At 39.7% G+C, this 121,896-nt stretch overlaps 1 protein-coding gene and 1 pseudogene across 1 annotated transcript; one reads left to right on the top strand and one right to left on the bottom strand.

Annotated features, from left to right (window-relative positions):
• Positions 1-716: 716 nt before the first annotated feature.
• NOCT (nocturnin) lies at positions 717-31,361 on the bottom strand. The gene is made up of 3 exons (XM_063108633.1): positions 30,975-31,361; positions 6,624-6,893; positions 717-5,380 (listed from the first exon to the last, which is right to left on the bottom strand). Exons 1-3 carry the CDS (start codon positions 31,162-31,164, stop codon positions 4,545-4,547), a joined length of 1,296 nt encoding a protein of 431 aa, XP_062964703.1. The 5' UTR covers positions 31,165-31,361; the 3' UTR covers positions 717-4,544.
• A 351-nt stretch (positions 31,362-31,712) lies between these two features.
• On the top strand, positions 31,713-74,501 carry LOC134386252 (large ribosomal subunit protein uL23-like; annotated as a pseudogene).
• Positions 74,502-121,896: the final 47,395 nt, after the last annotated feature.

Raw genomic sequence — 121,896 nt, 5'->3', positions numbered from 1 at the left:
CTAGAAAGTTCACACCAGTTTTCTTGAGAGCTTCATAAAACATATGGAAGCAGTTCCAAAAAGTATCAAATATTTCTGAGTAGTGGCAGCAGTAACTCAAATAGTTTTAAAGTTCACGTTAGAGTTTTAAGAAATCTTTAAGAAACCTTAGAGATTATTCCCTTTATTACAAGTGAAGAATCTGAAGTTCAGGAAAACTTTTGACTCATGAGTCGGTTCAGCTAGTCAGGCAGACCTAATCACAGAACTTCTCCTCTGGCTCCCAGTTTGGTTTTTAGCTTCAACTCCTCCCACTCCCTCCCATCCAAAAAAAAAGAGGGATAAGGAAGGAAACAAGGTTAGTTTCTGAATAAAACTATTCTATCATGTAGTGATCCTTACTTTCTTAAAAACTAAAATTTAAAGTGTTTGAGAATTTTTCTGGGTGTTCTCTTTAGGTTTAACAATCTATGGGTACCAGAATCAAATGTCAGACATAATCCCTATGTGCAATCTTCCATCATTTTTCTTGATTAGGGTCTTTCAATAGTATACATACAGGACTGTGAATATTTTTCACATTCTTTATGTGCAAGTTGTTTAGATGTTGAAGCCTGAATCTGTTTAACGTGGCAAGATAATTTAATCAATACTCCACTTTATTAGTAAAAGAATTTCAGATAGTTTACATATTGTAAGAATACTCATAAATGAAAGTCAACAAAAATAGAGGCAAAAGAAAATTAGGCAAAGAAAAAAGGGTGGCAAAAGAAATATGCAGAATACGTGCTGTAAAATGTTACACAATAATTAAAATTCAGCTATAAACTTTGGTTTTGAACGTCTCGGCAGCCAAAGCAAAAAAGATAAATCAATCGAGATTCATATAGTCCAAGTTACCGGATGATTAGAAGCAGCAAAGCTTTTCCTAGCATTCTGTCGAGGAATGGCTTTGTCCACATGTTTAATCTTATATGAATGTTTTCTCGGAAGAGAGTTTTCCAAAGAAATCTGGAGAACAAGGGCCTGGAGTTGTGGGTATTCTGTTTTTTGTCCTTCAAAGGCAGATATTTCTTCTTTACAGATCGAAGTAGGATTGACAACTTCCTATGAAATTAAAGAAACTAGCCTCATTAACCCACAACCTTATGTCTGCCTAGAGGAGGAACAAGTCGGGGAAAAAGCAGCCAACCAATTTCTTGCCATTCTATCAGCCCCTCACCTATTTTGGTCTTCAATTTCTGTTAACACTATTGGTTCTGCCCTTTCAAATTGAAGGGTTATTCTCTAACAATTAGGAGTGGGTTATGACATGAAGTACAGGGCCCTTTCCTTCTTGTTCTGAACCTTAAGCATTATTATTCAGTGACCTACATAAATATTTTATATTACAATTTACAATATTATTTTACAGACATCTCACAAATCTATGAGGTCGAGAGGGCAGGTGTGATGATGATCTGTGGTTGAGAAAACTGAGACACTAGAGATGGAGTGACTTGTTCAGGGTCACACTGGTTACAGCTAAATCTTTTTTTTTTTCCCACTTAGAGCCTGTGCCCTGCAACATGTTGCCTTTTTTCCCCACTTTCCTTATTTTATAAACTCAAGCCCAGGCCTTTGCCATTTTTCATTTAATAAATCTGCTGTTATCTATCCACTCTAGATAAAAAGCCTGCCTGTGCCGTATTTTTGTGCATGTCATTAAAAAAATAGTTCAGCAGAGCTCTTATGCAAGGACGTTCATTTTTTGGATGACTTTCCTTTTCTAAAATTGAAATCAATTGTGATTACGAGCATGTTTTCATTTCATCTCTTTTTAGAAAATCTTGGAACTTTCCTCAAGTCTCAGGTGCTTTACCTAGTTATACGCAACATTTCCTTACAAATCTTGGATGTTTTTAAAAATGGTTTGAATACAGAATATTTGCATCAATTTCTTCCTTTAGTTTTAAAACTGGTAGAGTGATCTTATTGTTTCCTTTACAAAAAGCTACCATCAAAGTATGCAAACGGTATCATATATTCTACTTTTTGCAAAACTTGACTTCATCCTCGAAACTGAAATCCACTATATCTTGCTTCTATTTTGTATGTGTACTACAAAAGTATTTAACTTATGTGTTTAACAATTTTTCATTAAAAACATCTCTTGCTCTCCCACAATATCACTTTTCTACCCATATATACTCACTCAAGGCCAAGGGAACATTGTGGTGGGGAAGAAGCAAGTACTTTGGAGTCAAGACAGACCTGGATTTGTGTCCTGGCTCAGCTACTATTGTCACTTTACTTAAATTTTGACCTTTGGAGCCACTGTCTATAAAGAGTAGTTTTAAGATCATACGTAAGGCTCTCAGAGCCAAAGTTAAGGAACTCAAATGTTAATTTCTTCCTACGTATATACCATAATGCTTTATTTAAATAAATGAGGCAGTCATTACTACCACCATGTAGAATGGAATTTAAGGAAATGTGGCATGAAGGATGCAAAAGTCCATGCTGCTCTCACTCATTCTTCTAATCTGCACAATTTACTCTTATTTTAATGTCAGACAAAATATTATATAGGATATAAAAGGAAAAGCAGACCAAAAGGTACACAGGGATGGAATAAAAGAAATCTATGCATGGTATCTATATTTAGTTCTGTAGAACAGATTTGTTATTTACCATTTTACCTTCAGGTTACTCTCATAGTCCATAAGGCAAAGCTGTCTACAAAGAAAGACTTAAGATAAAGTTAAAATGCAAAATGCATCCCTACAAGATTTACATAACTACTAAAAAATTCCTATATAGAATGCTCACATAATTACACTTTAAATGAAGACAAATGCAAAAGCATCAAACAAAAACATCATTGAAATAAGTGTTCAGTCTCCTGCCATACATAACTAACTCCAAAGGATAACTCATATGGAGAGTTTCACTGTGGATTTGCCCCCATCTCCTTAATTTGTAGTCACATCTCATAATTTCTCTTCAGGTTGGTGTACTTTGGGGTAGGCAAACAAGTATTCTCATCAGTGTGTTTCTCAACAATGTAAGATTACCATTGGTCATGCTAAGATTTGAACCAATATAATTGGTACAAATATTCTTCCTGCTTGCCATTCCTTCTAGGTAGCCCCAAGATTTTGTATATACAGTGTTACTGGAAACAAATCATTTGTTTCCAAAGTGATACCATCGCAGAATATTTGGGTGGCCTACTTTGGGAAATTCCACCCTTGGAGCCGAGATACCACATAAGCATAGCATAGATGCTTTTAGCATGCAACTGCAGATCTGCTTTTGTCCATTTTAAAAATTTTTGTGTAAATGGATAGTGTGGGTCACCACATAACAGTATGAAAAAATCAAATCTACTCCCAGATTCTTTTTGGACTAAAATGACAAGGTAATAAAAGCACTAGCTTTAAAACACCATTTATTAATCTTAAGTTTTTACAACTCATGGATTAAAATATTTATCAATTTATTATCAATAGGTTATTTTGTTTGGAAGAGGCTTCACCTGTTATCTTTACCACTTTTATTTCTGATGGAAAGTTCTAGGTTACCTAACTTTTTACATTGTTCTTTCTAGATGTATGAACCACAGTCATCTCTGGCTGTCATAGGAAATTTCAGTGACAGCCGTTAATAGGCTTTCTAGAAAGTTTCACATCTCTGAAAACAAAGTCCAACTGATTTTCTTAGTCACTGCCACAAAACAACTCCTAAATAACTTATTGTGAAAAGCACATTCCAATACAAATAATGATATTGAGTGACCTCAAATGTCTACCAACGTTATTCCAATGGAAAAGTATAAATGCATAATAGTGATTAAATAATGAAAACTAATTGATTAAATAATTGGAATCTCTTCAAGATACACACTAATGGGGAACATGGAGGCACAGCAAGGATTATTTAAGAAGAATGTATCAAGGAGACCTGATACTTAAATAACAAAACCCCCTGCAGGCTAAACAGTTCTTTTGTGCACATTTTGTTTAGACCCCAAGTGAAAACATTTTAAAGCTTTAAGAAAATTACTATAAAATACTTTTTCTATAACTTGAGTTTTGCATGGTTCTAAAATGCTCATAATACTGTAATTCATTTACTTAATTTTACATGAAGATATAAAAATAAATATTGCCATGCATATCTTATTGACATTTAAAAAACTCACCAATAAATAACATGAAATGCTATCTAGAGAAATTGCTCCTACATACTTATTGTTAATTATGGAGGACTCAACTAAGTCTGAGTTTTTATAGCATCCTCAAACTGAAAAAGATTCAAAACAAGCCTAATTTAATGCCCTTAAATGATCAAAAGGTAATGCTACTGGAAAGGAAACAATACAAGCCAAAACTGGAGTGCAAACACCTTTGCTATAGGTTTTAATTGAAAAGGTTTGAGATTCTTTCCTAAGGGCATGTTGCAAACATGGAAAGTGAAGTGACAGAAATGGAATCCTTTCTCAGGCAATTTCTTATTCTGTATTTGTTTCCTGAAACATCCCTGGTTAAGACTATTGTGATTAAAAAGACCCAGACAAGTGTTTATAAAAGTTCATCAGGTTCCTCATTGAAGCTGAAGTCACACACTAGAGACAGGTGGTCTGAAGGATAATTGAAGGATGGTAGCCGGTTGGGTCCAATCTGTTCTTCGGTGAGCAAATCAAGGGCTGACCTTACACTCAGGGCATGTTTAGAATACCAGATATAATCCAGGGTGTGCCGGCACTCCCCTGAGGTCCGGATCTTCCAGGTAGTATATGGAGGTTCTGACTGCCCATCAGCACTCAGCAGCTTGTAGGCACTGTTCAGGTTGAGACTGGAAGAAGCAAAATGTTTGTAGACCTCTTCTGTTGGCTCTGCATTGAAGTCCCCACAAACAATAAGGGGAATCTTGGCTCCTTGGGTGATGTTCTGCAGGTTCTGGAGAAGGTCACAGCCTTGAGCTGATCGAAACCGCTCCCAGCCAGTGCGTGCTTTTAAGTGGGTGACAGCAATGCAGAACTGTCGGCCTGACTCCTTGCACTCTAGGGTCTGTGCAATGGCCACCTGATTGGTTTTTAATGTCATAGCTGTCAGCCTAATATTGGCACTGTTGACTAGCTTGAATCGGGTTTGAAGAAAAAATAAGGCACAGCCATCTGGTCCATTATTGTGTTCTACATCTAGACAAGGTGACCAGGGCTTGGGGAAAAATGTGCCTTGATAGCCCAGTCTACTGAGGAGTGGTTGGAAGGTGTCAAAATAGTGGTCCACCTCTTGGAGGCACAATATATCAGGCTGGTAGGCTAAGATTTCTTCTAGGATGAGACATTTCCTTTCTTCCCACTTGAGTGCTTCAATGGGGCATTGTACAAAGTTGTCTTTGCCTTCTCCAAGAGCTGAAAAGAAAAAGGCAGCCAGTTGTCAGCTACTACCGAACAATGACTTCAAAGTACCCAAGAGTCTCCTTAGGTTTGGCACTACTCAGAATGCTTCTCCTGCTTCAGATTCTTTGGGTCGTTCTTTGCTATCTATACTACATTAACCCACCCAAACTAAATAATCTCTTACCATGTGGATGAAGCAGGCAATTGATTTTCTTTTGTAGTGAAACTATTTCATGTAACTACAGTCCAGGATATGAGATCTTTAGATTTAGCCTTAATTACGGAAACTGATCTGTACAGTCCTAGGGATCTAAACTGTGTTAGAAAAAAATTAAAAAATAAACTGTGTTAAATGAAATGAACATATTTAACTCTATATACAAAGTTTTAACACTGATTATAATAAAGCCATGTGAATTGATATAAATAGATACTACTCAGAATGATTGGGACCTATTTTAAATGGGCAGCTTTTCTCACTTACGGACAAGCTTCCAGAAAAATAAAAGAATCAGAGATTGATAAGTCAGGGAGTAGGACCTTCTTTTCCAGCATGCATGCATAAATAAACAAACAAATAAATAAGCCCTTGTTTCTTTTTCTTAAAATTTCAACTGCTACATAAAAGGCAATGCTACAGAAAGTATATTGGTGCATCTGTTTAATTTAGCAGACCCAGGAAAGGAGTCCTTTCTACCATAACAAAGTAATATCTTAATGAACAGAGAAATGAAGCAACATCTTTTTGGTCCCAAGTTATATAGATGAGTATGGCTGAGAATTTGGCACAAGAATACCTAGACACCACTACACCCACATAGTTGCCATTCCCTGCAGTTCTATATATTACCCATTCAGTTTCTCCCCTGCAAATCTTAGTAGTGGACTGAAGGCTGGAGGCAACAGAAAGTCTGAGGCTGTTCCGTTGAATTGCCTAATAAAAGACAGGGTCCTTTAAGTTTGGATCTGCTGGGAAGCAGACTTTCATTGTTCTCAGATAGCCCACAAACATGGAAGGTCAAGAATAATTCTTGAGTTGCTGGCTTTATTAGTGAAAACCAGATGACTTCCTTTCCTAGCCTCCCCTTCCGGGAGCTCCTCATGCTGCCGTAGTTGCCCCATTCTATACTTCCTCCATCTGCCCACGCCTCTTCCCTCCAGATAAGACATCAAGACATCAGTGCATTGGACATGTGCAGAAGCAGAAAAGAAGTCACAGCAAACAACCACTCACACATAAAAGCATCAGGTATACCTTGGGCGAGGATGTTCCACTGCATGACCCTAATAGGTGGGTGGCTACTGAGGCAATCTGTCCTCAGGTCCACAAAATCCCTCTGGAACCGGGGAGGTCGAGTATGCAGAACAGCCCTGCATTCCTCAAGAAGCTCTTTAGGATCAATGGGCTCCAGATGTTCTGGGTCAGGTGACACCAAATACTCTGGGTGCTGGGAGGCTGTGCTGCTGTTCAGTGTCTTGGCGAGAGCACTATAGAGTCTGCTCGTACCGTTTCCCATGGAACACACTAAAGGAAAGGAAAGCACAATGACACATTTAGCTCATCTTCCTGACTTTCTCACCCAGCTCAATTGTAAGACAAAGCATTTGCTGCCCATAGAAACCAGGGGTTCAACTTAGGGCAATTTTGCCATATTCATGTATTAAGCCATTTCTACTGAGGTAGATTAAAGGAGTTTCCCGTTTTAGCTTTCTACTAGGACAGGTAATTTAAATACTACAGTTAAAACTAATCTCAGGGGCTGGCCATTTAGTTCAGCTGGTTAGAGCACAGTGTTATGTGTTATAATACTAAGGTCAGGGATCCCTGAACTGGCCACCCGCCTAAACAAACAAAGTCTCTGATTAATGAAGATAACCAATTCTTTTAATGAAGAACTGTCTTGATCTCGATGGCCTTTTCTAGTCAGGACTTGTCTTTATAAACTCAGTCTTACTATGAAAGCATGGTTTAACAAAATCCACATTCTTTTTTCTATACATGTTAATAAGAACTTAAAGACTAGTTTGTAAAGAGTCAAATGTTAGAAAGCCAATGTTAATCCTTGGGAAGCGAGAAGGTTGTAGCAGGTTGCTCCCCTGATTATGTCATCTTATGGATCCCTCTGCTGTGGAAAGTAATGGCTAGATTAAATCTCTTAAGTGTTAAGTGTAAATCAGGGCTTGGAATTTCTGTAGAACTGTGTGAACATGACTGAGCAGTACATTCTAATCTAAATCAATTGCTGGATTTTTAAAAATCCAGAAAAGGGCTGGGGGGTAAACACAGTTGATTTTTGTTCAGCCATAGTTTCCATCCAGGACACCATGTTCTCATGACTTTGCCCACATTTCCTGGGATGCTGAAAAGAATGAGTGAGGAAAGGCACAGGAAGCACTGATTACATTGTCTTCATGAGCATTTTCTATTGCTTTGCTTTTTATCTTAATAGATTATAATTCCTACTGAGCACAATCTTCAACTAATTAGCATGAGAGAAGTTGTACTTGTCAATTTGCTTGAAAGCAGTTGATTGCTCTTTAAGAGGTCAACCATATTTTCTCTTTTACCTGGAGAGATCCAAGATTCTGTGCATGACGAATCTTGGTACCAAGCTGGGTTTGCCTACCATATCCATATTCTTGTCCTCTCTCAAAAGACACAAAGTTTTCTTTATAAAATATAAGCACTTTATAAATATAAATGTAAATATTTTATAAAGTTTTCTTTATAAAATTTGGAAAGCTGATTGACCACATCTCAAAGTAGCTGTCAATCAAATTCACTGTGGCAGGTCACAAAGCAAATTCAAATAGTCATCACCAACTGTCCTTGAACATCAAGGCCAATAAGCATGCAAACATGCTCTCTTTTGCTCCTTTTTCTCTAATCAAAGTAGTTTGTTTCCTCCCAGTAAGAAAACTAGAGACTAAGGCAAAGAAACACACGCTGATTTTCCTAGCGTACATTCAGGTGTACGTGCATCTGCAAGCAAGCATGCTCACCCACAAACACACATGCACAACTGTTTCCAAACTGTTTGATTTCAATATTTTAAATTCATTTTAATTGCTTTACATGCCTTTCTGAGTATATGGGTCTACAGAAAGAAATTTTCTTCTTGGTTGGCAGTACAACTTTGAAAGTCTTTATTTTAAAAACCAGAAGTAAAAGAATAAACAGTTAAACGTCCTGATGGTTTTCAAGTGTGGTCTCCAGATCAGCAGCATCAGCATAAGCCAGGATCGTGATCCCCAAGCTGTGTGCCAAGGTGTCCCACGGCACCACAGCAAATTCCTAGGGGCATCATGGTATATTTTCAACTTGAAATAAACAGTGATATTTGACAACTGTCAGGCTTCAGGCAAACTACTAGCTTGATGTAGAGTTCAGTTTCAACAGGACTGCTCTACATTCCTTTTGATGACATTGTATCTTGTCCAAGCTGAATTTTGGGGTGGTTACTGTGATAAAAAGCAAGTGCTTGGCTGGTCAGTTAGCTCAGTTAGTTACAGCATGGTGCTGAGAACACCAAGATCCAGGGTTCGATCCCTGTACTGGTCAACCGCCAAAAAAAAAAAAAGCAAGCACTATGCAAAGATGATTGTGAAAAAGAGGGTGGTAGTGACTAATAGGAGTCCAATGCTTGAGGAGTTAGTTATGTGAAGTCAGGAAAACCATACTTCCTTCTAAACACTTAAGAAAATCAATTTCACATAAAGAGAATAAGGAACAGAACAATATCATTCAGACAATGAAAGCAAACCAGAAAGACATGCCCAGAAAGCAAATCAAATGGTGGTACCCTATTGCAAAGTGGGCTAAAAATCATTAAGAAAATGATATATTGACATGAAAGAATGCCTAAATCAGAACTAGAAAACTCAGAAATGAGGCACCAAAAAGAATTAGTAATAAAAAAGGACAAAAAGGATTTGCAAGAAAGTGGCAAATATTGAAAATAAGCAAAGAAGATCCAAATATATACATATATATATACTATTTCTTGTAGATAAAAACCAATGCAAGGGAACAAAATAAATACCAAAAACTATAAATCATGAACACCTTTAAAAACAAAACAATACTTGAAAACTAGATATTAAAAAAAACACATTGCATACCTGAGAGTATCAACCCAACACCAAGGGGACTGTAAAGAAAAACTCCCTTGGCAATGTAGGCAAAAACAGCAAGTAACTTATAAGGAAGATAAAACTGGAATATCGTCAGACTTCAACCGCAATGTTTTGCCAGAAGAAAATGAGGTAATGTATTGAAAATATCTAAGGAAAGAAAATGTGAGCCAAGGATTTTACATCCAGGAAAACTGAAATATTGTTTCCATGAGCTCTTTTTGAGCATTCTACTAGAGTAGGGGTTAGCAAACTGCAGTCAGAAGGATTTTTTTACAGTTCTCAAGCTAAGAATGATTTTTACATTTTTAAAGAATAGTTAAACACACACAATATGTGAGTGGGCTATTTTTGGTTCACAAAGCCTAAACAAAATGTGGCATATATACACCATGGAATACCACTCCACCATAAAAAAGAATGAAATTCTCCCACTTGCAACAACATGGATGAGCTTGGAGAAACTTATGTTGAGTGAAATGAGCAAAGCACAGAGGGATAAATACCGCATGTGCTCACTCATATGTGGGAGCTAAGAGAGAAAGAAGGAAGAAAAGAAAGACCACAGTGGTGTGTTGGACTTGCAGAGGGAGAGAGCATACCTAGGGATACAAAGTGGAAGGGGAAAGTAGGATGGGGAGGGAGGCTGGGGATAATTGGGTGGGGGACATGGGGTATAATCACAATTTGTGGTAATGGACATGCTGCCAGTATGGATCTGGCCATCACATCTTAGGCATGAGTGGTGACAATTTGCTTTGTACCCAATGAATATTCATAACCAATAATAATAATAAAAAAATAATAATAAAAACACATTTACTATCCAGCTGTTTTCAGAAAAAAGTTGCCATCCCTGGAACTAGAGAACAAGCTTCAGACCAAAAGGACCAGAGAGACACTGGTATAAGAACTGGTGGTGAGCACTAAACATACAGCTACAAAGAGGGCTGGCCGGTTAGCTCAGTTGGTTAGAGTGTGGTGCTGATAACACCAAGGTCCAGGGTTCGATCCCTGTACCAGGCAGCTGCCAAAACAAACAAAAACATATAGCTACTTAGAAAGTCAAGTTTAAATGATACTGAAAGGGACAGTACAATATGTAATGGCTATACGATCCAACAATGAACATATTAAGAGAGAGTACATCAAAAGTGGGGGAGGGAGGAAGCAGAAAGAAAAAAGCATATTCAATTAAAAAAGTTAAACTTTTCAGTGATCATAATTAATAGTAGTAGTAGTATTAATAATTAATAATAGTAGTATTGCTATTCTGAGACTGTTTTGTTTATGTGAAATGAAGTAAACGGGATATTCTATAATTCTATCATTCCTGCTGTCTTTTTTAGGGTCTAGTTTCGGAAATGCACTTACTTAGTAGGCTATTAGATACAGCATTCAATGAAAACATTCTTCTTAAAGTCAGCTCACTTTGCACCAATAGCAGATTATAAAATCTTATCGTCCAACTTATTTGTGATTTGGCCTTGAAAAAGTTTTGGTCATTTTCAAAAATTAAATCTACTCTCATAAGACAAAGTTTGTGAGATGCAGTGAAAAGATGAAGAACACACTGCAGCATGTGTGCAGCACACTAAAGCCTTGAATGGGATAGGCATCAAAAGTCCAACTCTAGGGGCCGGCCTGTGGCTCACTGGGGAGAGTGCGGTGCTGATAACACCAAGGCCACGGGTTCGGATCCCACATAGGGATGGCCGGTTTGCTCACTGGGTGAGCGTGGTGCTGACAACACCAAGTCAAGGGTTAAGATCCCCTTACCGGTCCATCATTTAAAAAAAAAAAAAAAAAAAAAAATATCCAACTCTAGTCCCAGCTCTATGACCATTTTGCTGTGCCACACTCTATAGACCCACTTACCTATCTTTAAAACGAGGGTGTAAGTGTTCATCATTTCTTCAAGATTAATTGGAAAATGCTTCTAGGTTAGAACAGGTGGAAACTTTTCAAATCTATGTTGTTGTGCTCTTCATATAACATCTCTATTATTTGCATTAGAGACACATCTTTCTCTCTGCTAAGAAAACCTGTATGTTTCATTCAGAATGACTTTTACTCACCTCATTTTTGAGACTCAGAATGGATCATTTCTGTCATGTCTGATTACTCAGGTATGGAATAATGCACTGAAATTTGTCTTTAAAGAAAGTTTTTACTGGCATAGACCTTTTGTACTTGATTCACTCACCCGAGAAAGATGTTAGTAGGCTAAATTTTGAAAAAGAAACGAGAGGGGAATTTTATTTACTATAGTCCTGTCTCTACCCCCTTGAATCTTACAGGAAACCCAAATACAGCCCCCAAGATGGACTGATGCAAAACTGAATGCCAGAATATTTAATAACATGACCTAGGGCAGCCCTTCAATAATAAAGTACCTGGTGCAAAAGCCCTGAAGAAGGAACATGCTTGGCAAGTCTGAACAGTAAAGAGATTAGTGCGGCTTGAACAAAGTGAATAGGAAGAGATGAGGACAGTGAGGTAGGGGGGATGGGGAGCAGGTCGTGTAGGGCCTTGTTGACCATTCTAAAGACTTTGGCCTTTATTTGAGAAGAGAAGAAATTGGAGAATTCCAAGCAGGAGGGAGAACCTGATTTACATTTTTAAAATATCTCACTGGCTAATAATTTAAAAATACACTACTCTCTGGGGAAATAAGGGCAGACATAAGGAAACCCAGAAGAGGGCAATTACAATAATCTAGGCAAAAGACAGTGGTGGCTTGCACTAGGGTGGCAGCAGTGCAAGTGGTTGGATTCTGAATAAATCTAAAGTTGGAGCCAATAAGTTTTGTTTATGACTTGGATGTGTTTTGTGACAGAAAGAGTAGTCCAAAAGGTCTCCAAGGTTTCTGGCTGAGCATCTAGAAGGATAAAGTTGCCTACTACACAGGTTAGGAAGGCTATATGGGGTTTGCCAAAAACAGGAGTTGGCAATAAGATATGCAAACTGGAAGTAAACATTTGGGAGATATTAGTGCATAAATGAAATTAAAATGAGTTTAGAGAGAAAGGAGATCAAAGGATTGAGCTCTGGGACAGATCTGGGAAGATGTGAAAATCTGGAAGGACAGTATAAGATGACATTACCAGAGACATAAGAGAAAAATAGAGTATGGATCTTCCTGGAAACAAGGAAAGGAAGTGTTTCACCCAGGAGGCATTACACCTGGGTCAAATGCTACTGACAGTTCAAGGAAAATGAAGACAGAGAATAGATCTGGATTTAGCGATATGGGAAACTTTGGTGACTTTAACAATAGTGATTTCTGATTTTTGGTGGAGTTGTGGGGAGAAGGGGAAATAAGACAGAGTAGAGAAGTATTTTGAAGAAATTTTGCCCCAAAAGAGAGAAATGGAATAGTGGCAAGATAATTTTTTTTCTTAAAGGTGGAAGCTGTTTTACCATGTTTGTTTGCCAATAGGGGTGATAGAGAAGGAAAGATGGATGGAGCAGGAGACTTCTGACTTCTGGTATGATGGCATGAGAAAACTGACAAATTCTCTCCCCAAAAAGCAAATATAAACTTGCACAAAGCTATCAAAACCAATCATTTCAGTGCTCTGGATATCAGCCAAAGGAATACAACAAAATGAGAAGTTTTTATACATGAAAGCTGTTGAACTTCAGGTAAGAACACTGCTGGTCTGTGACACTCTTGGCCAGGGCTGCTCCCATCTCCCCCACCCCAGCTCTACTGGTGTAGTTCAACAAGGGCAGCAAAACTATGGCACTGTTAAGTTAAAGTCTTCCAGTGAAGAATAGCCCAGGCCCTGATGGCACCACTGCAAATTCTATCAAATACTTAAAGAAGAAATAATACCACCCCTTCACAAACTCTCATTTATTGCTTCTCATATACAGCCACTCTGGAAGACAGTTTGGCCATTTTAAAAAATAAATTAAATGAAGACTTACCATACAACCCAAAACTCACATCCAGACCCTTGGGTCAATTTGGCCCTTCAAAAAATTAACACCAAGGTGTAATCTCCTGTTTGGTCTCAGCTTGGTTGGATAGTCAATGACGGGTAAGATCCCCCATGGTGGGGACAACCTAAGTCAGGCACAACCACACAAGACCAATACAGGTTCTTTCGGCCTCGGCTTGGTTGGATAGTCAATGACGGGTAAGATCCCCTAACGGGCGGGGGGGACAACCTAAGACAGACACAACCACACAAGGCTTCTATTAAATCAAAAAGGGGGAACTACGGGACCGCGCCCTTTTTCTAAGCAAAAACAACAGATGGCCTAAATGGATGAAAGGTGGTGCCCAAGGGAAGTTAAGGGGGAGGGCTAAGCATAGAGAGGCAAAGCACGTGCACATTTGACCTTTTCAAGGATTGGCCTAAGCTTGGAAATCCCTGCCTGCTAAGCATATAAATATGATCTTTTGTGTTACAATAAATGGAACTGCCTGACAGAACCCCCGCTGTATGTGTGTGTGTTTGTTCCTATCTGGGAGAGCAGCAGCGTGCTCACCCATCTCTTGGAATCTCTTTTTGCCCCGCATCCTGCGGGGGAGAAAAGGGCAATCCCTTTGGCCCCAAGCCTCTAGGGAAAGGAAAAACCTGTTGGGGTCCCGTGTGGCCGCCGGAGACGCCCAACAACATCCCCTAGCTGTTTACCTAAATGTACTGAAAACTTACATTCACATAGACATATGTACACCAAATGTTTATAGCAGTTTCATTCATAATTGCAAAAACTGGAAGCAACCAAGATGCCCTGTGATATGTGAATGGTTAAATAACTGTGATGTATCCATAAATGGAACACTATCCAGAGATCAAAATGAGCTGCTGATTCATGCGACATGAATGAATTCTTAAACGCATTTTGTAAGTGAAAGAAGCCAGACCCTAAAAATTATATTTTATGTGATTCTATCCATGACTTCCTGGAAAAGGCAAAACCACAGGGAAGGAAAATAAATTGGTGGGTGCCAGGGGTTGGGGAGGGAGGAGCAGCTAACAACAATGGGGATGCACAGGGGAATTTTTAGGGTGATAGAATATTCTGAACAGTACTAGAGTGGTGGATACACGACCCTATGCATTTGCCAAAATCCACAGAAGTATCCACTGCAAAGAATAAACTTTATTGTATGTAAATTAAAAATATCAGCCAGGATGTTGGAGGATCTCAAGAGGGAACGCAAAGCTTGACAATGGTTCTAACTGTACTATAAACATATGGCTCCTCATTGAAGTGGTTTAGGAAAAAAGGAGCTGTGATGTAAGTACCTTTGGAAAACAGCGTTTTAATGGGTAACTGTGTGGCTAAAGACAAAGGGAGCTGTACGTAGCACTATACTCTGGTTGATAAAGTTGTTTCTCATGGGGGTAGGTATTAAAAATTCTGAAAAAGCTTTGCATATATGCTGGGGTTGAACGAATTAGTAAATGGATGGTGGGAGCCAGATTTTCACTGACAGAGAAGAAGTTACAGATAAAGCGGGGGAGGCTAGAATTAATCATGTGGTACTGAGTTGGAGTCCCAGACAGCAGTATGAATTCATGTTTACCATATTATAGATATAGATGGAAAGATTCAGAAGTAATTAGAGGTGTGTGTGTATGCATGGCTTAGTACACATACATATATTTCCTAGCTCCATTTCCCAAGAGGGCCAAAAAGCAATGGCACCCCAGTAGCAAAAAGCCCATTTAGTACCCAGATACTGGTTTCTAATACCATTCTCAAAAACAAACAAGCAAAAGGAAACGGCTCCTTGGAGAAATGGCTGGGGCAGGGAAAATAATGATGAGCCTGAAACAAAGAACCAACCTGAGAGAGTTCTCAATGACCAAAGCCGAAGCAATTGGAGCAACAAAACAATACAGTATTAGATTATAACCGCCCCCCCTGAAAGAAACAAATAAAAAAAATAGGTTATAATCCAAAGTATAAACTAAATATGTATGAGTCCAGTCTAAGGTTTGATCCCTATACTGCCAAGCCACCAAAAAATAAAACAAAAATAAATACCTATGAGTCCATAATATAGTGAATAAATGATTGAATAAATGGGGGTGGGGGAAGAGACAAACCTTTACAGAAGAATTCCAAATAATTTCTGTAGAAACCGAGTATGAGAGAGAGAGGGGTACAGTGGAGAAACCTGGAAAACATTACTCTGACCAGACGATCAACGTTAATGTCACGTGATTAAGTTATGTTAGCAAATGTGCCCCCTGATAGGATGAGAGTGTCACTTTACCTCTCTTGACTTTCTCCTCAAAACCCATAACCCCAGTCTAACCATGAGAAAAGCATCAGAAACTCCAGTTGAGAGACACTTCCACAAAATACCTGACCAGTATTCCTCAAAACTGTCAACGTCTTGAAGAACAAGGAAAGACTGAGAGATAGTCACAGACCAGAGAAGCCTAAGGACACATGATGTCTAAATGCAATATGGTATCCTGAATTGGATCCTGGAGCAGAAAAAGAACATTAGGGAAAAGCTAATGAAATCTGGATAAAGTCTGTAGTTTAGTAATAGTAATGCTCCTGTGTTGGTTTCTTAGATTTGACAAATGTAGTTTGGCAATGTGAGATGTTAACATTAGGGGAATGGGAGTAAGGGGTATAAGGAACTCGCTGTATCATCTTTACAATTTTTCTGTAAATCTAAAATTATTCCAATATAAAAGTGTTTTTTAGAAAACTGTTTAGACTTAAACGTAAGAAGTTTTTTGTGAACTTGAGCTAGACAAAAAGTTCTTAAAGACATAACCAAAAATATAATCCATAAAAAAACGATAACTTGAGGCTGGCTGGTTAGCTCAATTGGTTACAGCGTGGTGCTGATAACACCAAGGTCTAGGGTTTGATCCCTGTACCAGCCAGCTGCCAAAACAAACAAAACCCCCAAAGCCCTGGATTTCATTAAAATTAAAATATTTTGCTCTTGAAAAGACACCATTAAGAAAGTGAAAAGACAAGCCACTAATTGGGAGAAAATATCTGTAAATTATATCTTATTAAGGACTTTTACCAGAAAATAGAATTTTTAGAAAATGGGCAAAAGATTTAAAAAGACACTGCATCAAAGAAGACACAGAATGGCTAATAAACACATGAAAAGATGTTCAATATCATTAGCCATTAAGGAAGTACAGATTAAAACTATAAGGAGATACTACTACATACCTACTAAAATGGCTATAATCAAAAAGATAGGCCATATCAAGTGTTTGTGAGGATACAGAGTAACTGGAACTCTCATATGCTGTTGGTGGCAATGTAAAATGGTATAGCCATTTTGAAAACAGTTTGGCATTATTTTAAAAGGTTAAACATAAATTTAGCACATGACCCAACAATTTCATTCCTAGGAATCTACTCAAGAGAAATGAAAACATATGTTCACACCAAGACTGGTACACAAATGGTCACCGCAGCATTATTTATAATGGCCAAAAAATGGAAACAATCCAGTGATCATCACTGGTGAATGAATAAATAAAATGCAGTATATCCTTGCAAAAAGCAATAAAAAGAATAGAACTAATGATATGCAATAAACCTCAAAAACATTATACTAAGTGAAAGAAGCCAGAAGACTATGTACTCATATAATATGATTCAATTTATATAAAATGTGTAGAAAGGGCAAATCTGTACAGACAGAAAGCAGATCAGCAGTTGCTTAGGGGTGAGGATGGAAGAGGGGTTAACTGCAAATGGGCTTCAGGGAATTTTGGGGGGAGACTGAAATGTTCTCAAACTGGATTTTAGTGATGGATGCTAAAAATTCACTAAAAGTTGTCAAATAGGTTATTTTATGGACAGTATATCATACTTAATAAAGCTTAAAAAAAGTGGAGTAAAGGGATAACTCCTAAAGTAACATCTTGGAATAGTCACCTGACTTTTCAGAGGCTCATTCCAATTTCAGCAAAAATGTTCTTCCTTCTATCATGCAGAAATAGGACATGAATTCCTATGAATTCTACCTATGATGAAAACAATGTTTCAGAATCAACATCTGAATACCACATCTTAATTATGTTACACCTATGATGAAAACAATGTTTCAGAATCAACATCTGAATACCACATCTTAATTATGTTACGTAGAATACAGACTCTTTCTTATGTTTACAAATTCCTTAAAAGGAGTACGAAAGACTGTTTTAGTCCATTTTGTGTTGCTATAACAGAATTACCTGAGACTGGATAATTGATAAAGAAGAGAGGTTTATTTGGCTTACGATTCTGGGACAGCTGCATCTGGCGTGGGCCTCAGGCTGCTTCTACTCATGGTGGAAAGTGGCAGGGAGCCGGTGGGTACAAGTAGATCACATGGCGAGACAGGAAGCAAGAGCGAGAAGGTGCCAGGGTCTTTTTAAGCAACAAGCTCTCGCGGAACTAATAGAGCGAGAACTCACTCATTAATCCCCCCTCCCCCAGGGAGAGCACTAATCCATTCATGAGGGATCCGCCCCCATGACTCAATCAGTTTCCAACACTGCCACATTGGAGATCAAATTTCCACATGCGTTTTGGAGGGGACAACACATCCAAACTCCATCTAAGACTGACACGTAGGTACGTGGCACTGCTATTACAGAATTTTTTTTTTTTTTTTTTTTCATTTGAAAAGCATACTTGGGCAGTTTTTCCTTCGGACCGAAAATAAATACTTTAGCAGCTTATATACCTTACATTCCTGGAATTATGTAATTCAAAGTCAAAGGTCAAAGTCACAGAGAATTTCTACATTAAGACACACCTAAGTTCCTAGATTTCCTTACCATAAAAGGAAAGCTTCAGTTATTTTTATAAGTTATAAAGCTGGCACTACGAAGAACCAGCTGAGTCAAAAGAGACTTGTAGCTACATGGTATCTATTGATTCATGAATGAGCCAATAGCATCATTGCTTGCAATAAATAAATCTCTAACCACACCTTATCTAGAGCAGCACTCCCCCTGCCCCCGAACTTTAATACAACCTAAATAAAAAAAATACATTCTCTCAAAATACTGTACCTGGAATTACTGTAGACCAATGATTCTCACCCTGAGCTGCAATGTTTAATCTTTGGGAACTTCAAAAATACCCACACCTGTGGCAACCCTAGTGATGCTGATAAAGTATACCAGGAGAGTGGGCTAGCTTTTAGGATTATTCAAAGCTCCCCAAATTATTCTAATTGACAGCCAAGGCTGAGAACCATTAAGATCCTTAATCTGGGAATAAGCAAAGACTTTAAGAAGTAAGCTTGCCCTTTCTCCCACTTTCTTGCTTCCAGAAGATTTCTCAGTGACCAGAGATGATCAATTTTAGACAGCTCAGTTTTTCTACCTGCTGTCTGTCATTAGCTAATCATTTAGTTTATCATCTTTCTGCATTTTTTCATGCTACAAACACCTATTTTATATCTTTATATGTCCTAGGTTATTGAGAGGGTAAAAATAAAGACACTACTCTAAAACATTTTTGTAAAATATAACATTACATCTAAGGAATTTTGTTTGGATTTTGTCTTGAGGGGGTGGCGCTCTATGAGTTCCTGACACCTCGTCTAATTATTCCCCAGAATATGCAGCATTTCTGTCACAATGAACATTTTAAGTTAAAAATGTCATATTTTACACATTGCTATGTGAACAATATATGTAAATAAGTATTTAAATACTATATGTATAACTTACAAGTTATATATTTAAACCCGTAAATATGAAAATTGAAACAGCAAATACACATTCTACATTCACAGTCCAGTACATGTGGCATATATAAATATCTGAAATGAGTTTCATAAAATAATCATCTTTTCTACATAAAATGCACAGATATCTTCTAGTCTATTCCAGCTCGTTTTTACAAAATGCTGGTCTTGACCCAACTAAATTTAGCAACCGACAAACTATGGTTAGTCAGATTTGGTTATCAGCAGACCTTTCACTAAAATGTATGGCATGAACCTGTCACTCTAGATTGGTGGTAATATTAATTAATGTTATTTTTTGATATTGCATAACACTTGGAAAATCTGCATAACTCAGTCAACCAACATTTCCCAAGTGACCAGCACAAAATCATGCACGGGTAAAAGACCCATTCAAAGTACCAGACACATCAACAGATTTTAATGTAATGGCAAATGAAAAGTTCATTGATAAGGTACCAGATTCCACTTGCAACTAACTGGTAACAGAAACTACCACAAAGAATATCCACTATTATCTAAAAAAGCAGTTAAAATGTTCCTTGTTTTTCCAACTATATATCTGTGTAAGACTGGATTTTCTTCATATACTTTAATGAAAACAACATTAACACAACAGACTGAATGCAGAAGCAGAAATGACAATTCAGCTGTCTTCTATTAAGCCACACTTTAAGAGATTTCCAAAAATTTTCATCTTTTGAGTATGGACATCCTGCCCCAGGAAACACAAGGCAATCCCTTGGGAAGAAAACAAAAACTTTATGTTTTAATCTAAAGAAGATAAAATGAAACATTTAATAAAACGATTGAAAGCAGAAATGTATATAATCCATAAAAACACAGAGCGTTTTAACTTGGTGGTGCATATGATCACAAAAGGTGGGAGATCATTGCTCCTGTCTAGAGAGTAAGGCTATCTCCATGATGCTCCAGAGACTAAAACTATCTCCAAATCACGCATCATGACTTTCCCTTACCTGTCCTTATATTTCTAATACCCAACCTAGATTTTCTATACTTCAAAAATATTCTTCTCTTGGGGCCATCCCGTGGCTCACTTGGGAGAGTGTGGTGCTGATAGCACAAAGGCCACGGGTTTGGATCCCTATATAGGGATGGCTGATTAGCTCACTTGGGAGAGCGTGGTGCTGACAACAGCAAGTCAGGGGTTAAGATCCCCTTACAGGTCATCTTTAAAAAAAAGAAAAAAAAAAAATTCTCATAAAGCCATGTTATTGAATCAAATCGGAAGGGATTTAGGGAAGTATTCCAATTCATTTTTCCTGTCTTCAGTTTTTCTCTTCTGTTAGGAGTCCCAAGAACCTATGAGCTTAACTCAGTTAAGGCTGTATTTTCCAAAACTTCCTAGTAACATATAGACATCAGCTCAAAGCAGTTCAAAACCCCAGGCTAGGGAGTTAATAAGTAAAAGTAAAGACTATAAACACTTCACATATTACTTTTGCACTTATAACACAGTGTGCCAAGGCTTAGATCCACCTAGAGATTGCAATGTAGTAAGACTATTTATTTAAATTTGAAAACAAACCAAAAAAAGGCTGAGAGGCAGCTTTCTCTCTTCCACCCTGCTATTGTTTGAATGTGTCCCCCAAAGTTCATGTGTTGGAAACTTGATCCCCAGTGTGGCAGTGTTGGAAGGTGAGGACCAGTGGGAGGTCTTTGGGTATGGGGGCAACTCCCTCATGGGTAGATTAATGCAGATATCATGGGAATGGGTTTGTTATCACGGGATGGATTCCCTGTAAAAGGACAAGTTCAAGTTAGCCAGATGCTGATCCCTCAATCTTGGATTTCCCAGCCTCTAGCACTATAAAAAGTAAATCTCTGTTCTTTATAAATTACCCAGTCCCAGGTATTCTGTTACACCATCACAAAAGGGTCTAAGACACACCTTTAGAATGATGACAATGATAGCTAAGGACTACTGAATGAATATGCATCATTAGTTAATTCTGCTTGCTTTGACTGCATTTTCAGTTCTCATCATCACAATCTTAGGAAACAGCTACTCTTATTATGCCCATTTTACAATGAAGAAATAACTTAGTAACAATTCTCATTGTTTCTTACCTACTTTTAAAAACAGCATTCACTTTTTTCTTTTAAAATATCAAACATTTAAAAAAATTCCTTTCACACATAAATACATACCCATTTCCAAGACTGCAAGCCATTCTACTGAAGTTTTATGCCTTAATAGGGGTTGCTATGCAGAACTTTAAAAAGATCTCCAAATATGCAGAAGAGCTCAATAGTCAAACCTTATTTCCTGAGGCTAGATGGCACATACAATTTATTCCATGTGTTAATTAAGATATTGAAAAGTACCAAATCTTGACAAAACCTTTGCTGTACTTTATTTGGCACTCATACTGGCTTCTAGGTCTAATTTTATGTTTTTGGAGATGAGCATTTTGGATTAGACCCCGTATGTATCTAGCTTTTGCCCAAAATTCATTTTTCCATAGCCACTTCACTAGAAAAAGTATCAGCCATCATTCCCAATGAAATACGCAAGTTACATAATTTACATAGGCAATAGGCACATCAAAATAGCTTCATTTCTTATACCTAGCTATCCATTTAATAACACCACCCTATCCCTTGCCATTCACTAATTCTATAAGCATATTTCCATATAGCTTTAGAACTGGATGCTTTCACTCCTTGTACTATTAATTATTAATACCTTAGTACTATTTTACTTTATACTTTATAGGAGTAACTCTTCTTATCTTTATAATAACAGCCTTTAAAGAATTGCCAGAAAATTCAGATTACTTAGATTTCTGAAACACAGTAGTACTACGTAAACTTCTCCCATTTACTCATCCCTCTACTTTCCTAAAAAAGACAAGCAGAAGTGGGATGTCACTAAGATATCTAAATACATATATACCCTTAATTCTACAAATTACTACACACTTCTAAAGCAATCTAGGCAAATCACAATACAAGTTCCTATGAGGGCTGACCATGACGAACATGATTAGGATTTAATAAAACACCTTCACATCAATAATTAGAATGTTGGGGGACAGCCCCAACAGTTGAGACCCAAACTGACTGGGTCCACCATTCTAAGCAGTCCTAACAGTAATTAAAAATCACAGAAGAGAAGGACTGGCTGGTTAGCACGGTGTTATAACACCAAGGTCTAGGGTTCAGATCTCCTTACTAGCCAGCTGCCAGGAAAAAAAAAAAAAAAAAAAAATCACAGAAGACTTCTCTCCACATAATGGTCCTCCAGTTACCTAGCAATTGCTTGTTCTAGGCTTTGCCCAAACCATTCAGGGCCTGTGAATAATTTCTCTTACAATTAGTTTGAGCTTAGTATCTTGAAATGTTGGCTCTGAATAAACACTGATTAAGAACCAAAGGATAAACAAAAGCCAAGATAATCTTAGGTACACACCTGGGAAGCTGCTGAAGCTGATCAACCTTGGGCCCAAGGAAACCTCAAACAGCAAAGTACACAATACCCAAAAACTGTTAAGTGACAAACTTCACAGGAAGACATCATTGAAACAGCAACCCAATGCTGCCACCTACTGGCCACGTGTTGAACCACCTCAGAAAGTTAGCTCTAATTTAGTAACTAATTTTCATTAAGCTTTTTAGAGTAAGCTCCTGAATAAATGTGACCACTTTCAAGACAAGTAAGTGAAAATTCACACAAGATAACCATGACATAAAACAGCTTGGATGTTGGATATTCAGTATATTTATTTAATACATTCTGAAGTAATCATTATAAAGATTCATAGCCCCCACGCTCAGCTGCATGGATCAAGCCCCAGTGGCTCTCTTTTTCTTACACCTGGCCTGCTTCTCTTACTTAGGTCACCCTTGTGTACGTGAACTACAATCCTGTCTTTTACTCGAGACTCTAAGCCCTACAAGGGCAGAGACTATATCTCCCTTGCTTACCACTTCCCCCAGTGCCCAGGCCCAGTGCTTTAAAAAAGTTAATAAAAGAAAGGATTGTTGATAACACCAAGGGTTTGTATCCCCACACCGTCTAGCTGCCAGGAAAAAAAAAAAAAAAAGAAAAAAAGCAAAGTGGCAAGTGAGAGCAAAGAGCCAAGGAATCCTGTCAAATGCTGGTGGAGGACCGCCTTTCACTGGTACAGTACTTTATGGTACACCAGGCACTTGTACTTGCTGTTACCTTCCAAAGAACCCCCTGGCTATCCTAAAACCATTTCATAGAGGATAGTGAGATTCAGAAGTTTAAATGACTTGTCCTAAGTCACTATCAAAACTAATTCTTATCTTTCTGGAATTTTGTGAGACTGTGGTGTGTACCCATCAGCTAGAAAACCAAAACTCAAACAGGGCAACATGTGCCCTGAAGGTCCACCTGGTAAACAAAGGTGACCACCTTCAAATATTGTGTAGTGTGGACTTGTAGGACATTAATTCCCAGAGTGTAGAGACTGGAGTTTAAGCACCAATTTAGGAAGATATTATTTTCTGGTAAGTGTCAACTATTTTAATCAGTGACCAGTTTCCAAATCTGTTATTGAGTGCCACTGACTGACTGTGACAAGCACGCCTGGAGTACTTAGTGATGGAGAATGCAAGCCTTATGGTTAAAGCCTCAACTCTCTTCAGGAAGTTCAGGCTGCAGTTCAACAGGGCCAAGAGTCTTAAATGTATGTACCCGAGTGAGGCTGCCTGGTTCCAAATCCCAGCTCCACCTTTTACTAACAGGATCCTGGACAACTTATTTACCTCTTCATGCCTCAGTTTCTTCATTTGGGGATAACTGTAACCTATACCTCATTTGGTTACTGTGAGGATTAACTGAGTTAAACTAGCTATACCTAGCACATTCTAAGTGATCAGGTAAATGTTAGCTATTGTTACATTTAGTGAAGTTTTACTTTCTAGGCTTAAAGAGAAGGCTATTAACATTTGAAATAATGTGCCAGACTACTTCCATGTATTTTCATTACTCTTTTTTTTTTTTTTTGTCCTTTTCGTGACCGGCAATCAGCCAGTGAGCGAACCGGCCAGTCCTATACAGGATCCGAACCCGCGGCGGGAGCGTCGCCGCGCTCCCAGCGCCGCACTCTACCAAGTGCGCCACGGGCTCGGCCCTCTTTCCAGTAATCTTGCAAAGCAGGTATTATACTTGCCATTTTACAGACATAGATACTGAGGATAAGAGATTGCAAAATTTTCTCAAGATTACACAACTGGAGAAAGTGACCTGCACCTTGGACTGCTGCTCGTCAGCATCTCCAACAGTACTGCTACGAGTTAGGACAACTGCGATGGAGCCTAGCCAGGGGCACACACGGCAATGTGTTCTTCACGCCAGGAATAAACAGGTCAAGTTCCACCTCTTTCATTTGTCAACGTCACTTCCATCACAGCACACACGCTGGCACAGCACGAAGTGTACAGACCAGTGTCATGACCTGCATGGCATTACCAGAGATATCAAATGAAGATCATGTCTCTCAACCTAATGTGTCTAAATTTACAAGCACCTAGACACAGTGTGACAATACAAATGACCTTGCTTTGCCAGGCAGCAGTCACAGACTAGACAAGAATGTCAAAGTGGTTTCCAGACAAGATTGAGCTGTACCTTCAGTCACGACAGATTTATCTAGAAAATATCTCTGGAAAAGGAAATCCCTCTGTGATAAAAGCTTAGTTTAACACATCATTTGATTGGTGCTCAACTGTTCATTAGCTGGCCCATCATTTCCACAGGCTGGGCTTTTCTAGCATAATGCTCCGAAGTGAAACGTGAAAAAGCAGAAACTAAAAATCTGGTAGTATCCCATCACTAACATTTCTGGGATACGCAAGAAAATGATCGGTTTTTACAGTTATGAATGGAAATATGAAAGCTAAAAAGGAATACTTTGCTGATAGTACCGAGTTCTCTATAGTATATAGGGTTCCACAAACTATAGCCTACAAGCCGAATCTGGCCAGCACTCTGTTTTTGTACTGTCTCTGAGCTAAGAAAGGCTTTTACATATTAAAATAGCTGAAGAAAAAAAAAAATCTTAAGAAGAGTAATAATATTTCATGACATGTGAAAATGATATGAAATTCAAATTTCAGTGTCCATAAATAAAGTGTATGCACTGTATCATCCATAGTTGCTTTCAGAGTACAACACCAGAGTTTTGTAGCTGTGCCAGACATATGGCCCAAAACGCCTAAAATATTTACTAGCTGGCTCTTTACAGAAAAAGTTTGCCAACCCATGCTCAAGGTTATATTAAAATGAAATTGTATAGTCAGTTTGTATATACATCATAAAGCCAATGAAAGATTTTTCAGTCACTTAAAACTGGGGGAAAACAATTTTCATATATAAATTTCCAGAGCCTTGCTTGAATAATTAAGAAATAGGTAGAAAGTTTCTTTTAAAAATCTAAAATAAAATTGTCAGTGCTTTTAATATCTCTATTCCAACTACTCATATTTAAAATAGAAACTGATATGTTCCATCAGTACGTCTAGATCAAGACAGAAGTGGAACATATATTTACTTTTTCTCCTTTCTAAAATCTTTTAGTAATAAAGTGCCCATATTGGAAAACAAGAAAGGATGCCACCAATGAACCAAAAATTTGGGAGAATTCCAGGAAGATAGAAACTGGTTTGAATTAACAGGGAAACCAGAGTGGAGGAAAATGCTGTACAATCCATTAAAAGTAAATATGGTTCTTCTCAAAGGCGCCTCGATAAACTCCAAGCCGAGTCAACAAATAGAAAGGGAAGGAAAGGCTGAAGGGGCAATTGTTAGGTAATCAATTCAAGAATGAAATCTGAAACAGCTGCACTAGTTACACGGCTTACCCTCTCTCACATAAAGGCTGGGAAGTGTGGCTTTTGCCTGCTGGATAGAACCAGAGAATACTCCCAAAGAAAGTGAGTGATATGCCTTTGAAGGGCTCCCAGTGGTAAATGGACCTGAAAGAGAAGCAGCCCAGATCAGGAGCTAATTCTGAATCTCAAAGATATTTCAAAAAAGTGGGGCGAGGGATCCAACAGATTGAAGAATACAGAAGGAAGCCTTCCTTGTTTGGCAAAGGTGGAGGTCTTCAGTCTGCTCCCTTCTCAAGCATTCAACAGGGAAGCCTGGCTGCCCACTCTCCAGATAACCTTCCCTCTTAAAGAGTACACTAACTGCTCTTCTCTTTAGGAGAAGTGCCTGGAGGAGAAACAGGCAGACGTATCTACATATTTATAAAGCTACAGAAGATGTTATAGACACAAAACACAGGCTTCTTTGAAAAAAGGAGCAATTAGAGAAATAGAGAATGTCTAGAAATTTCAAATGAATGCAAAATAGAAATTTTCAGAATATCTCACAAAACAGAGAAGAGATAAAGACATTAAAAAATGAATGAAGAGACATGGAAGACAGATCCATATGGCCATCAATCTATCTAACAGGAGTTTGCAACATGAGAACATGAAGATATAGTGTTCTTGGATTACTGATAAAATAATCCAAGAAACGATATAAAATTATTCTTGTGCTAAAGAATGGTAATGTATTTAGACTGCATAGGCTCAGCAGATGCTGAGACATTTATCCTAATGAAATTTTGAATTCCAAGGATAAGAAAATCAATATTAACAATGATATTTAAAGTTTGGAGACAAAAGATTTTTATTATGGGTATGTGTTGCTTCTGAATTGTTCAAAAATTTAATTAAAAACATCAAGTTGATTATTTCTTAATAAAATTCGAATTTCCAAATGAAATTTTGGAGCCATCTGAAAGAGAAATTCTAGAAATATGCCTCAGCAAATCTATCTGACCTACCAGATTTGCAAGACAAACATTTTCCTTCAGCAGACCTTCAATGATAGTTAACATCCATGAAAGCAAAACAAAAAAAGGAAATAGAAAAGTATTATATCCAAGGTATTATTAGAATCTGCAAAGTAATTTACTTTGGGCCCTGTACTGACAAGGTATTGAGGGTCACAAGCTGCTAGGTTTGATGTCCCCCAAGCCCATCATGTTGGAGCTTAACCCCCAATGTGGTATTTGAAAGGTGGGGCCATTAAGAGCTGACTGGATTGTGAGGACTATGCCCTAATGAGTGGATTAATCCATTCATGTATTAATTGGTTAATGGTTTAATGGGTTATCAGGGAGTAGACTGGGGGCTTTATAAGGAGGGGAAGAATGCATGTGGGAATGTGCTCTTGCTCAGTCATGTGATACCCTATGTTGCCACGGGACTCTATAGAGAGTCCCCACCAAGAAGGTCCTCACTAGTTATGCCCCTTGGACCTTGGGTTTACCAGTCTCTAAAACTATAAGGAATAAAATACATTTTCTTATAAATTACCCAGTTTCAAGTATTCTGTTATAAGCGATAGAAATAAAGGAAATAAATAGAAAACAAAGGAAAGGAAGACAGCAGGGGAGGATATATCAAGACTAAGGGACTTCTCAGACATACTATTGCAACAATTATCACTGTAATCTTAGCTGCAATTTAACTTTTAAGCACTTCTTTTCATGGACTCCTCATACTACTCCAATTCTGAAGATGGAATAAAAGTGGTTTAAATATTTTCTTTTCTGCATACTTCCCCACAATCTAATAGCAATCTCTAACTTTTGGAGGCACAAAAAGTGACACATCAGCAAGAAACTTACAGCAGGTTTCTAAGCATTTAGTTAAAAGGACTCTCCTCACTGGTGTCTACCTGTGTTGTCAGTAAGTGGCTGTCTACCCAGGCTACATGTCAGAATCACCAGATGCTCACTTGCAGATACTAAGATTCAGAAGATCTGAGTGGGGCCTAAGTATTTTTTTGATAGTGTAAAGAGAAAAAAAAATTTTATAGGGACATTAAAATCTGATGGTACTAATTTTCTTCAGCCTTCTTTTCCCTGGGCACTCTTACCCACATCCCTGACATTCTGAATTCATGGTTTCAAGTTTTGCTTTGAGGCCACATATAGCCAAGAGGACAGCTTAGGTTTTCATTTGTGGTCTTATTCCTGTGAGAAGGGTGATTTCCTCCATTCTAAGAATAACAATAAATCCAAAATATCTTTGCTGCTCTCCATGGAAGTCCAGGTGGGTTTACTATGGCACCGAGCACCCATGAACATCATCCATCAAATTTCTAAGTATTTATTGAAGTATGAATATCATCATTTAAGTAGCTATCAAGGTCCTATAAATTCTGATTCATCAGAAGAATGACTCCTAACAGCAAATACAGATGCTGTGAGTCTCCCTTCTGCCTCCTTCTCCTTCCAAGAAACCAGAATATAATTGCCTCACTTCTTTTAGTAAACATCACAGAAACCTCCTTGATTATATTCATCCACATACCCCCCTCAATAAGGTGTACGACTTCATGGATACACTTCCATCACAATGTTAGTCTCAAGTTTGTCCTCACTGAACTTTTATAAATATGCCAATTCCTGTTCTTACTTAAAACCTGCTTTTGGCTGGTCCAAATGCAGTGGAGTTTACAACTAATTGATCACAAGCAGTTGTATAGATTTCTTTATTCCTTCTCCATTCCCACTGCTTCACTTGACTAGCCTAAAACAAACAAACAAACAAAACCCTGCTTTTGTTGGGGTACATGTTCTTTCTCAGGGGTCTCCTGAATTGCCTTAGGCCCCAAGTGCAAAGATCTTAACACTCTTCCAGAATCCTCTCCAGGGTTTCTCAAACTTCCCAGGAATAAGTACCTTTGGAAAGGAGGGAAGAGCTCATAAAATACTGCCCAAACTTTCCAAAAAGAATCACCTGGGGCACTTGTTAAATACAAACTTACTAGACTTCTCTTCAGGTTCAAGTAGACAAGTAAAAGAACCGTATTTTAACAAGCATCCCGGATGATTCTGGAAGTACCTCTTTTCCACTGTTCACCACTCCTCCCTCACCTACCGCCTTCTTCAAGCATTATATGGTCTTCTCTCTACCACCACCCTCCTTTCACCTATTCAAAGTTTTTTTCTGACAAATCCAGCCACACTGATTTCTCTTTCTTCTCAAATTCCCCGGCAATTAGTCATGTGGCACAATGTAATGTTTGGCCTTCTAAGTGTACTGGTGTCCAATAAAGCTTGTGATAAACTGCTATCAATTTATGTTATTTGTGTTTTTCTAGGTAAAGTCTAGTGTTAGACGGTGAGCAAGGTTAAATGATTTGCGAATGTTCATATATTAGTGTGTTGAATGTGATTCTGCAGCCATGGTTATTAATTCAAAAGCCCCCAATAGTTCACTGTATCTAAACTGTTACCACTAAACGCTGCAGGAAAATGATACCTTTGTTCTCCCACAAGGAAAGCAATTTATTCTGCAGAAGCTTGATAATTACAAGCTTTCCCATTTCTCCTCTCTCAGTAGCTGCTTATTCACACAGTTAAGGGACATACTAAATAAAGCCACCTCATCAAATGAGCTGGTATTTGCCTTTAAAATTGTACCAAGAAAAAAGCAACGTGTTCTAGTGGTGGTGAACAGTAATGCAGCCAACTTTTCAGTATCTAAGGGGAAGAATCTGGAGGAAAGCATTTATAAACCCACAGATAACTCCCAACTGCATTTCATGCTGTACAGTAACCGTGGCAACTGCTGCCTCTTTACGGGGGCTGCTATCCTTGCTTGAGAAAAGGAAGCAAAACACTGAGATCATCTCCAAGGCCCCTTTTAAATTCTAACAACCTAGAATTTGATAACTCCAAAGGGACTGCAATCATCTTCCCAGTAACCTCCTTTTGTCAAAGGGCACAAGTTAGATAGGAACTGATTGTCAAGTGGGGGCAAGTGCCGGGACTCACTACTCCCCCTCATGAAAGACTCTGGAAGGATGAAGAGCTTTTGGCTCCTTCAAGGCTTCTCTGACATGTGGGTGCCAGATGTCCAAATTCTGGGTCATATAAGAATAATCTGAAGTTTTATTATTATTGTTACTGTGTTCAGTAATGTGGAATCCGGGGCCACCATTCGCATTTCTGATTTAATAGGCCTACAGTAGGATCCAAGAATCTGCATTGTTAAAAAGCATCTAATGCTGGTTCTACGCTATTTGGGAAACACTGCCCATTTTGCGAAGTGCCTCTTCTCTCACCCTTCCTTATCCATGCCTCATGCCATTCCCCATTTGCTCCTGCTTTTCCAAAACAAAATGCTTGATACTGTGTTCCGATCCTAACCACACTTCAAGGCCCAGCCCAAATGCCAACCAGGTTCAAGAAACCTAAAAGGATCACCAGTGCTGAAAGGCACTTCCAGCTCTGTTGCACCTTGGGCCATCTGCAAATCTTTAAGAGAATAAAAAGTATTTCATTTCATTAAATAACCATTTCTTTGTTTGCACATCTCATCTCTTACTGGGCAATAAACTCCTTAAGGAGAGACTAAAGCTCACATTTTTTTTTTACGTCCTATAATAAAGCACCTACAGTGTGTGAGACATTCTGTAAAGACCTTCGTGAATGAATGAGTGATCAAGCAATGAATGAATGAATGCATGCACATGAAGCTAAAACTGCATGAAACAGGATACTGCCTAGACTTGGTAGTAACTGTCTACAATGGTTAAGGAGCAGAGACAGCTGTTCAGGAAGAGAATCCCCCTTCCAGACCAGACCAGACCCCACAACCCGGCAGCCCCAGGCTTCTCATTCATTCCGTGCGGTCTCTAGGTGGCGGCCGCGCGTTTGCTGCCGCGGCATTCTCCGCCCGGAACCGTCGTGTACTCACCTGTTCTGGAGCACGACCTCGCGGCGCCCGAGACCGCCGAGGCCGCCGTCAGGAGCCGGGAGGACGCTGGCCGGGGGGCAGCCGCGGGCGGGGACCACTGGCGGCGCAGGCCGGGGGCGGGCAGGAGGCGCAGGCCGGGCGCGTCCCTCTGCAGCAGGGCGGAGCAGAGCCGCCGCGGGCTCTGATACATGCCGGGCGCCGCCGTCACAACCGCCGCGGCCTCTTGCGCGCGGGAGGAGCGGAGCCCAGCCGAGTCTGAGGCCGGCGAATCGAGGAGACTGTCGGGGCGGATGCTCCCAGGCACCTTCTCACCCAGCCCAGGCCCTGGGGCGAGTCTGGGCGGCCAAGCCCAAGAGAGAGACCCAGGAGCTCGGCGGCTGCGGCGGCGACGGCACAGTCTGCCGCGGGCTGGCGAGAGCTGAAAGGTAACCGGCGAGCGCCGCGCGCTGACAAAGCGGGCGCTACCAAGCGGGAGCGAGGGGGGGAACCGGGGGACCCGACCCGGCTCGACCGGGCTGGGGTTCCTAGACCTGGGGTAACACTACTTTCAAGGAAAAGGGGATTTATGCTGTTACAAAGGGTGGAGGCTGTAGGAGGTCTAAAGTAAAAGTATCCCTTGGAGAGTGGTTTTAAAAAAATAAGCCTCCCCTTCCGGTGGCTAGAATGGGAGCACCCCCAGGCTGGGAATCCCGAGACAGTTCCAGGGCTGTGGCCCAGGAGACACGTGTGTGTCCCAGTGCGCGTGGGTGAGTGAATACAGCGAAGAGTCTACCTCCGACCCTTCGGCGGGGGCGGGGTGTGTTGCGTTAAACGAAATTAAGCACGGTAAGACACCGACTGTGTGCGAGGGCGACGGTGACTGAAACGACGTCCCTTTCCCCAAGGATGTTATACTCGGGCAAAGGAGGCACGAGAAATCAGATTATAAAGTTCTACATGGTAGATTAAGATCCGTGTCACAAGATGCCGAAAGACTGGTTATAGAGATTACAGTAGGCCCGGGGTCTCTAGAAGGTTTATTAGAAGAACTGGCATTTGAGTTGGGCCGTCACGCGAAGGTCTAGAATTTACACATGTGGAATTTGGGAGGGGGTAGTGGTGATTTATACATGAAGAAAGCAAATAGGAAAGCAGAAAAGCCCAGGGTGTATTTGGGGAAACAACTCTTCTTATGTAAGTTGGAAGTTGAAGAGTAAAGTGATGCTTGGATAGGTTATATTGGGGAAGGCAGAGCTTATACTAGACTTAATTTGGTAGGTATAGGTGAGCTGTTGATGTTTTGTGAGCTGCGTAGGGATATGGTCAGGGTTGTGCTTTAATTGGACGTCAAGTGTCCAGGAAAAAGCAGGAGAAAGGAGACCAGCTGAGAGGAGAGACTGCACCAGGTTTATGGTACTGGAAAGAGAAATCTCAGGCAGATTGGGCAGGAAGTGATCATTAACCAGGAATGGTAGTGGGGTGAGGAGGAGGAAAAACTCAAGACTGGATTCCTCTCTGAATGACTTGAGTTAGAAATGTGTTTTGTTGGTTTTCCCATGATTTTGCTGATTTCCCTGTCTTGTGGAGTTGGACGCTTTTTTATCACCAAGGATATTTAAAATATCTTTCAGACCTGGGTTATATGTCTAACACCCAGCGGGTGTGGATGAATCAGCTGGCACAAGTTGATCACAACTTCTGGCAGACGAGCTCCTTGGTAAGTCATTAAACCCTCTTAGTCTCAGTTTCCTTATTTATAAAACAGAATCATACCTTAGTTGTTAGGTGAAATAAAAGGTAATAATAAAATTAGCCCATAAAAAGTGTTTTGCAAATATAGCAGAATGTTGATTTAGAAGTAGGTGGTGGATATATGAGTATTCAGTTACAATTCTTTTTCTTTTCTGTATGTTTGGAGATAGTCATAATTCTTTTTCTTTTCCATTTATTTGGAGATAGTCATAATAATATGTTTGGAAAAGGTGCTTTGGAAAATGAAAAGTACTGTTCAAATGTAAACTGTCATTATTAAAAGGGATTCAAAGAGCTATCAGTGGGTCACTAATATTATTTTCATAAGATATTAAACACTGTCTGCTTTAAGCAATCAGAAAAATAGACATTAAAACTGATTCACTTCAAAAATTCATTTAGTAAACATTTGTTGAGTATATATTATGTGCCAGGCTGTATGTTAGGGCATACAAAAATGAATTGAACAAAATATATTCACAGTTGAGTGGGTGAGACATACTATAAACATAAATACTTGTAATTAATTATCTGATAATAAATACTGAGTCATGATATGGACAAAATATTGTGGAAACAGAGAAGAGGAAATACAGTACTTTGCCTGGAGAGGCTTTTTGAACAAGCTGACTTCCAAGTGCAAAAGAATCAGGAAGGATATCCACAGAGGAGACAACATTAAGGTGAAGAAAGAAGGTACTTGCTTCCAAGAACAGCAAGTACTACACTTTGATAAGGCTTTAGTGCAGGCTGCCCATAGGGAGTGTCAGGAAATGAGGTAGAAGCTGTGGGCAAGAACTGAAGCGTGAAGGGTCTTGAGAGGAGTTTGGATTTTGTCCTGCTGGTTTTGTTTTTGGCAGCTGTCCAATACAGGGATTGAACCCTGGACCTTGGTATTATAAGCACCACGCTCTAATCAACTGAGTTAACTGGTCAGCCCCTTATCCTGTAGGTTCTGAGGACCCCCTGAAAGGCTAACCAGATAGGTTGCTCTATCAGGATTGCAGTTTTGAAAGATCGTCCTGTCAGCAGTGTGGTAGATGGATCAGACTGGGGAAAAATAAGAACGGTGCAGATGAGGAAGAGTATATACTTCATCAGGATCTCTGGAGGAGGGGCAGGGCACGCATACTTACTTAAAAAGAATACTTCGCAGGTGATTCTAATGCATATTCCCCTTCCCCCCTCAATGCCACCTCCCAAACAAATAAATTGGGTCCAGTGATGGTGGGAAGGAGACAGATTTAAGAGCTATGAAGGAGACAGAAACCACGGGGTTGAATGACAGATTGAATTTAGGGGCTGAGGGAGGAGAGAGCGGAATTTAGGGATGACTTGGTGACTGGTGGATAATGGAACCAAATAGGGAAACAGATGGAGACACCGCTTTCAGGTGAAGATACTGAGTTAATATTAGAACATATAATTGTGATGTGCCCATGGAACATGGAGGTGAAGTCACTTCGCAGGCAATTGAAACTATGGACCTGGAGTTCATAGTAGGGTCAGGACCAAACACCTTTGGGGGTTCAGTAGTTGAAAATGTGGATAATGAGCTCAGTCACAGTAAGATTGTAAAAGTGTTGAAGATGAAAATCCTGTGAAACAAGTATCTTTAAGGAATTGGCAGAAGGGAAAGAGATTTGCCTCCAAGAAGTCAAGGTGGGAAATGAATCCCTTGGATGTGGTAATTAGAAGGCCATTTTTAACCTCAGTGTGAATAGTTTTGGGGGTGGGTGTGGGGTGGGTGTAAACCAGATTGCACTGGTTAATTGGGCTGAAAGGAAGGAACAATGGAATAAGGAACCAACTGATTTTCTTTTTCTTTTAAGCAACCTCAAAATATTCACAAGTTGAGAAGGAGCCAATGAAGACAGAAGTTGTAGTTATTCTGCTAACATTAAGCCTTTCAGTTTGACCCTGCTGTTTGCCCAGAATTTCCACTAATTCCTTTGCACAGCCCATTGACTTTTCCTAACTTCCTCTGTCCAAAGTGAAGCTATATAAAAATAATACACACACGGTCTTGAAATGTATATTTCTTTCTTACCATGTGCATTAGTCAGCTTGGGCTGCCATAATAAAATTCCACAGACTGCGTGGCTTAAGCCACAGAAATTTCTCACAGTTCTTCCTGGCTTGCAGATGACGTTCCTCTCGCTGCAGTCCTTACACAGCCTTTCCTCTGAGCAGCAGAGAGGAAGGGAGAGGGACAGAGGGGGAAGTGGAGAGGAAGGAGGAAGGGTAGAGAGAGAAAGAGAGAAAAGATCTTCCTCTTACAAGGCCACCAGTTTGGTTGGACGAGGGCCATTTATCTAATTCATCCTTATGACCTAATTACTTCCTAAAGGACCTGTCTCCAAATACAGTCACATTGGGGGTTTGGGCTTTAACATATGAATTTGGGGAGGACACAGTTCAGTCCATAGTACTGTCAGAGGCTGGGAATATGTCAGTTGATGACTAGTCAAAACAGAAAGAACTCTCATTCTATCACTCTAAATTATTCTTCAGTTTTTAATAACTAAAGTGGTACTGTCTTTAGCATATTTAAAAACACAGGAAAATCTCGATTGCTTTCACTAGGTTTTTATAGTTAAAGAAATTCATTCAAAATTCCATTGTTAGGTTTGGCCAGTTAGCTCACTTGGTTAGAGCTCATGCTGCTAACATTAAGGGCAAGGGTTCAGATCTTCTTACTGGCCAGCCGCCAAAAAAGAAAAAAAAAAAAACTCTGGTGTTTTTTCATTCGTTATATCCTTTTTTCTCAGAAGATAACACTTTTTTGGGTGTGTTTTTAGAGGATCATCAGGTATCCTGGTAGCCATGAGACTGTGTCTCTCAGATCTCCTACTGCAACAGCGGTAGTAGCTTTGGTCTGTCACCTGTCACTATCACCATCACCACTGTGGAGCCCAGGCCATGACTGAGCATGTCAGGGATAGGGACACTAAGGCAGGACAGTTCCTGTGAGATGTGGGACCTGTCTGAGGAGTGAATTTGGCTTGAGAACTCCACGATGGCCTTTCTGAACTCTCTTAATACTGTGCTGCCACCTAAGGTCATTCTTTCTACTATGAGTCCAACATGTCCCCCAAAAGTTCATGTATTGGAAACTTAATCTCCACTGTAAGTGTTAAGAAGGTGGGAAATCCAATTATGGTATTGAAAGGTATGGCCTTTAAGAAGTGATTAGTTTGTAAGGACTGTGCCCTTGTGACTGCATTGATCCCTTCATGGAGTAATGGGCATGGTTGTGATGGCTTTGAAAGGAGAGCAAGTGAGAAGGTTAACACTCTTGCTCGGGCCATTCTCACCATGTGACATTCTGTGTGGCTATAGAGAGTCACCACCAAGAGCAAGGCCCTCACCAGGTATGCTCCCTGGACCTTAGACTTCCCATCCTCCAAAACTGTAAGAAATAAGTTTCATTTCTTTATACATTACCCAGTTTCAGGTATTCTGTTATAAGCAACAGAAACGGACTAATATACCTCCCTTCACTCTCTCCCTTCATCCTTGCTCAGACCAGTTTTGTAGAATGAAAATTCTCTCAGCCTCCATGCTCTGTCCCCAGTTTCCTTCACAGGCGTTGTGCCTAATAAATCCCTTGCACCTAAGGAAGCTGGCTTCCCAAATATCACCAACAAGATGAAGCTGAGTTTACTGCTCACCACTGTATGGGAGAATGCTGTAGATTGGATGCCCCCTCAACCTCATTGAGGCTTCATCCCCACTGTAACCACTGAGGTGGGAAATCCTATTATGGTAATTGAAAGGAGCCTGGGAAGACTTTGGGTTTTGGATGATAGATTTAAAACAGTTGAAAAAATGGCAGTTAGCTCCAAATAAAAAGTGCACAAGAGGTAAGTACATAAAGCATTATTTTAAAAGAACATTTATAGTGTTATTGAAATCCTCCAAGCTTTAAGAGAAATGACAGTTAGTATAGTTTATGGGTTAGAAATTGTTTTAAGCTGAAAGGAAACCTGAAATAACAGTTACGTAAATGAGAGAGAACTTTCTTTCTTATGTAAAATAGGGTGGCGGGGCTGGCTGGTTAGCTCAGTTGGTTAGAGCATGTTGCCTATAACACCAAGGTCCAGGCTTCCATCCCTGTACTAGCCAGCTGCCAAAAAAAAAAAAAAAAAGGTGTGGCGTGGAGACAGGCATTCCAGGGTTGGTGTGATGTCTCCATGTCACAGAGATTCTGACTCATATTTTTCTGCTCTTTCATCCATTGAGCAGAATTTCCATCCTTGAGTTTACCTCACTGTATAAGATGATTGTTGTAACCATCATGTCAACATTTTAGGCAGAAAGCAGTAGGAATAAGGGGGAAAAAAAGTGACTACACTAGTTATTCACATTTCAAAGAGCTTTTCTAGAGGGACTTCCAACAATATCCACATATATCTTGTTAGTCATCTGGCCATGTCTGTCCATAAGGGAGATTGGAAATACGGTCTTCTAGGTGAGCAAACTTCCTTCAGGGAAGCAAAAAAAATCTTAAGATATTACTTGCCAATCGAATGGCAATTAATTACCTAATGCCAGCTTATCTAACTACAGGTAAGAGATTAGATGGGCAGCTAGCAGTTTCTGCTAAATATCAGAACAAGGAATGCAGCTTTTATATCTGAAGTAATCATGTGATAAATGATTCAGGCTTAAATTGTGTCATGATAAATTATACCAAAGCATAAGATGGATACAGGAACACATTCATTTGACAGTTCTGTTGCAACCTGCTATTGGATTTTGCCATTTTGTAGTTGGGACTTGAGAAAGAAAGTAGCTCAGAACAATCTAAGAAATGCGATGTCTGCTAAACTTAACAGACCCAGAGAGATATGAGCATAGGGCTTCAGCCAGGTCTCCCACACCCTTGTTTGGGATAATTGCTACATTGCATGTTTTGGCAACTGTTTTAGGACTAGTGCATTTCCAACAGGTATAAACTGCACAAATGTCACCACATCACCCTTGTATGGTACAAAGTGCAGTGTAGAGCCAATCAGTAACTCATGTTATTTTAGTGAACCAATGTAAATTTATGGTAAACAACTTTGGAACTGTTCTTTTAAGATTCTCCTTTAAATATTACTGATTTCTCTTTTGTCCTCTGGGGAGCATTGTTCAAGGCAACTTGAATCTGTGTTTATAGGGTTACAATCCTAAAATTTAGTCCAAATAAAACTCTTTGTTTTACATTTCTGCCTCAGTTTCTTTTAGATTGTCAGACTGACAAAAACAATGATTAAAAAACAAACTTATCTATTGCATTTGTTCCTCAAACAAATATTTGAATATTTCATATGAATATCTCATAGGTGCTTGGGATATATTTCAAGGTTCCTGCCCTTGTGGAGCTTATATTTCAGCAGGGATATACAGACAATAAAGAATGAATAAATAAATATTTCAGTGATGAAGACACAACTTATAAACTTCAGGTCAATATAAATATAATTTGGCACAATTTTTGAAAAAATGATTTGAGACAGTCATATCTTTTGGTTCATTAATTTTACTTTTTAGGAATCAGACTCTATCCAAGGAAATAGACCTAAATACCAAAAAGCTTTCTATGTAAAGATATTAATCTTTTTCCTATTTCCTAAGATAGAGGAAAACTGGAAGCAGTCTATATTTTCAGTGATAGGGTAATAGTAAATAAACAATGATACCTCCACTAGCATTAAATGATGTTTATAAAAACTAAATAGTGACATGGGGAAATGCTTGTAATATAATGTTAAGTGAAGGAAAAAAACAGGATGCAAAGTTACTGGAAGAAAATACTCCGAAATGTTGATAGTGATTATCTTTGAAGGCTGAGCCTTTTTTTTCCTACTTGGATACATTTTTCTAATTTTCTTGATTGGTCATCCATAAACTGTTTAAAAATAAGAAGATGACACAACCACTAGAAGCTTGATTTACTATTCTAGTGTGAACAGTAGTTAATCAACTTCCATGTACACTAACCTCACATCTTTTCTTTGCTTGCATACAAAGATCTGATAAAGACATTTCATAATTGGCTCTAATAACCATCTAAGTAAATTGAAATTACATCAGATTTTGACTGCTTGGCCATATAGGGGAAAAGAAAAGCAGTACTTCTTCCACTCACTGGGTATTAGTCTGTTTCTGTTGCTTATAACAAAATACCTGAACTGGGTGATTTGTAAGAAAATGAATTTTATTGCTTATAGTTTTGGAAACTGGGAAGTCCAAATTCCAGGGAACACATCTGGATCTAGTCACCTGGTGAGGTGACTCTACAGCGGATGGTGGAGCAGAGAGAGACTCTCATGTGCTCGCCTTTTAACGCTCTCAGAACCATGCCCATGACCACCACTATTAATCCATTCACTAGTCATGGTCTTCAGAATCTAATCACTTCTTCAAGGCCCCACCTTTCGATTACCATAATAGGGTTTCCCACCCTAAACAATTACGGTGGGGATTAAGCTTCAGCCACTTTGGGGGGCCATTCAATTCACTGTACAGTGGTAGAATGGAAGCTCTTTTAGTGTCACAAGGAAGGACCTTTAGAGATCATCTGCCAAATCTTTTTTATTAAGAAATGAGAAAACTGAGACCCATAGAGTAAGGCTGTTAGTAGTAGCTAGGCAGTGATTAGAAGTTAGGTTTCCTGACTTTCCTGGGAACCAAGCCTCTAGAATCAAACCAGATCCTCCTGATTCAATCCCCAGTAATGGCTGTAATTAAACAAGCAAACAACAAGAAACAACAACAACAACAACCTGAGATTGCTGATGGTAAGGGGAAACAATGAAAAGTTGTCAACTAGATATTTGGACAATATCTGAAATTATAAACAGAGACTATATGGATTCTTTTTAACAGCTTTATCAAGATGTAATTCATATACCATACAATGTACCAATTTAGAGTGTATTATTTAATGTTTTAATTTACATTAGAAGAGTTCATCACGACGATTTTAAAACACTTTCATCACACTAAAAAGAAGCCTTATAGATTCTCTATTTCTCCCCAAACCCCCCATCACTGGGCAACCACAAACCTACTTTCTTTCTCTGTAAGATTGATCTATTATGGACATTTCATATAAGCAGAGTCATGCAATATATGGTCTTTTGTGCCTGGCTTCTTTACTTAGCAAAATGTTTTCAAGATTTATTCATGTAGTACGAATCAGTATTTATTCCTTTTTATAGCCAAATAATATTCTACTCTTGGATATACCATGTTATTTATCTGTTAATCAGTTGATGGACATTTGGGTTGTTTCTACTTTTTGGTTATTATGAATAAGCTTCTGCGAACATTTGTATACAAATTTTCATGTGGATGTATGCCTTCGCTTCTTTTGGATATTGTAGGGGCAGAAAGGGGGTCATCCCTTTCCTCCCCATTGTAAAGGGTTAGTCTGACACTCCTATAACAAAAAACAGGTTAACAAGAGAAAAGCCTAACAAATTTATTACATGTACACATGTGCACAGAAGTCATACAAAACATAAACTCAAAGAGGGATCAGATGGTTGAGGCTTAAATGCCCTCTTTATAGGGGAGAGGAGAATGGGGGAATGAGTAGGTTGAGTGCTCAAACAATAGTAAGTGATTGTGTTTGGGAAGGTGAGGGGCGGAACAGCACAGGGTCTTATTATGCAGACAATTCCCCCAAATAATCTCTAGGAGCTGCCCTCAGAAGAGATGAAGTCTGTCTGGGCACAGTGAGACTCCAGTTGTTTCTCTTCTGTGGGTTGGTTTTTCTAGGTTATTTGATGAGATTCCTAGGGAGGGGGTCTTAAGACAACTGCAGATCTTTTGGAAAGAAGCTTTCTTAGGTAAGGAAATTTCGGAGAGAGTCCCTCCTTACACTTGAAGTGGGGTGGGGATAAGACAAGGTTAGAAGGAACTTGATTCTGAAGCAGTTTCTAAGGCCTCTCAGCGTGTCAAAATGCCAGTCTTTGGGGTTTCACTTTCTTTTTTTTTTTTTTCCCCTTAATTTTATTTTGTCAATATACAATGTGGTTGATTATTGTGGCCCATTACCGAAACCTCCCTCCCTCCTCCCTCGCCCCCCTCCCACCTAACAATGTCCTTTCTTTTTGCTTGTCATATCAACTTCAAGGAATTGTGGTTGTTATGTCTTCTTCCTCCCCCCCATTTTTTTTTTTTTGTGTGTGAAATTATTTATTTATTTTTAGCTCCCACCAATAAGTGAGAACATGTGGTATTTCTCTTTCTGTGCCTGACTTGTTTCACTTAATATAATTCTCTCAAGGTCCATCCATGTTGTTGCAAATGGCAGTATTTCATTCGTTTTTATAGCTGAGTAGTATTCCATTGTGTAGATGTACCACATTTTCCGTATCCACTCATCCGATGATGGACATTTGGGCTGGTTCCAACTCTTGGCTATTGTAAAGAGTGCTGCGATGAACATTGGGGAACAGGTATACCTTCGACTTGATGGTTTCCATTCCTCTGGGTATATTCCCAGCAGTGGGATAGCTGGGTCTTATGGCAGATCTGTCTGCAATTGTTTGAGGAACCTCCATACCATTTTCCATAGAGGCTGCACCATTTTGCAATCCCACCAACAATGTATGAGAGTTCCTTTTTCTCCGCAACCTCGCCAGCATTTATCATTCAGAGTCTTTTGGATTTTAGCCATCCTAACTGGGGTGAGATGGCATCTCAGTGTAGTTTTGATTTGCATTTCCCGGATGCTGAGTGATGTTGAGCATTTTTTCATATGTCTGTTGGCCATTTGTATATCTTCCTTAGAGAAATGCCTGCTTAGCTCTTTTGCCCATTTTTTAATTGGGTTGCTTGTTTTTTTCTTGTAAAGTTGTTTGAGTTCCTTGTATATTCTGGATATTAATCCTTTGTCAGATGTATATTTTGCAAATATTTTCTCCCACTCTGTTGGTTGTCTTTTAACTCTGTTAATTGTTTCTTTTGCTGTACAAAAGCTCTTTAGTTTGATACAATCCCATTTGTTTATTTTTCCTTTGGTTGCCCATGCTTTTGGGGTCATATTCATGAAGTATGTGTCCAATCCTATTTCCTGAAGTGTCTCTCCTATGTTTTCTTTAAGACGTTTTATTGTTTCAGGGTGTATATTTAATTCTTTAACCCATTTTGAGTTGAGTTTAGTGTATGGTGAAAGGTATGGGTCTAGTTTCATTCTCCTGCATATTGATATCCAGTTCTCCCAGCACCATTTGCTAAAGAGGCAGTCTCCTCCCCAGTCTATAGGCTTGGTCCCTTTGTCAAAGATCAGATGGCTGTAGGTGTGTGGGTTGATTGCTAGATTCTCTATTCTATTCCATTGATCAGTGTGTCTGTTTTTATGCCAGTACCATATTGTTTTGGTTATTATAGCTTTGTAGTATAGTTTAAAGTCAGGGAGTGTTATGCCTCCAGCTTTATTTTTTTTGCTCAGCATTGCTTTGGCTACGTGTGGTCTTTTGTTATTCCATATTAATGTCTGGATAGTTCTTTCCATTTCTGAGAAAAATGTCATTGGAATTTTGATGGGGATTGCATTGAATTTGTATATCACTTTGGGTAGTATGGACATTTTCACTATGTTGATTCTTCCAATCCAAGAGCATGGGATATCTTTCCATCTTCTTGTATCCTCTCTAATTTCTCTCAGCAGTGGTTTGTAGTTCTCATTATAGAGATTTTTCACCTCCTTGGTTAACTCAATTCCTAAGTATTTTATTTTTTTGGTGGCTATTGTAAATGGGCAGTCTTTCTTGATTTCTCTTTCTGCATATTCACTATTGGAGAATAGAAATGCTACAGATTTTTGTGTGTTGATTTTGTATCCTGCTACTGTGCTCAAATCATTTATCACCTCCAAGAGTTTTTTTGTAGAGGCTTTAGGCTGTTCAATATATAGGATCATGTCATTTGCAAACAGGGACAGTTTGACTTCATCTTTTCCAATCTGGATGCCCTTTATTTCCTTTTCTTCTCTGATTGCTCTGGCTAGTACTTCCAACACTATTTTGAACAGGAGTGGTGAGAGTGGGCATCCTTGTCCAGTTCCTGTTCTTAAAGGAAAAGCTTTCAGCTTTTCTCCATTCACGATGATATTGGCAGTGGGTTTATCATATATGGCTTTGATTATGTTGAGATACTTTCTGTCTATACCTAACTTATACAGGGTCTTTGTCATGAATCAGTGTTGAATTTTATCAAATGCTTTTTCAGCATCCATAGAGATGATCATATGGTCCTTATGTTTGATTTTATTAATATGGTGTATCACATTTATTGATTTGCATATGTTGAACCAACCTTGCATCCCTGGGATGAATCCCACTTGATCGTGGTGAATAATTTTATGTATGTGTTGCTGTATTCTGTTTGCTAGTGTTTTATTGAGGATTTTTGCATTTATATTCATCAAGGATATCGGCCTGTAGTTTTCTTTTTTGGTTATATCTTTACCCGGTTTTGGTATCAGGATGATGTTTGCTTCATAGAATGAGTTTGGGAGATTTGCGTCTGTTTCAATCTTTTGGAATAGTTTGTAAAGGATCAGTGTCAATTCCTCTTTGAATGTTTGGTAAAATTCTGCTGTGAATCCATCTGGTCCTGGGCTTTTCTTTGTTGGGAGCTTTCTGATAACATCTTCAATCACCCTTATTGTTATTGGTCTCTTCAGATTTTCTACATTTTCATGGTTCAGTTTTGGGAGCTTGTGTATGTCCAGAAATTTATCCATTTCCTCCAGATTTTCAAACTTGTTGGCGTATAGTTGTTTATAGCAGTCTCAAATGATTCCTTGTATTTCAGATGAATCAGTTGTAATACCACCTTTTTCATTTCTAATTTTTGTTATTTGAATCTTCTCTCTTCTTTTTTTTGTTAGCCATGCTAATGGTTTGTCAATTTTATTTATCTTTTCAAAAAACCAACTTTTTGATTCATTGATCTTTTGTATTGTTTTTTGGGTTTTAATTTCATTAAGTTCTACTCTGATCTTAATTATTTATTTCCATCTGCTAACTTTAGGTATGGATTGTTCTTGTTTTTCTAGTTCTTTAAGGTGAAGTGTTAGGTTGTTCACTTGCCATCTTTCCATTCTTCTGAGGTGAGCATTTAATGCAATAAATTTCCCCCTTAATACTGCTTTTGCAGTATCCCACAGGTTTCGGTATGATGTATCATTATTTTCTTTAGTTTCAATAAATTTTTTTATTTCCTGCTTGATTTCTTCTTGGACCCCTATGTCATTAAGTAGAATGCTGTTTAATTTCCATGTGTTTGTATAGTTTCCAGAATTTCGTTGGTTATTGATTTCTCGTTTTAATCCATTGTGGTCTGAGAAGATACATGGGATAATTCCAATTTTTTAAAATTTGTTGAGACTTGATTTGGGACCTAATATGTGATCTATCCTGTAGAATGATCCATGTGCTGATGAGAAGAATGAATATTCTGAGGTTGTTGGATGGAGTGCTCTGTAGATATCTGCCATGTCCAATTGGTCTAGAGTATTGTTTAGAACTTGTGTTTCTCTGCTGATTCTTTGCCTAGATGATCTGTCCAATATTGATGGCGGGGTGTTCAGGTCCCCTGCTATTATGGTATTAGTGTCTATTTCCTTCTTTAGGTCTAATAGAGTTTGTTTTATAAATCTGGCTGCTCCAACATTGGGTGCGTACATATTTATGATTGTTATGTCTTCTTGATGGATCAGTCCTTTTATCATTATGTAATGTCCCTCATTGTCTCTTTTTATGGTTTTTAGTTTAAAGTCTACTTTGTCAGATATAAGAATAGCTATTCCAGCTCGTTTTTCTTTTCTGTTTGCATGGTAAATCTTTTTCCATCCTTTCACTCTTAGTCTGTGTGAATATTTATGGGTGAGGTGGGTCTCTTGAAGGCAGCATATAGTTGGGTCCTCCTTTTTAATCCAGTCAGCCAGTCTGTGTCTTTTGATTGGGGGAATTTAAGCCTTTTACATTAAGAGTTGTTATTGAAAAGTGTTGATTTATTCCTAGCATTTTATTGATTGTTGTTTAGTTGTCTTAGGTGTCTTTTGTTCCTTGCTTTCTGATTTACTGTTTGTTTTCTGTGTTTGTTGGTTCCTTAGGTTGTAGATAGCCTTTTTGTTTGTTTGTATTCTCTTCATAAATGCCATTTTTATTATACTAGTGGGTTTAGATTTTTCTTGGGTTTTTATGGCAGTGGTAGTTATTTTTCAGGAACCAAACCCAGTAGTCCCTTGAGGATTTCTCGTAAGGGTGGTTGTGTGGCGGTGAACTCCCACAGTTTTTGTTTGTCTGAGAAATATACTATTTGCCCTTCATTTTGGAAGGATAGCCTAGCAGGGTAGAGTATTCTTGGCTGGCAATCTCTGTCTTTTAGTATTTTGAAAATATCATCCCATTCCTTTCTGGCTTTTAGGGTTTGTGATGAAAAGTCTGATGTTAGCCTGATTGGGGCTCCCTTTTAGGTGACTTTATGCTTCTCTCTTGCAGCTTTTAAGATTCTCTCTTTGTCTTTGAGTTTTGCCAATTTGACTATAAAATGTCTTGGAGAAGACCTTTTTGTGTTGAATACATTTGGAGATCATTGAGCTTCCTGGATCTGAAGATCTGTGATTTTTCCTATACCTGGGAAGTTTTGTGCCACTATTTTGTTGAATATGTTTTCAATGCAATCTCCATTTTCCTCCCCTTCTGGAATACCCATGACTCGGATATTTGAGCGCTTAAGGTTCTCTGATATCTCTCTCAGATTTTCTTCAATGCCTTTGATTCTTTTTTCTTTTTTTTCGTCTGCTTGTGTTATTTCAAACAGCCCATCTTCAAGTTCAGAGGTTCTCTCTTCAACTTCCGCAAGCCTGCTGGTTAAACTCTCTGTTGTGGTTTTTATTTCGCCGAATAACTTCTTCAGTTCGGCAAGTTCTGCTACATTTTTTTTCAGGGCATTTATTTCCTTGTACATTTCCTCTTTCAGGTCCTGTATACTTTTCCTCGTTTCATCATGATGTCTAGCTGAGTTTTCTTGTATCTCATTCAGTTTCCTTAGAATTATCACTCGAAATTCCTTGTCAGTCATTTCAAGGGCTTCTTGTTCTATAGGATCTAGAGCTTGAGATTTATTATCTTTGGGGGTGTACTTTCTTGATTTTTTTGTATTTCTGGTATCTGTTCTTGGATGTTTATTCATTGTGGCAGGGGGTTTCACAGTCCACAGGTTTGACACTATTGACTGACTAAGATGTTGCTGTGGTTGCCAATTTGGTATGGTTACCTCAGTGACTGCTCAGTTGGCCACTAGTGCCTTGCGTGTGTGGTTGCCTCGGGTCTTGGGCTTCTCCGGGGAGCCACCTTTCTGGTCAGCTTGGACTGTGCCGGGCTGCTGGGTGACGGGTCGGTACCGCAGGGTGTCGCTCCTGCCGCTGCTGCTTCCCCAGCTGCTGCTGCTCATGGCACTGCCGCGGCACCACTGCCGCCGGCTCCGCTGCCGCTGCTTCCACCGCTCTGCTGCTGCTGCCGCTACTGTTGGTGCCGCTTCCCCCACTGCTGCCGTTGGCGCTGCAACCACCGGTGCCGCTTAAGCTGCTGCAGTCGCCGCCAGCTCCTCCGCTGGATTCTGGGACAGCTGCATCTGGCACTGCCCTCAGGCTGCTCTTGTGGATTTCTCTTCTAGGAGTTTCTGAGGCTGAGAAGTCCAAAGTCCATCTGGTGGTGGCAACAGTGACCCAGGGGCTTTACACTGCCGGTAATCCTGCACCAACTTTGAATCTCAGGAATAAGGACTAGGCAACTTTGATAGAATCTTGCAAAAGGTTGAGAAGCCAATAGCTCTGTGCTTTAAGCCGGATCTCTTAAGTCTCTGGGGGTCTCTCTTCAAATCCTGGGAGCTTCGGATTGATTCCACCTCTTCCCAAAGGCAGCTGTCAATGGAACATCCTTCATTGTTGTTATGAAGCACAAAGGAACTACTGTCGTGCACCGAAGAGAAAGCCGCGTCTCGCCATCCTGCCCCACCCCCAGTCGTGTCTCGTTCCCTCAGCTGAGTGGGAAAGCAGAGGCCGGAGCCGTGACGTCTGACCCTGTGGTTATTCAGAGCCGCATTCCTTAGCAATGGCAGGGCTGCTGCCGCTGCCACCGCCGCCGTGGGTGACTCTGGGGTTTCACTTCCTGAGCCCCAACAGTATATACATAGGAGTGGAATTACTGAGTCATATGGTAACTCTTTGTTTAGCCTTCTGAGAGACTGTTTTCCAGCTCAGCTGCACCATTTTACTTTCCCACTAGAAATGTAGGAGGGTTTCCATTTGTCCCCTCCTCACAAGAACTTGTTATTATAAATCTATTTGTTTACAGTCATCTTAGCTAGTGGGAGTGAAATGGTATCTCATTTTACTTTGATTTGCATTTCCCTAATGACAAGTGATGTCCTCTATTCATGAGATTATTGACCATTTGTGTATTTTTGGAGAAATATCTATTCAGATTTTTGGTCCAATTTAAAAAGTTGGATTATTTGTCTTTTCATTATTGAATTTTTATGATTTGCAAATACTTTCTCCCATTCTGTGGACTGTTTTTTCAGTTTCAGTTTTAAATTTTGATGAAGTCAAATGTATTCATTTATTTTTTGGTCACTTGTGCTTTTGGCATCATATCTAAGAAACCATTGCCCAACCCAAGGTCACAAAGATTTGCTCCTGTATTTTCTTATTCTTATTGTTTTTTCTTTTTTAATTTATTATTTTTTTCATTGTATGTGTTTATTGGATACAGTTTGTTGTTTCAATACATGCATATAATGATCTAATCAGAATAGTTAGCATAACTATCACCTAAACATTAATCATTTCTTTATGGTTATAACATTCAAGATCCTCTCTTCTGGCTATCTTGAAATATACATTACAATATTATTAGCTATTGTCACTCTAGAGGCCCAGCACTTATTCTTCCTGTCTAACTGTAACTTTGAACCTGTCTACCAGTCTTTCCCCATCCCACCTCGACACCTCTGGTAATCACTATTCTTTTCTCTATTTCTCTCTTTTTAATCTATTTTTCTTAATTGACCCATGATAATTATATATATTTATGGAGAAAAATATGTTATTTGCATACATGCATACTGTGTGTAATGATTGTATCAGGGAACTTAGTATATCCATCACCTCAGACATTTGTCACTTCTTTGTATTGGGAACATTCAACATAATCTGAAAACTAGCTATTCAAAGATACACAGTACTTTGTTGCTAACTGTAGTCTCCCTATATTACTACAGAATCCTGGATCCTCCTGTATTTTCCTCTAAGAGCTTTGTAGTTTTAGCTCTTACATTTGGATCTATGATCCATTTTGAGTTAATTTTTTGTATATGGTGTGAGGAAGGGGTTCATCTTCATTATTTTGCATATGGTTGCCCCAGGACCATTTGTTGAAGACTATTCTTTCCCCATTGAATTACCTTGGCACCATTGTAGGAAATCGATTGACCATCGGTGAAAAGGTTTATTTCTGGACTCTCAATTCTATTCCACTGATAGACATATAAGTCTGTCCTTATGTCAGTACCACAATGTCTTGATTACTGTAGCTTTGTGGTACGTTTTAAAATCATAAAGTGTAAGTTCTTCAACTTGTTCTTCTTTTTCAAGGTTGTTTTGGCTATGTTAGGTTCCTTGAATTTTTATGTAAAATTTAGGATCAACTTATTAATTTCTGCAAAAAAATCCAGTTGGAATTTTGACAGGAATTTTGTTGAATTTGTAGATAAATTGGGATAATATTGTCATCTTAACAATATTAAGTCTTCTGATCCATGAACTTGGGATATCTTTCCACTTATTCAGATATTCTTTAATTTCTTTCTACAATATTTTATAATTTTTAGAGGAATACTTGGTTTTGTAGAAAGAGCAATGGCTTTGGAATCATTCTGGTTTGATTTTGAATTCCAATTTTACCACTCAGAAACTGAGTGATACTGGGAAAGTGACATACTTTCACTAAACTGTACTTTTTTCATCTGTACAATATGAGTTACTGTACATATTTTACAACTTTTTTTTAAAACAATTGTTTACAATCGTTAGGGTTAGATGAGATAATGGGAATAGCCCTAGCAATAGAGTCTAACACCTAGAGGGTGTTCAGTAGACACTAATCCCTTTGGGAAAATTCCTCATAATTTTACATCATCTCATGGTATACTTTTTGATTGATCTAAGTCACTGTTTTGTTCTTGTGTGGACATCTTTTTAAACTGTAAGCTCCCTACCTACTTTTGTTCATTTTCTGCACTGTGGTAGCCAGACCAATTTCCTGAAATACTACTTCAAATTATATTATACTTCTGTCAAATAACTTGTTATTTCATTCTTTCTCTAACTTCTTTTTTTTTTTTTTTTCTTCAAAAGATGACCGGTAAGGGGATCTTAACCCTTGACTTAGTGTTGTCAGCACCACTTTCTCCCAAGTGAGCTAACCAGCCATCCCTAATAGGGATCTGAACACTTGGCCTTGGTTTTATCAGCACCACACTCTCCCAAGTGAGCCACGGGCTGGCCCTCACTCTTTATCTGACCTCTAACGTTCTGTTCTTTATCTTCTCTAACTTCTCTAACTTTCCAGGTCTCGCCTTATCCCAGCAGCATTTTATTCAGGACAGTCATCTCACTATACAAATTGAACCAGGGACTCTATATGTAGCTAGGCAAAGCCATCTTGGGCTTTCTGACACAGATATCTGTTCTTCCATCTCCATAATATGTGCCCAACAAGCCAAATTTGGACAATGCAGACAGCTGTATAATCAAGAACATTCTATCTTCTAGGCTTCAGGTTGCAGAATAATATTTAGGAAACAATGCTCCATTATTAAGCAAAGCTCCTCGTTGTCGATAGTGAAGCAGCAAAATATAGACTGTCTTGATTATAAAAACAATTGACAGAATTGGAAATGTACATTGTTAAATAGTCCAAAGCCAGTCATTCAAAATGTAAGAAGGCAGAGAGAATAATATACTGCAATTATGAATATAAACGTGATAGAATAGGATTCTTTTGACTAGAGCTGGTCTCAGCTGACAAAATCCAAAGCCTGCCATGGCAACTAAAATTTATTTAAATCACAGTGCCCATCTGCTAAACCCATAACAATAAAAAAACCCTACAACACACTAAGCAGTATAAGTGACCATGCTGGGATCTACCCTTCTTCGAAGGTAGTTTTGGGGAACAAGAAGCCAGTTGAAAAGTTTCTCCTTGGATATCTCTCTAAGACTAACGCGTGGGCTTAGAAGTAGTTGTGAGTGTTTCAGTTTTAACTAATGAATCCATAGAGCCTAGATAGTGACACAGATTCTCATCTTAATGGGTTCTTGCCTAACAGTCTTTCCATTCTGAACTCCTAATTAACCTGGCCTATAGTTTGTCCTGAGCACATACCCAACTCTGAATCGTGTCTCAGATACAGTGCTTGACACAGCATGTTTGCCAACCTAAAACAATAATCATTATGTGTTTGCATTTTCAATCTTTAAAAATTGTGGTGAAATACACATAACATGAAATTTATCATGTTAAGCATTTTTAAGTGTACATTTCGGCAGTATTAAATGCATTTATAATGCTGTGCAACCATTACCACCAACCGCTTCCGTAATTCTTTTCATCTTTATAATCAGTCTTTTCCTAATTCTTTTTTGAGATCTGCTTTTCTTCACCTAATACTGACTGGGAAGTTTGATTTTCCTGCCCTGTGCTGAATCCTGGTTGGGTGAGTTAGGCCCAAGAAGCCTAGCTGTGTCAGTGACAGGGTCATCACAGAACCTGAGTCCTGGCTCCCAAAGGACACAAGATTTTTGACTCTCAGGATGTTCTTAGATGTTTTTTTCCCAATTGTCTAAATATTCTGGCCCCTAGTGTAGCAAATATGATGGCTCCAATCTTACTTTTTTTGATTGGCTTAAACATCATCTGTTTATAAGACACAAAGTGATTAGAAAATGAAAATTTTTAGGGCTGGCCCATAGCTCACTTGGGAGAGAGTGGTGCTGATAACACAAAGGCCATGGGTTCGGATCCCTATATAGGGATGGCCAGTTAGCTCACTTGGGAGAGCGTGGTGCTGACAGCACCAAGTCAAGGGTTAGGATCCCTTTACCGGTCATCTTTTGGGAAAAAAAAAAGAGAATGAAAATTTCTGTGTCTAATATTTGAGATCCCCTGCCCTTCCTTTTTTACCATCCACTCACCTAGCAAGCTGTGTTTAGTGCTAGAACAAACTAACTAACCTGATTTTTGCTGACATTAGAGGTCAGTCTCTGAACTACTTGTCCATATAAATAAGTACCAATTTATCTCATTATAATCAAACTTTCATATATCTTGATAACACCTTGTGTATCTACATCTTTAAAAAAAAGAAAGTATGTTTTTCATGTGTATCTAAATTTCCTACTCATTTGCATTTCCATCTGTCAGATGTCTAAAGCCAATTTGGTAGTCCTCCAAATTGTATTCTTAAACTTTTTATTAGTTGGTATAATAATTGTAAGGAGCAAACAGCAAAATTGGTAGTAATTGTAACAAAGATTTATTTAAAATTGAACCATGACTTCAAGTAGACACTGTAATAGGATCCCATAAGCCACATGAAGCTCTGCAATGAAAAGGTACACCTTGAATGATTTCTCTGCAGGAGCCTTTGTCTGCAAGGCTAGCATCAAGGGAACCTCTAGGCAGCACATGTAACCAGGAGTTAAGACTGTGTGCCTTCAAGGCCACATAGTATTATTTACCTTGGAATTGAGACCCCTTCTTGCAAATCAGCACATATTCTTAAACTTGTGTGAACTGACTGGAAGATTAAATTTTGTGGTAGTAGTAACATTATTACATAGTGACTCTATCCAAATGGTACCACTAGACATTTTCAAATTTTTTAAAGCATCAGAACATTTCTATTTGAAATAGAAAATTTTAAAAATTAAAAAAAAATTTTTATTTACTTTGGTTTATAGACATTTATTTTTATGGCCTCAATTTTTTTTTTTTTTATTCTAAGTAATAGACTATATTTTACAGCAGTTTTAGGTTTACAGAGAGATTGAGCAGAGAGTAGAGATAGTCCTTTTCCCCTCCTCAGTTTCTCTTATTACTAACATGTTACATTGGTATGGTACATTTGTTAACGATTCTGAACCAGTATTGATCTATTCTTATTAACTGAATTTTACGTCAGGGTTCCCTCTTTGTGTTGTACAGTCTGTAGCTTTTGCCAAACGCATAATGTAATGCATTTACCATTACAGTATAGTGCAGAATAATTCCACTGCTCTAAAATTCCTCTGTGCTCCACCTTTCATCCCTCCCCCACTTCTTCCTTCCCTGAAACCCTGGAAACTGTTGATTTTTTCCCCATTACCTTAACATTTATCATTTGTTTGTGTTGGGAACATTCAAAACCTTCTCTTCCAGCTAACTGAAGGTATGCAATAAGTTGTTGTTAATTATAGTCAAAATCAGTTGTCAGCCTGTAAAACTGATACTAAGTAAGAAGTAAGTACTGTTGGGACCTAGTTTATTCCAGATAGAGTAAACTCTGCAATTGCTGATCAGGACAGAAATCGAGGAGGTGGGAGAGTATAGCCCAGACAGTTCAGGTTGTAAGGGGCCTCTCGAACTGGGCTACTCCACAGGGACTGACACATTGTAAAATTTCCTTCAAGTTTCCTATTTCATCATAAAAATTAGTGCAAATTTGGCCTTCTACCCATAACATATCTATGTTTGTTTTAAATCAAATTGGTTTATTCTTAAATCTTGGAGTAAAATGTGTATTTCATAGAAGATGTGCTATACCTATTGTGTGGCTTTAAAGAATCTCCTGGGACATTGCTGAGAACCAAACCCTTGTAATGAGAGTGACCCAGGTTACTACTGGATACTGGGTAAAGTACATGGGCTTGGGAATGAGATAGAACTAAGGTTAGATTCCAGCTGGAACACATATGAGCTGCATGAATGTGGGCAAGTTATTTATTTAACCAGTCTGAGCTTCATTTTCCTCAACTTTAAAATGGTTTAACAATGCCTGTCTTAGAGTGGCATTAGCATTTGCCCTTCTTCTTGAGTAACAGAAATACACCTAACTAGGCACAGAATCACCAATTAAGAGATCATATTTTCTAGACATCATTGCAGGAACGTGAGGCCATATGACTAAATTCTGGTTAACAAGCTATATGAGGAAGTGTTACACAGTAATTCTGAGAATTCTCCTAGAAGGAAGGGTGTGTATCCTTCTTTCTAATTCCCTACAATGTTTCCTGGAATGTGGACACAGTGACTGGAACACTGGAAGCCATTTTGAATGGTGAGAATGAAGATTACCCGTTAAAGATGGTGAAGGAAAGAACTGGAAGGAGCCTGGATTGCTGGCCACTTTATGGAGCTGGCATGTGACCTCAAAACCGCTTACTTCTGGTCATCTTGTACATAGGAGAAAATAATCTTCTATTTTTGTTTTAAACCACAGTGGGAGGGAGAAAGAGTTCTTTCACATTTAGCTGGACTTAATCCTAACAGATATAATAACATACATGCATGTGTGTGTCGGGTCCGCCGCCAGCCGACCCGAACAGCCCTAGCCTCGTTCCTTCCCATGGGTGAGCAAATGGCCCGGATTACTCCTTCCCTCCTGTCCCCTTTGGAAGGAGACGGGGGAAGAGAGCCGTGAAGAGAGGTGAGCGCACCGCTGGCCCCCCAAAAACAGCCTGGTTAAAGGACACTCAGACGTGGCGGGGGTTCTGTCGAGCAGTTCCGTTTATTAGCACACAAGCACTTGTTTTTAAAGGTAAATGGGGAAGGGAGGTTTTTTACATCCTCCAATCAGCTTAAGGGTCCTGTCTCAATGCCTGTCTATTGCAATCACGCAGTGTTCACGAGCGTGGAAGCGCATATTTGGCCAATAAGGGCTAAGGCAAGGTTCCCGCAGACACCCCCACCCTACTTCCTCCTGGCGCTGTCTTAGGCTGCCACATTAATACGCCCTTGTGGGCCCATAATGGCACCGCTTGTAATGTCACTTAAGGTGGCGTTAGTTTTTAAGGCCTGACATCTCCCCCTTTCTGTTTTAATAAGGCAGCTGGAGGCGGCTAACCTTCCCAGCCTTGCCTCCATTCCCTCTGGTGGCTGTGCCTGTCTTAGGTTGTTTCCCTCTGGAAATCTTACCTGTCATTGACTATCCAGCCAAGCGGGGGGTGGGGCGGAGCCTTAGAGATTGGCTTGAGTTTTTGAAGGGCCATATTGACCCAAGGGCTGTCAGGACTTTCATTATGGGCCACCTCCTCTACCACCTGGGTGAGCATTACCAGAGAAGTGGTATTGCGCCTTATAAGGGACAGAACCTGGCGAATGGCGTAAGACCCCAAGATGCTAGGGGGCCAGCCAGGGAGGACAGCAGGGTGGTGAGCCACGGGGAACTTGAAAGCCAGCTTTGGAACCAATTACAATTGGCTTCATGTTCTTTTTTTCGCTTTTCTAATCCTTCTCTAAGCTTAGCTAGGGAATCTTTGACCACTCCAGAGTGGTCGGCGTAGAAGCAACACTGGAGGGCGGCGCATAATCCTCCTTGCTGTAAGAACAACAGGTCTAGTCCACGTCGATTCTGTAAAACAGCTTCAAAAAGTGATGTTAGTGATTTTTTTTTAAAAATGTGATACAGACACCTCCAAGCGGCTTGTATGACCTCCCAGGTTTGGTTGGCTGGCTCCTGGGGACCTTCCTGGGTGGTAGAGGCCCTTGTCCTTGTTGATCCGCGGAGGGCGGCCACTTGGAGCATCCACAAAGGGTTCATAATGCAGTCTGAAACATACAAACAATAAACTCCTCAGGGTCCTCAGTACCCTGGGTGTCTGGCAAGAACTTAAGATTTTTGCCTGGGACCCATACAGGGGTTGACTCACTGAGGGGGAAGACACAACCAAGCCCTCGACCCATAGTTAGCAACGGGTCAGGGCCCCTCCACTGGCCTGTTAAGGGGTCTTTCCATCGCACTTGGACTTCCGGGCGTGGTGGTTGAGCTGACCAGTGTTTCTGGAAGGCAGACAGGGGTTCATTTTTGGAAAAATTTAGGATGTTTAAAGTTAGGAGTACCTGTCCCAACTGCTGATGAGGGCTGGTGACTCCCCCTTTTTGTTTTAATAATTGATTTTTTAGAAATTGGTGATGCCGTTCAACAATGGCTTGTCCTTGGGGGTTATAGGGAATTCCTGTAGTATGTTTAATGTTCCATTGTATTAAGAATTCTTGTAAGGCTTTGCTAGAAAAACAAGGCCCATTATCTGTTTTAATTTGTGCTGGCAGCCCTAAGGTGGCAAAACACTGCAGCAGGTGATTTTTTGCATGCTTGGCAGCTTCACCTGCGTGTGCTGTGACCCAACACGCGTGTGAACAGGTGTCAACAGACACAAAAACATATTTGAGTTTCCCAAAAGGCGGGAAGTGAGTTACATCAGTTTGCCACAGCACATTAGGCTTGAGTCCCCTAGGATTGACCCCTGGCGGTTATCCTTTTTAGCTGTGAAATAGGTATATTTGGAAACCTGGCATCTAGGCCTTGCCAGTTTACATGAGTTAAAGTGTGCAGTTGGCTGGCACTATCTATTGTATATATTTTAGGGCCCTGAGAGGCAAGAGTGTCTTCCTGGGCATTTCCAGTGGCTAGAAATCCTGGCATCCCTTGATGACCCCGAAGGTGTGGAACAAAAATAGGGTTATTGCGGCCTTGTAAGGTACTCCTTACTTGTGTCATAAGGGAGGAGATGGGATTACAATCTAAGCGAATGTGGGCTCCTGGAAGCCCAGGGAGAAGATTGGCTGCATATAAGTTGTCTGTAAAAAGGTTAATGGGGTCTGGCACCTTTTGCAGGGCAAGGAGTATAGCGAGCAGCTCTATGTATTGTGCTGACCTGTCACAGGGGTGAAAATGAGTAGCGGGGGCGCCTGTGATGTGGTGCGTGGGGGTTTTTTGCCTTTAGCCTTGGGACATTGGCTTTTAAAATGACCTTGTCTTCCGCAACCAGAACATTGGCCCCTGAAGGGTGGGGAAGTATTGTTTCCTGAGAGGATCAGGGCGGTAAACGCCTTGAAGTCTTCGGTTAAGTTTTGTGTCTGAGCCTGCAAGGCTGAGGATAAAGTCCTGGCCTCGGCAACAGCCTTTTTTAGTTCTTTTACAACGTTGACCAGAAAGGCCTGAGGGGCCGCTTCCCCCCACGGGCTGCGGACGGCTGGGGGTTCCCAGCGAGCCTTGACAGGGAAAACCTGCGGCTCTGCCGGGGATGTTTTTAAAGGTGGACTAGCCTCCTCCACTTCTTCAGGTGCTGCTTTCTCTCCTTCGGCTAAACTTTGCTCAGGGCCTTGCATTGGCAGCTTTGTTTCCTTTTTTCTCTCCTCATCGAACTGCGCCCAATCCCTTTCTGCCCCTTCCTGATGCTCGGGACGGAAGCAAAGCTTTAGGGCAGAGATGGTTGGGTAGAACCCTAAGGGGGGGTCTAGCCCGTGACTAGTCTCATTCTTTCTGGCCAGGGTCTGAACCCGGTCCCAAGTCTCATACGAGAACAAGTTGGACGAAGGTGCCCAAGGGGCTACCTGCTTAAAGGTCAAGAGCATGCATTCTGTCTCAATGTCTAGCTATTGCAACATCTAGCGCGGAAGTGTGTCACCACATGACGCCAGGCATTGGTGGCCGTGGAGTCAGATATTTCTAGGCCTCTGCTTTTTAACATGTACTTTAGAGCCTTGCAGGCTGTCTCGTCACTCTTTCCACACACACCTCCCATGTTGCCCCGTGGGGAAGGGACAAAGGGAGCAACAGGGCAGAGAAGTGCAGGGACTTCCCCCTGTTATGGTACTCACCTGACACGCAGGCGGATTACTTCACAGCGACTACTGCGGTTGCGGGGGCCACTCCGCTGGTTGATCACCCTTCGTCGACCTTCTTTCAGGACTGAGCAGCCGGGGGCCTCACTCGCTCGCCTTTCACCCATGAGTTTTAAAAAACGCCTCACACGGGGCACCACTCTGTCAGGTCCGCCACTGGCCGACCCGTACAGCCCTAGCCTCATTGCTTTCAGTGGGCGAGCGAATGGCCCGGATTCCTCTTTCCCTCCTGTCCCCTTTGGAAGGAGACGGGGGAAGAGAGCCATGAAGAGAGGTGAGGGCACCGCCGGCCCCCCAAAAACAGCCCGGTTAAAGGACACTCAGACGCGGCGGGGTTCTGTCGAGCAGTTCCGTTTATTAGCACACAAGCACTTGCTTTTAAAGGTAAATGGGGAAGGGAGGTTTTTTACATCCTCCAATCAGCTTAAGGGTCCTGTCTCAATGCCTGTCTATTGCAATCACGCAGTGTTCATGAGTGCAGCCAATTAAGGGCTAAGGCAAGGTTCCCGCAGACACCCCTACCCTACTTCCTCCCGGCGCCGTCTTAGGCTGCCACATTAATACGCCCTCGTGGGCCCATAATGGTGCCACTTGTAATGTCACTTAAGGTGGGGTTAGTTTTTAAAGCCCGACATATGCGTAATATACATATTACATATAACATCAATATAATATATAATATTAATATATAATGTTAATCAAAGGAGATAAAGTATATAATCCAGTCAGGGTCTGGAACTCAATAAATAGTTTCAACAAAGTAATACCAAATTAAAGATAAATGTAAGTGTGGTCCTAAGAATACCTGAATATTTCCAGAGGGCATCACCTGTCCAGATCAAGACCAAAGAAAGTTGTAATTCAACTAATTGTATTACAACATTATAATGTGAAACTGTGAACATCAGTTAACTGAAGGAAAATCCATAATGGGTGATGCCAAAGAATAAAAATTGTTATTTATTACTTATGGAAGTGGTTGCATTATATTATCTACATAGAAATACACCTAGAGTAGAAAAGGATGTTCTCTAGCCACCATAGCCTGATGAAATAATTCTCATGACCATGTTGTTCCCTTTGTTATAAAGTTTTATTTTTATATACTTTCAAACTTACAACACACCAGTCATGAGAGGAAAAAGCTAAATTATCCTGAGTACAGATGTGTAGCATAGGAAATCCTTGACTCCTGGTCATTTTGAGCTGCTGAACAACTAGACTTAAATTGACATACTTCACAAACCAGTGACCCCCAAATTTTCCTCCACAGTTCTATGAGTTTTGACAAATATATACACTCATGTAATCACCACAATAATACAATGAGAACATTTCTATTACCCTAAAAATGTTCCCTCCTACTCCCTCCTAATAAATCTCCAGCCCCAAAACTGGCTCCAGGCAACCACTGATCTCCTTTCTATTACCATAGCTTAGACTTGTTTTTTCTAGAGTTTTATATAAATGGTGTATGCAATATGTACTTGTGTTAGTCAGTCTCTGTTGCTTATAACAAAATACCTGGAACTGGGTAATATATAAAGAAACAATATTTATTGCTTACAGTTGCAGAGGCTGGGAAGTCCAAGTCCAGGGAACACAGATGGTGAGAGCCTTGTTCCTGGTGGTAACTCTACAGCAATGCAGGCTATCACATGGCAAAATGGCAGAAGTGGAGAGAGCTAATCTCACTGGCTCTCTTTTTAAAGCCCTCTGAACCATGCCCACAATCACCATTAAACCAGCAATGGATTAATCAATTTACTATGGCATGGTCCTCACAATCTAATCACCTCTTCAAGGCCCCACCTTTCCATTACCATAATAGGATTTCCCATCCTCAACAGTTACAGTGGGAAAAAGGCTCCAATGAGTTTAGGGGGACATTCAATCCATGGCAGTACTCTTCAGCATATTGTTTTTGAGAACCATCCATGCTGTTCAGTATCTCATTAGTTCCCTCCATGCTATTACTGGGTAGTCCATATATGCTGTAATTCCTTTATCCATTCACCTGTTGTTGGACATTTGGATTGTTTCCAGCTTTTGACTTTGACAATAAAGTACTCTGAAAATTTATTCCTTTAAATAAATGCCTAGGAGTGGAATTGCTGGGTTGTATTTTGTCCATTTCTGTTGCTTATAACAGAATACTTGAAACTGAGTAACTTATAAAGAAACAGAATTTCTTAAAGTTTTGGAGACTGGGAAGTCCAAAGTCCATGGGACACATCTGGTGAGGACTTTCTTTGTGTAGAGTCCCAAGGAGACACAGGGTATCACATGTTGAAAATGGGCTGAGCAAGAGTGAGCTAATCTTCTCACTTGTTCTCCTTATAAAGCCATTGGAATCATGCCCATTACCCCATGAATGGATCAATCCATTCATAAGAGTAAGGTCTTCAGATCCAATCGTCTCTCAAAGGCCCCACCTTTTAAATACCATAATTTGATTTCCCACCCTTGTAACACTGTTACTTACAATGGAGATCAAGTTTCTAATAAATAAACTTTTTTTTTTTTTTTAAATTTTATTTTGTCGATATACATTGTGGCTGATTATTGCTCCCCGTCACCAAAACCTCCCTCCCTTCTCCCTCCCCCCCTCCCCCCAACAATGTCCTTTCTGTTTGCTTGTCATATCAACTTCAAATAATTGTGGTTGTTATATCTTCTCCCCCCCCCCGGTTTGTGTGCGTGTGTGTGTGTGTCTGTGTGTGTGTGTGTGTGTGTGTGTGTGTGAATTTATATATTAATTTTTAGCTCCCACCAATAAGTGAGAACATGTGGTATTTCTCTTTCTGTGCCTGACTTGTTTCACTTAATATAATTCTCTCAAGGTCCATCCATGTTGTTGCAAATGGCAGTATTTCATTCGTTTTTATAGCTGAGTAGTATTCCATTGTGTAGATGTACCACATTTTCCGTATCCACTCATCCGATGATGGGCATTTGGGCTGGTTCCAACTCTTGGCTATTGTAAAGAGGGCTGCGATGAACATTGGGAAACAGGTATACCTTCGACTTGATGATTTCCATTCCTCTGGGTATATTCCCAACAGTGGGATAGCTGGGTCGTATGGTAGATCTATCTGCAATTGTTTGAGGAACCTCCATACCATTTTCCATAGAGGCTGCACCATTTTGCAGTCCCACCAACAATGTATGAGAGTTCCTTTTTCTCCGCAGCCTCGCCAGCATTTATCGTTCATAGTCTTTTGGATTTTAGCCATCCTAACTGGGGTTAGATGGTATCTCAATGTGGTTTTGATTTGCATTTCCCGGATGCTGAGTGATGTTGAGCATTTTTTCATATGTCTGTTGGCCATTTGTATATCTTCCTTAGAGAAATGCCTACTTAGCTCTTTTGCCCATTTTTTAATTGGGTTGCTTGTTTTCTTCTTGTAAAGTTGTTTGAGTTCCTTATATATTCTGGATATTAATCCTTTGTCAGATGTATATTTTGCAAATATTTTCTCCCACTCTGTTGGTTGTCTTTTAACTCTTTTAATTGTTTCTTTTGCTGTGCAGAAGCTTTTTAGTTTGATATAATCCCATTTGTTTATTTTTCCTTTGGTTGCCCGTGCTTTTGGGGTCGTATTCATGAAGTCTGTACCCAGTCCTATTTCCTGAAGTGTTTCTCCAATGTTTTCTTTAAGAAGTTTTATTGTTTCAGGGTGTATATTTAAATCCTTAATCCATTTTGAGTTGATTTTAGTATACAGCGAGAGGTATGGATCAAGTTTCATTCTCCTGCATATGGATATCCAGTTGTCCCAGCACCATTTGCTGAAGAGGCAGTCCCTTCGCCACTGAATAGGCTTGATGCCTTTGTCAAAGATCAGCTGACAGTAAGTGTGTGGATTGATTTCTGGATTCTCTATTCTATTCCATTGGTCAGTGTGTCTGTTTTTATGCCAGTACCATACTGTTTTGGTTATTATAGCTTTGTAGTATAGCTTAAAGTCAGGTAGTGTTATGCCTCCAGCTTTATTTTTTTTGCTCAGCATTGCTTTGGCTATGCGTGGTCTTTTATTGTTCCATATAAATGTCTGGATAGTTTTTTCCATTTCTGAGAAAAATGTCTTTGGAATTTTGATGGGGATTGCATTGAATTTGTATATCACTTTGGGTAGTATGGACATTTTCACTATGTTGATTCTTCCAATCCAAGAGCATGGGATATCTTTCCATCTTCTTGTATCCTCTCTAATTTCTCTCAGCAGTGGTTTGTAGTTCTCATTATAGAGATTTTTCACCTCCTTGGTTAACTCAATTCCTAAGTATTTTATTTTTTTGGTGGCTATTGTAAATGGGCAGGCTTTCTTGATTTCTCTTTCTGCATGTTCACTATTGGAGAAAAGAAATGCTATTGATTTTTGTGTGTTGATTTTGTATCCTGCTACTGTGCTGAAATCATTTATCAATTCCAACAGTTTTTTTGTAGAGGTTTTAGGCTGTTCGATATATAGGATCATGTCATCTGCAAACAGGGACAGTTTGACTTCATCTTTTCCAATCTGGATGCCCTTTATTTCCTTCTAATAAATAAACTTTTGGGGGACACATTTGGCCATAGCATATGGTAAATCTTTTATAAAAAACTTCCAAACTGTTTTTCAAGTGGTTGTTATCCAGGAAGACAGAGAGCCTCATTCTGAGAGAGTAAACCAGAGGTTTAAGTAAAATTATTTTCTCTTTTTATTATTTTAAAAATTAATACAGATGTAATAGATGAATACCGTCTCACTTGAAGACATTCAATCATTCAGCAACAGAAAGCAGCCTCAGTTCCAGCACACCTCCTGCCCTGTAATTCTCATTAGCAGCTCCCTTGGAAGGAACTTGCCTAGAGCACCTGGGGAGAAGCTAAGGCATAGTGCCTGGGTCAGCAGAACAGAAGGGAGGGCAGGTGCCTGAGAGGGAACTGCACTGGAGCCAACTGGACTCTTTCACAATTTCTCCTTGGCTGGCTGGCTAGTTATGAAAGGATTGCCTTTTGGCCTTTTCAGAAAAATTATGTTTAAAGAAGGGCTGGTTATTTAAAAACAGATTTTCTTTTCCCTAGAATGTATAGAGTTTGACAAACACAGCCAGATTCTTGCTTCTCATGATCATTTTTTCTAGACTCCATTCAAACCACAGCCCTCTGGGTATAACTCAGAAGAGGTTTACGTTTCTTTATATCCCTGCATTCCAGTTATATCCTCCTGAGGATACACACAAAGTGGAGGTTTAGCAAACACCTGTTCTTTTCCACAACACCTGTAAGATGTAGTTTATGAGCCATTGTGTGTTCTCCTTTCAAAATGGTAAATTCATCCTGATTTTATCTGTTCCAGGGGTGAGACAGAGACACCTTAACCATAATTCTTAACACATTGACTATTTGTCTTTTTTCTTTAAGAATGAACTTAAGACTATAACTTTTTGGATTGCAGGATACCTGTTTTCTCACAAGGTGATGTGCATTGGAAAGCTCAGCTCCATGGCTGCTTACTCTGATCTGGGGCAGAGGGTATAGGGATCTTTAAGCACTCATTCATTTGCTCACTCCACAAACACTCATACTGAGCACTCACCATATTCTAGGCACAAAACTAGATGCTGGGGACACAATACACAAAATGAACAAGACAGGCAAGCGTGCCCTTATGGAGCTTACATTGTAGTTGAGGGAGAAGAAACAGACAATAAGCCCACAAAATAAATGGGGTAATTACACAATGTGGTCAGTGCTATGAAGGGAGTAAATAAGACAGTGTGATTGAGAGTAACATTTGAACTGAGACTGAAGGATAGGGATGAGCTCCCCTTTAGGAAGAGCTGGAGCACGGAACTGCCAGGGCAACTGCCATTGCCTTGAGGTGGGAAAGAATTTGATGACTTGGAGGGACAGAAAGGAGCTAATATGGCAGGAGCCAGGTCACGACTGTCATATAAGAGGTTTGGATTTTATTCTAAGAGCAATGGAAAGCCACTGGAGGGTAAGCAACACAGGAATGACACCTGATTTATATTTTTAAATGTAAAACATTTAAAAATGTAAAAGATGAAACATCAAACATTTGGCTGCTGGGTGAAGAATGGGTTTTAAGGGGGTGTGGTAACAATGGAATTGGACTCTATCTCCCCAGTGACCTCTTAGCTGAAGACCATGGGTACCAGGCAAACAGCGGGAGTGAGAGACTCTCTACCTTCAACCCCCTTCTCCATGATTATAGGAATCTTTTCTTCCTGGATCCCAGTGCTGAAGAAAAAGTTCTGTGTATGTATGGAGAAAGCAGAGGGGCCACTGCAGAACTTGGGTCTCAGTGCCACAAAGGTGGGGTAATGTCTTTTCTCATCTCCTTTTATAGACATTTCCACAATTTGACTGTGGTTCCTTAGGTTACTGGAGGTGCCAGTTGCATGGGTGATGGCTTAATGATCTGGCCACAGGACCTGTGTCACCAAGTCATATAGTCTCTAACAGGAACTGGGGAAGTATTAGTAGATGTTAATAAAAATGACAATGAATAATGAAATGTGAGCAAATTACTGAATGACATTACCAGAAAAAAAAAAAAAAAAAAAAAACAAGTGAGAGGAAGAGAACCTCTAAGTGTTTTGAACTAGAAAAGAAGCATAAAAGAAACTTTAAAAACCCAGTGATCTCAGAAGACTTGATAAATTATTTTGTCACAAACATAGTTTGATATATCAATGAACTTAAATGTAAATACCTTTCTTCTCTGAAGTAAATTTGTGGCATATAAGATAAGTCTTTAGGATGAGGGTATCATTTATTCGTGATTCTTTAATGTACCCTTGACTTCCTATCCAATTTATTCATGATATGATTTACTGTTTTATAAATCTCAAAATAAACAAGTATAGATTTAATTTTTTAAGAAGCCCATGTTTCTTAGAGTGTTGAACATGAAAGTGGAATATTAGCCATATTAGCCATGTTTTTTAAGTCTCATTTTCTCTTTTAAGAGTAGATTGAGGGTCAAGTCTTTCATCATAAATTAATGAATTCAAAATTCTTGTCTATATATGTCTATATATACATATATACCTATATCTATTTTCCACAACTGGTTTTTAAAAAAAAATTATGATAAAATATACATAACATAAAATTTACCATTTTAACAAGTTTTAAGTGTACAGTTCAGTGACATTAAATATATTCACACTGCCATGCAAACATCATCACCCATTCATCCCCAATTGGGTTTTTATTTTGTTTTTAAAATTTATATCAAGGAAAGAAGGACAATTTTCAGTGAAATTAGAAAACATAAAACTATTGGGCTGGCTGGTTAGCTCAGTTGGTTAGAGTGCTGCTCTACCCAACGGAGTCAAAGGTTCGCGATTCAGATCCCCATACCAGCTAGCTGCCAGACAAACAAACAAACAAACAAACAAACAAACAAACCTAAAAACTACTCGCACTGCCATGCATGGTATATGGGAAAGGTATTAAAACTGGATCTTATTTTCCTGGTACTTAAATCAATGCTCCAGCATGCCTAATAAAAACTACATCTTCTAGGCAGCTCTCAAAAAGAAATACAAATAAGACAAAAGAAAAGAAAACAAAAAAAAGCCACAAACACATCAACCTCACCAATAATCAGAGAAAAGCAAAACAATAACAACAACTACTACCATAAAAACGTGATTATTTTTCACACTGCATACTGGCAAAGATGAAAAAAAGGGACAGATCACACCAGTGTTGGCAAGGTGGTGGTAGGGTAATTGTCAGTATTCTGGTTGTGATATTATAGGATAGTTTTGCAAGATGTTACTATTGGGAAAAACTGGGTAAAGGGTACATGGGATCTCTCTGTAGTATTTCTCACAACTACATGTAAATCTACAATGATCTCAAAAGTTCAATTACAAAAAAAGACAAAATCTGCTTGCTTTGTTCTCTGGCTCCCTTTCTTGGCATTTGCCCTGACCTGTTAAGGAGACCTTGGGGACCTACCATCTACCAGCCTATATGGGAAGTAGCGCAAACATTTCCTTAGCAGATTTCTGTAGTATTAAGTGGTTAAAGTTGGCAGCAGGGACATTAATCAATTACAACATGAATTCCCGTGGGACAATTCATGAAAAGAAAAATTAGAGTTTAGTGCTCCCTGTTATGGTCCCCAAAGATTGGAGGGAAGCGAATGGGGAAGAAATCAGTAAACAATTCTAAGTGGATTTGTAGCATTTTGCAGCCTTATTGTGACTTCATCCTCTCCCCTGCCCCTGCCCCTACTGGAGGATACATTTGAATTCAGATGGATGCCCTTAAGAAATCTGTTGTTTCAATTCGCTTTTGGATTGTTATTTGTAGTCCTTGTCTATTTTTTTTTCTATCAGTCCTTGACTTTTTTAAGGTTAAGGATTATATAATATATATATACACACACACACACTTATGTATATACACATGTGTGTATGTATATATGCACGTATGTGTGTAAATATATACATACACGAGGTACTTCAAAAAGTTTGTGAAAAAAATAGAATTAAAAAATAATACAAATCCTTCCATGAACTTTTCGAAGTACTGTCAATTATATCTTATAGCAAAAAAACTACGTTATATATGCTAAACTGTCACTTTCACTTGGATAGCATGTAAATTCTAAATTAGTACATTAAGTGCATTCTCTAGGATGGTAAAATATGAGCTTTAAAGCAAGTTTCTAGCTCAAGGAAATCTTAACAAACTACCTTAGAGTTTTAATTGGTCTCTGTGATAAGGGAGAGGATCTATGGCCAAATGAAATTTTCCCTACTGATTTGCTATGTCACTTATCCTGACATTCTGTAAATCATAGAATTTTAGCACTCAAATCAACCCAAGTTTAACCTCTCTAGTTTATAGATAAGAAAACTGAGTCCTAGAGTGATTAATTTGCTCAACAATACACAGTGAAAGTGTCAGGATTAGAACCCAGGCTAGTTGACTCTAGTCCAGTGCTCTTTCTACTTTGGCATATTGCTATAGGAGGAACACTGGATTTACTTTCCTTGCTCATACCTCTTTAAATAGGGAGACAGCTAGCCTAATGTTTAAGATAACACACTCTGAAATCACCTGGATGTACCTCTAAGATATGTGACAAAGTAAGCTAAGTCCTCAATGCCTGTTTCCTCTTTTATAAACTAGGGTTAATAATAACTCCAACCTCCTAGGACTGTGTTGAGGATTAAACGAAATACTACATGTCAGTGCCTAGAACAGAGCTTGGTGCATGGTACGCACTTGATAAGCCTTTATTAGTAGTTAAGCAAGGGGTTTGAGAGGGTGTCATAAAGAGATGTCAGGTATTTATGGAAATGATTTATTAAGGCACTGGAGCCCAGTAGACTTGTGTTGTTATGCTGCCTCTGACACTTACTAACTGTCTGACCTTTAGAGAAGTCACATAACCTGTCTGATCTTTAATTTTCTTATCTGAAAAATGGGGGGAGTAGTACCTACCTTGCTGCAAGAATTAAATAACATATGTAACGTGCTTAGCACAAAATATTGCCACTTAGTAAACATGAGTTCCTTTCTCCCTTCTGCTTATTGGAATAGCTATGTAGCTTTTGGTTTAAAAGGTTGTATTCTAGCTGCCAGGTGGCTACGGGGTTCCGTCATCATGAATTTGGCCATAGTTTAATCTGGGACAAAAGTAGCTCTAAAACTCATCTGTATAACTTAGAGTTAGACAAATGTAGGGGATCAAGTTTGTCAACCATGCTTTAGAACATATCTGATAACCATTTCATAATTAACGTGTTGTTTATTGTTTTAATTCTTCAAGGGAACAAGTTCTAGCTTCTTGGAAGGTGTAAGGCTGTAGAGAAAAGTTCAAAGCTTTGAGCTTATAAGACCACAGGCAGGAATGCCAGGCTGCTTTATGCTAGCTGTGGGCTCTGGGGCGGGTTTGCCTACCTCAGTTTTCTCATTCTGGGGACACTGGAGAGAAAAACACAGCTCTTGAAGGTTGCTGTGAGGATCAAGCTATATATAACATTAGGGAAGTAATAATAGCTAATATTTATCGAGCACTTATTATGTGCTGAGCATTGTTCTAATTAAGTCACCTAATTGTTATAACCATCCTATGAGGTAGGTAGAATCACCATCATTTTATGAATTAAAAATTCAGGCATCAAGACTTTATGTTACCTGCTGCCATGGATTGAATGTCCTCCCAAAACTCATTGAAACTTGACCCCCATTGTAACAGTGCTAAGAGGGTGGGAAATCAGATTACAGTATTTGAAAGGTGGGGCCTTTAAGAGGTGATTAGATTGTGAGGACCGTGGCCTTATGAATGGATTGATGGATTCATGAAGTAATGGGTATGGTTCTAATGGCTTTAAAGGAGAGGGAGTGAGAAGGTTAGCTCTCTCTTGCTGAGCCCATTCTCTCACCATGTGACACCCTGTGTTTCTGTAGAGTCAACCCATCAGGACAAAGGCCCTCACCAGATGTGTTCCCTGGGTTTTGGGCTTCCAAGCCTCTGGAACTGTAAGAAATAAATTTCATTCCTTTATAAATCACCCAGTTTCAGGTATTCTGTTATAAGCAACAGAAATGGACTAACACACCTGTCCAAGATTACACAGCTAGTTAAGTGATAGAGTCTTGATTTAAACCTAGACATTGTAGCTCCAGAACCCATGCAATTAGCCACCAAGCTATACTGCCACCTTGGCACATAGCAGGTGTATTATCCATTTCTGTTGCTTATAACAAAACACCTGGAGCTGGGTAATTTGTAAGAAACTATTTATTGCTTGTAGTTTTGGAGGCTGGGAAGTCCAAAGTCCAGGGAACACATCTGGTGAATACCTTGTTGGTGGTAACAGTGACCTGGGGGTCTCACCTGGCAGAAATGCAGAGCAGAGAGAGAAAACTCTCATGTGTTCTCCTTTTAAAGCTTCAGAGTCACACCCATGACCACCATTATTAATCCATTCATGAGGGTACTGTCCTCACAATCCAATCACCTCTTCAAGGTCCCATCTTCCAATCACCGCAATAGGATTTCCTACCCTCTTAACACTGTCACAGTGGGGATTAAGTTTCTAATACATTAAACTTTGGGGAGACACAATTCAATCGGCCGCAGCAGGTAATAAATAAATATTAGCTTCCCACCATTTTTACTTGAGATAGCCTTGTTGAACTAAAAGCCATTTTCAAAGTGGAGGAAAATAGTGTCTCCCTAAATCAGAAGGAATGAATCCACGAAATAGCTGATTAATAATGAGCACAGTTTCCTGAATTTAATGATACAATAATAAGCTCTAGGAATGCAGTAAAATTTTCTAGCCAGTACTTAATGAAATACATACTTTTAACAATTTTATGGAAAAATCTTTGACCAAAGCAAGTGGAGAAGGGATGAAAATCAGAATAGGTAAAAAGTTGCAGGAAAGGGAATTCACATTTATTAAGCACTTGTTATATCCCATGCACTATGCCTGATAATTTACCAACCTGGTTCTGTTTAATTTTCTTAACATTTCTGAGAGATAGAGATTTTATTGATGTATGGATGAGGAAACTGTGGTTCATGGAGACTAAGAAACTTGTCCAACACACCTGGCAAGTGATGGAGCCAAGGTTCAAACTCCTAAGCTGATACTTCTCCATCACTGCCTCTGTTCCAGGAATCCCATGGGCATATTCCTGATGACTCTGCCAAGACTGGCAAGTCACGAAGTGTCCTTGCCTGGAATTTTCAGTACTTGTATGTGGGCTATTCCCAGAAACCTTGCTCTTAAGTATAACTGTTGAATGAATGGTGCAAGAGGAAGTTCTCCTTGCCTCTGAGCCAGGATAACGGCTTGACATTGCTGTTCCTCTCCCACCACAGGCACGGACACTCTGCTGCATTCTCTGAATTTAGCAGTGATTCAAACTTGAGACTCAGCTCTGTCCCCTTTAATGAACACAGGCCTGGGATAATTGCAAGACCCATTTGGTGGGCCTTAGAGGGGTCTTTTGAGATGACCCACCAAGGAGGCTTCTGACAAAGCATTTGTCCCCAGGTTAAAAGGAGTCAAGATTAAAGGGAGTCAAGGTACACAAGGTTGATCTAAGCTTGCTTCAGGATCAGGTGGGAGAGATGTTCAGATGTTCCCCCCAACCCTCACCCCAAAGGACGCCAGTCTTGAGCTCTAGGGAGCAGAAACTGGGAGTCAAAATGGGGAAAAAAAATTATTAAAAATTTAAGTTAAATCCGTTTTATTAAAGTCTCTGTGATTGGGACCCATGTATCATGTCTGACAACACAAAGGTGAGTTTGAGGCACGTGGAGGCTTCAGCAGCACATTGCTGCAGGGGGCCACACCGACAGGGAGGAAATGTGGGGCATCCTAGGAGAGCTGAGAGGACTCAGGTTTGTACATGGGAGGCAAATGCTGGGATTCCTAGAACATTGGAGGGGGTGGGGTGTCTTGAATTGAGTTTGAAGGACTCAAAACAACAGGTGGGGTAGATGCAAAGGAATAGTTTCAATATTAATACACCAATCCCATTTCTCCCCCTTGGTTGGTATGATGTGCTTTTAGAATACCTCTCATCTCTAGAGACATAACTTATGACCTCTTAATCTACTGAAGGAGACACTAGGCAGATGTTAATTAAACAATCACACAAATATGTAACTTCAAGCTGTGATAAATCTCATGAAGGAGTACAGGATGTCACATAAAGGGGAAACTGATCTGGACTGCAGGGGTGAGAGAATAATAAGGAAAGCTTTTCTTAGGAGTGTAATGTTTGCATTGGGTGAGCGAGTGTGGGGATGCAGAGATCCTGAAGCAGCTTTGACCAGGTCAAACAGAACAAATTGGGGGAGGGAGCAGGACAGAATCATGGGAGGTTTCTTCTCTGATTTGCATTTTTAAATGCAGACTTGCATTTGTGAAAGCGGAAGTTAATGCTCAAAGGGTCTGTCTTGCACAGTTTGTCAGCTCTGCTTTTCAAAGTACGTGGACTGGGGCATCCAATAACCTGAACTCTAATTATGCCTCAGTTACCAACATGTTATATGATTTGAAGCAGATTTCATACCCTCCATTTTTCTACATGTAGAGGAGGGCAGAGAATGGGTGGAGTTGGCCAGATGATCTCTACAATTCCTCTGGCACTTAAAAAAGTTTGAGGGCAGCTTTTTAAGGAGCCTCTATTTCACTCTTAGAGAATGAACTTGTTCTTTTAACTTTGTAACCCCTCCTCACAAGTTCCCAACCTTTCCTGTTGACTCTCAGAGTAGGCCTTAGAAAAATAGAGTTTATTTCCATCATGTGAGGTCTCATTGTTGTATTGGACACATGCTGTCATTCATTTACTCAACACCTGCGCCAGGTGCTCAATATTCTAAGGAGAATAAAGTCTGTTGCTGCTCCCCACACTCCTAGTCCACTGTCAGTTTCAAAGACAAACATGTAATTGGGTAGCTGCAATATAAAGTGACAAATGCATTGCTGGAGAGATATAGAAGGTGCTAAGAGAGAATAGAGAAAGGCCAACTAATCCAAATATAAGAGTAGCACAGGGGGTTACACTTGTAAAGAAACAAAAATGTGTGGGTAAGACATGGTAGATGCTTAATAAATGATGTGGCTTAATGACTGAATGAATAAATTGTATTGCTGTTATTCTAACTTCAAGTTGCTAGATGACTGATTCCAAGATCACTGTTTTTATTTTTTCATGTCATAAAATAAAAAAATTAATATTGGTTGCAATTGTTATGATTCAAAGGAGTAACGGGGTGTCATACACATTCACATGGGTAATGTTTACCTGCACTACATTTATCCCTAACTTTTCATTCAGACTAGAAAGACTGCCCTTGGCCCTTTTCATCTTATTGTATTAAATCTTAGAAAGGAATGAGTTCAATGTATATAACACAGGAGACAGGTAGGAGACTGAAACCCGGGGTAGAGAAATCCAATAAAAGTTTCCTCCTTGAGGACGGGAGAACTAGGAGGGTGATATGAATCTGCAAAATGATGCAGTCATTACCGAGCTGTGGAGATAGCAAGGTTGAAGCCTTGGAGTTTTTGCTTCTTTAATTTGCACTGAACACTTGCCATAGTGAAAAATGGGATTGGAAGCCCTAAGTGAAAATCATCAAACTCGGAAGAAAAATGTTACTTTTATGCTGTCCATTAAAACATTTACTTGCTCCATATGCTCAAGCACTTACCAGAGCAAGAGGAATTTGCCCAGTGAAAATTGAGAGCACATTTCTGAAAAATTGTTTTCCATAAATCTTGCAAATTATTGCACTCAAATATTCTAGGTTGTAGCCAGACTGACCTCTGGGGAGTAATTATCAGGGAAATAACCATGAACAGCAATAAGAACTTGCACAGATCTGAATAGCAACACCAGGAAGTGACCTTTTTGTGCAGGAGGCATTCATGTGGCCTGCTTGCATTGCCAGGAGCACTATAATTAATGGGGCATCAGAGAACTGCTTCTTCTCTATGAGCTGCTAATTAGTCCTCTTGGAGACACATATCCTGAACCACATCCATGGTGTCATGTTCCAACTACTGCTTGGTGAGCTGAATTAGCTGAGTGTGAATGGGGCTATGCTGACTAAAATCCTTGTACCACACCGCTGCAGTCCTTTCATTTTCTCCCAGTGTGGTCCCACCTGAGGAAAACTGTGGTGCTAGCTGGGCGATACCTACAGTTTCTCCTTTCCTCTTGAGGGGATGCATATTTCTTTAGCGATATCATGAGTATCAAATATCCAGAATGGTTTAGATTTCACAGATTGCTTTGCTTCCTTTTTACTTGTATGAGTTTTTGGTCAGTTGGCGTGACATGGAGAAAACTAACTACCACCCACAGTTGGCGGAGGTGGGAGCCTACCTGCAGGGTTGCCCTGTGTGGTTGTGCAAGTTGTGCCCTGCTCAAGGATGCCAGCCAAAGGGGCAAGTGGGGTCAGAAATCCAGCCCTGTTACCCAGCATGTGTTTTTGTGCACATCAGAACCCATTGAGTCTGGCTCCAGAATTCTTACCTACACTCCACACTGACTTTATAACTAATATTTACTGGGCTTTGATATCCTGGAAACCAGCTTTATAATTTACCACCTAGCAGTCATTGAAGCCATAGGAGAATATGAAGGTTGAAGCAAACCTTTCAAAACCAAAAATTAAGTTGCATCCTAGGATATTGTCCGTGATTGGTATTTGCTGGATAAGGAATCATTCACCCCAGAGCACCATTCAATATCAAGGTCTATCAGTAATAGATGTGATTATTTATTCATAATCTCAGCATATAGTTAACTTTTGGTTAAAAATACAGGGTTTGACTGCTAGTTGGTAAATTATGAAGCTTTAGTGCTATAAGCAACAATATTTGGTAGTCTAGAGATGTTGACATAGCTCTCAGGGAAACCATGAAGGTCCAGTTCACCTGCTTAAAGTTTGCTGGGTAACTGATGTTTAACATCAGCACACAATTCTGCCAAATCAGTCTTCTCAAATGAATGCTGTGTCCTTGCAAACTGTAAGTTTAGAAGCAGAGCCATAGCCTCAGCCCTTTCCAGCTGGGGGAACTTCAGCATATCAACTTCTGAGCTTCAGTTTCCTCATCTGTAAAATGCTTTCTTCCCACGGTTGTTAGAATTAAACAAAGTAAGTAAAGCATCTGCCATAGGGCCCGGAACATTGCAGGTTCTCAATAAATGTTAGTCCCCCACCTCCAATCTTAAAAATCTTAAATGGTTTCTATACTAGTTTTCTAGGGATGCCACAATGAAGTTCCACAAAGTGGGAGGCTTAAAACAACAGAAATGTGTTTTCTCACAGTTCTGCAGGCTGGAGGACCAAAATCATGGCGTTGGCAGAACCTGCTCTCTCCCAAGCCTCTAGGGGAGGAGCGTCCTTGCCTCCCGTCCCTCTTCCAGCCTCAGGCTTGTGGCAGCAAAGCTCCATCTCTGCCTCCATCTTCACGTCACAGTCTTTCCTTTGTGTCTGTGCATTCACATGATGTTCTCTTCTCTGTGTTTCTTTGTTTAAGTTTCCCTCTTATAAGGACAACAGTCATAGTGGATTAAAGCTCATTCTAATGACCTCATGTTAATTTTATTACATCCGCAAAGACCTAATTTTCAAATAAGGTCACATTCACAGATACCAGGGGTTAGGATGTCACCGTATCTTTTTGGGGGGACACAATTTAACCCGTAACGATTTCCCATTGTTTGTAGGAAAAAAAAATTAGTAGTTGTATAGTGACTTTGGAGTTTCCAGAGGGCTTTTATTATCTCTGCCCAGGGAAACAAGACTTCATATTGCTTGTAAATGGAGGGATTCTCATTAAAATTAGGCAGTGGTTTTGTTGTAAAAAGTGAAGATATCAATTTAGTTTTGGTGCAAAATTCCCTTCTTCTTGGAAAAATTACCTAAGATGTCATTTTTTCCCTCCATGACACAATTTTTTTTTCATTTAAGACCACCATTACTTTTCCATGTTGCAATATAGTTTTTATAATTTTCACAATTAGTGTATAATCTAGTTGATGTGCCACTATTTATTTCCTGGTTGTTGGATATTTACAAGTCCTTGATCAAGAATGTCTTGATTGAATCAAGAATTCAACTGGTGCATAACTGTACACTACCACCCAACCAGTCTTCTGAACTGGGCGTGGTGTTCTTGGTGCTTGTGTGTTGGAAACAAAGTAGGTTCTAGAGTCAGACAGGCTATGAATCACTCTCAGTCCCAGGTCTTCCCAGTTGTGTGAACTTGATGTATTAAATTAAAAAGGTATAGAACAATTTGTAAAATAAGCATATATTTACATTTACATGAAAAATTGTATTTATATCTGCTCAGAAAATGATCTGGAAGGATCCATACAAAAACCATTAAGCACAGAGAAGTGGGAATGGAAATGAGTAAGGGGGAGAGGAGGACTTTCACGTTTTATTACATGTACATTTGTATTATACTTTATTCAACACATGCATTTTTTCTTTTTAAAGAATAAAACAGCCCTTTCACAAAATGGCGCCAAAGGCGAAGAGGGAAGCTCCTGTTCCTGCCAAAGCCAAAGGGAAGGCTTTGAGGGCCAAGAAGGCAGAGCTGAAAGGCGTCCAAAGCCACAAAAAGAAGATCTGCACATCACCCACCTTCTGGCAGCCCAAGACACCGTGGACCTGGAGGCAACCCAAATATCCTCAGAAGAGCACCCGCAGGAGAAACAGGCTTGACCACTGTGCCGTCATCAAGTTCCCCCTGACCACTGAGTCTGCCTTGAAGAAGACAGGACAACAACACACTTGTGTTCATTGTGGATGTCAAGGCCAATAAGCACCAGATTAAACAGGCTGTGAAGAAGCTCTGTGACATTCATGTGCATGGGGTCAACACCCCGATCAGGCCTGACGGAGAGAAGATGACATATGTTCGACTGGCTCCTAATTATGATGCTTCGGATATTGCCAACAAAATTGGGATCACCTAAACGGAGTCCAGCTGGTTAATTCCAAATATACATTCTTTTCACCGTTAAAAAAAAAATAACTAAAGAACAAAGCAAAACGAAAAAAGCACCTGTTTTAAAAGCAGGTAGGGAAATCTGGTATTTTGAATTTACCTACACTGATTCCTCTCTATCACTTACTACAGTAGTTGGAAAAGATAATTACAGAGAAAAGACAATTTGAAAAGAGAAATGGAAAAGAGAAAGCTTTATTTTTCTTATTGTCTCAAATTATAATGTTTTTGTAACCTGCTAATAGCTCATTCATATATCTGAGTCTCTTTGTCTTCCTTTTTAGGGAAAGCAACCACCAGAAAAAAAATTTAAAAGATACATACTTTTATTACAATTGCTGAAGAAATATTTAAAATATTGCTTTTGTTGTTGTTTTTCATAGGCTTTATTTTTCAGCTAAAACCTGATTTTGCATTGTAAGCAAATATTCTTCTTACTTTTCTAGACAAAAGTTGCCTTTAAAAAGTTCTGGAAAGTATACATTCAGTAAAAATTTCCAAATGATTGCAAGTCTCCTGGATTTAATAGTAATGATTCCTCAATTTTTTCTTTGCAATTCTGTTTTGAACATAGTTCAAAATCTCTCAACAAATTCTATTTTCTCACAGAATGCATAGCTCAGCATCACATACCATGTGTTAACTTTAATGTCTTTTTGAAAAAGTGTATACTGGTCTTAAAAAATGCAGATTCTTCCACTTTATTCTTGCCACCATTCTAACAAATACTTATTTAAAAACTAGGAAGTTAACAATGCACCTAGGAAATGAAATAACTTTAAAACAATGTAATTTCCTTATTTCATTTTCTTTAATACCATTTTAAAGTTATTATTCATTTAATTTCCAGTTGGCTTATAGAAATGATCTTTACAAGAGATCATTCTTTTCGATTTTATACATATTGAAAGGTTACCAAAAACTATCACTGATAGCTGGGCCTGAAAAATTATATTTGATTCATAAATTATGTATTAATACAAATTATTAAGACATGTTTAATTAATATAGGAAGTTTCATCATTAATTACTGGCAGGTTGAAACCTATCATCAGTTAATGTTATTTTAATACCTGACAGAAAAAAACTGATGTAATTCTGATTAGAAAAAATAAGAACTAAGTTCAGTTTGAAAGGTCACTGAGAATATTTCGAAACAATTCATACGTCACTAGTAAGAAGACAAAGATGGTTTAAATGACCTTAAGTACAAATATAGTAGTACATTAATTTGTGTAATGCTTCTTGTGGCTGCCAGCTTGCATTATTCTTTAATCCTATCTTCACCATCAGCTTTATTTAAAAGAAATTCATTAACTATACAACTATACATGGTAGTATGCATGGAAGATACAAGGAGAATTCCATATTCATAAACATGAACTGTGGCTGTTGTTAAAACATTTGACCCTGTGCCTTCTGTGAATTAGGTAGCATAAACATGGCTTATCGCTGTTTATAGATAAAAAAATGAGACCCTGATTATTCTGTGTTCCTTCAGTGGACTGAGGACTGATCAGCTCTTCCAAATTTTGTGTCCTTTGCAGCAGCAAGCCTAGAACCTGGCACATGGGAACCACCTTAATAATGCTTGCCACATTACAAGATAACCTACAACTGAATGCAAATGAAGGCATAGAAGAAACAAAAGTCTCAGAAAAGTAAATGTAATGCTGGGGACACATGCTAAAATACCAACTTGAATGCTTATTTTCTAGAAAGAAATGAAAATAAACACACATTCTTCTGTGTAACTTGCATAACTTTGAACATTGAAATTGCAGAATAGTTAGATTTCCATTTTCAAATCTTCTTAAATAATGTGGAATAAAAGTGTCATTTCTTTTGTATCAAAAATTTGAGACATATTTAAAAATTGAGAAATATAACTCCTAAGAAAATAATGAAATTTTAACATTGGGACATCCAATAATGGTGACGAGACATTAGAAGATTCCTATTAAAGATAGGAACAGGACAGGAATTCTACCATCACCATATTATTAGGGATTTTTATTTCATACTCAGAAGCATATTCCAAATGAATTAAAAATCCAAATATTAAAAAAATCCCCATAAAAGTATTAGAAGAAAGTATAGGAGAAGAGTTTTTGTTTTTGTTTTTTATAAATAATCTTGGGGGTGAAGATGGCCTTCCAAATAAGTCTCAAACCTCAAAAACCATAGAGAAAAGACTGACAGACCTGTCCTCATAAATTTTTTTTTTTTTTTTTTTTTTTTTTTTTTTAAAAGATGACCGGTAAGGGGATCTTAACCCTTGACTTGGTGTTGTCAGCACCACGCTCAGCCAGTGAGCGAACCGGCCATCCCTATATGGGATCCGAACCCGGGGCCTTGGTGTTATCAGCACCGCACTCTCCCGAGTGAGCCACAGGCCGGCCCCTCATAAATATTTTTTAAATTTCTATTTAAAGGGGCTGGATGGTTAGCTCAGTTTGTTAGAGCATGGTGTTGTAACACCAAGGTCAAGGGTTTGGATCCTCATACCAGCAGGCTGCCAAAAAAAAAAAAAAAAAAAAAAAAAAAATTCTGTTTAATGAATGATGCATAAATAAACCTAAATGTCAAGCAACAGAGAGAGGAAATGTTTTCACAGAACTATACAAGAACCATAATATTTAAAGAGTTCCTTCAAATTACAAGAAAAATAAGCCAAAGGAAAAATGGGCAAACATGAGACAGTTTACAGATAAACAAATATAATGGCCAAGAAACATATGAAAAATTATTTAACCTCACAAATAGAGAAATACAAATAACCACAATAATATGCTATTTTCATTCCCCAAAATAAAATAAAATACAGTGTTCTGTTCAATTGATGGTAGTGTTCATTGTTGCAACCTTTTATGGAGAGCAATTTGGCAACATCTATCAAAACAGTAATGCTTATACAAACTGATTTGACGCATATGCATAACATGTGGATATTTATTGCAGCATTGTTTGCCTTAGTGAAAACAGCTAAATTGGGAAATAGTTGAACACGTGTGAGATATATTGATAACCCTACATGTGCTCGGGAGAATGAGGCAGTGCTAGAGGTAATGACATGGAACGTTTGGTACAATCCAAAATATGCAATATAAATATTAAAAAAATTCTCAACACCTGTATGTGTGAACAGAGACATACACTCCTACATAGAGAAAAGTCTGGAAGGATCTGCTGTGAACATCAACCATTGCCTCTTCCACCCCAGGGTATGATGTGGTAAGTCCCACCCCTATGGGGCCTGAGGAGAGAGGAATGGAGATTTTGACTTTTGTATTCTATATACCTCTGTATTGTTAATTTTTTTTAAAACAACAAATGCATATTTTTATTATAAAAAATTATAAAAAGAGAAATGTGATTCATGTAATGTATAGATTGTTGTTTTTCATAAGTAGACATTAAGATGCAGCTAAGGTATTTGAAATTATTTAGAATTTTTATCCACCAGACTGAAAAACCAGATCTCATCATAGATAGAGGAATTGTTTCTCATTGATAAAATACTTATTTTCATTATATGCCAATTAACATAATTTGCTTCTTCTCACCTTGGAAGAGCTGCCTGCTGGGCCTTCAACACTGGCTGCTGAAAAAGGAATTGGAGTATAAGTAGAACTCAACTAAATGCAGGATTCTCTTAGTGGAAATTTAGTTTTAAAAGGAAAGTTTTAAAGGCATTGCTAGTTGGTTTAAGTTTGTTGTTGAGTATGATGGGTTATTATGAAGTTTCAAACACCAGAGGTTGATTCCTTCCTTCGATGGTTAATTTTATATGTCAAGTTGACTGGGGTAAGGGATGTTCAGATAGCTGGTATAACATTATTTCTGGATAATAATGTGAATGTGTTTCTGGAAGAGATTAACATTTGAATCAGTAGACTGAATAAAGAAGATTGCCCTTACCAATGTGAGTGGGCATCATCCAACCTTTTGAGGACCTGAATAGAACAAAAAGACAGACGAAGTGTGAATTTGCTCTCTGCTTGTTTTGGGACATCCATCTTCTCCTGCGCTTGGACATCAGTGCTTCTGGTTCTCGGGCCTTTGGGTTTGGACTGGAACTACACCATCAGCTTTACTGGGCCTCTAGTGTTTCTTGTAGAGGGAAGATTGTGGGACATCTCAGGCTCCACAACAAAATGAGCCAATCCCTCATAATAAATCATTTTCTATGTATTTATATATATCCTATTGGTCTGTTTCTCTGGAGAACCCTGACTAATATACTTCATTTTCTTCCTTTTCAATATTTTTGGTCTTGGGCTGGCCAGGGCGGAAGGAAGTCAGAGAAATTAAAGTGATGCAACTGAAATCCATATGCACAAGGTCAGAGGCCTTGTACTTGCACATCCTAGAATTTCCAGTGCCCTTCGGTGCACTGTGATAACCTCAATCAATCTTGAGGCAGCCAGCCAGGAAATAAAAGGAAGAAGCTGGGACAAGGGACAGTGAAAGCACCTGGCTAAAGGAAAAGCCCACTGCAGGTGTCCAGATGATCAAATCATAAGATTCAGAGTGGGAGGTAAAGTGCAGCTGGCACATGGCAACAGGAGACTAAGCAAAATGCTATCTGGGACCAGGGGAGTTACAGAGCTATGATCCTAAACGGTCCACGTAGCTTTCATAAAGGCCTCATTGAATAGCTAAAAGTTTAGAAGATCCATAGAAGGGAGGGCCATCTGAGGTTGGCAGATATCAGGACCTTCAGTGAATAGGCTGGGTTTTAGGACAGAGTGTAGAGCTAGGGCTAGGTCTCACAGACCCCTCGAGCCCGTTGTCCAGACTCGGTCACAAACCCTCCACATGCAGTTCTATGAGCTAGGTCATAGGAAAAGGTCCTGGGAGCCCTGGGAGAAGAAATAATAGGCTTTATTCTGAGCTAGGAACAGCCACCCTAGTGGCTTCCCAGAGCGTCCTAAGAAGCTTCACGTATCAGAGCCTTTAGTCCTTCATACTTAAGTCCATGACCCAAAACCCCATCAGGGATCCAGAATCCAACCCCAGGATGTGAGGAGCAGTGTTGGCCTTGCCCCACCATCTGCAATTTCTATACAGAAATGGCGGACTGGGCGGAACTGCACATGCGCAATCACATTAGACAGTAACGAGGAACATCTGGGCGCACGTGCATACCTGCACCGCAGATGCTCGGCAAGATTCTGAACATCTGAGGGACCCTGACCATTTTTCTGTATTTTCCCAATACAGAGGAACTAGTTTCTATGGGGAAATGGAGGAAACACCCCATCTAGATGCCTGCTCTTCTGAGAAGGAGTAGACACTGGGAAAAGCTGAAACAAATACAAAAGTCCTGGACTTTTATTGAACATAACAGAAACTGGGCAGCCAAAATTAATTCTTACCCTCCAGCAGTAGCCTACTTTGGACAAGACTGGCACAGTTTACTCTTGGAAGGGACCAGGGTCATGTCTGAGAGAGCCTGGGAGGGCCGACCCGTGGCGCACTAGGGAGAGTGCGCTGGGAGCGCAGCGACGCTCCCGCCGCGGGTTCGGATCCTATATAGGAATGGCCGGTGCACTCACTGGCTGAGTGCTGGTCACGAAAAAGACAAAAAAAAAAGAAAGCCTGGGAGAGGGCCGCCTGTTGCCTGGGGTCTTCACCAAGGTGGGGACCAGACATATTTTGTCCGAGAAAACTCATGCCTATGTGCATTCCCCAGAAAGATTCTTTTCTGTGAAAATTTTAAAATAGACATTTTGAATAATTTCTCCAGAAGACATGTTGGTTAATCAGAAGGAGAGAGTTCAGAAAATAGAGGAGGAGGATATCTGCTTCTTCGGATTGAACAGAACACTTTCCTGACTAATAGCAAGCCAGTTTATACAACACCTTTGTACCAAAAGAGTTAAATCCTTACTTTCTTAAGGCGGGACTGCTTCTAATGTCAAGTTACTTGTTACCTCCTATGTTTCTTTGTAGGTTACAAGCTTCCAATAACAGGCAGACAGGCCATCATCTTGTGTTCCTCGGAATGCTTTGTTCTCTAACACGGTAACATTAATCTCTTTCCTAACTCAAGCGTTATAACACCTCTCTCTCAGCATGTCTGTTCCCCTGGCACCCTATTTCCCATACATATAGGATTCTGGGAGTAAGGTTATTACTCCTAGCAGAACCTATTTATAATTGTATGGGGCTGGCAGGGATGTTGAAATATTGTTAGAACAATATTGAGGTATACATCTTGTTCCCTCCATCATCAAGTCATCAGTACAGGTCAATCATTTGCTATTGCTTAACTACACATTGATGGCTCTTGTTATTGAACATAGGTCAGTCAGTTGGTTTTGGCCAACCCAAATGTTTGTACTATATGTGATTTTGGTTGTCATCACATTGGCTCCTAGGGGAGGAGGTGTTCTGGAATCTGAACATACAGGGTGTTTATTAATAACTCTCTTTACCTCAGCTGTGGCTGCATTTTAAAAATTTGTTTGTTTTGTGTCAGATGGTATCACCTCGACCTAGGGTCGCAAAACGTTTTCTTCCCCCTTCCTCTGCTTAAAACCCTAAACAACACAATGAAGAATGCTTTTGATAGTTCTAATTTTACACACATTTCTAAAGGAGTGGGCTCCCATTTTTGCTCTGACAGTTATCAGTTCTGAGATCCTGAGATCCTTCCTTAAGGAATCCTTTCTCAATCAACAGAGGAAGAGACTGCTAGCAGAAGATTCTTGACTGGGCTGAAATCTTCTACTTCCATACAGGATGCTTCTGATTTACCCAGAGTGGAGAGGGGTGGGGGTTGGTTTCCTTCACCATGAAGTGTAGGAGGCACAAGGGCAGCCTGAATGTGGGCTGCTGTGACTAGCTCCATGACCAAACCTGCTTTCTTGAGAAGAGCAGATGTCCCTAACATACCATCTACTTCCTTCTTGGCTTTGAAAACTACAGGAGAGGCTGGAGGGTGGAGATTCCACTGGTTGGATAAAATTCAGAGTTATACTGCGTGAGAAATAAGTCAGCTTCAAAAATGAATAAATAAGCAGCAAAATTTATCAGAAAGCATGTGAAGAAATGGGTTGGAAACATTGAGTCTAATTAACATATGAGGGTACTTCAAAAAGTTCATGGAGAGAGAGGCCTGAGAGCTGCCAGGCCCACATGCCCTGAGCCACCCACACCAGAGCAGATCGGTGCTTCTGTGGGTCTCCCAGCCCAGGTCAGTCCCTATGGCCCAGAGAGGCCCAAGCCTCCTCCCCACAGGCACCAAGGCAGCCATGCCAAATTGGCAGTCCCAGCAGGATGGTTTATTTAAAAAGCATTTGCAGCAACATGGATAGACTTAGAAAAAATTATATTAAGTGAAATAAGTCAGGCACAGAAAGAGAAATACCACATGTTCTCGTGTATTCGTGGGAGCTAAAAAAAAATAAATAAATATACAAGCAAATGGGGGTGGGGAGCGGAGAAGAAGACAATGATCACAATTCCTTGAACTTGTTAAGACAAGTGAACAGATATGATATTGATGGTTGGGAGGGGGGAGTGGGATGGGGGAGGGATGAATCGTAAAGGGACTTGAAAATCATCTACATTGTACATTGATAAATTAAAAAAAAGTTCATGGAAAGATTTGTATTATCTTTTATTTTTATTTTTCCACAAACTTTTTGAAATACCTTCCTGTGATCTAGCAGCTCCACTCCTAGCTATATACCCATGAGACATGAAAACCTATATTCACACAAAAACTTATACATGGATGTTCATAGCAGCATTATTCATAATAGCTCAAAAGTAGAAATAACCCAAATGTCCAGCAGCTGATTGAATGGATAAGCAAAATGTGGTATGTCCATACAATGAAATATTATTCAGCTATAAAAGGAATGAAGTACTGACACATGTTACAACATGGATGAACCTTGAAAACATTATGCTAAGTGAAAGAAGCCAGACACAAAACATTGCATATTGCATGATTCTATTTACATAAAATGTCCAGAATAGTCAAATCCATAGAGACAGAAAGTAGATTCACGTTTGCTTAGGACTGGAGGTTTAGGGGAGAATAGGGAATGACTGCTAATGGGTATGAGGTTTCTTTTATTAAAATGTTCTAAAATTAAATTGTGGTGATGTTTGTACAACCATGTGAACATAATAAAAAACAATGAATTCTATATTTTAAATGAGTAAATTATCTCGTATGCAAATTATATCTTAATACAGCTTTTTTTAATTTTTTTTTTTTTTTGTCTTTTTCGTGACCGGCACTCAGCCAGTGAGTGCACCGGCCATTCCTATATAGGATCCGAACCCGCGGCGGGAGCGTCGCCGCGCTGCCAGCGCAGCACGCTACCGAGTGCGCCACAGGCTCGGCCCCAGCTTTTTTTAATTTTAAAGAAAGAAACAGCACATTTAGGAGACAGTTTAGTGCTGGCAACAGACATTTAGATCTCGCTGTGTGGCAATCAGGAAGCCTCACCTCCAACTCCACTTCCTTCCTGTCAATGTTACTGCCCACCACCCTCAAACCGATCTTCCTAAAGTCCCGTGTTTCTTGCGTCAGAAATATTGCACACAACTGTCAATGATTTCCCACTGCCCAATGGATTCCCACCTTTCCAACCTGATTTCTTACATGAGTCCATTGTTCCAAGTTGCCTGGTCATTTCACCTTCTGCCAAACACTCCCATGAGTTCCTATTTGCTCATACCGTTCTGCCAGCTTGGAATATTATTTACATATTCATCACTTTTTCTGTCCTTTGAAGATAAACTAGTACAAATCCCATCATTTTTTCTGAGCACCCAAATCACTGAGAAGTTTCCTTTCTCTGACTCCCATCTTCCTCATTGTCTGCCTCACCTATTCTTCACAATTCACATATAGTCCCTGTGTGAATATAAAAGTCTCACACATTTTCATTACTTATAGCCATTTGTTTCTGGGGTGTAATAAGATCTGGGGGTGTAATATTGTTCTGGGACCCTGGGAGCTTGGTCAAGGATGAGTGGAACCAGGCTTTGGAAGATCCCTTATACTATTGCTCCCAACCCATCACGTGATCAAATAATAACCTCCAACACATGAAAGAGCTAGGGGTGATAAGAAATTACATTTAAAAAAAATTGTTTTTCTATTGCTAAAAGAAATACACTTGCATATAGGACATTTGGGAAGTAGAGGAGGGTATAGAGAAGAAAATAAAAACTGCCCTTAGTTTTCCTGTCCAAAGATAGCCAACATAACCATTTTTTTGATATATCATTGTAGGCATACAATATGTGTAGCAATTTTAAAAAGCAGAAGCACAGAAAAGTGTTTTTGTTCATAACTGAATTCAACCTGTTTGTCAGTTCTCATTTCTGCTGATGGAGGAAAAACACATTGTCTTTTGGTGAAATACTCACTCAGACTTAGGGATCTCCCCGTGTTCTCTCCTGCCTTCGCTCTCTTTCTTCCAGTTTCTCCTCAGGCTAACCTACCTGCGCGCAGCTGGATTGGTAAGAGGATGGTCTTTACAAAAATACAGATTTCATCACGGTGCTCCCTGCCCTCGCCCCCAGTTTAAAGACCTTCAGTGGCTCCCCACTGCGCACCGGAGGAAGCCCTGCTTCTCAGCATGCCTCACTCTCCGTGCAGCCAAATCTCCCTGCTCCTCCTCCTAGTGCACTCTCCCTCTAGTCACCTGAGTATTTGCTTTCTCCTGAGCTAACAAATGCTTTCAAGCCTTCTGTTCACAGTTTGCTCTGCATCAAACAACCTCGGCAACTTCCTTCACCATGCAAATACCTTTTTCAACGCCAAGGTTAAATGTTACCTTCTCTGGGTAGTCTTCCTTGACTCATTTAAACTGAAATCATTCTTCCCATAATGTGCTCCCTTAGCACCTTGTACACACTTCTATTACCAAGCTTATCACACTGTATTAGAATTTGTGGGTCTGTTCTCTACTTGGGAATGTGAATTTATCCAGGCTTACTCTTACTCATTTTTTTTCTCTTTTCACCCTACAAAGTGCAGTATTATATCCAGAGCACTAAAGGTACTAAAAAATAGTTGAAAATAAAGGGAAGCAATAATTCTCAGTGCATATGCGTTGGTTGATTAAAGAATGTATCGGAATAAGAAAGAGAGAGAGAAGTGTGAGATGGCCTGGCAAGGAGATGCAGGGTGTATTACTTGTTAGGGGAAGTTGTTTACAAGCTGACAATGAAAAGATAACTGTCTCTTTATGATACCTCATTGAACTCTGAAAGAGAAAGTCACTGAATCTTCACATAAATGTGACTGACAAGGGACCACCACTGCACGTTCTACAGAACATGGCCTTTCAAATAGTTACCTACGTTATCTTAAAATAAAAAAAATGTTGACAGGGCCGAGCCCGTGGCGCACTTGGTAGAGTGCTGCGCTGGCAGCGCGGCGACACTCCCGCTGCGGGTTCGGATCCTATATAGGACTGACCGGTGCACTCACTGGCTGAGTGCCGGTCACAAAAAAAAAAAAAAATGTTGAAATCAAATTGAACAAATCAAATTCAGCCTTATAAAGGAAGGATATTCTGACATATGCTCTGACATGGATAAACCTTTAGACATTATGCTAAGTGAGATAAACCAGTCACAAAAGGACAGATGCTGTATGATTCCACTCATATGAGGTACCTAGAAGAGTTAAATTCATAGAGACAGAAAGTATCATAGAATGGTGGTTTCCAGGGGCTGGAGGAAGGAGAGGATGGAGGGATCCTGTTTAATGCTGTTTAATGGGTTACAGAGTTTCAGTTTTGTAAGGTGAAAAAGTTCTGGAGATGGATAGTGGTGATGGTTGCACAAAAATATGAATGTTTTTAATCCCACTGAACTGCATACTTAAAAATGGTTAAGATGGTAAATTTATGTTACATGTTAATTACCACAATTTAAAATAAAACAAAACAAGCAAAAAAAGTAAGAGTACGTGGCTCATTGTTTTACTTGTTATAGGGGAGAATCCAGGTTTTGTGTGGCTTGATGCTTATAGGATAGGGGGTCCCCTTTATAGAAAAAGAATTACAAATAGAAAATTAGGTAAGAAAGCACACATTTATTTAGAATGAGAGCAGGAAGGGATTGTGTAAGTGAGGGGCCCTGAGCAGAAGTGAGCTTCCTTAGCTTTGAGAAAATCTGCTTCTGCTGATCAGGAAAGTTTTATATTTTATCCTGAGGCTCCAGTGAGCCTTGCGCAGATGACAGCTGTGGCTGCACTGGGGGAGGGTGTTGCTCTGTGCCCTACAAAGCGGGTGGTAGGATCCACTGCCTTTCTCGCACTCATCGGTGGCTGGATATGAATCAGACTCAAGTGAATGCAATAACTGGTTTCCTCTTCATTCTCCTCAGACAACTAATTGAGCCTTCTGTCCAGTCTAGACCCATTCTATCTCTGTCTCCCGACGCTCTATAAAAGGCTTCAGTAAATATAGCTAGGCGATTCTTTGTGTGTGAAGTTAATGCTTTTATCCATGTGCCTTTGGGTGTTTTTCTAGCAAGGCTGGTGTGTTTAAATTGGTTGTCAGTCTCTTGGCTCTAGGGTAGGAACAACAAGCACAAATGTAAAAATCAAGAATTGCCTTTCGGTTTTTCAGTAAATGCCTTTTCTGGAGAAAAAACAGAGAGGGGTGGGTGGGATAATGAACAAGCTCCTTTTGGAAGCCAGAGCTTGTGCCGTGTGTCTTTGGGGCTGCAGCACTAGCTGCCACCCCGTCCCAGAGCCTTCGCAAGCCAGTCGAGGGCTGGATGGTGATGGGAGTGGCCGAGCAGATCAGCGCCTTGGGAGTCAGCTGTTTCCAAATCTGCTGGTTTCACTTTCACTACCAAAAATTCCCTGGAAGATGACAAAGTCAAAAATGCAGAAGGGAAATTGCTTCTGGGGGAGTTTCTGGGAAGAAAAGCATTCTTTTTTCCTTACAAAGTCTGAATTGTAGAACTTTCTCCTTCCTCTGACTCACAGTAATTGCAATAGCAGATCAGAATGTGAGGGCCGTTCTTCAGAAATATTATTCGTGGGTTACATTTATTTCCAGGTTCAGCTTAAACCGCAATACATAGTTCTGAAATATTAAGAAAGGTCATGATGTAATTTTTATATTTAACCCAAGAAATGTGGCTTGAAAGGAAATAAAGTGGCTCAGGAGAAAAGAACTATTTTAAGAATCAGATTTCCTAAATTATCTCTAGTCTCAGCTACTGTGGGTATAAATAATAGGGCTGAAAGGCTGGGTTCTTGAAAAAAAGTTACTCTTTTACTTAATTGTAGAAACAATGTGAATACATTGGAGGAATGTTTTTATCTACAGAAAAGAATGAAGAAAACTAAGAAAAATGTTCCGTGATTCTGCTATCCAGAAATAATCTCTATAAACTTTTAGGTTAATAATTAAGTATATTTACCTTCTGTGTTTGACATAGACAATAATTTTTATATACAAATATATAATTTGAAAATTTAGAGAATGTGCGAAATAGTAGACTCTACGTTCAAGAATTTAACATTCTGAGTTGTGAATATTTTTAGCAATCTGGAAGGTTCATGACATGTAGAAACACAATTTTGCTGACAAGCTGGTGGGCAGTAGTGGGTCACCTGCTGGTGAGTCAAGTTGTGGCTGCCAAGAGTCTGCTTCTCAGTTTGGCTTTGCTGTTCTCTACGGGGGAGGAGAACACCTCATTGACAATTTGTGGCCAGGAGTGCCTAGTGTCCCCCAATATTCATTCTCCCTCCTGCTTCATTGGTTAGACATATTGTTGCCCAACTACAAGAATACATTCCTAGTTTTCTTTGTAGGTAAACATGTAACTTAATTTTGGCCAATGAGATGTAAACAGATGTATACACAGCTCTTGTGAAATATTCTTTTTTCATTTTTCCTCAGCGAGGAATATAACTGCAGTGTCTGGAGCTCAGCACCCACATGGGACCTTGAGGATGAGTGTCACAATCTAGGGAAGGCGGATGTGAGCTAAAAGGACACTGATTCCTGACAATTTTCTGGAAACATCATACCAATACTGGGATACCTATCCCTAGATTTACAAGAAAGAGAAATACATTTCTTTTTTGTTTAAGCCACTGTAAAAAAAAATTTTTTTTGGTCCTTATATTCATCTAAACTTAATCCTAACAAAGACAAGCTTGTTTACTGTTGTTATTTACTTAATGTGAATAGTGGTTGATTCACCTGTGGGAAAAGTAGGATAAAGTGATCTCATTGTGGAGGATAGAGCCAGGAGGTGTCCTGGCCCTGATTTAATGCCTATTCATGTTTATTCTTGCCACGTGCTGTCTTCCGGACCCAGCTCTTGTGGATTCACGTGCAAACACAGCTCTTAAAAGCTGGGTCTTGCTCTGTGCCACCGGGGTGGGCTGGGGTGGGGCAAGAAGTCCTTCAGCTCATGAGGAAGACCAGTGTTGGCCAGGGAGGAATAGCAGTGAAGAAAAGCTGGAAGATGAAGGCATCCAAACAGGGGTTTCCTCTAAGGTAGCTGTTCTTAAAGTATGTCTGAGGACACCTAGGATTCCAAAACCTCTTCAAAGAGTCCACATGGTCAAAATTATTTTCATAATAATGCTAACGCATTGCTTACCTTTTCCAAAAAAATTTAAGAACTGCTGTTCTAGTTTTCTCTTGAACAGAGCTTGTCTCAAACACACTGACACCCACCAACAGCTAAGAGCAGCTACTAGAGACAGTCGCCACGTCGACGGGTTATGAATGGTTCTACCTAATGACTCTCTTCGGCAGGGAAGGTTGATGTGGGAATCTGAGGCTGGGGAAAGAGTGCCAAGCCTGGGGAGGTAGGTGTTTTGGGCTGAATTGTGTCCTCATGAAATTCATGTATTGAAGTTCTAACTCCTAGTACCTCAAAGTGTGACTTTATTTGGAGATAGGGCCTTTCAAGAGGTAATTATGTTGAGATCATTAGGGTGGCCCTAATCCAATATGACTGGTGTCCTTATAAAAGGAGGATATTAGGACACAGACATGTATAGAGGGAGGAAAGTGTGAAGACACAGGGAGAAGATGGACATTGATGATAAAGATTGAGTTTTGTCTCCCAAGTTTTATGTATTGAAGCTTGATCCCCACTGTGACTGCTGGGAGGGTGGGAAATCCTATTATGGTAACTGAAAGGTGGCGCCTTGAAGAGGTGATTGGATTGTGAGGACTATACCTAGTGAATGGACTGATACATTTGCTGATTAATAAATTGATAGATTAATGGTGGTCATGGGTGTGGTACTGAGGGCTTAAAAGGACCTAACTGAGAAGGTTAGCTCTCTCTGCTCTGCCACTTTCTGCCATGTGAGACCCCTGTGTTGCTGTAAAGCCACCACCAAAGAAGATCCTCTCTAGTCGTGTTCCTTGGATTTTGGACTTCCCAGCCTCTAAAACTGTAAGCAATAAATTTTGTTTTCTTTCAAATTACCCAGTTCCAGATGTTTTGTTATAAACAACAGAAATGGACTAGTAGTATAGAAATTGGTACCAGAGAAGTGAAGTGTTGCTTATAACAAATACTTGACAATGTGGTGATAGCTTTGGAACTGGGTGTTGAGGAGAGGCTGGAAGAATTTGGAGGAGCAGGCTAGAAAAAGCCTAGCTTCTGGTGGGAGTTTAGTAGGCAAGAAAACCAGGGAAAGTTTGGAACTTCTTAGAGACTGGTTAAATGGTGGTGAGGAGAATGCTGATAGAAATATGAACAGTAAAGGCCATAATGAGGAGATCTCAGAAATAAGAAGGAGTTTATTGAAAACTGGGGCAAAGACCACCCTTGTCATGAACTTGCAAGGAACTTGGCTGCATTACATTTGTGCCTCAAAGTTTTATGGAATGTGGAACTTCAAGGTACCCAGGGTACTTGGTGGAAGAAATTTCTAAGTAGCAAAACATTCAGGAAGTCACATGGCTACTTACAACACCCTAGGTGAGTTATGGTGGCAAAGACATGATGTAAAGACAGAATTTATGATTAAAAGGGAAGCAGAGCTTAAAGACTGGGGAAATCTGCAGCTTAGTCATGTGGTAGAGAAGCAGAGAGTATTTTTAGGAGAAAAATGCAGTGGTGCAGCCCACTGACTGCTGAGTAGATTAGTGCAGAAGAAAGAGATTATCAGGAGAAGGGAAAAAAGATCTTGAAGGCATTTCATAGATCTTGAAGGCTGTGTCTTTCATTGCAGGCCCAGAGGCCTGGGGAGTCAGAATGGTCTTGGGGAATAGGTGTGTGGTACTCTCCATGGGCTCACTGCCCAGGGCCACCTCAGGAAGCTGTTTCCAGCACCAGTACCCTGGCTGCTTTGGTGGCTCTGGCTGTGGCTAAATTAGTCCCAGTGTGACTGGACCCACAGTTTTGGAAAATACAAACTGGAAGACTTGGCAGCATCCACATGGTGTTAGGTCTGCAGGCTCAGAGAATACCAGAGTTGTAGAGGCTTGGGAGCCTCCACTCCAATTTCAGAGGATGTATGGAAAAACCTGGGGCCCAGGAATAGATCTGTCCCAGGGACAGAGTCACCACAGACAGCCTTCACTAGAGCAACGTGGGGTCAAAGTTGCAGCAGAAAATCCCCACTGAGGCCATACCTAGTGGAGCCGTGGGAGCAGGACTGCCATGTAGAGCCCAGAACTGTAGAACTACCAGTGTGCAACGCCAGCCTGCAAGAGCTGAAGTATGGCCTCCAACAAGGAATGCCAAAGAAGCAGATCTAACTGAGGACTTGGAGGCCCAACCCCCACACCAACATGCAGAAGACATCAAACATGGATTCAAGGTACATGATTCACCAGCTGTAAGATTTAATGCCTGCCCTGCTGGGTTTCGAAGTTTCTTGGGACCTGTTACATCTTTCTTTTGGCCTATTTCTCCCTTTTGGAATGGAAATATGTATGCTATGTTTGACCTGCCATGTGCCTTGGAAGTAGATAATTGTTTTGATTTCACAGATGGGACCTTGAGACCTAGGACTTTTCAGTTGAAACAAAGTAAGACTTTTGGGATGGAATGAATATATTTACCTGTGAAAAAGACATAAACTTCGGGGGATGGGATGGAGTGATAAGGATTGAATTGTGTTCCCCAAGTTTTATATATTAGAAGCTTGATCCCCACTGTGACTGCTGGGAGGGTGGGATTCTATTATGGTGCCTGAAAGGTAAGGCATTGAAGAGGTGTTTGGATTGTGAGGATGATGCCTAGTGAATGGACTGATCATAAATTGATAGATTAATGGTGGTCATGGTGGGTCAAAAGGACCCAGCTGAGGTTAGCTCTGTCTGCTCTGCCACTTTCTGCCATGTGATACCCCTGTGTTGCTGTAAAGCCACCACCAAAGAAGAGCCTCTCCAGTTGTATTGCCTGGACTTTGGACTTCCCAGCCTTTAAAACTGTAAGCAATAAACTTCATTTTCTTACAAATTGCACAGTTCCAGATATTTTGTTTTAAGAAACAGAAACAGACTAATACAGCCATCTGCACAGCAAGAAGAGAGGCCTCAGAAGGAACCAGCCCTGTTTATATCTTGATCTTAGACTTCTAGCCTCCAGTGTCTGTTACTTTGTTATGGCAGTCCTAGCCAATACAGTGGGTTTTTATAACACCCTGCAGAGAGCTGCAGGGGAGAGGAATGAGGCAGGTCTGCTCATTATAGAATCACTTGCTGCGCCCTATGGCTCATTTACTTAAACCATCTCAATGGCTGGAATTCCTTCTGGGAATGTTTAAATTGTCAGTTCCCTAGAATTTGAAAAAAGTTCTGGGAAATTAAACGGGAAGAACTATAAAGGAGTCATTTAATGTAAAAGTAAATAGGGCCCTAAGATGCAATCTTCTGTAGCTCCCACATTTTACATTTACAGATTGCTTCCTAATGAGGAAGCAGAGAGAAGCCCCTGCCTTCAGGTGCCTCCCACCTATCTGGATGTTTCCAAGGCCTTGTAGGCCACAGGGAGGGGTTTGGGAGTGCCTGGGGTAGGAGAGAAAGCAACAACCCTGGGTGTACTCTTTTCTGTTTGTCTCTTATGTCTGTCCCTTTTCCTCTCTGCACAATTCCTTCAGACTAGATGTGAGTGTTTCTTTTATGTCTCATCCTTTTCAACAGGATGCAAGTGTCATGGCTGAGTTAGGGTGATCAGCTCTTCCAGTTTCCCTGGGACTAAGGGGTTCAGTGCTAAAACTGAACAGTGCTGGGCAGACTGGGACAAGGTGGTCACCCTAGGCTTAGCTCTCCTAAGCCCAAGGGATTTTATTCTCTATACATGGACAGGGACCCTGGGGTATAAGATGAATCCTTTGGACTTTGTTTTGTGCTGTGCCAAAGATGTTTAGGAAATCTCTTTATTTTTTATTTTTTTTTTTTTTAATTTTATTTTGTCGATATACATTGTAGCTGATTAATGCTCCCCATCACCAAAACCTCCCTCCCTTCTCCCTCCCCCCTCCCCCCAACCATGTCCTTTCTGTTTGTTTGTTGTATCAACTTCAAATAATTGTGGTTGTTATATCTTCTTCCCCCCCCCTCCCCGGTTTGTGTGTGTATGTGTGTATGTGTGTGTGTGAATTTATATATTAATTTTTAGCTCCCACCAATAAGTGAGAACATGTGGTATTTCTCTTTCTGTGCCTGACTTGTTTCACTTAATATAATTCTCTCGAGGTCCATCCATGTTGTTGCAAATGGCAGTATTTCATTCGTTTTTATAGCTGAGTAGTATTCCATTGTGTAGATGTACCACATTTTCCGTATCCACTCATCTGATGATGGGCATTTGGGCTGGTTCCAACTCTTGGCTATTGTAAAGAGTGCTGCGATAAACATTGGGGAACAGGTATACCTTCGACTTGATGATTTCCATTCCTCTGGGTATATTCCCAACAGTGGGATGGCTGGGTCGTATGGTAGATCTATCTGCAATTGTTTAAGGAACCTCCATACCATTTTCCATAGAGGCTGCACCATTTTGCAGTCCCACCAACAATGTATGAGAGTTCCTTTTTCTCCGCAGCCTCGCCAGCATTTATCGTTCATAGACTTTTGGATTTTAGCCATCCTAACTGGGGTTAGATGGTATCTCAATGTGGTTTTGATTTGCATTTCCCGGATGCTGAGTGATGTTGAGCATTTTTTCATATGTCTGCTGGCCATTTGGATATCTTCCTTAGAGAAATGCCTACTTAGCTCTTTTGCCCATTTTTTAATTGGGTTGCTTGTTTTCTTCTTGTAAAGTTGTTTGAGTTCCTTATATACTCTGGATATTAATCCTTTGTCAGATGTATATTTTGCAAATATTTTCTCCCACTCTGTTGGTTGTCTTTTAACTCTTTTAATTGTTTCTTTTGCTGTGCAGAAGCTTTTTAGTTTGATATAATCCCATTTGTTTATTTTTCCTTTGGTTGCCCGTGCTTTTGGGGTCGTATTCATGAAGTCTGTGCCCAGTCCTATTTCCTGAAGTGTTTCCCCTATGTTTTCTTTAAGAAGTTTTATTGTCTCAGGGTGTATATTTAAATCCTTAATCCATTTTGAGTTGATTTTAGTATACGGTGAGAGGTATGGATCTAGTTTCATTCTCCTGCATATCGATATCCAGTTATCCCAGCACCACTTGCTGAAGAGGCAGTCCCTTCCCCAGTGAATAGGCTTGGTGCCTTTGTCAAAGATCAGATGGCAGTAAGTGTGTGGGTTGATTTCTGGATTCTCTATTCTATTCCATTGGTCAGTGTGTCTGTTTTTATGCCAGTACCCTACTGTTTTGGTTATTATAGCTTTGTAGTATAGCTTAAAGTCAGGTAGTGTTATGCCTCCAGCTTTATTTTTTTTGCTGAGCATTGCTTTGGCTATTCGTGGTCTTTTATTGTTCCATATAAATGTCTGAATAGTTTTTTCCATTTCTGAGAAAAATGTCTTTGGAATTTTGATGGGGATTGCATTGAATTTGTATATCACTTTGGGTAGTATGGACATTTTCACTATGTTGATTCTTCCAATCCAAGAGCATGGAATATCTTTCCATCTTCTTGTATCCTCTCTAATTTCTCTCAGCAGTGGTTTGTAGTTCTCATTATAGAGATTTTTCACCTCCTTGGTTAACTCAATTCCTAAGTATTTTATTTTTTTGGTGGCTATTGTAAATGGGCAGGCTTTCTTGATTTCTCCTTCTGCATGTTCACTATTGGAGAAAAGAAATGCTACTGATTTTTGTGTGTTGATTTTGTATCCTGCTACTGTGCTGAAATCATTTATCAATTCCAAGAGTTTTTTTGTAGAGGTTTTAGGCTGTTCGATATATAGGATCATGTCATCTGCAAACAGGGACAGTTTGACTTCATCTTTTCCAATCTGGATGCCCTTTATTTCCTTCTCTTCTCTGATTGCTCTGGCTAGTACTTCCAACACTATGTTGAATAGGAGTGGTGAGAGTGGGCATCCTTGTCTAGTTCCTGTTCTTAAAGGAAAAGCTTTCAGCTTTTCCCCATTCAGGATGATATTGGCAGTGGGTTTGGCATATATGGCTTTAATTATGTTGAGATACTTTCCCTCTATACCTAACTTATAGAGGGTCTTTGTCATGAATGAGTGCTGAACTTTATCAAATGCTTTTTCAGCATCTATAGAGATGATCATATGGTCCTTGTGTTTGAGTTTATTAATATGGTGTATCACATTTATTGATTTGCGTATGTTGAACCAACCTTGCATCCCTGGGATGAATCCCACTTGATCGTGATGAATAATTTTTCGTATGTGTTGCTGTATTCTGTTTGCTAGTATTTTAGTGAGGATTTTTGCATCTATATTCATCAAGGATATCGGCCTGTAGTTTTCTTTTTTGGTTATATCTTTACCTGGTTTTGGTATCAGGATGATGTTTGCTTCATAGAATGAGTTTGGGAGATTTGCGTCCGTTTCAATCTTTTGGAATAGTTTGTAAAGAATCGGTGTCAATTCCTCTTTGAATGTTTGGTAAAATTCTGCTGTGAATCCATCTGGTCCTGGGCTTTTCTTTGTTGGGAGCCTTCTGATAACAGCTTCAATCTCCTTTATTGTTATTGGTCTGTTCAAATTTTCTACGTCTTCACGGTTCAGTTTTGGGAGCTTGTGTGTGTCCAGAAATTTATCCATTTCCTCCAGATTTTCAAATTTGTTGGCGTATAGTTGTTTATAGTAGTCTCAAATGATTCCTTGTATTTCAGATGAATCAGTTGTAATATCGCCTTTTTCATTTCTAATTTTTGTTATTTGAGTCTTCTCTCTTCTTTTTTTTGTTAGCCATGCTAATGGTTTGTCAATTTTATTTATCTTTTCAAAAAACCAACTTTTTGATTCGTTGATCTTTTGAATTGTTTTTTGGTTTTCAATTTCATTCAGTTCTGCTCTGATCTTAATGATTTCTCTCCGTCTGCTAACTTTAGGATTGGATTGTTCTTGTTTTTCTAGTTCTTTAAGGTGAAGTGTTAGGTTGTTCACTTGCCATCTTTCCATTCTTCTGAAGTGAGCATTTAATGCAATAAATTTTCCCCTCAATACTGCTTTTGCAGTATCCCACAGGTTTTGGTATGATGTATCATTGTTTTCATTAGTTTCAATAAACTTTTTGATTTCCTGCTTGATTTCTTCTTGGACCCATATGTCATTAAGTAGAATGCTGTTTAATTTCCATGTGTTTGTATAGTTTCCTGAGTTTCGCTTGTTATTAATTTCTAGTTTTAATCCATTGTGGTCTGAGAAGATACATGGGATAATTCCAATTTTTTTGAATTTATTGAGACTTGATTTGTGACCTAATATGTGATCTATCTTGGAGAATGATCCATGTGCTGATGAGAAGAATGAATATTCTGAGGTTGTTGGGTGGAATGTTCTGTAGATATCTGCCAATTCCAATTGGTCTAGAGTCTTGTTTAGATCTTGTGTTTCTCTACTGATTCTTTGCCTAGATGATCTGTCTAATATTGACAGTGGAGTGTTCAGGTCCCCTGCTATTATGGTATTAGTGTCTATTTCCTTCTTTAGGTCTAATAGAGTTTGTTTTATAAATCTGGCTGCTCCAACATTGGGTGCGTACATATTTATGATTGTTATGTCTTCTTGATGGATCAGTCCTTTTATCATTAAGTAGTGTCCCTCATTGTCTCTTTTTATGGTTTTTAGTTTAAAGTCTATTTTGTCAGATATAAGAATAGCCACTCCAGCTCGTTTTTCTTTTCTGTTTGCATGGTAAATCTTTTTCCATCCTTTCACTCTTAGTCTGTGTGAATCTTTATGGGTGAGGTGGGTCTCTTGTAGGCAGCATATAGTTGGGTCCTGCTTTTTGATCCAGTCAGCCAGTCTGTGTCTTTTAATTGGGGAATTTAAGCCTTTAACATTAAGAGTTGTTATTGAAAGGTGTTGATTTATTCCTAGCATTTTATTGGTTGTTTGGTTGTCTTAGGTGTCTTTTGTTCCTTGCTTTCTGATTTACTGTTTGGTTTCTTTGTTTGTTGGTTCCTTAGGTTGTAGATAGTGTTTTTGTTAGCTTGTTTTCTCTTCATGAATGCCATTTTTATTGTACTAGCGGGTTTAGATTTTTCTTAGGTTTTTATGGCAGTGGTAGTTATTTTTCAGGAACCAAACCCAGTACTCCCTTGAGGATTTCTTGTAAGGGTGGTCTTGTGGTAGTGAACTCCCGCAGTTTTTGTTTGTCTGAGAAATATACTATTTGCCCCTCATTTCGGAAGGATAGCCTTGCAGGGTAGAGTATTCTTGGCTGGCAATCTTTGTCTTTTAGTATTTTGAAAATATCATCCCATTCCTTTCTAGCTTTTAGGGTTTGTGATGAAAAGTCTGATGTTAACCTGATTGGGGCTCCCTTATAGGTGATTTGACGCTTCTCTCTTGCAGCTTTTAAGATTCTCTCTTTGTCTCTGAGTTTTGCCAATTTGACTATGACATGTCTTGGAGAAGGCCTTTTTGGGTTGAATACGTTTGGAGATCGTTGAGCTTCCTGGATCTGAAGATCTGTGATTTTTCCTATACCTGGGAAGTTTTCTGCCACTATTTTGTTGAATATGTTTTCAATGGAATCTCCATTTTCCTCCCCTTCTGGAATACCCATGACTCGGATATTTGAGCGCTTGAGGTTGTCTGATATCTCTCTCAGATTTTCTTCCATGTTCTTGATTCTTTTTTCTTTCTTTTTGTCTGCTTGTGTTATTTCAAACAGCCCATCTTCAAGTTCAGAGGTTCTCTCTTCAACTTCGACAAGCCTGCTGGTTAAACTCTCTGTTGTGTTTTTTATTTCGCTGAATAACTTCTTCAGTTCAGCAAGTTCTGCTACATTTTTTTTCAGGACATTGATTTCCTTGTATATTTCCTCTTTCAGATCCTGTATACTTTTCCTCATTTCATCATGATGTCTAGCTGAGTTTTCTTGTATCTCATTCAGTTTCTTTAGAATTATCACTCGAAATTCCTTGTCAGTTATTTCAAGGGCTTCTTGTTCTATAGGATCTAGAGTATGAGATTTATTAACTTTTGGTGGTGTACTTTCTTGATTTTTTGTATTTCTGGTGTCTTTTTTTTGGTGTTTATTCATTGTGGCAGGGGGTTTCACAGTCCACCGGTTTAAGACTAATGACTAACTAGGATGTTGCTGTTGTTGCCAATTTGGTATGGCTCCCGCCGTGACTGCTCAGTTGGCCTCTAGTGTCTTGTGTGTGTGGTTGCCTCGGGTCTTGGGCTTCTCCGGGGATCCACCTTTCTGGTCAGCTTGTACTCTGCTGGGCTGGTGGATCACGTACCGCAGGGTGTGTGATCTCTGTTGAGCTTTCACTTTCTGTACAGGACTTCTCCCCGTTCCGTGTGCTCTGGCCCAGGCTGTTAGATCGTGCAGTGGCGACCCCACCGGGTGTGTGGTTTCTGTCGAGTCTCCGCCTCCCTGGCCGCACGTCTCCCCCCTCTGTGCACACTGTGCTGGGTTGGGGCGTGTCTTCTGCACCCCTCCTCTATCAGCTGGGCCTTCAAGACCCTGCTTAGCACCGCCTCGCCCAGGAAGTCTACCAGGTTTCTGCTAGGCACAGACGACCGGTCTCTCTGGGTGCCTTTGTAACACTGTGTAGATCTTTCTCGGGTCTTGTTCACCTTTGTATCCCCCCGGTATAAACCGAGTCTAGTGCCCGCCTGCAGCCTGCTCTCCGGCGGGTTCAAGCGGACCTGGGAACTCTCCTACCACACTATTCCCAACCAGAAATTCGTTAGGCTTTTTTCCAAACTGGTGGTCGCAGAGATGGTATCTGCCTCCCAGTAACAGGAAGTTTACCGGGGCCGGAGTCCAGGGTGTGGTGGAGTGACAGTCGGCCCGCCCGTACTTCCTAGCCCTCCCAAAACTGGTCGGGACGCCCCACACCCCCAGCCCTGCCAGAGAACCGTGGAGGGAGTGGGAGAGGAAGCCGGCCCGCAGGGTCCGGAAAGCCCTGCGCCAGGCCAAGCAAATGGGCTCAGTGATGGCCGAGCAGGGCGGAGCTGCCCGCACCTGGGAAAATGGAGGCAGCACCGGGGCAGTGAGTGGCCTGGTGGTGCAGTCGGGGAGCCGCGTGGGCAACCACCCCCCGAACAGAGCTGTGCCAGGGATCACTCACAGTGCTGTGCCAGGTCGGGCGCTCGCTCTGTCTCTGGTTTGTTGCCTTCCGTGTTCTCGGCGCTGCCGCCTCGGGCTGTTCAGTCGCGGCGCCGCTCGGGCGCTCCCAGGAGTCTTCTTTAATGCCGGCCTGAAACCTCGAATCTTGAATAGGGCAGCTGGCCGCCTTCAGTGCGGCCCCAGCCTCCGGGATCCTGGCTGCATCCACAGCAGCCCTGGCGCCGTGTTCCCTGTTTCAAGACTCACTTTTGCAGCTAAGAATCAGTTCTTTTCCTGCTCCACACTTCAAAGCTGTTGCCTGTAAATGAGGCAGCCTCTCCTGCCGGGGGCAAAGTGGCGTTGAGCCCCCACGACCGGCCAGCAGCAGCAGTCCTCCCTTAAGAGATGGCCAGAGGAAGGTCCACAAGTTTCCCGGCTGCCTGAGGCCCAGTGGCCACCTTTTCCACCTCAGCTACTCTGCGCCAGCCGCCGCAGCCGCCGCCATCTTGAAACCCCAGCTAGGAAATCTCTTTAGCTCAGTGGTTCTCAACTAGGGGAACTACTGTTTCCCTAAGGGACACCGGGAAAAGATTGGGAGTGTTTTTATTGCAATCATAACTGGAGTGTGCTACTGGTATTTATTGAGGTGGGGCAATGCTCATGACAGTCCTCACAATGACTAATTGTCCCACTTGAAGTGCCAGTGGTGACCCATCGAGAATCTGAGCAGGACTGCCTAATCCTGTTTTCCAAGTTCAGAGTCTTGCTACAGAGGTAAAATCCCTGCTCTATCTTGTTCTGGGGCTCCAAGTCTCAGCCCACTCCTGGGCAGTGGAAAACTTCTAAGGAGTATAATTTAAAGGAGAAAATTACATGCAGAAGTTTAATATTTGTAAAATATTATCTTCTTGCAAAACAAAGTCCTTGAACTCCCTGTGATCAGTGAAAAAGGGCTCTGGAGCAAGAACCAGACTTCTTAGGACAAGAGTATGGGACAAGAACAATGTAGAATATTAAGAAGTAAGACAGAGGACAGAGCAGAATGAATATCCAGACATAAAGGTCAAGGGTCATAGCCAACTTCTCTGTGAGAAGAAACAGATTGAGTCCAGAAACTTCTGTGTAACCTTTACAAGTCATTGTATAACTATTTATACAGTTGTCTTGGAGCAAATCCATTTGTCATCTTCATAAAATTCCAACCTGAAGAAAACATTCAGGCATTGCAATACAAATTTGCCTTGGACAGGGCAAATTTAGCATCAAGATTCTGGAGCTCAGAGTGGGCAAAAATGGATGAGAATCACTCCAGAAGGAATAATGTCTCATGAGGCTTTCCCCCCTTCTGGTGGTGCTATGAAGTGGAGGAGCAGAAGAGCCCTTGCAACAAACCAAAAGCTCAAAACAATTTCCAATTTACATGGTGGCTCTTTCTTTGCTTACAACAAAATTATTATAGCACTTATTTGATAATCTTTTTGGAATATATTTATCCATAAACTCTATAATATTTTAAAAGTGTGTAGCAGATCATATAAACTGGCTCACTCAACACCTAGTGCAACCCCCTTCTAGCTTGTCTTCCTTTACTATAGAGGCAGGACAGCTAAAAATATTTCCTGGACTCTCTTGCAACTAGGGTTCTAGGCTCCACAAAACATAATCAAATGTCTGGTTTTCCTGGGGCCCTCACAAGAGGCAGATAGAGAGAACGGATTTGTGGGGTATAGCAAGACCTCTCTGATATATTGAGAATATGTGAATATGTAGGATTATACTGCTTTGGGACCCAGATGATTTTGACATGGGACAGCCTCACATTGAGCTTGCTCTGTTTTCAAAGGGGACCTCCTAGTTCCAGCATGGAGGACTGAGGTGGTGGGGGTTAGACCACTCTTAATAGTGGAGGAGTCTTGCCTTGAGGGCTATGCGTGGGGTCCTCTACCATCAGTAGTGATGGCAGTAAGCTGTCACCAGGATCGATTGAAAAACTCTTGTAAACTCCAGTGGGGAATTCTTGGAAATATGCAGGTAGAGGAACCCTGGGAAAAGACTGGACTTCGGGTTACTCGAGCAGTGAATATTCAGTGCATTCAGACTTGAGGTAATTATTCAAATGTGGCCTTATTTATACTCATAGGCTGCTGAAGCCTGGGCATTCCAAGTATTTATTATTTGATTATTATTATTATTATTATTTTTGCACCAGAAAAGCCTTACTGTCTCTTCTTGCTGCCAAAATAAAGGACAAACTCTTTTACATAGCACTCAAGGCTCCTCACAGGCTGACTGGAGCCAACCCTTCAGACCTGGTCTTTCCTTCCCACCCTCTGTGCTCTGTCTACCCTGTATTAATTACTCTCCCACAGGCGTGACGAGTATTTCTGTGCCTCTGTGCCTTTGCTCTTACTGTTTCTTATGTTTGCCATGCCCTTCCTATCCTGGATTAATCTTACTCATCTTTCAAGGCTCATATTGAGTAATAATAACAATGACAGCTGATATTTAAGCACTTGTTATATGCCTGGCACTGTTCTGAGCACTTTACATGGTTTATCCCTTTTACTTTTCACAATAGATATGAGATGTACTGTTATTATCTTCATTTTGCCATTGAAGAAATAAGGGCATAAGGAAATCACTTAGGAAGTCAGTGTCAGAGCCAGAATTTGAACCCAGGAGGTTGACTCCAGACTTGGGCTCTTGACCAATATGGCACTTGAAGCTTCTCTGCTGTGGGTTAAATGTGTCTCCCCAAATTTTGTGTTTTGGAAACTTGATCCCTGTTGTAACAGTGGTAAGAGGGTGAGAAATCTGACTATGGTATTTGAAAGGGGCCTTTAAGAGGTGATTAAATCATGAGGATTATGCCCTCTGAATGGATTAACCCATTCTTGGAGAAATGGGTTAATGGTTTAATGGTTGATCATGGCTATAGAGTGAAGACTTTACAAGGAGAGCACATGAAAGTTCTCTTGCTGTTCTCAACGTGTAATACCCTGCATTGCCATGGGACTCTGCAGGTACTTCCCACCATGAAGAAGACCCTCACCAGATGTGCTTCCTTGACCTTGGACTTCCCAGCCTTAAAAACTGAAAGAAATAAGTACCATTTCTTTATAAATTATCCAGTTTTAGGTATTCTATTCTAAGCCACAGAAAATGGACCAATATATTCCCCAATCCTGACCCCACCCCATGCAGCAGAATTAATCTCCTTTTCTGTGCCTCCTTTAACTCAGACGGGGTCAAAGATAGTTGTATTTCATCTTCATCGTAGGCTTGTCAGCACGTTCTCTAATATTTAGTAGATGTTAATAAATGTGTAATGGCTAGTTTTATGTATGAACTTGGCTAGGCTATAGTATTCAGTTATTCAATCCAACACTAATTCAGGTGTTGCTATGAAAGTATTTTGTACATGTAATTAACATCTATCATCAGTGGACTTTAAGGAGATTATCACTGATAATCTGGATGGACCTGATCTAATCAGTAGAAAGACCTTAAGAAAAAAACTGAAAAGTTTCCATGAGGACTGCAGAATTTCCAGCCTGCCAGCCTGCCCTGTGGATTTTGGACTTGCCTAGCTAGTTCTCAAAATTGCGTAAGCTAAGACCTGGCAATAAATCTCTCTCTCTCTTTACTGGTTCCGTTTCCCTGGTAGAATCCTGACTGATGCAGTTTGTTGCACTTAATGACGCAGGCTGGTTTATAAGGTGCTAAAGTCTTTGTTGATCCTTGAGTGCCAAGTCCACTCTTAACCTCCTCTAGGATACATTTAAGGAATTTTCAGAATTCCCAAAGTTTTGAATATGATCACATTTGGACAAGCTTCAGGTTTTCTCTCAGATTACATATCCTACGAGAATCAGAGGGTTTTCATCATTCTCCTCAGAACCCCAAACTAATTGTCATTTCAACAGAAATGAATTTACTGTGAAATGAATGAAGCTTACGCTTCAGGGCGACTCTCTTGCATGACTAACAATGTATGCACATGGCCATTTGTTTTCATTAAGTTTGTAATAAATAGTAAGATATTGTAAAAAGTAACAAAGAAGTAAATTTGGAAAAAAATTTTGGAACATTTGGATATTGATGACAAACTTTAATACTTTTGAAAAATTATAGACTTGATTTGGACATACAGGAAGAATATCTCCTATAGTCATCTTAAAAATTTTTATGAAAGAAAAGAGAAAATTATGGTAAAAAATAAAGGGTAGGAGAAGTGGTAGACTAACGGGTACAAAACTTCTATCTACCCTAAGTGAATCATTGTGCAGTATACGTATGTATTGAAACAACACACTATACCCCACAAGTATGAACAAGTAAACATTAAAATAAAAAAATTTAAAAATTAAAAGAAAAATGAATTGGATTTGAAGTAAAAATGATTAAGAGTAGTGACAAAATTAATAGAATTTTTTCTGATATTGAGAAGTGAATTGTAATTAAATGGTTCAGATCATGCCTACAGTGGTAGACCATTGAGAAGAACTAAATTTTGAATAGAAATAATGAATAAGGTCTTATATTATTTGATACTATGACTGATGAAGAGGAGTAAATCACATAAACACATTAGGAAAAGATTTACATTTCTTGCTTATTTGATAAAATACTGATATCAATGAAGGTACTATAAAATTTATAATATGTAATTACTGTGAGGATATTGTTGACAAACTATTTGATGAAATGTCAGCTAGTCAATTACTATTTAATGCCATTGCCCAAGACCACTTGAAATGCCTTAAAATTTTATATCTCATTTATAAAATAAACTTGTTACAGGTATTTTCAAATTTGACAACAATCCTAAACATTTTACATGGTATCAAGGAATGTGTTGTGAAGCTAAAAGTAACCTTTCTAAACTAACAATAAAAAAAAACTTTGATCAGTCATGATGGAGGAAGGACTGAATTATCTTTTTATTCTTTCTATAGAAAGTGATTTTACAAAATCTCATGATATGAAGAGGCATGGATATGCAGCCCAAAAATATAGCAAAAAGCAGATCATGGAAGTGTGTTAGGCAGCTAATTAGTAAAAATATCAAGGTTTTTTTTCTTTTTCTAATTTTTGGGCTGTTTATGGTACCCAACAGCTTTTTAAAAAAATTTAATTTTATTTTGTCAGTATACAATGTGGTTGATTATTGTGGCCCATTACCGAAACCTCCCTCCCTCCTCCTCCCCGCTCCCTCCCAACAGCCTCATATCTGTTCACTTGTCTATCAACTTCAAGGAATTGTGATGATTGTGTCTTCTTCTCCCCGCCCCCAGGTTGTTTGTGTATTTATTTATTTATCTTTAGCTGCCACAAAGAAGTGAGAACATGTGATATTTCTCTTTCTGTGCCTGACTCATTTCACTTAATATAATTCTCTCTAGGTCCGCCCATGTTGTTGCAAAAGACAATATTTCATTCTTTGTTTTATAGCTGAGTAGTATTCCATTGTGTAGATATACCACCTTTTCCGTATCCACTCATCTGATGATGGACATTTGGGCTGGTTCCAATTCTCAGCTATTGTAAATAGTGTTGCAATGAACATTGGAGAACAGGCATACCTTCGACTAGAAGATTTCCATTCCTCTGGGTATATTCCCAGCAGTGGGATAGCTGGGTCATATGGTAGATCTATCTGCAATTGTTTGAGGAACCTCCATACCATTTTCCACAGAGTCTGCACCATTTTGCGGTCCCACCAACAATGTATGAGAGTTCCTTTTTCTCTGCAACCTCGCCAGCATTTATCATTCACAGTCTTTTGGATTTTAGCCATCCTAACTGGGGTGAGATGATATCTCAGTGTGGTTTTGATTTGCATTTCCCAAATGCTGAGTGATGCTGAGCATTTTTTCATGTGTCTGTTGGACATTCATATATCTTCCTTTGAGAAATGCCTATTTAGCTCTTTTGCCCATTTTTAAATCGAGTCACTTGTATTTTTGTTGTAAAGTTGTTTGAGTTCCTTGTATATTCTGGATATTAATCCTTTGTCAGATGTATACTTTGCAAATATTTTCTTCCACTCTGTTGATTGTCTTTTAACTCTGTTAATTGTTTCTTTTGCTGTGCAGAAGCTTTTTAGTTTGATGTGATCCCATTTGTTTATTTTTCCTTTGGTTGCCTGTGCTTTTGGGGTCATATTCATGAAGTCTGTGCCCAGTCCTACTTCCTGAAGTGTTTCTCCTATATTTTCTTTAAGAAGTTTTATTGTTTCAGGGTGTATATTTAATTCTTTAACCCATTTTGAGTTGATTTTAGCATATGGTGAGAGGTATGGGTCTAGTTTCATTCTCCTGCATATGGATATCCAGTTATCCCAGCACCATTAGCTGAAGAGGCAGTCTCTTCCCCAGTGTAAAGGCTTGGTGCCTTTGTCAAAGATCAGATGGCTGTAGGTGTGTGAGTTAATTTCTGGATTCTCTATTCTATTCCATTGGTCAGTGTGTCTGTTTTTAATGCCAGTACCATGCTGTTTTGGTTATTATAGCTTTGTGGTATAGTTTAAAGTCAGGTAGTGTTATGCCTCCGGCTTTATTTTTTTTTGCTCAGAATGCTTTGGCTATTCACATTCTTTTGTTATTCCACATAAATGTTAGGATAGTTTTTTCCATTTCAGAGAAAAATGTCATTGGAATTTTGATGGGGATTGCATTGAATCTGTAGATCACTTTGGGTAGTATGGACATTTTCACTATGTTGATTCTTCCAATCCAAGAGCATGGGATATCTTTCCATCTTCTTGTGTCCTCTTTAATTTCTCTCAACAGTGGTTTGTAGTTCTCATTATAGAGATTTTTCACATCCTTGGTTAACTCTATTCCTAAGTATTTTATTTTTTTTGTGGCTATTGTAAATGGGCAAGCTTTTTTCATTTCTCTTTCGGCATGTTCACTATTGGAGAACAGAAATGCTACTGATTTTTGTGTGTTGATTTTGTATTTTGCAACTTTGCTGAAATCATTTATCAAGTCCAAGAATTTTTCTGTAGAGGCTTTAGGCTGTTCAATATATAGGTTCATGTCATCTGCAAACAGGGACAGTTTGACATCATCTTTTCCAATCTGGATGCCCTTTATTTCCTTCTCTTCTCTGATTGCTCTGACTAGTACTTCCAACACTACGTTCAATAGGACTGGTGAGAGTGGGTATCCTTGTCTAGTTCCTGTTCTTAAGAGAAAAGCTTTCAGCTTTTCCCCGTTCAGGGATGACGTTGGCAGTGGGTTTGTCATATATGGCTTTAATTATGTTGAGATACTTTCCATCTATACCTAACTTGTAGAGAGTCTTTATCATGAACAAGTGTTGAATTTTGTCAAATGCTTTTTCAGCATCTATAGAGATGATCATACAGTCCTTTTGTTTGATTTTATTGATATGGTGTATCACATTTATTGATTTGCATATGTTGAACCAACCTTGCATCCCTGGGATGAATCCCACTTGATCATGGTGTATAATTTTGTGTATGTGTTGCTGTATTCTGTTAGCTACTATTTTATTGAGGATTTTTGCATCTATATTCATCAAGGATAATGGCCTTTAGTTTTCTTTTTTAGTTGTATCTTTACCTGGTTTTGGTATCAGGATGATGTTTGCTTCATAGAATGAGTCTGGGAGAATTGCGTCTGTTTTGATCTTTTGGAATAGTTTGTAGAGAATTGGTGTGTCAATTCCTCTTTGAAGGTTTGGTAGAATTCTGCAGTGAACCCATCTGGCCCTGGGCTTTTCTTTGTTGGGAGCCTTCTGATAACAGCTTCAATCTCTTTTATTGTTATTGGTCTGTTCATATTTTCTACATCTTCTTGGCTCAGTTTTGGTAGTTTGTGTGTGTCCAGGAATTTATCCATTTCCTCCAGATTTTGGCATATAGTTGTTCATAGTAGTCTCTAATGATTTCTTGTATATCAGAGGTATCAGTTGTAATATCACCTTTTTCATTTCTAATTTTTGTTATTTCGGTCTTCTCTCTTCTTTTCAGAGTTCTTTTTTAGTTAGCTGTGCTAATGGTTTGTCAGTTTTATTAATCTTTTAATAAAACAAACTTTTGGATTCATTGATCTTTTGTAACATTTTTTGGGTTTCAATTTCATTAAGTTTCACTCCGATTTTAATGATTTCTTTCCATCTGCTAACTTTGGGTTTGAATTGTTCTTGTTTTTCTAGTTCTTTAAGGTGAAGTATTAGGTTGTTCACTTGCCATATTTCCATTCTTCTGAAATAAGCATTTAATGCAATAAATTTCCCCCTCATTAGTGCTTTTGCAGTATCCCACAGGTTTTGGTATGATGTATCATTGTTTTCATTAGTTTCAATAATTTTTTTTGATTTCCTGTTGGATTTCTTCTTGTACCCATATGTCATTAAGTAGAATGCTGTTTAATTTCCACGTGTTTGTATAGTTTCCAGAATTTCGTTTGTTATTGATTTCTAATTTTAATCCATTGTGGTCTGAAAAAATACATGGGATAATTCCATTATTTAAAAATTTGTTGAGACTTGATTTGTGACCTAACATGTGATCTGTCCTGCAGAATGATTGATGTGTTGATGAGAAGAATGAATATTCTGAGGTTGTTGGATGGAATGTTCTATAGATATCTGCCAAGTCCAATTGGTCTAGAGTGTTGTTTAGATCTTGTGTTTCTCTGCTGATTCATTGCCTAAATGATCTGTCCAATATTGATAGTTGGGTGTTCAGGTCCCCTGCTATTATGGTGTTAGTGTCTATTTCCTTTTTTAGGCCTAATAGAGTTTGCTTTATAAATCTGGCTGCTCTGACATTGGGTGCATATGTATTTATGATTGTTATGTCTTCTTGATGGATGAATCCTTTTATCATTAGGTAGTGGCCCTCATTATCTCTTTTTATGGTTTTTGTTTAAAGTCTATTTTATCAGATATAAGAATAGCCACTCCAGCTCATTCTTCATTTCTGTTTGCATGGTGAATCTTTTTTCATCCTTTCACTTTTAGTCTATGTGAGTCTTTATAGGTGAGGTGGGTCTCTTGAAGGCAGCATATAGTTGGGTCCTCCATTTTAATCCAGTCAGCCAGTCTGTATCTTTTGATTGGAGAATTTAATCCTTTTACATTAAGAGTTATTATTGAAAGGTATTGATTTACTCCCAGCATTTTATTGATTTCTGTTTGGATGCTTAAGTGTCTTTTGTTCCTTTTGTTCTGATTTACTGTTTGTCTTCTGTATTTGTTGTTTTCTTGGGTTGTAGATAAACGTTCTTTTTCTTCTCTTCATTGGTGGCATTTTTATTTAACTAGTGGGTTTTGATTTTTCTTGAGTTTTTATGGCAGTGGTAGTTATTTTTCAGGTACCAAACCCAGTGCTCCCTTGAGAATTTCTTGTAAGGGTGGTCATGTGGTAGTGAACTCCCACAGTTTTTGTTTGTCTGAGAAATATACTATTTGCCCTTCATTTCAGAAGGATAGCCTTGTGGGGTAGAGTATTCTTGGCTGGCAATCTCTGTCTTTTAGTATTTTGAATATATCATCCCATGCCTTTCTGGCTTTTAGGGTTTCTGATGAAAAGTATGATGTTAGTCTGATTGGGGTTCCATTATAGGTGATTTGATGTTTCTCTCTTGCAGCTTTTAAGATTTTCTCTTTGTCTTTGAGTTTTGCCAATTTGACTATAAAATACCTTGGAGAAGACATTTTTGGGTTGAATACATTTTGGGATCTTTGAGCTTCCTGAATCTGAAGATCTGTGTCTTTTCCTATACCTGGGAAGTTTTCTGCCACTATTTTGTTGAATATGTTTTCAGTGCAATCTCCTTTTTCCTCCTCTTCTGGAATACCCATGACTTGGATATTTGAGCACTTAAGGTTGTCTGATATCGCTCTTAGATTTTCTTCAATGTTTTTAATCTTTTTTTTTTTTGTCTGCCTGTGTTATTTCAAACAGCCCATCTTCAAGGTCAGAAGTTCTCTCTTATGCTTCTGCAAGCCTGCTGGTTAAACTCTCTGTTGTGTTTTTTATTTCATTGAATGAATTCTTCAGCTTGGCAAGCTCAGCTACATGCTTTTTCAGGGCATTGATTTCCTTGCACATTTCTTTTTTCAGGTCCTGTATACTTTTCCTCATTTCATCATGTTGTCTAGCTGAGTTTTCTTGTATTTCATTTATATTCCTTAGAATTATCACTCAAAATTCCTTGTCAGACATTTCAAGGGCTTCTTGTTCTCTAGGATCTACAGCTCGAGAGTTATTACCCTTTGGTGGTGTGCTTTCTTGATTTTTCATATTTCTGGTACCTTTCCTTTGATGTTTAGTCATTGTGGCAAGGGATTTCACAGTCCACTGGTTCGACACTATTGTCTGGCTAGGATCCATTTGGCACAGCTGCCTCAGTGTCTGCTCGGTTGCCCGCTGGTGCTTTGGGCGCATGGTTGCCTGGTGTCTTGGGCCTCTCTGAGGAGGCGCCTCTCTGGTTGGCACACACTTGGCTGGGCTGGGGATGGGATCTGGCAACAGTGAGGCCTACCTGCTTGGTCACATGCTGGTGCCATGGGTTGCATGGCCTCCGCAGGACTCAGGCCTCTCCAGCAGGGTGCCTTTGTGGTTGGTGCACACCCTCAACAGCTTTTAAAAATTTATAATTTGTGAGGATTTCTTTTTTGGTTCTAATTAGATATTTACCTATTTTAAAATTCTTTTTCTTCTGGAAGACCCCATATTGTATGGGCATCAGGCTCCCCAAAAGCTAGCTGTCAGTTTTCATTAATAATGCTTTTCTTAACTGTTGCCTTTTTTCCTCCAAGAGCTAGAGATTAGATTTTTGGGGTTTCAGAGAGTATGATGACATGTTTAGAGCCACAAGGTCAAACATCACAGTAGACTTAATTCAAATTTGTCTCTGAAAAATTTGTTAGTTGAGAAATTATTGCATATTATAAATCTTTGGAGCTGATTCAGTGTAACAAATACCTGTAATATTAAATTAGCAAATTCTATGAATTTAGCATAAAGCTTCATCCTTAGGGAGAGTTACCTGGTCACCTTTGAAAAGGTCGTTTAGTGCTAACTTTAGACTTTAGATCTTCCAACACCATTAAGTTGTGTGAATGCTGGCTTTCAAATGTCCTGTTCCACTCACTGACTCAAAGAAGAAAGGGCCTTTTGTCCTTTGGTCCTTTGGAACTGGGAAATACTAAGTCAAATAGATTTGACAGACTCCTGTCATTTTTCAGTGGGTCAATAATTCTTGGCTCCCTTACTGTATCCAGAGATGAATTTTTGAGAACAGGGAACTATTTTTAATGATGTAATCCTGACTTTAGCAAGCAGGTATGGCCTGGCTATTGATGTGTACCTATTTCCAAAAAGTTTTGCCTTATTGGCAGAGCAGATAAGGCCAAAGATTGTAATCTCTCCTTTGAAGAAAGGCTCAAGTTCCTCCTGTGATCTAATACCTTTTTCTCTAAATCTGAAGGTGGGGGTGTGGGTGGAGGAGAAACTTCCCTGCATATTGCTCACTCAGTGGTTGATGTTAACAGCAGTCACTTGGGCTCTGCCATGACCTTGACAGTAATATGGCTGACCTGTACAACAGCGTCTCTGCTTGGCTTCCTGCTCCCTTTGCAGGCTCTGTGAATCAGAGAATGTGGGCATGCATCCCTGATAAATAGCAGTGATAAGAGACACCAAGAATCCTGCAGAAATTCCTCTGTTGGCATTTGAGGGTCTGTGCAAGATTACGCCAATCAACATCATTGTTTGCTTCTTCCCTATACTTACCTTGCATCTGAGTCAGAACGCACTACTTGCTACTTGATAAAAACAGAGCAGCACTCAGATGACCTTTTCACAACCTGTGATTTTATTCATGGTGTTTCCATTACCTGGAATGCCCTTTCTTCCCATCTGCATGTATCAAAAATTTAATCCATAATTTGATCAATCTCAACCAAACACTTCCTGATCCTTTTATAGGATTGCCTCTCTTTGGAGTCCCCATTCAGCACTTTATTTACATTTTGCTGAAGGGCCTTGCCTTGTTCCCCACAGGCACCGCGGCACAGACATTGCTCACGTTAGGCATTTGTGTATGTTAAGTCAGCTGTGACTGTTTCCTCCTGCATTAGATTTGAGCTGCCTATCTGAAAAGCCTGGAAAAAGTCCCATGACCACAAGCTGCTAGAGTTCAGGGGCAGCTGATCATCACTGATCCCTTTCAGTTTAACTTTAAAGTGAAAATTACTTTTCTGATCTCAGGGAAAAGCCATATTTCATCTCTCAGGTGTTATGACCCCACCTTGTCCCCATACAAATTGCTTTTAGGAACCGTATGTTTCTATAGGCAAAATGTACCTTAAAACATCCAAAATTTTCTAAATGTACATAGAGAAAACAATCTTTCTCATAATTTCAAATGCTAGTGAAACTTCCATAGTAGCAACTTTGCATTTTCACCGGGTAATTATTGTATTAGAATGGAAATGCTTAAGAGTCATGTTTGTAAGCCGAGATCTTAGCCCCTTACTCACGTTCATGTATTTCGAATTTTTTTTTATACACTAGATGTCACTCTCTACCCAGTGAATTTCAGAGCTGAGAGTGTGGTGAGTTAATTAGAAAAAAAGGCTATTTTGAAAAGGGTTCGAAAGTGGCTGCAAAACATATTTTCAATTACTTCCAAATAGGATGCTTTCCCCCATAGTTTGCAAGAAGCATTCATTATTTCTTTGGTCAAAAGAAGCCCTTCAAAACTCATTAAAGGAAAGAGGAGTAAAGTCAGAGGCAGTCTTCTCTCTTCCCAGCCCTGTGGCGAGGGGATTAGACAGGTGAGTAGCTGTGCTGAAATTTGGCTTGCCTCCGAAATGATTTCCCCAGCCAAGGACAGAGCTGCAGGAGGTGTTGGCATTTGAATCTGTTCCCAGAGATGTAGGGAATTCCCAAACCCCACCCTCTCTACACCACCTCAGAAAGGACCCTTTGTGAAGAAAGCATCAGCAACTTAATTTCATTTTCTTGACTTAACTGGTATTTCAGTCATGAAAAGTATGTGTGAACTACTTTTCTAAATGGATTGCTGAAGTGAAGGAAACCTAAAAAATTAACAACACAGAACGAAAGTTTATTTTCAGGTTGTTTAAGCTGAAACAAGAAGCAGTGTTTCACGAACGTGTACCATGTGCCCTTTTATTCCAGAAGGCAGACGAAGAGCAGTTCTCTCAGAACTGAAGGATGAGGCAAGTTAGCATGGCATTACTTCGTTTCAATTTCTTCATGGTTTTTACACCACAGATGCCCCTTAAATTACAAAACTTCTTTACAGTTTCAAAACTTTGAAGGGAAATGTGATACTGCTGTCATATGGCCTTGGTGAGCCCTGGGGCATATGACTTGGCCAGGAATTCCAGAACTGTTTTTAATTTTAGGTAATTTAAACTTTTTATATACTAATTCAAAGCAAATCTCATCCCCAGCATTACCAAAACAACAATATCCTCAAAATGACAAAAAATAAAAGTGACAGTTTAAAGTACAGGCCTTAAATGTCAGGTGTGGACAGAATTGTTCTCTGCTTCCCAGGAATCTGTGGGTCAACTATACTTGTGACAAGGCTCATCCAGAAAAGACGAGTTCAAATAGCCCTGAGGTCTGCTTCGTGCATGCACACGTGCACACGCACGTGAGGTCTCATAAGAAACCACGCCTACTGAATCTTAGGTCACATGTGCTTGGAGTGTGGGATACTCAAATATGTCTCAGTCTTTGGTGAGGCTGAGTTATTTGTGGCTGTCCCTAACCCATTATTTCTAATCTATAACTTGACCTAATTTAGCTGATATTAGGATGTGATGTGCTCAATTTTCACGTGTATGAGTGTATGCTCATGATGACAATTTGAGACAATTTCTTGTTCTGCTTGTGCAGGTCTCAATGAGAATAGGTTTGAATTCCACACGAAGCTTTTCCTGCTCAAATTACAACTTTACATACATGAGAGTCCTTCAAGGAAGAGAAATATCAAAGAAAAGGAATTGAATTCATTCATTTGGCAAGTATTTAGAGGGCACTTACTATCTCTTGATAAAGAACTTTTTCTCATTTCAAAAGTAGTATATGTATATTGCAGGAATTTGGAAAATACAGATAGGCACACAGAAGAGTATACACCTTTCACCCTATCCATAAGTCTACCATCCAGAGATCTCAACAATTCATGGTGATTTGTTAGTATTTGGTTGATGTATTTCCAGTTTTGGCATCTATCTATCTATAAATTGCAATCACATATATATAATTTTATAAATTGCTTGTCTCCTATTTTTCCTTGTAATTAAATATTCTACAATACAATTTTTTTTTTTAAAAAAAGCTGACCAGCAAGGGGATCTTAACCCTTGAAATGGTGTTGTCAGCACCATGCTCTCCCAAGTGAGCTAACCGGCCATCCCTATACAGGGATCCTAACCCGTGGCCTCGGTGTTATCAGCACCACACTCTCCCGAGTGAACCACGGGCCGGCCCCTACAATATAATTTTTCATGGCTGTGAAGTATTTTGTTATTTGAACAGTTTTAAAGATCAATCCGCAATGGTTATACAATCTTGTAGCTACCACTTCATTTACATTCATGATTAGTTCTTTTGGATAAAAACTGTAAGTGGAATTTTTAGGTTCAACAGTATTAATATTTTTAAGTTTCCTCCCTGTTACAAATTACCTTCTTATCTTTTTAAAGTCGTTTTGCACTTATTTCTACCAGCATTACGCAAACATTACTGGGTCTTTGCACCGTTGCCTTAGAAATTTTTTAATAGTGACTTCGGATGCTTTCCCCTGGTCTTTTTAGTAAAAAGCAAATAGGTTTGTTTAACATCAGCCTTAAGATAAATGTGCCTTAGTACATTAGTAAAGAAGTTTTTATATTGGATTGAAGGAAGAGCAAATAAACAATAAAAAGTAATAGTATTGCCCTCTGACTCTGCATTTACTACATCAGGAGCAGCTTAGTTTTAATTACTGGTGATAAATACTTCATAGTCTGCTAATAAATGTCCTTTAGTGTATTTTGAGAACTGCAATAAAGTCTGTGTCATGTGAGAATTCACTATAGTTCTTGGCGTCCAAATCTCTGTTGAAAAGAAGATTCAACATTTTGAATCAAAAGATCTCTGCCATTTTTTCTGGTGAGGATTATTGGGAAAACTGATAAGGAAGTGAGTCTTAGCAAGGCTCTATAATAATCACTACTGTCAGGACAAAATTGGGAAAATAAACCTGCACATTAACATAGCTTTCATATTAGGTTAAGGCAGTGCTTTTTAAAAAAAGATTACACATAGCGCTTAAGAGATAAATGAAAAAGTTAAGGATAAGTCAGAAAAATCCCATGGTTACATTTGAAAATGTATTGCTAAATAGAGAGATTAGAGATAAACTTGCAATTTTTTTGTGGGGGAGGGTAATATTACTGTTTTTAGTAGAGTTAGCAAAATTGTGGCAAAAATATTCAGATCAGAAAACGTGCAGGTTCTAGGCTATAATCCTTATTTGTGCTGATGATAGGAATACTACTGGGCATCAGGAAGAAATTTCTTTTTATTCATTTTGTGGAACTTCCTTACCCTTCTTTTCTCCCAGCTCATGCATATTAAAAACATTCAAAGTGCAAATAGTGTTTTTTTCTTATTCATGAAAAGGATACAAACTCATTGTTAAAAAATTACATACTATAGAAAAGTATAAAGAAGAAAAAATCACTAGAAGTACCAGTCCCCGTGTGGTTACTGCTGAGTAAGGAGAAAGAACTATGGGATGCCCTATCTTTCCCTTTCCTTCTATGTCGTCATTTTCATTGTGGTTGGCTAATACAGGCATGTAACGTGAGTACGAAAGGATATGACCGGGTTCCTTGGTTGTACTTGTAGCTCACAATGCTATTGACTCCTTTCAAGTCAAACTGGTTCCAAGGGAAAGCACAGGCTCTTGATGGGGTGGTGGTGGAGTCACCACGGAGCAGCAGACATAACACTATGTACACTGAACTCCTATGCGTTGTGGGTCCACTAGCATTCTGTGCCTGAGGCATTGCAAGTGATACATGCAAATGCATGGTAAGGAATGGTGTGGCCGCATATGCACCTATATTGTTTCTCTTCAGCCCATGCTCCTTCCCCATTGTCCCATGGGACTTTACCTATAAAACACAAATTCAAAGATAAAATTATTAGGAATTTTAAGATGGCAGCAAAGGAGAATGAACTCAAGTGCAAGGCCCTTCTGAAGTGTGACTGTAGGTTGCAGCCCATAAAGCTGTTTCTGGGGAGACCCCATACTAATTCTCGCTTGTGGTTGGGCTGGGGCCATGGTTTTGGGTTCCGGCCACATGGGTGAACAAAGGGACTCTGACTCTGCCAGCTGGTGTTAAAAAGGATCTGAGACCTTTAACACCCAATACAGTCTTACGCCTCTCCAAGAACACTATCCCCTTTGCACCCTCGCTCTCCCCTCCCTGCATGTGCACATGCCTCCAGCTGGCTGGGACATTTAACACGACCATTCTCGCCCTCTGAGCCATGTCAGTAGGGCGGGTGAAGGGGTGGGCAGAATGTCAAACGCCCCAGCTTGCTCCTCACAGGAATAGTCCTGAGCGCTACAGTCACTAGCCAGTCTCTACTCACGTGGAAATGACCTGAGAAAGGAACAAGTTAGAGCGAGCATTTCAAAAATACACTTACAAAATAACCTTTCTTATTGAAAGCATATTCGCTTTCTGGCAGAGCAGCTGCCTTTATTCTACCCTAGATACAGTTGCCTTCCAATGACTGGTGAGGGACCCTTTATACAAGTTTGTAAAATGCTCGAGGAAGCATCTGGAAAAGAAAGACACCATGCAAGCATAAGGCCCTATTATCACTTGTTTGGATGTCTGTGTTTTGTTTCCAGACATGCTCCCCCAGTGACGTGTAGATCGGCATGGTTTGCTATAAACGAGGCCATGTGTGGCTTTTTGTACTCCCATCACTGGCCTGTAGAGGGTTGTAGGCCTACCGACTTTCCAAATCAGAACAAAACCATCCATAAAAGTGCTAAGAAACAAACACTGAGGCGATTTGGGTATTCTTTTTCCCCGGCCATCAAGTAAAGAATCTAACACCCTAATCCATCAGATCTCCCAGACGGAAGCCACAAATCTCTCTCGTTGTGTTCAGCATATTGCCACAGTGACAAGTACATGTCATACTCTGTCTAGAGGCTCACCAGAAAGTTCACACAAAGGGCTGAGGCAGATAACCCTGGAATGCAAGGGATTGTTTATTTATGTATCTGCTTCCTTACGTACCCGCCTATACCCAAGGCCTTTACAGAAGAGCTTCATAAAAAGTAACAGTAACCGCCATTCATCACGCTCTGAGCTGCTCTCTCCATTTCCTGTTTCTTTAATGGATCCCTACAGAGTGTGGGGAAGAAAGCTCAGGCAGTTGTCAGACAGTTGTATCACCTCACTCTCCCCAAGCTCATCGAAAATTCTTTCGCTGCTGTATGAGTGGAAACTGATTTTTGAAAAGATGACACGGTATCTTTTGCGGAGATCTTTACCAACATTCGGCCACCACTTTCCTTGACCTCACATGATTCCAACCCATTCCCTACATTCATGGTCCTCCTGAGAGTACCTTAAGGACCAGAGGTAGGAGGTGGGGGACATAATAACGACTTCGTGCACTTAGCGTCGTTGCTCAGGAAATTTCAAAGCCCTTACTGGTGTAAGCATCTTGCATTTCTCTGATAAAAATAATGAAAAGTGCTTGGGTTTATGATGTAAATTCTGTAATCTCTGTAAATGCTGATCAGGGTGGACAGATATGTTTATGGGAAGAAAGAGTTTCTCTGGATCAAGGAATATTTTGAGTTTCTTTCTGCTGGGGGAATTACTTCTTTCTCTCCCCTTCCTCCCCCACCTCCTCCTGTTTTCTTGTATTGCTTTGAAGAAATAAAAATCATTTGAAATTTTATTATCTTGATCATTCTGTATACTTCCATGTGACCTCTGATCATAAGTTGTATGACAACAGAGTGGCCCTTGAAATGCTTGGAAGGCCTTAATGATAACACCTCTTTCTTCGGTTTGGACATATTCAGTATCTGGATTTATTCCCTCATTTCAAAATGGTCACATATATTTGTATCCAGATACAAATGGAGTGGAGGGCTGAGCTGGGGTGGGGTGACAGGAAGCTTTCAGGCTCAACTGAGTCTTCCAGGAAGCTTGCTTCTCCTCCCTTCCCCCATCCGCACCCCTCAAACTGAAGCCAGGGACTCCTCTGTGTTGCTTCCATAATGCCCTGCACATACCTCAGTCATTGCATTTGCTACTTTTTTTTTCCCCAACGGGGTGTATTACCTGGTGTTGCCAGGGCAATTACTAATCATTGTTGAACAAAGTTTAGTGGAAAGACTAAAAATAAATATTTCAATTGTAGTGATTATCTAAGATTATAATAATTAAATCAGATTTATAGTAACTTTCAACTTAGTAATAAAGCTTCTTTATATACTATATTTTTCATTCTATTAGCTGATACGTAGAAATCAACACTGGTGAGGGATCCCCCTGTGTGAAGCAATTTGATCAAAAATCAGTGACTGCAAATCTGAGTGCCTGCCTTGATCATTTAGAAAGAACATATTTGCTCACTGAAGACATCTGAAAGCAAATGAGAGTAATTTGAGGGAACCACTGGGTCCAGGGAATAAATTACTGATTTCTCTCATCTGTCACCTTCTATGTTAGGCTCTGTTATTCTTTAAACGTCTGGATTCTGGACAAGGTCAGAATTGGTCTTGACTTTATTACAGGAACTGTATTAGTCCGTTTTGTGTTGCTATCACAGAAATACCTGAAACTGGGTAATTTATAAGGGAAAGAGGTTTATTTGGCTTATGATTCTGAGACAGCTACATCTGGCATGGGCCTCAGGCTGCTTCTACTCATGGCAGAAAGTGGCAGCAGCTGGCAGGTACAAGCAGACTACATGGCAAGAGGAAGCAAGAGAGAGGAAGCAAGAGAGAGGAAGCAAGAGAGAGAGAGAGAGAGAAGGTGCCAGGTTCCTTTAAACAATCAGCTCTCACAGGAACTAATAGAACAAGAACTCACTCATTAATTCCCCCCTCCCCCAGGGAGAGCATTAGTCCGTTCATGAGGGATCCGCCCCCATGACTCAATCAGTTTCCAACACTGCCACATTGGGGACCAAATATTCCACGTGAGTTTTGGAGGGGACAACACATCCAAACTCCATCAGGAACAGTCTATCTTTTAAACTTTTCTACTTTAGGATTTGGTGGTTGAGATGAATTTCAGACCTTAGACAAATATTAAATTCAGAATAATCAATTTGGAGCTCATTTGAAATCTGACTTGTGTCTTTTCCCTGTGGCAAGAGGGACATGTCTCTTCAGGTGCACCTCCCATGGGCATCTCCACGGGCATCTCCTTGCACTGGGCTTCGGTTTCTGGGAGTATGCTGCCCGTCTGTGGGTGCTCACAAGTGCACCTGCTTCTCATGCTACTCCTACACGCCTACCACCCTGCACGTCTTGTAGTGGATACTGCCTGGAAGAACTTGTCTCTCTTGATCTGCTCTCACGTTGTCTCTTGCTGTCAAAAAAGATCTATTGATTAAGTCTCATGTATGAATCTTAAGAAAAAAAAATCTATTGAGCAGTTACCGTATGCAAGATTTTGGACTAGGAATTGGGGACACAGTAGAGAAAAAGATAGACTTGGACTTATGAACTCTCACAATTCTCAAATTTTCATAGCTGTTGTTGATGAGAAACTAAAATTTATTCATCTTCAAGATAGCTTTTCTTCTCCAGCATGATTTCTTAGGTAAGTCCGCAGGGAAAAAATAAGAAAATTAAAATGGACAACTGCCAAAAAATTCACGAACATTTTTGAGCCTCCTTTACCATCCATAAGATTGTGGTGACATTCAAAATGCCTAGATTTATACATTTAAACTTTTACCATACTGTGTCATTCTAAATGAAATGATGGATTATATGGAAAGAAAAATAATTGTGGTTCTTCCCTACTCCTGAATGCCATCCCCCAAACTGACCCTCATGTGTGCCACATCGCCGTATATGACACCAGCTATTTTGGTGACAATAACTAGGAAATAGACAGAGATTAATTTTATAAGGTACTTCAACAAGTTTATGGAAAAATAGAATTAAAAGATAATATGAATCTTTCCATGAACTTTTTGAAGTACCTTCATATTACAAAGATCATTAATTTATGTGTCCTCTTTCTAAATGGCGAGAACTCTTTTTTTGTATTTCAGTAGCTAAAGATTGGCACAGTACCTGGATCACAGAAAGAGTTCAGTAAATGTTTGTCAAATAAATAAATGAAAGTAAGCAAGATTTAGGAAGCTTAAAAATGAGACGACTCTTTGATTAAGTATGGTGTTTGGGATGGAAAGAAGGGAATGAAAGTAGAAAGCTAAGGTTCCCATACATATATTGAATGTTTGCTGTACCGCTAATCGTGCCGAATACTTTATGCACATAACACGGAGGAGCTCACAGTTAATTTCGTGAACAGTTTAATTTTACAAACAAAAAAGTGAAGTTTAGTGAGCATGTTGACATGTTCAAGTCACACAGCTGCAAAGCCACGTCTGGAACCCAGATCTGAAGGTCAGATTCACTTGAAACTTAGTGCTCTTAATCATTAAAATGCACTACATCTTACAGACAAAACTTCCCAGTGCTTTGGGTCCCTCCCTGACCCCTACCCCTATCCCATATCTGCCTGTACCTTCTGGATGCTGAACTTGCAAAAATTGGTATTGTGAGAGAAAATATCAAGGCATGGATTTTCCTTGAAAATCATGTTGAGTTTGAGGAAAGGAATAATTTGATGACATTTCTAATTTTATCTTCTGTTAGGGTTTTTTGCAACATCTGCTAATAGGTCTTTTTGCATTCAAACATAAACCCTTAATGAGTAATTTAGAAATAGAACTATTGTCTTATTAGAGAGAGAATGAATGGTGAGAGCTTCCTTGTGCTTGCATGTAGTCTCAGTATCAATTGAGTTATTATTTTTTCAACTTTGGGTTTTAGAATAAAATCTGTTCATTTTTGGGAATTTCTGCTTCCTTCTTTTCTTTGAGCTTTATTTATTTATTTATTTATTTAATATCTATCTATCTATCTATCTATCTATCTATTTATTATTTATTTATTTATATATGTATTTTTGGGTTACCGCATGTATTCCTGAAACTCTGGATGGTGGAAATATTTGCTGTTTAAAAGCAGGGGGCACTCTGGGTACAGACTGATGCTTCCCTTCAAATATGGGGTCAGAGAATTTTCTTCTTAAAAAGTCTCCCCTCCTACCTGCAATTGGTGCTTTTGACATTGAATCACGTCAAGGTGAAGTGATGATTAGCATAATTACTTAAAGCAGGTCTTGCTTATTAACTTCTGAATGGCGTGGGGGGCATTTCTTCCCTTGCCTGTTTCAGTTTGGAAGGACAGCCTAGGATGGATGTCATCTGTTTCTGGATGTAAGGAAGAGAGACTAATAAAAGGCGTTAAAAACATCTTTTTCCTTATTTCACTAGACTCCCTGCGTCTGTCATAGATCCTGCAGGACTAAGGGAACATTACACAAATAACCCTCCTCCTTAAGTAGCGAGGAGGCAGCAGTAGGCATTTTTTTCATTTAGAGTCTAACAACTGAGAATTGATAAAGTCATCACAGAACAACTGTAGTTTGACCCTGACCTGACAAAAGAGATCGAAAAATGTCTCAGGTGGAGAGAAGCGAGGGAGCTGGGAACATCATTGCCTCAGAGAGAAGCTGCAAGTCGCTAAGGGCTGACAGCCAGGCACTCCGCGAGTGTGTTTAATAACTGAAAGGTAAATAATGAAAGGACAGTCAATAAACAATTGTGGTTTAATAAATTATTCATTTTAACAATACTTCCAGTGTTTGCCCAGAGATGGGAAAACGGCGGTAGGTTTTTTCATCTGCTTGTCTAGTCTGAACCTGCCTGGATGCGGTTGTTCACCACTCTGGACAGCAGAGGGCACTCGTGTTGCACCTGAAAAAGGGAAGGAATGCGCTCGCAGTGCCTGCCCGTGTTTGTGAGGAGAGGCGGAGAGAGGAAAGTGTTGAGAAGAGGTGGAGAGGAAACGAGTGCATGGGCACGGAAAGGAAAAAATGTATTTTCCACAGGCAGATCAAATTCAGCCCTGCACTGAAGCAAAGCATAAGGAGATAAATAGAAAGCAGTCACTCTATATTCCTTGGTTAAAATAACTTATTTATTTGAAGATCATAGGATGACAGATTTGGAACAGTCAAGGCAAGGGCAAAGAGATATTCGAAAAATTTAACAGATTTATTTCTATCTTGAAAACCAAACTCTGATTTTTTTGAGAATACTCTCAGGAATGAAGTGGTTCTCTTGGGCTTCATGACTAGTGAGAAATCAAAAATGCCATAGAACTGAGGAGGGGCATTAGGCTGTTTGGAACAAAACTCCACCACACTTGACAACATGTCATCATGGAAATAAATCCCTAATATCAGTTAAACTCTGTGTTCATTTTCTGTTCTTGTGGTGCTGTGCGACAGCCTTATTTTATTTATGAAACTGTGTCATACGCGGCAAAACTCCTTCTGCAGGTTGAGAAGAGCCATTGTACTCCCTGGGATATTTACTGTATACCTAAGGCACTGAGGTATGATCTGTCCTCTGCAGTGATGCAGATGCTAAAACGAATGGTATTTATTTCTAATAACGCGGGAGGCAGCCCACAGGGAAGTGTCGTTTTGTTTGCAATCAATCCCAGTGTGAAGCTGTTGTTGCTGCACAATCAGGCATTGCATTAAGTGACAAATTGGCTTCGTCTTCTTATTCTGACTGTCACTTTTCTTTAGTGGGGATACATCATCTCTGTTGCAAGGCCTTGGAGCTTAGTAACACACAGACACACGCAAATGCATGCCGTGTGAATGTGCTCAGGAAAAAAGCCACGGTCTCCCATATGTCTGTAACAAAACCTCTAATTTCTACCACTACCTAATGAGCATGATATGTTGAGAGAAGCAGGCAAAACAGAAGAGCACACTTTACTTGCGGTGAGGTAAACATTGCTGTATCTGGTGAAGGCGGGCCATCATCATATACTGAATTGTGTCCCCCCAGTTTCAAATGTTAAATATAGTCACCGCTAATGTGGTGGCCAAAAGGACATTTAAGGAGGTAATTAAGGTCAAATGAGGCCATAAGAGTGCGGCCCTAATCCAATATGACTGATATTCTTATAAGATGAATAAGAGACACTAGGGAAGTGGTATATAGAGTTTTCTCTCTGAGGGCACAGTGACAAGGCAGCTGTCTGCAAGCCAAGGAGAAAGCAAACCTGCTGACATTTTGATCTTGGACTTCCAGCCTCCAGAACTGTGAGAAAATAGATTTCTGTTGTTTAATCTACCCTGTTTGTGGTATTTTGTTATAGCAGCTGAGCAGACTAATACAGTCATTACTGAACTGACATTGGTGTTACAGACTGAATGTTTGCATACCCCCCAATTCATATGTTGAAGGCCTCACCCTGGTATTTGGAGGTGAGGCCATTGGGAGGTAATTAGGTTTAGATGAGGGCATGAGGGCCAGGGGGTCCCCATGATGGGATTAGCATCCTTATAAGAAGAGGAAGAGACCTCAGCTTGCTCTTTCTCTGACATTGAAGATGCAGCAAGAAGGTGGCTGTCTGTAAGCCAGGAAGAGAGCTCTCACCAGGAATCCAACCATGCTGACACCCTGAGTTTGGACTTCCCAGCCACCAAAACTGTGAGAAATAAGTGTCTGTAGTTTTAGCTACCTAGTCTATGGTATTTTGTTATGAAAGCCTGAGCTGACTAATACAGGAATTGGTACTGAGAAGTGGAGTGCTGCTGTAACAAATACCTAAAAATGTGGAAGTGGCTTTGGAACTGGGTAGTGGGTAGAGGCTGAAAGAGCTTGGAAGTGCATG

This window comes from Cynocephalus volans, chromosome 9, assembly GCF_027409185.1.
Source record: "Cynocephalus volans isolate mCynVol1 chromosome 9, mCynVol1.pri, whole genome shotgun sequence".
NCBI lineage: Eukaryota > Metazoa > Chordata > Mammalia > Dermoptera > Cynocephalidae > Cynocephalus > Cynocephalus volans.
This window is presented reverse-complemented; position numbering and strand designations above follow the sequence as displayed.

Bases quoted from the DNA above. Each gene is read 5' to 3' on its own strand.
- NOCT (XM_063108633.1), bottom strand. From the start codon at position 31,164: ATGTATCAGAGCCCGCGGCGGCTCTGCTCCGCCCTGCTGCAGAGGGAC. The intron at 6,894-30,974 runs GTGAGTACACGA...CCTTTCCTTTAG, and splicing joins GAGGTCGTGCTCCAGAACAG to TGTGTTCCATGGGAAACGGT. The intron at 5,381-6,623 runs GTATACCTGATG...TTTTCTTTTCAG, and splicing joins GTGGAACATCCTCGCCCAAG to CTCTTGGAGAAGGCAAAGAC.